Source organism: Octopus sinensis, linkage group LG8, assembly GCF_006345805.1.
Source record: "Octopus sinensis linkage group LG8, ASM634580v1, whole genome shotgun sequence".
Taxonomy (NCBI): domain Eukaryota; kingdom Metazoa; phylum Mollusca; class Cephalopoda; order Octopoda; family Octopodidae; genus Octopus; species Octopus sinensis.
In genome coordinates, this window is record NC_043004.1 from 19,449,390 (window position 1) to 19,561,889 (window position 112,500).

Genomic DNA, 112,500 nt, shown 5'->3' on the forward strand with positions numbered 1-112,500 from the left:
TGATTTGCTTTTAATTCCAAGTTATATCTAATTCGTTTTTACATGTGGAAACACATGATCCTTACAAGAGTCCATCCACTCTTTTCACCTTTGAATTATAATAGCTCTCTGCCTGCTCGTGGAAAATAAACCAGGCTACTTGTTTATTCTATTAGTCTCTTTTGCCGAAGCGCTAATTTACGAGGACGTAAACACACCAACATCGGTTGTCAAGCGATGATGGTGGTGGTGGGGGGGGGGTAAACACACAAATACGTGTGTGTATATATATATGTGTGTGTGGTGTGTGTATGTGTGTGTGTGTATGTGTGTGTGTATGTGTGTGTATGTGTGTGTGTATGTGTGTGTGTATGGTGTGTGTGTGTGTGTATGTGTGTGTGTGTGTGTGTGTGGTGTGTGTGTGTGTGTATGTGTGTTGGAAGGTTTGGAGATTATGTACAGGTATTATATATTAGAAGAAATGAGGTACTCAGAAATCCAGATGGTTTTATATTTACAGATATTTATTGGTATGTTACATGTTTTTATAAATCATATATCATATATAAGCGCTTTCGCCCACTCTAGTGGAGTTTTCAAATTGAACTTTTGCAGGAACTTTGTCTCTTTTTATAGTATTATTGAGTGTGTAGGGGTGGGGAGAGATATAAGATAGTACAAGAGGGTGGGGAATAGGGAGAAAGTGAGAGAGAGAGCGTGTGTGTGTGTGTGAATGTGTGTGTGTGTGTTTGTATCTGAAAGTAATGTTAAAGAAAAAGAGAAGGAAAGGAAGAAGAAGGAGAGAAAGAAGAAAAAATTTGTTGATATCTTTGTAGCTGGCCAGTCTTTCAATAGTAAATGATTCTTGGCTTTTAGAAATGGCAAACCCAGCTGGTCACTCCAAGGGGGGCAAAATGTCACTTTTCAAGAAATTGTCATAATTTCTTTTTGTCATTGTCTTGTGTGTGTGAGTGAGAGAGAGAGAGTGTGTGTATGTGCGCACTTGTGTGTGGGTGTCTGAAAGGAGTGTCAAATGGAAAAGGAAATAAAAGGAAGGAGGAGGAGAAAAAAGAAGAAAAATGTGTTTACATGTTTGCAACTGGTCAGTCTTTCAATAATAAATGATTTTTGGCTTTTAGAAATGGCAAACCCAACTGGCCACTTCAAGGGGGTGGGGGGCAAAATGTCACTTCTCAAAAAATTGTCTGGATTTCTTTTTATCATTGTTTTGTGAGTGTGTGTGTGCACGCGAGCACGTGTGTGTGTGTGGGTGCCTGTGTATCTGAAAAGGGTGTCGATGGAGAGGGGAAGAAAGAAGAAAGAGAGGATGAAGAAATAATTATATTGAGAAGTTATACCACAAACACACGCACAATTTATACCACACACACACACACTCTCTCTCTCTCACATTCTCCCCATTCCTCACCCTATTGTATTATCTTATATCTCTCCCCACCCCTACACACTCCATAATACTATAACTACTTTGACAATCCGTCGACAGCTAAAACTAGTCTTATCTTTAGTTCTTATCACAATCCTATCTAAGTAAAACTTGAGTTTTCCGTCGCCACTAATTCAGGTCCACTCTAGGACGTCCAGATAGTTAAGCTTGTGACGATCTGCCAGCTGAAAGCGCTTAAGCAGATCCGCGAGACATGAGTTCACTTTCCTTCCGGTCGAGCCAAAAATAGCGTTAAAGTCACCTAACAGTACTGATGTCTTCGACGTCGCGTAGACGTTCTCCAGGCGCTGATAAAAATCAGTTTGGAATCCTCTAGCACAAGGTGCATAGAGTTCGATCAACCTGAAGGCCTTACTGCTGTATGTCACATCAAGGACGACCAGCCCACCTTCTGGGTCCACATAGACTATGCTTGTCTGCAGAGCCGAGCCTTTACGGATCAGTACCACTACACCTCCTCGTCCTCCGATCCGCCAGGGGACATGATTTTCTCATAGTCATTCAGGAGGGGCGAGAAGGATGCAGACTGTTCAGCTTGGTCTCTGTAGCAATCATCACATGTATATCGTGTGATCTGACGTTGTCGAGGACACAAGTTTGCTTCCACTTCGAACTCAGACCACGCACATTCAGACAACCAAGTTTAAGTGCAGTCACAAATCAAAAAGTAGAGGTTCTACTTACCCTTCAGGGGCGACGTTGGGGTTGACCTCACCACACGTGAGGCTGCTCCTTCCTTCTCCTCTTTCTCCAAATACTTCAGAAGGTTCCCCATTCTAACGATGGCCTCGGGTGTCTTTCCTACAACTGCTTGTAGGTTTATTTAAAAGAATGAAAGAGGAGGGCAGTGACGTTAAAATATCACCCTCCTCCAGTGTGGTCGACACAGAAAAACAGACCATAGTGTTTAAATCCTTCTGTCCACAAAACAGAAGGTTAAAACACTTCGAGAACGAGAAAACTGAAAAATGCCTGTCCCTGATATGGAAAGACGTAGCCTATATTGCAAGGGGTGGGCATACGGTACAGTTGAGGTCCGTTTTTCTAGTGAAGAGGTGGCCCACGGGATTCCGCGTGTCCCTTGAAGACAAAGGAGGTGGTACTTTTCCTTTGGAAGTCTTTCTTCCAAGGCATGTGGGCAGAAGCATTACTACCTCTGTTTTCACTGCCACACTCGCCAACTTCCTCTACTGTCCTAAATTGGATGACCATTGTCCCATATTTTCTTCCTTCGGTTATGTACGTTATCTCCTTTGAACGTTCCCTCAGCGCCTTTTCCACTTCTGCCTCTACCTGCCCTGCTTTTTTTTTCTTTCAGTGAGTACACCTTATAGGTGATCGTTTCCTTCTCCATCCTTTCCATAATTCCTTTGGGGAGCGACAACTTCACATCGCCACCCACCTTCTGAGCCATCTTCTCGTATTCCTTCAGACCACCCAAGTCCAGCTCCCTTCGCTTCACCTCCGTGGCTTCAGCAAACTCCTTGTCTTCAACACTCCGTCCGTCTTTATAACCGCCCTTACCAGCTCCGACGACGACGATAACCCAGACCCGTTAAGGTGTGAGCACATCTTCCAAGCAACACAAAAAACTACGGCCGACTCTTACAAAATCCAGACAGCAAACAACTCGGTGCATGCGCGGAAACAAGCTTCTTACCACACAGCCGCTCCTGCGCCTATGTGTGTGTGTGTGTGTGTGTGTGTGTGTGTTGTGTGTGTGTGTGTGTGTGTGTGTGTGTGTGTGTGTGTGTGTTGTGTGTGTGTGTGTGTGTGTGTGTGTGTGTGTGTGTGTGTGTGTGCGTGTGTGTGTAAGCAGACATATAGCTATCGATGTGTTCGAATAAAAATACCGCGGAGTATTTATGCATTGAGTTATATCAAAGGTAGACTTAGCTTTCCAATAAACAGAAGTTGATAGTTTAGCACTCAACTATTCTGCATCGATATAATCAACTCAAACCCTTGGAGCGGTGTTACAGCGTAGTCACAGTGCAAAGACCGAAACCAGCCAAAGAATAGTAAAAGAATGATTGTGTACGTGGGCAGTTGACTACTTGCAATGATTTAGATGAAGTTCAGACTTTATGTTTTATAATACAATGTTCTCTTTGTTTCTGATTTCGAATGCTGCTTGTTTCAACTTCTCTTTTGCCTCATCCAGGTTTGATAAATAAGAACCAATACTGCAAGAGTTAATTTAATGAAGTTCGCATGTCATGTCCATTATAAAATATAGCTTTGTTGTTATTGGGATTTACGTTGAAAATCCTATCCATTCATTTATCATTCGAGTCATCGTAAACATCGAATGAAGATAAGGCACCAAATTATATATATTTCTTTACTACCCACAAGGGGCTAAACATAGAGGGGACAAACAAGGACAGACAAAGGGATTGAGTCGATTACATCGACCCAGTGCGTAACTGGTACTTTATTTATCGACCCCGAGAGGATGAAAGGCAAAGTCGACCTCGGCGGAATTTGAACTCAGAACGTAACGACAGACGAAATACGGCTACGCATTTCGCCCGGCGCGCTAACGTTTCTGCCAGCTCGCCGCCCTATTATATATATATATATATGCAGGGAGGTAAGAATGCCGGATAGAAAGCCTTGCTGTATTTGTTCCTAGTTTCTATGCACTGAGTTCAAACCAAACTGAGGTCAACTTTACTAATCGTTCTTTCAGAATGGAAAAATAAAATACCAATCCATGAAGGTAGGATGGAACGAGATGTCTTGAGTTATCTGTGCGTTTTGACACTAATGATCTAATGCCAACGATAGGAATGACACTTGTGCCAAGTTCTTTCGGCTTTTACCATCCCTGTGTATAACATCAATGACGTCGAGAGGAAAAACTTGTTGCCCAGGCAACCGTTGATCTAAAAAAAAAAGTATATAAATAAATAAACTGTTTACCTACGCAAAGTTACTGGCCGATTATCACACAGAGATAAAAATAGCGCAGAGAAATAAATGTTATTGTTAAAATCATCCAAACTATAAAATTGTGTGATGTAAAATTCTTCCTACCCAAATAAATCTGATCTACTTATAATGAGGTTCTTATGGAATTTTCTAGAAGCATAACATTACATCTGATAAATTATATGGTTATTCTAGTATTATCTGATCTGCTCTGAGTTAGTGCTATCAGCGTTGACAGTAATATCAGCGTTGAAATTATTTGTTTGGTCTGACACTCACTTTTTATAAACGTTTTAAATAACTCCAGCAATGTAATATGGAAATTAGAAAAGAAAAGCTAGTGCGTTAGTATATGCAATTGGAGAGATAAAAATAGTAGGAAACCTAAGAGGATTTTGCTTCAACCATCGATGTCTGACATTTAAGTGTGTGCCTGTGTGGGCATATGCAGGTGTGTGTGTGTATGCGCGCGTGTGTGTGTGTATGCGCGCGTGTGTGTGTGTATGCGCGCGTGTGTGTGTGTATGCGCGCGTGTGTGCGTGGGCGCGTGTTTCCATGCGTGAGTATGTTTGTGTATGGGGTGTCTGTATGATGTGGTCTATACCGGTACGCAGACACACGCATACTGCATACTCACACAGACGCAAACAAAAACACGCATACATACATTATATATATATGTGTGTGTGTGTGGTGTGTGTGTGCGTGTGTGTTGCTGTTTTTGTCCTGTTATTACTATTATTGTTTTTTGTTTTTATATTCGTGTAGCATCGTCCGTTTTTCTGTCCTTGTTTCGTATACATTCGATCCTTTTTCCAAGAAATCTAATGCTCGTAGCTTAGTTTTTCCTTGGGGCTGGCCGGATTGGAGCGATCTCAGGATTAATCAGCCGAAATTGCGAGGATGATCCGGTTCCTGACTGAAGATTAGAGGCTTCGAATGACCCGTCCGCTTTTTGTGTCGTCTCTTTGTGTGTTTTGCGTTCTTGTCCCATTTTGTATTTTTATATATAATTTTTATACATACATATATATATATATATATATATATATTATATATATATATATATATATATATATATTTATATTAATTACTGGTGAAGGCCGGTTTATAGTGTAGACGCAGTTATATCCTTTGATAGCGGGGTGTTTAAACAAGCTCGAGACACCAAGGTCCAGACACAAGGCCTTGCGACTTTCTCTTTTGCATCTGGACGCCAGAGAGCAAAGATATAACTTAAACACCTCACACAACAGGCACCAGCTAGAAGACATGAGGTAATAAACAGAATAAGAACATGGCTTCCACACATCAACTATTTCCATTGCCATTCAGCTTGTATATATATTTGGGGCCGACATTAAACGTATTTAAAGTTACAGCCTTGTTCCATGAATTATTTGTATCGTGTTCCTATCAAATGATATTATACCCTTCTGAACAGAGTCATCTTAAATGGCTCCACAACTTGATTTAACCACGATCTAAAATGCTGAGCCAACGTATAGCACACACCACAATTCCTTCGAAAATAGTGACGAATTTCTGACCAGTGGAAACGTATTCCTTTTTCTCCTTCACGACTTCGTCTACGCGACCAAACTGCCTTCCTTCGTATAGAAAGATACATCTATTGCCTCTCTCGTCACCATATTGTCTTCTTCACCAAAACCTTTTGGCGCCATTTACAAGCGGGAAACTGCACATCATTTTTTCCTTGTGTTCTAACTGAATTTACAACTTGGTCCTTCCCGAGAGAATTTTCTATTTGCATGTAAAAAAGAAGGAAATTTTATCCGGATTTTATCTGGAATTCACATGGATAACAACTTTTCCTATGTGCCAGGTATGAGTTTCTTTCTTCCAACCCTACCCGGATCATCCATGTGTTTGGCCATGTTTTGTTCTTCATCCGTTAGCAAGAACTTCTATTTCTAACGGCGTTTCTTTCAACCAGCACATCCTTCGTGGCGTTCCGTTCCTATTATCGTCTAAAGATGAGTCCTTTCCTTTGCCTCAATTCGCTTCGTCGTCTTCCTCGCGAGCTTGTACTTCTTTTGCTCCGGACTACACGCAATCCTCCGAAATCTTGCGGGCCATTGGTGAACTGATCCGTCAAGTCGCACGCTTGTGCACAGACCGTTCGTTTTCATGAAATCATTCTGCAGAGAGAACCGGACCTCGTTCTTTCTCGCGCGGACGCGCGGCTCTTGCATGAATTTGCTGGTACCATAGAAAATTAAAGGACCAGGCCGAAAAGTGTACACGGCCCTGCTCTTACTCTTGTCAAGGGAATTAGGCGGGGAGGCGCTGGGCACAACAGTCGTTTCCCCCATCTATTCACTATACCATACATTTTTTTTTAATCCGCGATAGAATTTCTTCAAAGTCCTTTATGGTAGGCTTAGGTATCAGCGTAAGCATTTGGCCCCGAAGGTTTACTTCCACAAATCCTGGTCTTTCCCACATCTCTCTCTACACGGTGAATCACTCCGCCATTAAAATCTACAGAAAAATCTCTCTTGCCCTGGATTTATCACTCCGTAGGGACTTCAAGTGGATCTTCGTATTGCGGACATGCCCTATCCAATTCTTAGTGCTGACGTCTTACATCACTATTCTCTCTTTGTGGACGTTAGAGGATGCCGACTCATTGATGACACTACCTCACGCGCCGTTTCCTGGAAAGGATTCTTCTGTTCATGTTGTGAGCCCTTCTTTCTTTGTGGCTGCTTCGGGTGACACTCACCACCAGTTACTCGCTTCATTTCCAGAGTTGACTGATTTGTCATTTCATCCGTCGTATCCAGCCCATTCTACGAGACATTTCATTACGACTAAGGGACCTCCAGTTTTTTTTCCCGACCGCGCCGTTTGTCTCCAGAGGAACTCCGGATCTCCCGGACTGAATTCGAGCACATGCTCCAGTTGGGACTTATTCGTCCCTCCACGATCACGTGGGCAGCATCTTTACACATGGCCAGGCAGAATGAAGCTGATTTCCGACCGGTTGGAGATTTTAGATGTCTTAACACTGTCACTATCGCAGATCGATATCCCCTACCAGTTGTGCAGGATTTTTCATCTGCTCTGTACGGCTGCAATGTTGTTTTTGCAAGATTCGACTTGGTACGCGCGTACCACCAAATCCCTGCCAACCCCGACGACATTCCAAAGACAGCTGTCACCAAGCCTTTTGGAGCGCTTGAATTTTTGTCTTATGCCGTTTGGACTTCGCAACGCGGCCAGTACGTTCCTAAGGTTCATTGATGTGGTCGTTCGTGGGTTAGATTTTGTCTTCGCATTCGTCGATGACCTTATCACCTGTGGTACTCCAGACCAGCACCTCCAACACTTAACCCAACTGTTCATGCGCCTACGTCCCTATGATGTGGAGAAATTAATCCAGCTAAGTGTGTATTCGGTTCTACCGGCTTGGAATTCTTGGGGCAGCTCATGACGTCGAAGGTATTCGTTCGCTTCCCTTTAAGGTGGAAGCCCTCAAACGCTTGTCTTCTGTTTCATTAAAATAGCTCAGCAATTTTATTGGTTTAATTAATTATTATCGTCGTTTCATTCCTAACTGTGCGGAGAAGTTGCTTCCTTTGATCCAGCTTTTGAAACATCAATGGAAAAAACACTCCCAGATAACGTTGTCTCCTACAGCCAACCAAGCTTTGAGTCTGTCAGAGCTGACCTTGTCCAAGCATCCTGTTGCGGATGCAAAATTATCACTCACTGTCGACGCGTTATCATCCGCCATTGCTGTCGTTTTAGAGCAATCTGTCAACAGCTGAAGCCAGCCATTGGCCTTCTTCTCACACCAGTTGAAAGATGCCGAAACGAGATATAGTGTGTTTTGTAAAGAACTCTTAGCAATTTATCTGGCGGTGAAGCATCTCTCTCATCTTCTCGAAGGTAGAGATTTCACGATTTTCACCAACCACAAACTGCTAACGTTCGCTTTTTGCCAAAACGGACCGATAGTTGCATAGAGAAACAAGGCATTTGGACTACATATCACAGTTCGCTAGTGACATTTTCCCCATCGCTAGTAGTGACAACATCCCCGCCGATACCTTATCTCGTTGCCCTTTGATTTATTGTTTTATTTGCGAGAGTGTATTGTGAACTCTCGTGATCTTTCGTGTTTTAATCCAAAACAGAGACGAACACTATTCCTCCGTGTGGTCGGCTTGAAAATTGTTAAGAAATTAAGATATTAAGGTATTTTCTTAACATGAAATCAATAGTAGCTTTAATACACAACTAGGTATTTTTTTCTTGGAGTATATTTGCCACCTAAATGTGGCTAACCCTTAAGGGTTGATGCTACTGTAGCTTGTAACCCCAGGAAGACATCTCCTCCAGCTGGCTATTGACACACTTTCTGTGCCCTATCATTATTTGCAAATGGAAGTCATCGTTCCCATCTCTAGCCTGATGTGATACACACGGACCCGAGTTTCTGAGTATTGACCCGTCATCAACATGTGACAACCACTGGTTGGCGATGGGAAGTGGTTCTCAATGCAAATACACACACACACACACACACGCACACACCACACACACACACACACACACACACGCACACACACACACACACATAAATATATATATATATATATATATATATATATATACTTTTTCCAGTGACGAAAAGTCACTGATCTCGAGAAAGTGGAAACACCACACTGAACTCTAAGACCAGTCAAAAAGACCCTGCCACGCATATACACACACACAGACACACACACACACATACACATATATATATATGCACACACACACTTACACCATCTTGAATTCTAAGACCAGTCCGAAAAACCACCGAGCCATGACAGACTAACCCAGCCCCCCCCCCAATCCTTTTGATTCCTATTCGAAACCAGATCATGGGAATGCTTACCCAACCAACCAACCAACCTCCCACACTATTTCTAAAAATAGCAGCCATCCTTGCCAAACACACATACAAGACTGGAGATGAAGAAAAAAGGTTGGTCATTCCCCTAAAATTCTGATTAAGCACTAAACGCTTTCTCCTATCAAATACTGTCTACAAATTCTTTCTGTATATATGCTTATATACATGATTTTTGATGGACTTAAAAATAATTATGAATTTATTTTACTACCTATTTTGAACACTTTTATGTAAACTGTTTAAACACAAAACCTCTTAAATGTTCTTATCGTTGTCAAAGACTCTATCACAGTATTTTAATACATCTATGTTAACCATTTTTTAACATCACAAAGGCTACACATAGCCTTGCATTTTACTTTTGAAAATCTTTCTTTAAAAAAGTGAAAACGGTCAAGTCAATAAACATCTTTAAAAGACCTCTGCATTTTCAAATCCTCTTCTCTATATGTTTTCACACGTGCGGTACCTTCCAATTTTACTTTGATATATATATATATATATATATATATATATGTATGTATGTATGTATATATGTATGTATGTATATATGTATGTATGTATATATATATATATATACATAGAACTATAGACCTATCTCTCTGACCTCACACATCAGCAAGGTCATGGAACGAATAGTCAGAAGGAAGCTGATCACCTTCCTTGAAGAGAATGACTTGCTGCCCGACACCCAACATGGTTTCCGACCAGGGAGAAGCTGTTTAACTCAGCTCCTACAACACTATGACTGGTGCTGAAAACGGCTGCTCAGCCACTCAAATGTGGAAGTGATATATCTCGACTTTGCAAAGGCCTTTGATAAGTCGATCATGGAATGATATGTCAAAAAACTGCGTGATCTCAACATAGTTGGAAAACTGGGAGAATGGCTTCATGACTTTTGAAGGATAGAAGTCAGGTGGTAGCAGCCAATGGGGCCACCTCCATTAACACACAAATAGTGAGCGGTGTTCCGCAGGGCACTGTTCTGGGACCACTACTGTTCATAATGGCCCTCTCAGACATGCCTCAGCCACGCAGAGAGCCACGATCACAAGTTATGCAGATGATACAAAAGTTTCACAGGCAATACAGAACCCTGAGGACACTAAACACCTGCAATGTGAGCTGGACGAAATATACAAGTGGGCTGAAAAAGAATAGCATGCAGTTCAATGCTGGAAAGTTTCAAGCTTTATACTATCAGCATGCAAAACTGAATGCAATACCCAATGAATACACTGGACCCGGAGGGATTGCAATCCCAGAGGCACAATCAGTGCGTGGACCTGGGTATTCACATGAGTGATGACGCGACTTTCATGTACATGTTGCTAAACTGACACTGAAATGTAGACGGCTGGCTGGATGGTCTTAGAACCTTTAGAACAAGGAGAACAAGAAACCATGATGGTCCTCTGGAAGACACTTGTCCTAAGCCACTTTGACTATTGCTCTCAGCTATGGTCACCATCCAGTGTCAAGTTGATCACAGAACTTGAGGGACCAACGAAGCTACACAAAGAAGATAGCCTCTATGCAGATGTAAGCTACTGGGAAAGACTCAAGAGATTAAAATTATATTCCCTGGAGCGTAGGCGGGAAAGATATGCCATAATATACATCTGGAAGATCCTGGAGGGAAGTGTCCTGAACTTTGGCATCGAGAGTTACGCAAATGCCAGACTGGGCGCCACTGCGTGGTGCCTAGGACTCCAAACCTGCCATCAAGATGTAGGACAAGATTCTGTGATAGCCTGGGCTTCCGAGGCCACAAGCTTCAATATCCTCCGAAGAACCTGAGAGACCTGCATGGGGTGGATACAGATGTCTTTTAAAATGAAGCTGGATCTCTTCCTGTCAGGTGTTCCAGATGAACCAACTTCACGGCAGGAGGGGCAGATGAGGGCAGCTGCATCGAACTCTATCAGCACCAAATAGCAGTTGCTAGAAAGCCTCCATGAAGTGAAACCAAGTAGCAACACCAAATGGCGGTGCCCCAGCATGGCCACAGCTCATAAGCTGAAACTAGAATCAATCAATCAATCAATCATATAATATTGTAGTGATGCTACTGTGTAAGGTTCAGTGCGCATGCGCAGAATGGGACTACTTCCGGGTGGCCACCGAAAGTCTTCCCCATGCGCATGTGCGGGAAACTGACCCCTAAGGCACAGACCACTCATTCACTCTCTCTGGCGCTTTCAGCCCTCGTGAACAGACGTGCATTTGGTAGTCTCTGAGAACTCTACACCGGCTTAACAACGGACGACATCGAATCACTTCAATCAACCAACAAGAAGCAGTACAAAGATTCGGCTGTCGTTTCCCCTCAGAAAATACGCATACCATCACGAGTAATAAACAACAGTTTCCTATCTTTCCCAGATAACCTGACTTCGTCTGTTATATCTAACTAGATTGAATGTGATGGGATCGGATCGGACACCCCTTCAGTGATACCGATTCCAGATCCTGTTACAATTGGTGACCCCAAGTAAAAAAAAACAAAGAACAGAAGACGCAGCGAACAGGTTTTGCCAGTTAGAGCACTGAACACTCAGTTTTCACTTTCATTTTTCTTTTTCTTTCAGGACGGCGAAGGTGCGTACAAACAAAAGTTTTATTCATCGCACTCAGTACACTGAAAAAAAAAGAGACACACACACATTATTTTTTTTTCTTTTCTGTACCTTTTGTTTTTCCTTTGTGCACACACACACTTATTCTTTACTACCCACGAGGTGCACACACACACACACACACACACACCAGTACACAAAACACGATTTTTGATTTGCTTTGTCGGTTCCACGTGTTCTCCACTTCTCGTTCTTCCTTCTGTCCCCTTTCTGACAGGCGATTCTTCGGACAAACATGGCTGCATCAGGTTTGCCTTTATTCACAGGGGATGTGGGTCTGTGGTTTGCCCAGGTGGAGTCGCATTTTGATGCACATGCCGTTCCTCCACAGCAGCAGTTGCATCTGCTATATTCAAGTTTACATCCCCGACTCGCCACATCGGTCAGGGATCTCATAATAAGTCCCCACCTGGACGCCACGTACGCGTCCGTAAAAGCCGAAATCCTCCGCCGCAACACGCGGTCGGAGGAGAGTAATTTTAAGGAGCTGATGGCCGAGGAACAGTTGGGATACAGGACTCCATCCCAGTTCCTGCGTCACCTACGGGAGCTGAGCGGGAACGCAGCGGACGCGCCGCTCTTACGGAGGATTTTCTTCTCCAGGTTGCCTGCCCACGTGCAGACAATGTTGGCCACGGTACTGGAGTCTGTGTCAGTAGACCAGATTGCCACGATGGCCGATAAAATATTGGAATTTCCGAAACCATCTCCATCACGAGGCCTGTGCGCATGTACAGAGCCCCCTCCGACAGTTTTTTCCGACGCAAAATTCACTAGCCGTGCGGATCGATGCGCTCACGCGGCGAATCGATGATCTGTGCCGTGCGATCGGGCGCCGACCACGCAGTCGTTGTCGCAGTGGCTCTGCTGAAAAGGCAGAACGGTGTACCCAGCCGTGCACTTTCCAGCCCTCGGGAAACTAAATCCGGAGGAGGTGAGCACGTCACCTTCTTCCTTCTCGTTTCCAAAAAATCGTGCGTTCTTTGTAAAAGATCTGGTGTCGAAGAAATTCTTTATGGTGGATACCGGCTCTTGTTGCAGCATCTGGCCCCTTCGTCTGACTGCAGACAAGCCCAAGCGCTCTTCAATTGTCTTGCATGCCATTGACTCATCTCCCATAACCACCTTCGGTCAGATTTCGCTGCGCCTCGACATCAACCTTCGTCGAGATTTTCAATGGGTTTTCGTCATCGCTGACATCCCGCATCCTATTCTCGGCGCTGATTTCTTGGATAGGTTTAATCTATTGGTGGATGTCAGGCGTCGGAGGCTTTTTGACAGCACGACGTTGCTCTCTACGCCGACTGGGAGTTCCACCAATGCGGTCCTTAGCCCGACATTCTTTGTTGCCACCTCTGGAGACGCTTTTCACTCTCTTTTGGCTTCATTTCCGAGGCTAGTGGACATTGCCTTTCAACCGGAAAAGCCTACCCACTCGACACTCCATTTTATCACCACCACTGGGCCGCCTGTATTTTCGCGCCCACGGCGCCTTGCGCCTGACCGACTAAAAACGGCTAGGGCCGAGTTTGAGCACATGCTTCAACTTGGCCTTATACGCCCCTCCACCAGCCCATGGGCGTCTCCCCTTCATTTGGCGCAAAAGGGCGAGTCTGATTTTCGCCCGGTAGGAGACTATCGACGCCTCAATGCCGTAACAATAGCCGACAGGTATCCAATCAGGAATCTACAGGACTTTACGGCAAATCTCCATGGTTGCACCATTTTTTCGAAGGTCGACCTTATACGCGCGTACCATCAAATACCGGTCAACCCAGCCGACGTTCCGAAATACCTTTGGGTGTTTTGAGTTTTTGTATATGAGTTTCGGTTTGCGGAATGCTACCAGCACTTTCCAGCGTTTCATTGATGAGGTTATCCGCGGTCTTGATTTTGTGTTTGCCTATGTCGATGATATACTCATTGCGAGCGACACACCTCAAAATCATCTCCAGCACCTTTCTCAGCTTTTTCAGCGTCTTCGCGCTTATAGTATACGCATAAATCCCGACAAGTGTGTTTTCGGACGCTCTTATCTAGATTTTCTAGGCCATCATATTGATTCGAGTGGAATCAGCCCTCTGTCGTCAAAGGTCAATGCCATTAGACGCATCGCACCTCCCACTTCCTTGCGCCAGCTCAGGCATTATCTAGGGATGATCAATTTCTCTAGACGTTTTATTCCCGGTTGTGCAGATAAGCTATTTCCTCTCACCAGGCTATTAAAGGACACTCCTAGAAAGGACGGTCAAGTGACCCTCTCTGTTGAGGCACTCACAGCCTTTGAGTCCATTAAGAAGGAGCTGGCTTCTGTTTCTTTGCTTGCACATCCGGTTCCTGGTGCTTCTCTCTCTTTGACTGTAGACGCATCGGACACTGCGATTGGCGCTGTGTTACAACACACAGTGGATGATCACACTCGACCTCTGGCTTTCTTTTCCCGCCAACTGCAACCAGCTGAACGACGATACAGCACCTTTGATCGTGAGCTCCTAGCGATCTATCTATCGGTTCGTCATTTCCAGCATCAACTTGAAGGGCGAGATTTTGTGATCTATACGGATCACAAGCCCCTTACGTTTGCCCTGTGTTAAAAAACGGACAAACTCTCGCCTCGTGCTTTCCGGCACCTCGATTTTATCTCTCAATTCACTAGTAACATTCGACACGTACCTGGAAAAGAGAACGTTCCTGCTGACGCTCTCTCTCGCCTTCCAGTCTGCGCCCTTTCGTCTCCTGCTGCTATCGACTTAACTGCCATCTCGCAGGAGCAGCCACCTTTGGCGTCGTCGTAGATAGACTTAACTTCTTCCAAGTTCTCCTGTTGCCAGTTTTCCTACCTTCCGCTTCCGTCAGCGACGGCACCATTCTCTGTGATACTTCCACTGGTTCTCCAGGCCACTCGTGCCTGAGAATCAAAACGCTCAGTGTTTGAAGCACTGCACTCCTTATCACATCCTGGCATCGCTGCCACCCTTAAGCTGATCACTTCTCGGTTTTTCTGGCCGAATATGCGTCGCACTATTACTTCTTGGACACGCACCTGCTCCAAGTGTCAACGGTCCAAGATTCAACGGCACGTTTGTGCCCCGCTTGGACATTTTCCCCCTACGGAGGCCCGTTTTCGCCATGTCCACATCGATCTGGTTGGACCATGGCCTGTGAGTCGCGGGTTTTCTTATCTGTTAACTTGTGTCGATCGTTTCTCCCGCTGGTCAGAAGCCATTCCGATAGCAGACATTTCTGCTGAGACTGTTGCGCGAGCCTTCGTTTCAAACTGGATTTCCCGATTCGGAGTCCCGTCCAGATTGACTACTGATCGTGGACGTCAGTTTGAAGCTTCGCTATTTCGCGAATTGTCGCGCATTTTAGGTGTGCATCATATCCACACTACCAGCTATCATCCAGCGTCCAATGGATTAGTTGAACGGTTCCATAGACAGCTCAAGGCCGCTCTTCGTGCCTCTTCAGATCCACAGTCCTGGACTGAATTTCTGCCAATTGTGCTTCTCGGTTGTCGCACTGCTGTCAAGGCAGACCTGGGGTTTTCTTCTGCAGAGCTACCGTATGGTACCACACTGGCATTGCCTGGTACGATGTTGGTGCCAGACACTTCCCAGCCCCATGATCCGGCGACCTATGTCGCCAGACTGCGTTCATATTTTTCGAATCTTCCACCCATGGATCCCAGGAAACAATCTCCACCATCCCATCTCCCACCGGATATGGATACTTGTTCGCATGTTTTTGTTCGGGACGACTCTGTCAAGGGACCACTTGTTTCTCCCTATAAAGGACCTTTCCGTGTGCTTTCTCGCACACCTAAGGTTTTCACCATTGAAATAAATGGTCATTCGGAGACCGTTTCCGTGGACCGACTAAGAAGAAGAAAGCATACTTTGAGACGTCATCATTTTGATGACAACCTTGCCACACCCACCTATGCACCTTTAACAACACCTTCACCTGCACAGACACCTTTGCCTTCACCGGCTCCCACAACACCACCTTCGCCGTCAACGGGTGCCCCGAGCACACCATATGTTACAAGATCGGGCAGAACAGTGCATTGGCCCAAGAAACTCTCAAAGACAATTTATATTTAACTTTCTTTCTTTCAAATTTCTTGTTTTTTGTATGACATTGTGCACCAAATCTTCTGTGGGGATCGGCAAGATATCTGTTTTTCTGCAGCACCACTACAAATTTTCTTGTTTTCGTACTTCCGCACTCGAGGGGGAGCCATGTAGTGATGCTACTGTGTAAGGTTCAGTGCGCATGCGCAGAATGGGACTACTTCCGGGTGGCCACCGGAAGTCTTCCCCATGCGCATGTGCGGGAAACTGACCCCTAAGGCACAGACCACTCATTCACTCTCTCTGGCGCTTTCAGCCCTCGTGAACAGACGTGCATTTGGTAGTCTCTGAGAACTCTACACCGGCTTAGCAACGGACGACATCGAATCACTTCAATCAACCAACAAGAAGCAGTACAAAGATTCGGCTGTCGTTTCCCCTCAGAAAATACGCACACCATCACGAGTAATAAATAACAATTTGCTTTCTTTCCCAGATAACCTGACTTCGTCTGTTATATCTAACTAAATTGAATGTGACGGGATCGGATCGGACACCCCTTCAGTGATACCGATTCCAGATCCTGTTACAATATATGTATATACACACACACACACACACATACATACATACTACATACATACATACATACATACATACATACATACATACATACATACATACATATAGAAAGATAGGTAGATGGGCAGCGACAAGGAGAGAGAGAGATAGTGAGAGAGAGAGAAAGTGAGAGAGAGAGAGAGAGAGAGGGAGAGAGAGGGAGAGGGAGAGAGAGAGAGAGATTAATAAGTGTTATATCGCAATACTACACACTGGCTGTGTGAGCTACGCAATCCTCGTCGCCGCTGTGTAGTATTGCGATATAACAACAAAAAACTTAGAAAACACCATTGCGAATGAGTGGCAAGTGTGGTATACAGGGAGGGAAAAGGAAAATGAATAAAGAAAACATACCTGTATACGTTTTTGGTCTTTCAGTTTATGATCTATGTTTACGGATTTGTTTTATCGAAGAGCGCTGTTAATATAAAAAACACGATTTCGGATCCACGTTTATTGATATGGTTTATAAAAAGCCAGTTTGTGTAAACAAAACGATTTAAGATCTACGTTACAGTTTGGTTTATCGAAAAATTCGCTGCTGTAAGTGTAAACAACAAACTTACCTGTGAATCTCTAGTAAGCAGGGAGAAATAAATATTTATCCTTTCTTTTATTTCCTTTCCTTAGACCTGCTTTGTTTAAAGAGAAGAAAACTGCACATTATCCTCACTGACCACGTGCAGTTGTTGATTAAAAAATTTACAATTTTCTTTCTGGCGCTAGTACTTCGGCAAACGAATGAAATTTTCGACCTGTAGGTTCAAGTGGTAATTTTAATTCGATATCCCGAACAGAAAATGCTTTAAATTTCGTCTTCAGTACTTTTGAGATGGTTTCTTGATTTCGTTCAACAAAGAAAAAATAAATAAATAAAATAAAACTGTAGCTTAAAAGACCATCATCTTCATACATGTATCTATATACTGGTTTCAGTCATTTGACTGCGGCCATGCTGGAGTACTGCAGCTTTGGAGATTTTTTTTGTAGTCGAACAAATCGAACCCAGGATTTATTTTTTCTTATAGCCTAGTACTATTCCTATCGGTCTGTTTTGATGAATCGCTAAGTTACGGGGACGTAAACACACCAACACCGATTGTCAAGCAGTGATGAAGAGACAAACACAGACACAAAGACACACACACATATATACATACATACGCACGGGCGCGCACACGCACACACACACATATATATATATGGATAAAGAAAGTTTCATTGAAATTCGTTGGTACTTTTGAGTTTCAAGAGTGATTCTTGTCGTAAGCCATTTTGAATTTGAATTCAAAATGACTGACGACTAGCATCACGCTTGAAACTCAAAAGTACCAACGAATTTCAATCAAGCTGTTTTCATCCTTACATGTAGCACCAAATAAATTTGTTGAGTACCCTTATTTTGTCTGTCCACTTACTATATATATATATTATATATATATATATATCCCCTCCTTGTTTTTTCTGTGTCCCTTTCTGTAGAAGAGCGTAGGCTCGAAACGTAAAAGACGCTTTCTATTCCTGAGCGTTATATTAATACATCTGTTTGTTTTGTGGTATTCATCAACTTTTAGACATTATATTATGTCTATTTATTTATTTAAACCATTATAACAAAATACATACTTGTATAACATTATGTTTTACATATATAAAAATATAAAAATACCAGTAATTATTAAAATATATAACGTAGAGCATAGGAAGTAGAATAGTATCTTACAGCTGTTTCAGCCAAGAGGTCACAGTACCCAACTTTACTTCCATCCCTTCAGTGAACTGAAGTATTTTGGTACTTGGGTGTGCCTCTGGGCTTCGTCAGAGAGTTTAGAACGTTCATAAGGTTAAGTTATAAATATAAATACATACATATATACAGACTTTTACATATACATACATACATATATATATATATATGAATTAGAGAAGAACCACCATGAAGCAATTCAACAGTGATATACTTAAATCATACCATATAGAAAAAAAATTTAAGGATATGATGGTGGTTCTTCTTTAATTAATATAAATGTATTATACATTGTGAAATTCGATTTAGCATTACTAAATTGAATTTTTCCCTGTAAGTTTGGAATCATATTCTCTAATATTATTATTATTATTATAATAATAATAATAATAATAATAATATTATTATTATTATTATTATATTATTATTATTATAATTATTATTATTATTATTATTATTATTATTATTATTATTATTACTATCATTATCATTATTATTATTATATATATATATATATGCATATACATACAGAGTGTGATGGGTATATTGTCGCCATTTTATATGTTTAATTTCGCGGATGCACATTGTTTGTTTTTGATGTTGTTGACTACACTGTATAGTAGGGTCAGCTGGGCACCGTCTGTGGGAAAAACAGCACCATGATGCAATTCACTCTGCCACAATTTTGGAAACAAGATGCTGTACTACTTGGCATTCACACCGGAAGCTCGAGTACAATGCTATAAATACCTGAATTATCATAGTGGCACTTGTCCATCTGAGTTCAAATTCCGCCGAGGTCGAATTTAGATGCTGCTAAAATAAGTATGAGTTGTGCACAAGGCTTGATGTAATCGACTAGCCCTGTCCCCAAAATTTTCAGGCCTTGTTCCTATAATGGTAAGACTGATCATTATTTCCTGTTTCTATGAAGCAAACCTTTTACAGTAGCTCTAAATGACATCTTATTCCAATCTCTATCCATTTGTCTATATCATCACTCACAGTTCCTTGTGCAATTATTATCTTAGGTACATTTACAGGTTTAATGTCCCAAATTCTTGCAATCTCAAATTTTAAGGGGCTGTATTGTTTCAACGTTTTTCCACCTTACTTCCCAATCCCGGAATCAAATGGACATGATGGATCAATCAATAAGCACATTCGATTTTCCTTATTGTAATGGTACGTAAAAAGCACCATCCATTCGTGGCTGTTGCCAGCGCCGCCCCGACTGGCCTCCGTGCCGGTGGCACGTAAAAGCACCATCCGTTCGTGGCCGTTTGCCAGCACCGTCTGGCACCTGTGCGGGTGGCATGTAAAAAGCAGCCAAAACACTCGCGGAGTGGTTGGCGTTAGGAAGGGCATCCAGCCGTAGAAACACTGCCAGATCAGACTGGGCCTGATGCAGCCTTCTGGCTTCACAGACCCCAGTTGAACCGTCCAACCCATGCTAGCATGGAAAACGGACGCTAAATGATGATGATGATTATTGTAATATCTGGTTTGTTATGTTCTGTTTTTTTAATGTTTCAGTTGGAAAGTCTCACAAATTCTTGCCTGTTTCTGACTCAAGCACTCTTTCTACTTGATGATCTTTATCATGTACTGCCTGCTTCAAACTCTTATTTCCGCCAAAGCTTCCAATGTAAAACTTCACAACTTGATCATGCCTCCATTTCTTATATTCTCACAGAGCCATCTTGGGAATTCTACGACAAAGTGTACCAATGTTTCATCCCAAACGTCACAACTGAGATGACACCAGCCCCACCAAGCAAGAACATAAAACAAGCAAGAAGCAGCAGCTTTATAGAGTTTCTGCCTTCCAAATTCACTCATAAGTCATTGTTTAGCTCAATGCAATAGCAGAAGACGGTTATCCAAGCAGCCACACTTTGGGACTAAACCCCAAATCCTGTGTTTGTAAAGTAACTTCTTAATCATGCAGCCATGATTATATGAATGTATGCACGTGTCATATATATCTTTTATTTTTCACTTGTTTCAACTATTCCACTGTGGTCATATAAGGGCCAGGCCTTTAAGAATTTTTAGTCAAATGAATTGATCTCAGTACTTATTCTATTGGTCTCATTTGCTGAACCACTAAGTTACTGCAACATAAATACACCAAAACCAGTTGTCAAGCAATGGTAGGAGATAAACACAGACAGACACACATATATAATTGTTTAAGCATTGAGTATGTACCTTGCAGTTAGCCAGTGAAGCATGTTCACTGCCTATTACTACCTGACATCATCCATGTTTTTTTTACAACTGTCATTGGATCTACCTCAGTTTTCATCAAGTATATAACAAATAATAGAGATGGAAAATGGAACATATGAGAAAATTCATTGCTCACAACAGTCATTTCAACCCATCTTGGCATTGATCCCTTGTGGGTGGGATACTGTACAACATCGGTGCAGAAGTGTCTCATCAGGTGACTTATCAAGGTGTATCATCTTAAACACCAGTCATATGCACGTTGCCATCAAAATATACTTCTCCTCAAGAAATGTCTGACCTTGTCTTGAATCAAGTTAGGGTCTTCAGAGCAAAGATTACAATCTTAGAAAATGAGAATCTGCTTCATTGGCATTTGACACTCCAGCATAAGATGTATGGGTATTTATTTCTTATGCTGCAAATCATGTGATAAACCCAGCACAACATCTCTTTCAACACCATCTCCTGGCCTTTGTGTACTTTTAATCAAGTTCACTCTGTTGTATCTGGATCAGTCCCATCCCAGCTCTAGTTCTTTCCTTGTGGGCTAGGTGGAACCTCTGCCCTTTTTTCTCTGACTAAAACATGTCTTGCAAGTTGGTACAAAATATCCTTAAGGTACACTACAAGTTATAGTTTTCTGTTAAGAATGAATTTGGACTGGAAATCCATTTCATCAAACACTTCTTTAAAAAAAACGTCTTCCTGTCACATCACTGAAGTTTCAACTATTTATTTTATTAATGAATAGTGACAAATTGGCTGGGTCATTACAGCATCAGGTGAGATGTCCCACTGTATTTCTTCCAGTTCTTGGAATCCCACCATGGGAAAATTTACCTTTCATCCTTCAATAAGGTACCAGTCTAAGGATAGTAGACAGCTGGAATTGTTAATGTTGGACAGGATGTCTTGAAGTAGTTATTTTAGTTCTTTATGTTCAGAGTCTAAATCCCAGAGTAGTCTACCATTTTTCTTACTTGCTTCAGTCATTTGAATATGGCCATGCTGGAGCACTGCCTTGAAGGATTTTAGTCAAATTGACCCCAGGACTTTTGCTGAACCTTTATGTTACAAGGACATAAACATCCCAACACCGGTTGGCAAGCAGTGGTGGAGGACAAACAAAATAACACACATACGTGTATGCAATGGGCTTCTTTCTTTTTCCATCTACCAAGTCCACTAAGGCTATAGTAGAAAACACTAGCCCGAGGTGCTATGCAGTGGGACTGAACCTGGAACCATTGTGGTTGGGAAGCAAGCTTCTTACCACATAGTCACGCCTGGGGTTTGTAGACTTAATTTGTTGCCCAGTTTAAACCCCCCATGTATAATTTTAGTTGGGGTTCACACTGTTGCAAGTATTCAAACTCCAGTTTGAGGATACCTTCTTCCTCTCTTTCAGAGGTCTAAATGAGTCTTAGGCACTCCATAGCACTTACTAGAAGCACACATGAAAAAAAAATTTAGATACTAAGATTTTTACTGTGAAGTGACATTTGGTATTATAAACACCAATTTGAAATTAAAAAAAAACCCCATTGACATAGCATGAAGCATGACCTCAACTTCTCTGAAATACTCTTTCTGATTTCCCTGCAAATTTGTCTCCAATGATTCTTAGTGTACTGCTCTTGACCAATAAACACTGAGTGTATAAAACAACTCAAAATTATGGCTTCTTACACACAAGATTGCGATGTTGACCTTGATGTTATTCAAACACAAAATGTAAAGTGTAGAAATACTTTATGTCCTTAATGTGCAGGCATGGCTGTGGTAAGAAGCTTGCATTCCAACCACATGGTTTCGGGTTCAGTCCCGCTGCATGGAACCTTGGGTTCCATGCTGGTATGTTTATGTCCCTGTAATTTAGTGGTTTGGCAAAAGATACCAATAGAATAAGTACTAGGTTTACAAAGAATAAGATCTGGGGTCAATTTCTTTGACTAAAACCCTTTAAGGCAGTGCTCCAGCATGGCCAAAATTCAAATGACTAAAACAAGTAAACGAATAAATTTATTCACTTCATCATCATCTGATGTCTGCATTCCATGCTGACTTGAGTTAGATGGTTTGACAGGAGCTGGCAGGCTGTAGAGCTGCACCAGGCTCCAATGGTCTGGTTTTTATTACTGGATGCTCTTCCTAATATCACCCACTTTTCAGAGTGTACTGGGTGTTTTTGAAGTGGTACCAGCACGGGTGTTTATGTGGCACCAGCATGACTCCTTTGTATGTGATACCAGCACAGGTGCTTCTTATGTGGCACCAGTATAGGTCCCTTTTACATGGCACCATCATGGAAGCTTCTTATATAGCCTCAGTACCTATAGGGTTGCCAAGTAGCTTGCAAGAACCTTTCAGTTGAGAGAAGTGAAACTGAGATGTCGCCATGTGCCAAGAGAGGTTGGAGTATGAAGATGGACAGGAATAGTTGCCTTACTAGAGAGGAGATCCACTTGTGTGAGGATAATTGGGCAAAAAACTATGCTCCTCTTCCAGGTCTAAAGTACCTCATTTTATGGATAAATGCCAAGTTATCTCAATGCTTTCAGCATAGATAATTAAGTTTTGCTACAAGATGAAATGGAATAGACAAAGACATGACTGTCATTTTAATATCAGGTTGCTGAACTCAGAGCATGTAGAATAGAGAAACCTGTGTAGCTATATCAATAAAAGTATTAGGTTGTCAATTCTTTGAGAATTTTTAATTTTGTTTTTAAATGATGTATTTTCAAATTAATTTTCGTTAAACCACTTTTGACTTTATATATCATTTTAAAGCTGGTTTTTTGCTCTATCTAATCATGTTACTCTTTTTGTTTTTGAATAATTAGGCCATTTTTTCCGGAACATTGAATACAACATGGAAAAAAGGCAAATTTGCACAATTTTCTTATTCCAGTTCAAGCTAGGCCGAAAAGCTGCTGAAACAGCTTGCGATATCAACAATGCGTTTGGCCCCAAACCACTAATGAACATACTGCACAATGGTGGTTCAAGAAATTTCGTAGCAGTGACGAGAGTCTTAAAGATGATAAGCATAGTGGTCGGCCATCAGATGTTGACAATGATCAACTAAGAACCTAAGTCAAAGCCAATCCATGCACAACTGTTCGAGAGCTTGCTTCTGAATTAGACGTAACGTATACAACAATTTCCAACCACTTGAAAGTGATTGGAAAAACAAAAATACTTGAGAAATGGGTGCCGCACGAATTGAACGACAATGAAAAAAAAATGCCGTCTTCCCTTCTTTTACGCAACAAGAACGACCTGTTTCTTGATTGGATTGTGACTTGTGATGAAAAGTGGATTCTTTAAGACAACCGGCGGTTGGCTGCTGACGAAGCTCCATGGCACTTCCCAAAGCCAAAGTTGCACCAAAAGAAGGTCATGGTGACTGTTTGGTGGTCTGCAGCCGGTCTCATCCATCACAGTTTTTTGGATCCAGACGAAATCATTACAGCGAAGTACTGTCAGCAAATGATGAAATGCATAAGAAACTCCAACAACAACAGCCAGCATTCTTCTCCATGACAACGCTCAGCCGCATGTCGCACAACTAACCCTGCAGAAGTTGAATAAATTGGTCTACGAAACTCTGCCTCATCCGCCATAATCCCCAGACCTTTCGTCTACCGACTACCACCTTTTCAAGCATCTCGATAACTTCCTGCATGAAAAATGCTTCAAAAACCAAGACGATGCCAAACACGCCTTCAACGACTTCATCACCACCAGAACGTAGGATTATGCTACTGGTATAAATAAACTTGTTTCACTTTGGCAAAAGTGTGTTGATCCTGATGATGTATATTTCAATTAATAAAGTTTTGTTTGAGCTGAGATATGTGCATCTGAATTTAAAGGTTAAAAGCAGCAAAAACTTTCTTGCCATCTTTATAATAGTGAAGGTGATTTTGTGGTGGTGGTAGTAGTAGCTTAATTTTATGAGGCATTATATCTGTGAAATTAAATCACTGGACAATTACACCCACATGTCAAAATATTTTATACCCACTGTTATTGTTAAGTCTTAGATCTGCTCAGATCAAACATGCTGATGACCAAAGATTACCATTTCATCTTTTTTTGCAAGTACAGAGTATTTAGGACTACGTTATCAAAATTAATCATCCCTTTTGCTTTTTCCAAATCGATGTTAGGGAATTTTAAAGCTATTTCTGCACACAGAGCAACCAAATATGGGATTTCGTGTTTATTGTAGTAACATAAAAACAAGGGAGATAACTCTCCCTAAGCAGTGACAGACAAACCAGCCTCTTCACATGGAAGTATCCAGCTTTAAAAATAATTCTGCAAAGCAAGATTTGGAAAGTGCCCAATCACATTAACAAAGATGAAATTAATTTTGAACAATAATGACAATGAACAATGTATGTGAATATAAATATTTACTCCATTAAAGCAAAATTCTATTACATTTAGTGAAGTATAACTAAGATTCTTCTGAAGTAGCATGACATTCTTCAATCTTGGGAATAGATTCCAGACCCTGAAAAAGGAAGAAAGAAAAGACGATTTTAAAACATAGTAAATTACAAAACAAAATAAAAGAATGGGGAAATTAAATCGTATATCTAGGTGGCGAGCTGGCAGAAACGTTAGCACACCGGGCAAAATGTGTAGCCGTATATTTCGTCTGCCGTTACGCTCTGAGTTCAAATTCCACCGAGGTCGACTTTGCTTTTCAACCTTTCGGGGTTGATAAATACAGTACCAGTTTCGCACTGGGGTCGATGTAAACGACTTAAACCTTTGGCGGTCCTCGTTTGTCCCCTCTATGTTTAGCCCCTTGTGGGCAGTAAAGAAATATATCTAATAATTTGCTTTTCTTGCTAAATATCTATTTCTAGTTAGTTTTTTAATAGTTCAAGTACTTAATCATTGGCACTCCATCAGTCACAACAAGTGTTCTAGTTGATTCGATCAACAGAACAACCAGCTCATGACACTGACATGCAAGTGGCTGAGCATTTCAGAGTCAGGTACCCTTAACATAGTTCTCAGAGAGATTCAGCATGACACAGTGTCTGAAAAGGCTGGCCCTTTCAATAATATGTACAACTCATTTTTGCCAGATGAGTGGACTGGAGCAACACGAAATAAAGTGTCTTGCTCAAGGACACAATGTGCTGCTGGGAATCAAACTCACAATATTATGATTGAGAGCCAAATACCCTAAGCACTAAGCCATGCACCTTCACTGTACCCTTAATATGTTGATGCTAAATATCTAGTAACTGTTTCATCTAGAAATTGTCACAAAGTACTATTAGAGAGGAATCTTTTACGAAATAGTTTTGGATGTGGTAAATCTTTATAATTTATTCATAAAATTTTAACATGTACATTTTCACTTCTCCCCTCGTTTTTATATAACCTTGTCATGTCCATTTTTTTTATCATCCAAGTTCCCTGTTTCAATATTTGTAAGTAGTTAATCAAGTATTAATATTTATTGTATTACCCTTTAGATAAAATATATGCTTTAGTATATACTAAGACAAACATTTGATTGAGGAAAGAATCAAACATAATTGCTTGGATTTATATACAGACTAGCTATTTTGACCCGTGCTTCACTTGGGTTTTGGTGGTGGTGTTGTTTTGTGCGTGTTGTCTCCTTTTCCCTTTCTTCTTTTGTTCGTCTCCTTTGCTTGATTCTTTTTATTGCCCTCTTCTTTACCCCGCTTTCCAAAATCCCCCAAATTTTTACACCTACAATTAAAGATAACCGCCTCTAGCCCCTGCAGCTACACGAAAAGCCACCATTATTCAAACAGTGCAACCTGTCTATTCCATAAAACTCAATTTTTTCCATATTCCTCACCATGGCAACCAGACAGTAATCCCGAGCGACTTGCAACCCTCCTCACACCAGTGCTCATCCCATTTATCCCCCCCAGTGTAAATTTTGGTGCCAATCCGACCCCATCTACCGCCCCTTAAACCGTTCCCATCCCAAAATGGGACAAATAACCAAGAAATCAAACAACTTTTTCGCATTTCAGCTTTATAGATATTGATGATGTAAGAACAAAACCTTTGTTCACAAATCACTGCATCTATTGACCATACCTGGACCTTGAGTGCCTTTAACAGCATCAAGTCTGTTACAAACATGCAAAACTAGTCTTTCTTCCTTTCTCACACTCGGCTTGGAAACTCTGCAATGGCCAAAGGTGCTGCCCTTCCACTTCTGACTGAGCTATAATTCGCTTTTATCTTGCTGGCTTTAATACCACACACCAAATTATCACTCACATCAATAGACACAGAATGAATTAGCTTGTATTTCAGTTATGCTGTGTGTGAGCATGTATAAATATGTTTACATGCATGTGCTCACATATATATATATATATATCATACATGTATTCAGATCTGATCCTTTATAAGCTATATATATTCCGAACATTCAAACATGTGTTCATATCCTATAATTTATGCGTCTCTTTAGAGGAACTACCAAAGACTGCTTTTTATACGATGTAAAGAAGCACATCCCAGTTATATCCATTTCAAGATCAACATTACAGTGACCCACAGCTTACAGTAGTGAACTACAATTACCTATGGTACTTATTTCTGATTCAGCAGAAGAAGCTATTTAAAAGATTAGTAGTCTGACAAATGCAGCACCAGTAGTAGGAAATCAACCACTAAATTTATTTATATTTACATAAATAATTTACATATTCATGCAGTTTGTGCATGTGTGTATTTTTGTGTATGTGTAAATTATATATATATTAATGGCAAAATGTGTGATACCTAACTCCAAGGCATATGATCTTGAAAGCAATCCATAAAGAAGATAAACCTACAGCCAAAAGTTCAACTTGTAGGATTTGAAAAGGTCATATATAGAGGAGATGTGGTTGAGTTCCTGGGAACCATAGAGAAGGTTTATCTTAAGAGGAATTGATGCAATTAGAACAAGAGAATGATGAGAATACAGAAAATCCACCAACTCCACTGAAATTGACTGCAAAGAATATAGAGGAAGTTCTGCAAGTTTTTGCTGATAACAACACTAAAGCACAAGTTTACGATGACCTTAGATCCTACACTGAGCTGTAGAAAGAGATGATGTACCATAAACATTAAACAATTTTGGATAAGTTCTTTGCCTCTGATGTAGATGAGTGATGACGATAAAGATAGAATCTTTCATTCTCCCGTTAGTCTTATTACACCACCACCACCACTACCATCCATCACACTATGGTTTTAACATCTTTTGCGGTAAGAACATAGCCTGTTATGATTCTTACTTATTCCCCAACAGATTTCTCTTCAAATGTTTTTGTGTATATTTAAAAATTATTATTTTCATGCATAAAAATGGTGTGTTGCTTGTTTATTCCTTTTTTTTTTTTGAAAATAAATCTGTAATACATTATCACTTTGCCACATGGAAATTAAGGGGAAATTTATTTTGTATTACAAAATTTTGCTTTATGGCAAGATTTAAAAAATACATCACTTCCATAAAGCAGGGAATTCCTGTACTTAAGTGTCAAATGATATATATGTGTGTATATAACTAGATTTCTCTGCTTTCATCAAGTTGAGTAAAAAGTAAGCAACGTTTTGGAGCATGAAGAATTTGTACTGGAATTTTGCAGGGTTTTGAAATGTTTTTAAACATATTTTTGCAATTGTCTGATAATACAGACATAGACTTGGCCAAATACATCAGTAAATTAACATTGATATTTTTTCACTGTTGCTACAATCATCTGAAATGGAACTGACAAAGCACAACATTTGAGCAAGTTTGCTATTTAACTTCAAAAAGGACGTAAAGCAGCTGAAATTGCTCACAATATCAATGCAATGTCCGGTGAGGAAATGACCAGTGAGTGATCAGCTTGAAAATGATTTAAATGATTTTGCAGTGGATACCTGAGCCTTGAAAATTGTGAGCATAGTAGACATCCATCTGTCATCGATGACAGTCAATTAAAGACTGTCATTAAGAAAGATCCACATAAAACCACTCGAGAACTGGCAAAAGAACTTCAAGTTAGCCAGTAAACTACCTGCAACCATTTGCATGTGATTGGAGAATCAAAAAAGCTCGACAAATGAGTATCACATGATTTGAATGGAAATCAGAAAATGTGCAGATATGAAATTTGCTCTTCGCTTCTTCTCCGTAACCAGACTGATCCAATTCTTGATCGTATTGTAACTTGCGATGAAAAGTGGATTCTGTACAATAATAAAAAATGTTCTTTTTACTAGTTGGACCAAAATGAAGCACCGAAAACCTTCCCTAAACATGAGCACTTCAAAAAGAAAGATATGGTGACTGTTTTGGTGTACTCATCCACTATAACTTCTTAAAAACCAGAAAAACCATTACTGAAGAAACATATTGCCAGGAAATTGCAAAAATGAATGAAAAACTGCTACTCCTCCATCTCAGACTGGTCAACAGAAGAGGGCCAATCATTTTTCATGACAATGCTTGACCACATGTTTCACTAATGATACACCAAAATTTGAGGGAACTTGGCTATGAAGTCCTTCCCCACCCAGCTTATTCCCCAGACCTTTCTCCGACCGACTACCACTTTTTCAAGCACCTTGATGGTTTCCTGCTAGAGAAGGAGTACAAAAATCAAATGCTGAAAGTGCATTGAAAGAGTTCATCAGCTCCAGAACTCCTGATTTTTAGGTTACCGGAATAAATAAACTTGTAACTGATGGCAAAAATGTGTTGATTGTAATGGTACTTACTTTGATGAATAAAATTTCTGCATTGTCGAAATATATAGTGATGAATTTCATGTTTCAAAACATTGCTTACTTTTTACTCAGCCTGATATTTATATCCTTAAAGCATCACATAATTACATTTATAACTTTATTGTTTCATTTCACAACACGTATCTGATAGGAGTTATAGAACACAAATTTCTTGAGGATCTTGTTAACTTTTAGCAAAACAGCTAAGAATATAAATAATATAATTTACCCTGGGTTTATATTCACTGCCAGTGATTGTTCTGTCCCTTAAGTAGAGCATATAGTCTAATTGTGATGCATCCCAGTCTCGACAATGAACCTGTAAATATATAAAATATGACAAGAATGAAATCATCAAAAGATGTAACTCACTTCAGTTACAAGCCAAACTAATATACTTTATCTTTGAAGTCACCTTCATAATTATATCTCCCCTTTGTATGCTGGTAAAGTTGAAAAACGTCATCACAGTGTAAATCAGTTCTTATTTGGAGTTACTACTCTTTTAGATAGGTCAGAGGACTACACCTCACTTATATGGTTCATTTCTGGCATGGTACCTATGGATGGATGTCTCTTCCCATCACAAACCACAATGAATTAAAAATCCTGAGCACATTACAAGACAGAAGTTACTGATCTCTCAGCTGGCTTCTGTGGTTTACTTCCCAAGTCAATACTAATCCAGATCTTTAATCAAGAAAGGAGATGGACTTGACGTTCTAACCAAGACCTTCTCATCTTTTCTCCATGCAAAATGTATCAGGGATTACATATTCAGTGACCTACTTTTAAGAATGGGAGTATGATCTGAAAGTGACTGGGGTGCTATTTTTAGAATATCAAGTAATCACATAAAAGCTCCCTCACTGGTTTGTCTCTCAGTTAGTAGTCCAAAAAATGTATCAAGCTGCGACAGTTATATTCATGTGTTATTTTTTTCTATTTTCCTTCTCCATTTTTTCTACGATGAATAAGAGGTATTTTTTTCCCTATTTCCTGAGTGTTAACCTAATACATTGTTTTTTTTCTCTACTGTGTTTCTATATCATATCTTTTTGCACCAATACTATACCAACTAGGACATGTAGTGCTCATGTATTTCTGGGCTATAACACTAAATGTATTCCAGTTCAACTTGACTGATGGAAATATGTAACTAATCTGGTAATGTTATACAATACAGATAGGTATCCTATTCAGGTCAAGGCTTATCTCTCTTCCACTAAACATCATGAAACCAAAGTTATGCACTCTTCTCAAGATATCTATGGGGCAGTTATAGTAATTCAAATTCACGTGTAAATTGCAGGGTTGTCTCAATGGAGACTGCAGTAGCAAGGGCTCACAACTAATGTTTATTTTCTAACAATGGCACCAGAACAGAAGGATATCTATCAGTTCAGTCATTTAAGACAATTAGCTACAAAGAAAAAAAAAGTTCATAACTTGTCAGTTTTCAAAAACAACATTATAACTTCCAAGAGATATTTAAACTAATGGAATGATATAGCCTTCTCTATATTTTATGGTAAAATGACTGACAGAAAAGTTGCTTAGTGCCAAGTCTACACTATCATGCACTCAAGTATTATGTATTTGAGTAAGATTTGGTAGCTTTCTGCTGAACAAGCAACCACAGAGAAGCTCCCACATAAATCTTACATTTAACTGTTAGCTAATATTCCGATGACCACCCCAGACTGTAATATGGTTTAAATATAATTAAATCTTTTAATGATTTAATATTTAAACTACTGGTGAAGAGTTGGTTTGTGTCCTATCATTAATAAGTACAACATCTATAATGAAGATACTTTACTTTTTCTAGAACAGTGCACAAGCATGAAGGAGATGGCGCTTAACATTGTAGAAGAATTTACAGAAAAACAAAAAACGAAGACAGGTGTTTAAACAACATGCAGGTGTATTAGTATGATAAGCATACTTCATTAGCTTGTTGTAAAAAGGTCAAGTTCATCTAGAGGCTTGGGAAAAGTAACAGGAACAAACACAAATATATTCTTGTCCCTAAATCCTGTAAATGATTCCTCTAGAACAATGGTTCTCAACAGGGAACCATATAAGATTTTTGGAGGTCTATGTAACAAAATAGTAAATTGGAGGTACGCAATAATATTCTAAGGGCCTCTGAAAAAATTTGCTTTCGATGTATGTACTGGTGTGTATTGCAATAAACAGGTTTCTTTCTACAACATTTTACATAATTGAACCTACACAAGTGAATGTGTGAAAAACAAACACAAATTTTGAAAGAAGCTTCTATAAGACTAATTTCTAAACATCGCATGGCTAGTGGGGTCCACACAGTAAATCAAAGGGGTTCACAGATAAAAAATGGGTGAATCCTTGCTCTAGAATATCACAGGAAATCATCTATAACTTGGTATCAGTCATGTTTCATTCATTTTCAAATTCATCTGAGAGCCCTCAACAAATTCTATGATGAATGAAACATAATTAGTTTAAATACTTATCTCCATTCTATGTTACTGAGTAATTTGCATAAGTTTCTCATTCTTCCAGTTTTTTAAACAGTGCCCATACTGGTGGCATGTAAAAAGTACCATTCAAGTATCGCTGATGCCAGTGTCGCCTGACTGGCACCTGTGCAGGTGGCATGTAAAAAGTTCTATTTGAGCATGACTGATACCAGTATCACCTGACTGGCACCCATGCTGGTGGCATGTAAAGAGCATCATTCGAGCGTGGTCAATGCCAGTGTCGCCTAACTGGTTTCCATGCAGGTGGTATGTAAAAAGCATTATTTGAGTGTGACCAATGCCAGTACTACCTGACTGGCCCGTGCTGGTGGCACACAAAAGCACCATTCAAGTGTGGTCAATGCCAGTGCCACCTGACTGGCTCCTATCCCAGTGATATGTAAAAACCACCCACTACACTCTTGGTTGGCATTAGGAAGGGCATTCAACTGTAAGAAACCTTGCCAGATCAGACTGGAACCTGGTGCAGCTGCCTGGCTTGCCAGTCCTCAGTCAAACCGTCCAACCCATGCCAGCATGGAAGGCGGACATTAATGGATGATGATAATGACGATAATGATATATATATATATATGGCCATAGCCAGTACCGTCTGACTGGCCCTCGTGCTGGTGGCACGTAAAAGCACCCACTACACTCTCAGAGTGGTTGGCATTAGGAAGGGAATCCAGCTGTAGAAACTCTGTCAGATCAGATTGGAGCCTGGTGCAAGCCATCTGGTTCGCCAGACCTCAGTCAAATCGTTCAACCCATGCTAGCATGGAAAGTGGACGTTAAACGATGATGATGATGATGATGATGATGATGATGATATATATATTTGCTTACTACGTCACTAATATTGTTTGAGACAGTTGAGGAAATAGTAATTATGTACTACATCCTCTATAGTTAAGATAATCTTTTAAGTTCTGGAAGTGATGGACCATGTGGTTTGAAAAAACATGCGCAGGAGTGGCTGTGTGGTAAGTAGCTTGCTAACCAACCACATGGTTCCGGGTTCAGTCCCACTGCGTGGCATCTTGGGCAAGTGTCTTCTGCTATAGCCCCGGGCCGACCAATGCCTTGTGAGTGGATTTGGTAGACGGAAACTGAAAGAAGCCTGTCGTATATATGTATATATATATATATATATATATGTATATGTGTGTGTGTGTGTTTGTGTGTCAGTGTTTGTCCCCCTAGCATTGCTTGACAACCGATGCGGGTGTGTTTACGTCCCCGTCACTTAGCGGTTCGGCAAAAGAGACCGATAGAATAAGCACTGGGCTTACAAAGAATAAGTCCCGGGGTCGATTTGCTGAACTAAAGGCGGTGCTCCAGTATGACCGCTGTCAAAATGACTGAAACAAGTAAAAGAGTATATGTTAATACTATGTAGTTTTATTATCTTTTAAAAAGTTTTAATTTAGCTTTAATCGTAGCAAAGTTTTATAATAATAGTTTTAATTACAAGTATACTTATACTAGTTTTTATTTATGAATTTATTGATTTTATAAGTTACTGGCAAGTTTACATTATAGCTTGTCAGGGTAATATATATTAAGAGTATGTAGTGTTTTTATTATTAACTTTTTGAATTATGAAATACTGTATTTCACTCATAATTATATTATTCATTAAATTCAATAGTGTTTTTGTTTTCGAGGGAATTGAAATAAAGCTTTCACTTTCTGTTATTATAGTAGTAACCATTCAAGCGTGGTCGATGCCAGTGCCACCTGACTGGCTCCGGTCCTGGTGACACATAAAAAGCACCCACTACACTCTCAGAGTGGTTGGTGTTAATATTTGTATGGACTTAAAGATTGGTTGGTATTTAGTATATAATTTAGTTATTGTAGATTTACTATTAATACTTGTGGAGGCGCAATGGCCCAGTGGTTAGGGCAGCGGACTCGCGGTCATAGGATCGCAGTTTCGATTCCCAGATCGGGCGTGGTGAGTGTTTATTGAGCGAAAACACCTAAGAGCTCCATGAGGCTCCGGCAGGGGATGGTGGTGATCCCTGCTGTACTCTTTCACCACAACTTTCTCTCACTCTTACTTCCTGTTTCTGTTGTACCTGTATTTCAAAGGGCTGGCCTTGTCACTCTCTGTGTCACGCTGAATATCCCCGAGAACTACGTTAAGGGTACACGTGTCTGTGGAGTGCTCAGCCACTTACACGTTAATTTCACGAGCAGGCTGTTCCGTTGATTCGGATCAACCGGAATTCTCGTCGTAGTAACCGACAGAGTGCTTCCATCCACTATTAATACTGATAGAGATGTACACAGATTTATGTCTTTCTTGTAGTTCAATTTTAAAGCTGGTGTTTAATCCTGTCTATATTTGATTGAATACTGTTGTATATAGGGTAAATGTGTTTGAAAGTTGTGTCTTTTGCTTTTTGGTATGCTTGTTCCCAAACTGCACTTCTTTTAGTGTTGTTGACGCTGCCGGATTGAATAGTACTGCCCAGGTGCTGGAACCATAAGGATATGCGTAGGGCAGCTGATGATGGAAGTATGTTGGATTGTTGGTATGGCTGTTTCTATATATGTGGAATAGTGTTATAACACACCCTTTTGATATATATGCGTAAAATTTAGCTTCTATTTGCAGATTGAGCAACCACAAAAAAGTTCTCAACTAAACCTTGCAGTTAACTGTGATCTAATATTCTAGTAACCATGCCAAACTGGAATATAGTTCAAACATAATTATATCTTTTCAAGATTTGATACATCATATAGCATTCATTCAATTTTAGGTACATGAAAGACAGGGCTTTCCAGGAAATTGCTGAGAATATAGAATTTTACAAAGGGTGATGCTTTGAATTATTGAATATATTCATACTGCCAAAAATGTCTATTTTTACCCAACTGTTGGCTTGTTATGGATGGACCAGCCTCATCACATGGTAATGTGTATTTGTTCAGCATTTATGCTGTGTCTCCTTCTATATGTGACAAAATATAAGTGGTAGCTGTGATGTGACACAAATTTAGTATAGAACTCAATAACTGCGGATGTTGAATACAACGTAATAAAGTGATAATGAAAAAACAAAAACAATGAAATTAATCTCTGTGCATTACCTTTCTGCTTCTGAATGTCCAGTTAAGAACACAATTTGCTAAATTGGGTATGGCCAGAAGACCAACAACAATTCCAAAACTAGGAATCACTTCGTACCACATATTGCTGTTTTTTTTGGTCTTTCAGTGATCTAAACAAACAAATAAAATTTTAATTTAGAGATGACAAAAATTCATATTTTTCTTCTTCAACCAGAACATATTTCTTATAAATTATCTGCATTAACCCCCTTGATAGTCACTTCTTGTTATTGTGGAGGGGTTTGCATGGACCAATGACTCTTGAGAGTGATGCTGTTGGGAGTTCTAAACTCCTGGTAGAGCTACCCTTGGGGGGGGGGGGCAAGGTCAAGTACGCAGACCCACACTAAGTGTGACCAACCACCAAAGAACCCAACAGTGAAACAAGTAGATGATGATTACAACAGATCTCAGCGCTTGAACCAGTGGATGAATAGGGCTACACATGATAGACATGCTAGAGAAGGCACCACTCAAAACTATAACCATGTCAGCAGCAGTCTGATGCAGTTTCATAACTGGATCCATATGTGTTGCAGAAGAAGGTCATGAAACCAAGTGTGTGGGTCACTTCCTGGCAAGACAGTAGACAGAAGAAGATAATAGAAATGGGAGTGGTTTGGGATGAGGGGAAGAAAGACAACTAAAGAAGCCAGGGAATGTAACATGTGCCTATTCAGCTCTCAGGTGGAAGAGAAGTGATGGGTGTTAGAAAAGGAAATGGTTGATGCAATAGAGCAGGTGGAAGTGGGGGTGGTGTGAGGCCTCCTCATAGACAAGCATTCCCAAAGTGGTTTTAAAATATCAGTTTTGCTGTGGTAAACATCTTTTTGAGTATAGCAAGGCATCAGATATTTTGGTCCTTTGTCAACTCCTTTACAAGGTCCAACACCCTGAAATCAGCCTTCAATACTTCTTCCCATGTCTTACTGAATCTCCCCTCTTTCACAAGTTCCATCCACTTTCAGTGATTGGTACTTCTTTATGCAACTGTCCTCTCCCATATACATCACATGACCAAACCAGTGCAGTTTTCTCTCATGCACACTACATCTATTTCCTCTTAGGCTTGACTTTTCTCTCAATACAACAGTGCTTTGTTGCGCAAATACACTGACATTACACATCCTCAGAGCATACTCACTTCATTTCTCTCTAGTCTTTGAATGTCTTCTGCATTCAGTGCCCACATCTCACTATCATGTAGCATTGCAGTTCATACACATGCATCATACAATCTTACTTTCATTCGGGGAGATAGACTTCTGGTTATCAACAGTGGTAAAAGCTCTCTAAACTTCCTCCAACCTATTCTTATTCTAGCAATTACATTTTTGATACATCCTCCTGTACAACTAATTTGGTTATCTAAGTAGCATAAATTATCCAATATCTCTAGAGAGCCTCCAGAGCATTTGAGAAAATCAATTTCTTGTGTATCTGTACTCTTCATGGCTCCTGTGCATCTTTCACAACAAACACTTTCTTTGTTAACCTCCCTACTATTCCACTGCACCTCTTGTGTGTCCATAGCTTGCACCGAGTACACTAAATGAAATTCTTGCCTATACCCTTCTTACATATTAAGCAGGATCCATTTTCTTGCTTACTAGGACCTAGGCCCTTCCTAGGTTAACTTTAAAATTCTAGGTTTTGCTTCCATACCTGGAATTTCTTTTCTAGTTCTATTACAAATTCAGCTATGAGAGCAAGATCATCAGCATATAGTAGTTCCCATGGAGAGCCAGACTTAAATTCCACTGCAATGCCAGGAGGAGGATGACGAATGGGAGGAGGCTGAGGGCTAAGCCTCGGTAATCACCTACTTGTATACTAAATTTATCACTGTGCTCATGGTTAACTTTTACCTTATTAACAGTACCCCTGTACATGGCCTGCACTGCTTTCACAAGCCCTTCAGCTACCCCTAGTTTCCTCAGAGACTACCATATCACTGAGTAAGGTAGTCTGTTAAAGGTTTTCTCCAGATCAATAGGCTAAGTATAATGGCTTATTCTTAGCTTAATACTACTCACGTAGTTAACTGACTAAGAAAATAGCAATAGTAGTGCTTCTTCCATGCACAAAGTCAAACTGCATTTCAAGTAGTCTAATTGTGTGCCTAATTAACCGGGCCCTAACTCTCTCCATAACTTTCATCACCAGGTTCAGCAATTTCATGCCCCTATAATTACCTCTAAAGCATCTCCTTTACCCTCGAAGCAGCTGACTATAATGTTGCTACACCAGTCACAGTGGGTGATGCCTTCCTGAATAACCCGATTAATTATATGGGTGACCAGACTATATCCTACTCTACCAGATAGTTCAAGCATCTCATCAGTGACTCCTGATAGATCAGGAACTTTCTCTGTTTACATATCTTTAATTGGCTTATCCATCATACTGCTGAGCAGTGGGATAGCTGCTCCCGTGTAGGGTTCACATGAGAGAGAGACTCCTTTTTTCTCATTCATTCATTCATAGTAGCTCTTCCATGCCTCCTTTTCAGAATCACTAAATGTAAGCATACCATTATTCAACCATACACACATCTCTATTCTCTGACACACAATAGGATGATTTATCAAAGGGTTTCCTCCTTCACTCCGTCGGTTATGATGACGAGGGTTCCGGTTGATCCGAATCAACGGAACAGCCTGCTCATGAAATTAACGTGTAAGTGGCTGAGCACTCCACAGACACGTGTACCCTTAACATAGTTCTCGTGATATTCAGCGTGACACAGAGAGTGACAAGGCCGGCCCTTTGAAATACAGGTACAAAGGGTAATGTAAATGCAACAGCATTCTTAATTTTTACCCTTTGCTCAAACAGTTTCATGAAGACACCAAATGTAAACATTCAGAAAGTGACATATACATATACCTTCATAAGTTTAAAGCCTGTTTTTTCACTCTAGCAGTGTTGGGTGGAGATGTATTTAGGGCAGGATTTTACAGCTGAATGCTCTACCTGTCACCAACCCTAAGCTGTTTTTTAGTAAAGGATGCTTTTTTTTATTCCACAGGTTTTTGAAAGCACAGCACAACCAGTTGAAATGTTAACAAGGAATATATTATCATTATTCACCGTTTTTGCTCAAGTCAAGTTGTGGGTTGTCAATATTCATACTCATTTAACATGCATATTTAATACATATATATTTGATATGTATGCATATATATGCTGCATTTGGATGATATGCTTTTTGTGCAGCAATTTTTTTTCTTTTTTCTATAACTCAGAGAGGAAAGGCAATACCCCATCATCATTATTTTGAATTAATCAACCATTATTTCATTGCTTTGAAATTTCAATGAAATGATTGTTTATTTTTTGAATGATTTTGTAGGGTTTGTGTGAGATGCTGGAACTGGCATAAAACAGGTAGAATATTTTGGCTGGATATGGCCGGTTTAAATGCTAAATGGTTAATCTTCATGTTTACATGCTCATCAGTCAGAAGGAATTTGTTGCAAAGCGGACTTCTTAACTATTGAGCTATACAGCTCCTAAGCTGCGATGTATCATTCACCTTCACTTTCTGACCTTTTCTAGTCTGTATATATCCTATCAAGAGTACATGTTTACATTAAATAAAATATTTGGTGGCGATTTCAAGTTAAAACGAAAGATCGCCAAATATTTATGTTGGTTGTTATTTCTACAAGTTAGCTTGTAACAAAATACGGAAATTAAAGAAATTATTTTTACCAGTAGAATTAGTGTCAAACAAAATGCTTTGCACTATTTATTTACACTTATTACGATCTAACTTAAAATCACAGCAAGATCATCTGAAATCCAGCTTCCTGGAGTCGACAAAGCAAAGTAATTGTCAAGTAGTAAGTTCTCATAAAATTCCTGGCCTTGCGCCTCTATTAGAAATTATATTATTATTAAAATCGAAGGTTAGTGGAGAGCACCACACTATACTTAGTATACCGACAACAATGTAGGTTATCTAATATTTAGTGACGTTAACAATGAAGTTAAAAATATATTACTAGCAAATAACATATAACACAATGAGATTTCACTGTCTCATTAAAAGAACACCTATTTAAGTTAAATATATTTCAAAATTTACAGAATAATTCAACGAAAGGAAAACAAAACGACTTACCTGCAGCGGTGACCTTAGCCAGACAAAACTTCCGGTCGTTCGGGTTGAAGTATATTTTAATTTCACAAACAAGTTTTAAAAATATTTCATATAGATATCATTGTTATATACAATATATATTCTAATGATTTTTAATCTAAAAATTTTTCTTTAATATTTCGCTTGTGTATTTTGAAATGAAAAATATTTGTGCTGCGAGTTTCTGCCCGTATCTCCTAGAGTATGATTTACAAATGACGGCCAGAATACGTAGATCGAGTCAGGACTCTAAGTGTGAACATAAACAATCGAAAATGGTGGAGAAGAAGTGTATAGACGAACGAAAAAAAGACAGAGATCAACCTCCCACCAAGGCAAGTTATTTATAGGTTTATAATTAATATTTACTAAGCAAATATCTCCCCTCAAACTATTGTCGTCACTTAAGACGCAGTCGATCAACAGATTTCATAGTTAAACAACCAGCGGAGGTTGTTGGCTTTCCACTAAGCAGTTATCTTTATATGGAAATGTTTGGGCAATTACACATATAACTTCTGTACAACTCATTGCTATTATGTAGTATTTTAATTACTAGTTTAAATTTATTGGCCAAATTAGTTGTTGTTTAACCATCAGTCAACCTTGATTGATTAAGATCTACAACCAAGATGCATTCCGACTAAGACAGTCACGTCTTTTTATCTTTAGTCTAGTTTATCTAATATATATATATATATATATATATATATATATATATATATATATAGTTCCTTAGTTATCTTTGAATTTAATTTTGGATCGCATCGAATACGTCGTAATTTCAGTGATATTTTCGATATCTAAATATGTTGACATAACAGAAAGAGGCATTTTACAACTAAAGATGTGATTTTCTCTTCCCTTATTTTTGTTGTCTAAAACTTTGAATGTTTCACAATTCTTCAAAATATCTGTGTCTACTTATAAACGAGGAATTACCTTGGATTCTACTTGCATTTATTGGAATCTGATTGTTTGATATAGTTGATTAAATTGTTTTAAAACTCAGTGCTTTATCGATGTCTTTTAAAATCCCCTTTTCTTCTTAACAAATACTATATACATATATAATTTAGGCTGAATGATATCTAAGGAATATTTGTTGACTATTTCTACGGATATGACGGTTATACAGTTGACCCCGTTTAGCTATTGCGATTAAAATACCTTTAGTTGCAAATGTTTTATCTCAAACGTTTTCATTTGACACACTTGTGTTGTGCATGTATATATCTATCGATCTAGATGTATGTATAGAGACAATGATGCGAATAAACAACTAAGGCTGCGTGGATCTGATATACAAAATATCTATTCAAGTAAATTGAAAGAAAGCAAAGACTGAAAATTTTCAGACGATGAATAGTCAGGCATAAATATATAGATATTTATATATTAACAGAGCAAACTTACACAGAGTACAAAAGACAGAAAAATAAAGGGGAGAAGGCATGGTGTTACCTACTGTCTTTGGTGAAGGTTTCGGGTGATATTTAAAATCATTTAAGCGCTAGTTTTCTAAATTTAGAATCTCTGGATCTCATCTTGAATTTCTCTCTGTTCGTATCTATCTATCTAGCTATGGTGTGTGTGTGTATATATATATATATATATATATACCTAGCTAAAACCAAAGTCTTAATAAGTAGGAAGGCAGGCAAACCACAAATCCCTTCAGGTAGATGGCCCTGCTCGATCTGTAGTAGAGGTGTAGGTAGATGTACCCAGTGTAAACTATGGACACATAAGAGATGCAGTAATGTCAAAGGAAGGCTAACTGGGAAAATAGTTTTTGTATGTGGCAGATGCTCGGGAGCAATAAACACTGAAAATGCGCAGAGAACAACTTCCGCCAAATTCCAGGGATGAAAACTAGAAGTAGTTGATAGCTTCTGTTACCTAGGTGACCATGTCAGTAGCGGGTGAGGGTGCGCTGAAAGTGTAGCTGCTAGAATAAGAATAGTCTGGGACAAAGTAATAGGTAGACTGTACAACGCATGTGTACGAACAGCCATGCTACATGGCAGTGAAACATAGTCTGTGACTGCTGAGGACATGCGTAAGCTCGCAACGAATGAAGCCAGTATGCTCCGATGGATGTGTAATGTCAGTGTGCATACTCGACAGAGTGTAAGTACCTTGAGAGAAATGTTGGACCTAAGAAGCATCAGATGTGTGCAAGAGAGACGACTGTGCTGGTATGGTCATGTAGCAAGAATTGATGAGGATAGCTGTGTGAAAAAGTGCCACACCCTAGCAGTTGAGGGAAGAGGTAGACCCAGGAAGACCTGGGATGAAGTGGTGAAGCACGACCTTCGAACTTTAGGCCTCACCAAGGAAATCACTAGTGACCGAGACTTTTGGAAATATGCTGTGCGTGAGAAGACCCAGCAAGCCAAATGAGACCATAATCTCGTGGCCTATGCTAGGGGCGTAACCAGCCCACTTATGCATACCTTTTCTTTCTTTGGACACTAAAACTCTGCTTGCGAAGACCTGTTGGGGCAAGTGTAATCAAAATCAAATTTGATGACTGGCGTCCGTGCTAGCGGGATGCAAAGAGCACCGTATGAGTGTGATCATTGATAAAGTGGCTAACTGGCTTCCGTGCCAGTGTCACTTAAAAGTCACCATTCAAGTGTGATCGTTACCAGTGTCGCCTTACTGGCACTCGAGCCCCATACTAGTAGGGTATTAAGAACACTATCTGAGGGTGATCGTTGCCAGAGCGGCTATGTGGCCTCCGTGCCGGTGGCACGTAAAAGACACCATTCGAGCGTGATCATTACCAGCATCGCCTTACTGGCACCTGTGCCGGTGGCATGTGTAAAAGATTTGAGCAAGGTCGTTGCCGGTACTGCCTGACTGGCCCCGTGCCGGTGTCACTTAAAAGCACCCACTACACTCTCAGAGTGGTTGGTGTTAGGAAGGGCATCCAGCTGTAGAAATTCTGCCAGATCAAGATTGAAGTCTAGTGCAGCCATATGGTTTGCCAGCCCTCAGTCAAATCGTCCGACCCATGCCAGCATGAAAAGCGGACATTAAACAATGATATATATATATATATATATATTGTCGGTAAAGCATAAATCTGAAAAAGAAGCACACTCTAAGTTAAAGAGCAGTATATAATATCAATAAAGTTAGATAAGGCCTTTGGGATCTGCGCCGTTAAGCTAAACGCTTTATGGACGTGAAACTCAGGGTAATCATAAACCGGCCTTATCTAACACTATCAACATCAATGGAATTTGTAGTTGTGGTACCAGTGCCGGTGGCACATAAGAGAACCATCCGAACATGGCTGTAGCCAGCACCGCATCGACTGGCCTCCGTGCTGGTGGCACGTAACAAATACCATCTGATTGTGGCCATTGCCAGCCGAGCGTGGCCGTTCGCCAGCCTCGTCTGGCACCTGTGTCGGTGGCACATAAAAAGCACCCACTACACTCACGGAGTGGTTGGCGTCAGGAAGGGCATCCAGCTGTAGAAACACTGCCAGATCTGACTGGCCTGGTGCAGCCTTCGGGCTTCCCAGACCCCAGTTGAACCGTCCAACCCATGCTAACATGGAAAGCGGACGTTAAACGATGATGATGATGATGATATTACATATATATATAATAATAATGAAAGTTTTAGGACTAGTCTTTATTCAGTACAGCTATCGTTTTGACTCGTCCTGTAACTGTCTGTTATGAGAAGAATTTTGTGCATCTAATTGTGTTGCACCAGTCAGTGCAGTTTGTATCATAACCTAGATGCAACAGGACATCTAAGTAAGCAGAACACCCACTTCTTTACGCATGCACCTGATGTGACACAAACTCCACTGATTGATGCAACACAGTTAGATGCACAAAATCCTACGCGTAATGAAGAGTCAAAACGATCGTCGTACTGAATACCAAATCTATCTTCTGTTCCCATATGACTCTCTCAGTTAACTTTTGCGGAATATCTGAAATAGATCCAGTGGAAATATACTCCAATCGTGGATGATACCAGGTAGCCAAACTGTGAATGTGCTTTATTCAACATACTAATTGACATAGATCCATTTGTCCAAAAAATTACACACATAAACACACGTACTTATGTGTATATACTGAAGTTGAGGAATAATTTATGAGCGGGTTTTTTTTTTTCAAATTTATTTTTAACAAAAAAAAAAGCTACAAATTAATCAATGATATACTCACCATTGTTGTTTATGACTTCTTCCTATTGTTCAATAAGTTTTTCGATGCTTTAGGGATAGAAATCTTCTGGTTTTGACTCAAAGAATTCGTCCCACCAAGCCTTCAATTCCATGTCATTATTGAATGATACACTGTGCAAAGCATTCAAAAGCGATTGAAAGAGATGAAAATCTGACACTGCCAAGTCTAGAGAGTATGGAGGATAAGGCAGCACTTCCCATTCAAGTTCTTGAATTGCGGCTTTGGTTATATTAATGATGTGAGGATGGGCAGTGTTGTGTTGCAGAAGAACGCCATTTTGCCTGTTCGGTCTTTTTTGGCTTGAGTTGCTTCATTGAGTTGGTGCATTTGTTGAATGTAGAGCTCTGCATTGAATGTTTGGTTGTGCTCAGGCAGTTTGTAATGAATTATGCTTTCCCAGCCCCAACTTACACACAACGTGGTCTATCAAGGATGAAGGACTTGTTTTTCTCGCGGAGTCATTTGTTTGTTGGGGTTGAGCCATTCTTTTCGCTTCTTCATATTGACATAAAGGCACCATTTTTCATCACCAGTGACAACGTGGTAAAGAATATACTGTTTGTGACCATGTGTTGAGCAATGTCGAGTGAGCAAACTGGCAGCGATTGTGTAGCATTGTTTTTTGTTGTTTTCCCTCAAATTGGTGGCACCCAAGTGCCTAGTTTCTGAATCTTGCCCATTGAGTGTAGGTGGTTTACCACAGTTTTTTTTTTATCACAATCCATCTGTTTCACCAATTCTCTGATCATTTGACGTGGATTTTTGTGAAAAAGTTGATTCGATTACTCTTCATTGAACTCAATTTTGTTGACCAGTGTGTGATCTGTCCTTGAGGTCAAAATTCCCATTTTTGAAGTGCGGAAACTAATGACGGGCAGTACTTTGAGACATTGCTCCTTCTCCATACACTGCACAAATCTCACAAGCGGCTTTGGCAGCTTCAGCACCTCGATTAAATGCTAAAACCAAATGGTGTCAAAAATGCTGTCCTCTTGATATTCTATTTTAATACTCTTTTACTCTTTTACTTGTTTCAGTCATTTGACTGCGGCCATGCTGGAGCACCGCCTTTAGTCGAGCAAATCGACCCCAGGACTTATTCTTTTTGTAAGCCCAGTACTTATTCTATCAGTCTCTTTTGCTGAACCGCTAAGTAACAGGGACATAAGCACACCAGCATCGGTTGTCAAGCAATGCTAGGGGGACAAACACAGACACACAAACATATACACACACACATACATATATATATATACATATATACGACAGGCTTCTTTCTTTTTTACCGTCTACCAAATCCACTCACAAGGCATTGGTCGGCCCGGGGCTATAGCAGAAGACACTTGCCCAAGATGCCACGCAGTGGGACTGAACCCGGAACCATGTGGTTGGTTAGCAAGCTACTTACCACACAGCCACTCCTGCGCCTAATGATCTGAAAATACACAAAAATCAATAAAATTAAAATAAAAAAAAAACATACTATCTTGTAGGGCAAAAATTCTCTTTAAGTAACATAAAACATTTTGCCAATGTGTTTTATTTCTTCGTGCATTTTTAGATTTGAAAGAAAAAAATGTCATGAATTATTCCTCAACCCAACATTTTATTGTTTTACTTGTTTAGTCATTTGACTGTGGCTATGCTGGAGCACCACCTTGAGTAGTTTTAGTTGAACAAATCAACCCCAGGACTATTTTATAAGCCTAGTATTTATTCTATCAGTGTCTTTTGCTGAATCACTAAGTTACGGGGACATAAACACACTAATACTGGTTGTCAACCAATGATGAGGGAACAAGCACAGAAAGTTACACACACATAGATATATACATATATATATATGACAGGCTTCTTTCAGTTTCTGCCTACCAAATCAACTCACAAGGCTTTGGTCAGCCCGAGGCTATAATAGAAGACACTTGCCAGAGGTGCCATGTAGTGGGACTGCGCCTGGAAATGTGATTGGGAAGCAATCTATCAGTGTGTTTTGCCAAATGGCTGAGTTATGGGGACTTAAACACAGCAACATCGGTTGTCAAGCAATGGTGTGGGTACAAACACAGACACACACTCACAAACACACATATATATACATACATACATACATGAGAGGAGACAGGTATAAGCACGTCTTGTCTTTAGGAAGGAAATGGACAGAAAGATAGATTCCCTTTCATCATGTGTCAGTGACGAGAGAGTCAAGGAGGAATGGTGAAAAGGAGAGGAGAAGAATAGGGAAGGGTGGGAGAGAAAACCAGAAAGGATGAGTTTCCCTCTACACCTCTGCACCTGCTCTCTCGGCTGTTGATATCCTCAGAGACAACATCATGTCCTTATCTCCCCCATATCTCCTTGTCCCTCCTCCAACTTCCTCCCCTGCAACCTCCTCCACCCATCTTACCCTTCATCTCCTCTCACCTCCCCATCCATCAACCTCCAGCTCTTCGGCCTCTCACCCTTGGACATACAAGAGTTACCATTGCATTTGGTAACACCTACTTCCAATATAATGGTGTGATTTACGAAGACTTCTGGCCTACCTATGGGATCTAGCCTTTCAGACCTGCTGGCCATCATGTACGTGGTTAAGCTAGAATGCACAGCACTCAACACCTACTGCTCATGCATCTTCTCCAGGTACGTTGATGATATTCTTATCATCACATCCTCCAGGGATGAGGCCATTAACATACACCAGACTTTCAATAACACTGACATGAACATCAAATTCAAGATTGAACATCCAGAAGAATCCAGAACCCTCTCTCTACTCAACTTTCAACTCAAGAACACAGAGGAAGGTTCCATATTTACCAAATTCTACAGAAAAGCTGCTAATAGAAAACTTTTCGTCCACCACCAATCAGCCTTACCCATCAGAGTTAAAGCTGCATACATGAGAAACAAGATTGCACGTATAGACAACAATTGCAGCAATGTGACGGACAAAACTGTCAACTCCAAACAGTTCCTCAGAGACCTGCTGCTGGATGGATACCCACCATTTTTAGCTAAACAATGGTGCCTAAAGAACATCAAGTTCAATAAACTCTGGAAGAACCATCATACTCCCAAGTCTGGCACTTGCTTCCTAAAGCTACCACACTTTGATGACAGAACTACTGCAGTGATACAACACACAGTCCGCAGGGAAGGACATACAGATAGTGCACACTGGCCCTTCCCTGAGAAAAGGTCTGTCCAAGAACAACATCTCTCACTACCCCGAGGAGTGCATATTATCGAACTGCCCCATCAATGACCCTGAATTGTGCCAGAGGACCTATGTTGTATATGAGATCATCTGTGGCAAATGTGCTGCATCCTACATGGGAAGCACGACAAGAAAACTGCATATACGCATTAAGGAACACATGCAGACAGACACTTCCATGAAGAAACATCTACGGGAATGCTAGATCCGGGAATTCACAGTGTACATCAAGGCAACACAGCAGAACAGGGTCAACCTTAGAATCTCTGAGGCCATCCTCATACACCAAAAGAAACCTAAGATCAACAATAGAAAAGAGTTATAGGAAGATAGCTGGTTGTTATAGCAACACCTTTCTGCACATGTCCACTCTACACATGCTCGCACACACGCACATTGACAACAATCATCAATTTCTTGAAAATGGGGTCATAATCCCAAAATATTGAATACAGGGTAACTCTACATTAATTCACATATTTGTTTTCTTGTGGTTTACCTTGCATTTACTTCACATTGTTTTGGCCCTACCCATGATCCTTTAAACAATATTTATATATATATATATACACATATATAGTGATGGCTTGTGGTCAATTTAATGTGGCAGTCCTAGGGAAGGGAAGAATGCTACTGCTATTTAGCCCCGGGAAACATTGTTTCTAACCACATGGCCTTGCATTCGTTCCCACTGTATGGTACCTTGGGCAAGTGTCTTCTGCTGCCAACATCATCTATCTAAGCCTATGAATGAAATGTCACTTATGTAACTTGGAATCCTGTTATATCACCTGATGAAGCATTTCTGCACTGTGGGGTGCATTGGAATTCATTATACTGTTCTCCACCCAATAAGGAGCAGTGCGGAATTACAATGAAATGATTGTTGTGATATATAAAGTTTCCAGCATACGTTGTCTTCTGTATAAATTATTTAGAATATACTCAACAAGCAGTGAAAGATTCCTAATGTAGAGCTAACGATGAATGTGCATTTACTGTGGATGACACCAGGTAACATAACAGGTGAATGTGCTCTGCTGGCACACTACTAGGGACATACTCAAAATACAGTTTGGATGCTAAATGTTAAATTTCAAATCTAAACTTTAATTGTAACACACACATACACACAAACAAACACATATACGTATGGCTGTATGGTAAGAAGCTTGTTTCCCAATCACATGGTTCTGGGTTCAGTCCCACTGTATGCCATCTTGTGCAAATGTCTTGTTCTATAACCTCAGGCTGAGCAAAGTCAGGTGAGAGGATTAGGTAGATGGAGACTGAAAGAAGCCCATTGTATATATATATATATATATATATATATATATATATATATATGTATATATATGTATATATATATATATATATATATATAATATATATATATGTATATATATTATATATATATATATATATATGTATATATATATGTATATATATATATATATATATATATATATATATATATCTATGTGTGTTTGTCTCCGCATCACCGCTTGTCAACCAGTGTTGTTGTGTTTGCGTCCCCGTAACTTAGTGGTTCGGACAAAGAGACTGATAGAATAAGTACCAGGCTTAAAGATAAAACAAGTTCTAGGGTCAATTCATTCTACTAAAAGAATTCAAGGCGGTGCATCCATCATAGCTGCAGTCTAATGACTGAAAGAAATAAAAGGTGAGATATAAATAGATGTGGCTGGGTGTTAAGAAGCTTACTTCCCAATCACATGGTTCCAAGTTCAGTCCCACCCTGTAGCACCTTGGGCAAATGTCTTCTACAGTAGTCTCGGACTGCTCAAAGCCTTGGGAGAGTATTTGGTACACGGAAACTGAAAGGTGTCTGTTGTATATATATTTATATATGTATGTATATATTTTATTCATGTCTGTGTGTGTTTATGTTTGTCCTGCCCCCTTCCCCCACTATCACTTGACAACCACCGTTCTGTACGGAACTATGTTTCTATCATTTTCTGTAACCTTAGGAGCCTCTTGGAAATACATTACTACCATTCTTCTTACCTCAGGAGCCTCCTGGGGTTAAAAAGTTGGTAGTAATGTAGTTCCGTATGGAACATACATGTAGAAGTGGCAACAAACATTACATATTTTATTTGTTTCAGTCATTTGACTGTGGCAATGCTGGAGCATTGCCTTTAGTCAAGCAAATCGACCCAGACTGTCAAGCAATGGTGGTTACAGGGGACAAACACAGACACACACACACACACACATATATATATACTCATATATATATACATATGGGCTTCTTTCAGTTTCTGTCTGTCAAATCCACTCACAAGGCTTTGCTTGGCCCAAGGATATTATTGAAAACACTTAACCCATGGTGCCCACAGTGGGACTGAACCTGGAACCATGTGGTCAGTAAGCAAGCTATTTACTACACAGCCACTCCTGTGCCTGTGAAAGTAAAGAACTGGAAGAAATATTGCAAGGCATATTTTTCCAATGCTTTGATGATTCTGCCAAAATATAAATACACACGCTCACACGTATACAATTTTTCTTGTCACATTTAAAGAACCTGAAAAAACTTCTTTGTTCACGATAGTTTCCATTATTATTTTTTGTGTCTCAGAGAAAATTTGAAATGAAACTCTCATCAAGCAAACTACATATATATATATGTATGTATATATATATATATATATATATATATATATAGATATAGATATACATACATACATACATATATATGTTTTTGTGTGTGTGTGAGTAGTCTATGCGTGTGTTAGAGGGGATCATTCTGCTAGTAATAGTTGCTTTGTCCCTTAAAACTCTCACCCCATTAGTTTTGCTTAAATACAAAAAAGTGGAACAGTAAAAGCTGGAATTCTTTTTGACATGGCTTTGTTGGGTAGGAACTAAATAACAACAAGGAAATATATTCTAATCTTCTGTTGACACCTTTTACTTAAACTGTTCTATTTTTAGCAATATCATTGTTGTTCAAATTCAGACCACTCCTAATTGAGTAGATCTTAAAATCAAAGGCACCTGACTGTCTGACAGAAGTATCTAAAATTATATTTCCTAAAGTATTCCATTTTAGATGGCAGTAAAATTTCAATGCTATTTCTTACAGTTCAAACATCTACCTAGAAAACTTTCCTGCTGGCTGTCATTAGTGGGGTTATAGGAAATTTATCTCTTGCTACAAAAGAGTGTTTTCATGGGAGAAAAGTGAATTTTTTCCTTTTTTTTTTTTTTTGACCATGTCCTTTGAAATGGTGGCCGGGACATTTCTTTTATGATAAAAAGCAGTTTTGAAAATTTGATTTTTTTTTACCCCCACCACCCTCTGGATCAATTTTGGCCAATGTTTTTTGTACTACACTCTTAAAAGACATGGGAGAAGCTGTTTTGGTAAAAAAAAAAAAAAGTAATTATTTTCAGACAAAAATGTGATTTAAGAGAGATTTGGTTGTTGTTTCTAGCTTCTCCCATAATCACCTTAATTGTTTCTTTCTCACTCTCACATGTATTGATGTTTTTCAATATTTCTGTCCCCATAAATAACGCATTTATGCTAGGAAAAGATTTGAAAATTTGTGATTTTTCGACTCCACTCCATTGTTCCTGTTTATAATTTTAAAGTGTTGGAGAGTCTGAAAAGGTCATTTTAAATTGATTTAAAAAAGAAGTATTTAAAAGATAATTTATTTTAATAATGTACTTTTCTGGTTCAGTGGTGGCAGGGTTAAAAATTTAAGTTATAAATTTTTTTTGTTTTGCTTATATCCCAGCAATGGGCCACACGTGTTACTTCTGGATCATCAAACCCTAAAATGTGTTTATGAGGAGAAAAATATTAAAGAACATCAATCATCATCATCATCATCATCGTTTAACGTCCGCTTTCCATGCTAGCATGGGTTGGACAGTTCAACTGGAGTCTGGCAAGCCCGAAGGCTGCACCAGGCCAGTCAGATCTGGCAGTGTTTCTACAGCTGGATGCCCTTCCTAACGCCAACCACTCCGAGAGTGTAGTGGGTGATTTTATGTGCCACCGACACAGGTGCCAGACGAGGCTGGCAGACGGCCACGCTCGGATGGTGTTTTTTTATGTGCCACCGACACAGGTGCCAGACGAGGCTGGCTGACGGCCACGCTCGGATGGTGTTTTCTTATGTGTCACCGACACAGGTGCCAGGCGAAGCTGGCGGACGGCCACGCTCGGATGGTGTTTGTTACGTGCCCTCAGCACGGAGGCCAGTCGTTGCGGTACTGGCTACGGTCACGTTCGGATGGTTTTCTTATGTATATATATATACATATCATCATCATCATCATCATTTAACGTCCGCTTTCCATGCTAGCATGGGTTGGACGGTTCAACTGGGGTCTGGGGAGCCCGAAAGCTGCACCAGTCCAGGCAGATCTGGCAGTGTTTCTACAGCTGGATGCCCTTCCTAACGCCAACCACTCCGAGAGTGTAGTGGGTGATTTTATGTGCCACCGACACAGGTGCCAGACGAGGCTGGCAAACGGCCACGCTCGGATGGTGTTTTTTATGTGCCACCGACACAGGTGCCAGACGAGGCTGGCAGACGGCCACGCTCGGATGGTGTTTTTATGTGCCACCGACACAGGTGCCAGACGAGGCTGGCAGACGGCCACGCTCGGATGGTGTTTTTATGTGCCACCGACACAGGTGCCAGACGAGGCTGGCAGACGGCCACGCTCGGATGGTGTTTTTATGTGCCACCGACACAGGTGCCAGATGAGGCTGGCAAACGGCCACGATCGGATGGTGCTTGTTACGTGCCCACAGCACGGAGGCCAGTCGATGCGGTACTGGCTACAGCCACGTTCGGATTGTTTTCTTATGTGCCACGTGCCACCGGCACTGGTACCACAAAGATACAAATTCCATTGATGTTCATCTATTTTGATTTGTTTTGATTTTCACTTGCCTCAACAGGTCTTCACAAGTGTCACAAGAAGGAAGGTATGCACAGGTGGACTGACTACGTCCCAGGTAGGGGCCATGGGTTATGGCCTGACTAGTCTTGCCGGGTCTTCGGATGGTGTTTTTATGTGCCACCGACACAGGTGCTAGATGAGGCTGGCGAACGGCCACGATCGGATGGTGTTTGTCATGTGCCCACAGCACGGAGGCCAGTCGATGCGGTACTGGCTACGGCCACTTTCGGATGGTTTTCTCTTGTGTGCCACCGGCACTGGTACCACAAAGATACAAATTCCATTGATGTTCATCTATTTTGATTTGTTTTGATTTTGATTTTGATTTTGATTTTCACTTGCCTCAACAGGCCTTCACAAGTATCACAAGGAGGAAGGTATGCACAGGTGGACTGACTACGTCCCAGGTAGGGGCCATGGTTCATGGCCTGACTAGTCTTGCCGGGTCTTCGGATGGTGTTTTTATGTGCCACCGACACAGGTGCTAGATGAGGCTGGCGAACGGCCACGACCGGATGGTGTTTGTTATGTACCCACAGCACGATGGCCAGTGATGCGGTACTGACTACGGCCATGTTCGGATGGATTCTTGTGTGCCACCGGCACTGGTACCCAAGCGGTACTGACTACTTTTTATGTGCCACCGACACAGGTGCTAAATGAGGCTGGCGAACGGCCACGACCGGATGGTGTTTGTTATGTGCCCACAGCACGATGGCCAGTGATGCGGTACTGACTACGGCCACGTTCGGATGGATTCTTGTGTGCCACCGGCACTGGTACCACAAAGATACAAATTCCATTGATGTTCATCTATTTTGATTTGTTTTGATTTTCACTTGCCTCAACAGGTCTTCACAAGTGTCACAAGAAGGAAGGTATGTACAGGTGGACTGACTACGTCCCAGGTAGGGCCCACGGGTTCCCATCAGGAATTACTGCAGAGATGCTCAAAATATCTGGTAGTGTCGGCTATAGCATAGTCACCCGTATAGTTAACCAGGTGATACACGAAGGAGTCATACCCAATGACTGGTGTAGCAGCATAATAGTCAACTGCTACAAAGGTAAAGGCGATGCCCTAGATACAAATAACTACAGGGGCATCAAGCTGTTGGATCAGGTAATGAAGGTTACGGAGAGGGTTATAGCCCAGTTAATTAGAGAGAGAGTTAGCTTAGATGATATGCAGTTTGGGTTCGTGCCAGGGAAAAGTACTACTGATGCTATATTCCTGGTAAGACAGCTGCAGGAGAAATACCTAGCCAAAGGTAAGCCCTTGTACCTGGCTTTTGTTGACTTAGAGAAAGCCTTTGACAGGGTCCCCCCGATCCCTTATCTGGTGGTCAACTAGGGATAGATGAATGGTTAGTGAGAGCTGTGCGAGCCATGTACAGAGACGCAGCTAGTAAGGTGAGGGTTGGCAACGAGTACAGTGAAGAATTCCGGGTAGAGGTTGGGGTCCACCAAGGTTCAGTCCTCAGCCCCCTCCTATTTATCATAGTCCTCCAGGCAATAACGGAAGAATTTAAGACAGGATGCCCCTGGGAGCTCCTATATGCTGATGACCTTGCTCTAATTGCTGAGTCACTATCAAAACTGGAGGAGAAGTTTCAGGTGTGGAAACAAGGATTAGAATCGAAGGGCCTTAGAATCAACCTAGCCAAAACCAAAGTCCTAATAAGTAGGAAGGTGGACCAACCACAAACGACTTCAGGTAGATGGCCCTGCTCGATCTGTAGAAAAGGTGTAGGTAGAAACTCTATAAGGTGCACCAAGTGTAAGCTATGGACACATAAGAGGTGCAGCAATGTCAAAGGAAGGCTAACTAAGAAAATAGTTTTTGTCTGTGGCAGATGCTCAGGAGAAATAAACACTGGAAATGTGCAGAGACCAACTTCTACCACGTTCCAGGGAGACAAACTAGAAGTAGTTGATAGCTTCCGCTACCTAGGAGACCAAGTCAGTTGTGGGGGTGGGTGTGCTAAAAGTGTAACTGCTAGAGTAAGAATAGCCTGGGCAAAGTTTAGAGAGCTCTTACCCCTGCTGGTGACAAAAGGCCTCTCGCTAAGAGTAAAAGGCAGACTATATGATGCGTGTGTACGTACAGCCATGCTACATGGTAGTGAAACATGGGCCGTGACAGCTGAGGATATGCGTAAGCTTGCAAGAAATGAAGCCAGTATGCTCCGATGGATGTGTAATGTCAGTGTTCATAATCGTCAGAGTGTAAGTACTTTGAGAGAAAAGTTGAACCTAAGAAGTGTCAGTTGTGGTGTGCAAGAGAGACGGCTGCGCTGGTATGGTCATGTGATGAGAATGGCTGAAGATAGTTGTGTGCAAAAGTGCTACACCCTAGCAGTTGAGGGAACCTGTGGAAGAGGTAGACCCAGGAAAACCTGGGACGAGGTGGTGAAGCACGACCTTCGAACTTTAGGTCTCACCAAGGAAATGACTGAAGACCGAGTCCTATGGAAGTGTGCTGTGCATGAGAGGACCCGGCAGGACTAGTCAGGCCATATCCCGTGGCCCCTACCTGGGACGTAGTCGATCCACCTGTGCATACCTTCCTTCTTGTGACACTTGTGAAGACCTGCTGAGGCAAGTGAAAATCAATCAAAATAGATGAACATCAATGGAATTTGTATCTTTGTGGTACCAGTGCCTGTGGAACACAAGAAAACCATCCGAACGTGGCCGTAGCCAGTACCGCATCGACTGGCCTCCGTGCTGTGGGAACATGGTGGCACATAAAAACACCATCCGAAGACCTGGCAAGACAATACATGTGAGAATGACAAAAGAATTGAAGGTGGTCATGGGATGTACTAGAAATAACAGCCAAATCTCCCTTAAATCACACATTTTTTCGTCTGAAAATATTTACAAAATTAAAAAAAAATTTTTTTTTTAACCTAAGTGGCTTCTCCCATGGTTTTTAAATGTGTACTACTAAAAAAATTGGCCAAAATCAGTCCAGAACGGTGAGGTGAAAAAGAAATTGTAAGTTTTCAAAACTTCTTTTCATAAAAAGATGCCACCATCATTTTGAAGGACATGGTGAACAAAAAAGAAAAAAACAATTTAAGTCTGCCCTTTAAATTTATTGTGATATAAAACATTCGTGATCTCTAATGGGCTAAACAAGGTTTGGGGAGGAAATAAATGCCAAATTACAAAATTACACTGTATCATGAAGATAAAGTAGTCCGGGATGCTCTATATCTTATTAACAGTTGAGACATCTTTGGTAACTAATTATTCTGAACATTGCTTCATATTATGGTTCTCTTAGTCTGATAATAATTTATGTCAGTCTGTCTGTGTTTGTCTATCTATCTTCCTTTATCTAAATTCAAAAAGATATTCCGACACTTCCGAATTATGTAGAGTTTGAAGAAGTCATAGATAACGGTGTGGTTGAATTACTTGTGTCCTATAGAGAAAGTTTATTGAATAAGAACAAGCAGAGAACACAGATGAAAATACTTAAATTTCAAAAAATGTACACGTGAGTTAACTGCAAAGACTTTCGCTAAAGGTTGGCATTTATAGGAGAAGATCTGCAAGTTTTTGCTAATAACAACCCTAATTTTGGACATAACATGAAAATTACAAGGAGCTTATAATGAGCTCATTTCCTACACTGAACTGTAGAAAGAGACGATGTACTGTAAACATTAAACAATTCTGGATAAGCTTTACATCCCTCAAGTAGATGTTGATGATGAACTTTAAAGTAGATGACAGTGTCCTTTATCCATCCTTCCAGTAATTCTCATTCCACCAATACCAATTCCATCAATAGTCAACATCTTTTGTTGTAAGAACATTGTCCTGTAAGGTATTGCACTGTATTTTTTCTCTAATGTATTTCTCTTCAAATGTGTTTATTTTGTATACATATTGTACTCTATAGCTTTAGAAACTATTACTTTTATACATAAAAACTTGTTTCTCTCTCTCTCTCACTATATACATATATAAATATATATATATATATAAAATTAGAAAAAAAACACCTTTTATCATTTCAAAATGAACAATTAAATTACACCATTTTTGTAATTTAATTGTTCATTTTGAATTGATGAAAGTGTTTTTTCCTAATTTTTTAATATATATATATATATTATATTGTGTGAAATTTGATTTAGTATTTCTAAATTGAATTTTTTCCTTCTATGTTTGGATTAATATTCCCTCAAGTAATTATTATATATATATATATATATATATATATATATATAAATCTAGCAGAATACATTATCATTTTATAACATGAAAGTCAATAGGAAAATTAATTTCACATTATGACAAGTTTTCAGGTACTTGTTATTACTGAAGTGTATTTTTGAAAAGAGATAAAAATGTGATCTAAATTGATCTAAATATTTTTTTCACTTGTTTTTTTTACCTCCATCTTTTACATTTCTTAACCATATAATGCAGATAGCTGAAATATATTTTCGTCATTATGTTCTTGTATTTTTTAGAATTTATTGACATCCTCTTTACATGTTAACCATGGATTTTGAAAAGTCCATTAAAATTGAGGAGATTTAGTTTTACTTCTGTATAAACTAGTGATTAACCTCACACTTTAATTTTTTCTAAGTATAATTTATGAAGCCTACCTTTTGCATCTTGTAGTACATCTAATTAGTGGTTCTCTAATACTCCACTGTAAAGGACTAATAAGGCTGAAACATGCCTAAGTGCTGTTACCTCTACTTGCTGAAATGATTAACCCTTTATCATCCAGATTACTTTGTCAAATGCAATTCTTATTTACTCACATTGGTTTGAATTAATCATGTGTTATTTCACAGCTTTGACATTTTGAGCATGTGACAGTTTATTTTTAGAATGACATTGTAAAGTTGATGTGAGAGACCAGACTGGGTCAGTTTGAACATAAAACAGGTAGAATGTTTGGGCCGGATATGGCTGATTTAAATGCTGAAGGGTTAAAATAATATTAATCATTGAATGAATATTCTCTGTGCAGATATTTCTGATAATATTTTTGATTTTAACTACATAAAATAAGTTAGCACTAGCTTATTGACTTCACTACAGTATATCAGCCATCATCTGCAACCCTTAATAAGATCCTAGATCAGAAAGACAACCTAAAGAAACTGAAGACTTGTAGTCTTTTTATTTCTCTTTAAGTCTATCTTTCTCTTCCTTCTCCAAATGGGTTATCCTTGTAGCTCTTCTATAGCAAGACACCTATTTCTATCTTTCTATTATTCTTTTACCTTCTCATCATCATCATCAACATCGTTTAATGTCTGCTTTCCATGCTAGCATGTGTTGGACGATTTTGACTGAGGGCTGGCGAACCAGATGGCTGCACCAGGCTCCAATCTTGATCTGGCAGAGTTTCTACAGCTGGATGCCCTTCCTAACGCCAACCACTCCGAGAGTGTAGTGGGTGCTTTTTACGTGCCACCAGCACAGGGGCCAGTCAGGCTGTACTGGCAATGACCTCGCTCGAATCTTTTTACACGTGCCACCGGCACAGGTGCCAGTGAAGCGACGTTGGTAATGATCACGCTCGAATAGTGCCCTTTTATGTGCCACTGGTACGGAAGCCAGTTGGCTGCTCTGGCAATGATCATGCTCAGATGGTGCTCTTGGCACTCTACTAGCACATGCACAAGTGCCAGTAAGGTGCAATTATCACAAAGCCACTTCCCTCAATATTGCTCTCTCTGGTTGAGGTTACTTTGTCTTGCAAGTTGCTTGGTGACTCTGATGGTACTGGTGCTACAAAAAATGCACCCAGTATACGATGTAAAGTAGCTGGTATTAGGAAGCGCTTCCATCTGTAGAAACCATGCTAATAATTGATGTCACCTGATGACGATGTGGCAGCAGTAAGCTGTACTTATATTAACTCATTCAACTGAGCTAGTGACACTGGTCAGCATCAATGGTAGGCAATAACCTGTTATTCCTTCATTCTGTTCCTCTAATTCAGTTGCCTTAGCTGTTCTCAGCTAATCATAGTTGTGAAATGAACCATCACATTCCTTTTAATTTATATTTTCAGGTTGTTATCCGACGCTTACCACCATCTCTTTCACCTGAGATATTCCTGGAACAAATTTTGCCACTCCCTGCTTATGATTATTTCTATTATGTGAAGGCAGATATGAGGTATAGTATGAATCAAGACCCCTTTTTTTAATGTTTTTCTCTGTTATACATCTCTTGGTTAAATAATAATTTTATTTCAAAGAACCTATAACAAACTAAAAACTTTTACTGTGATTAAGGTTTTAAACATAATAAAAGCATTAAAAGTACACAAGAATATTGAACTTAGATATATGTGATCTCTGAATTTTGATCCTCATTGAGGAGATGATAAAGGACTGGACATAATTGGTAATACATGGGTTCAAGATGACGTCACACCAAAACTATGGTCCTGGAACCATAATATGTTTTTCAGACAACTGAGCTCACCCAGTTTGTTCCTGTCAGGCCTTTTCCATCTGCTCATCTCCCCATAACTCATCCTTCCATCTCTGTCCTAACTACTACAGTAATTGAAATCATCTTTTCCTGCACTACTAGTTAGTTCTTCCACTCCCTGGAATCACTGTTTTGAAATGCATACTTAACATAGTCTCTTCCTACTCATGATTTTTGTCTATCACCCTTTCTCTGTACTGCTAATTATCGCTCCCTCTCCTTTGAATCACTTCTTGTTGATTCACTCCTATGTACCTCTCACCACCTCCAACTTTATCCCCACACACTCTTGCAATATTTATTCACCCACCTCACACCCATCAACTCCCTGTTTCGCATCCTTCCTCTATATCATCATCAACATCGTTCAAAGCACCCAGTGCACTCTCTAATTGGACTTAGGAAAGGCATCTAGCCATAGAAAGCATGCCAAAGTAAACATTGGAGTCATAATACAATCTTCCAGCTCATCATATCCTGTTCAACATTACAGGCCATGCCAATATAGAAGACAAATGTTAAATGGTGATGGTGATAAATGTATGTAATAAGTGTACATGTATATGATGTGTATGTGTATCCTCCTCCTCATCATTTAATGTCCATTGTCCATGTTGGTATGGATTGGCCCATTTGTTTTTCTTAGTCTTGGCATGAATGCTTTTACCCGAGCTTACATCAACTTTGTATATGTATATATATGTGTGTATGTGTTTCAGATCTGATTCACTGATTATTACCACTGAATAGCAGTCAAATTTCCATCAAATCACGACTTTAATAAAATGGATTTGTTATTTAATCTTGTGTTAGGTACGTTAAGACTGAAAAATAAGATGGGATGATAATGACTGAAATGTCATTGATGACCTGCTTCATCAGGGTCAACGGTAGCTCCTGTTTGAAGAATTAAAGGATTAATTGTTATCATGATATCATTCAACTCTTAAAGTAACCGTATCTTTGTGCTTAGAAGAGATATTTCATTGTTGACTGTATATCATCATTCAAGGTACATAAGCTGCAAATGAGAGTACTTAGAGAAAATTTGAGTGCTGTAGACTAAAAACTTAGCCAGTTAACATATTGTGATTGAAATCAACTTAATTACAGTGATGTTGTGTGTACATGGTGTAAGTGTATGGAAATAAATAGCTGGAAGATGGCTTTGGTTCAATCAAATTTTAAAATGAAAAAGAGAAAAGTTAAGTATGATAAAGAGAAAGTATGTGAAGTTGAAATTGATAGTTATCACATAAGGATAAACCTGGAATGTGATAATCCAGACAAAGCAAACTGTTGAGAGAAAAGTGGTTGTAATCAGTGAATCAGCTGGAGTTCATGAAATCATTTACTGACTTTTCTTAAAAATTTAAATGCAGAGAAATGAATTCACAAGTTCATAATTTTTGTTATCTCCTGACAACATTGTCCAATGTTTTCTTCATAAGACAATAGGATATGATTTAAGGGTAATTTACCCACTATTTTTGGTGGATTGAACAATCACACAGAGGTTCCTTTGTTAGCACAAGTGCATGAGTGTTCAAATAGGTTGGTGGTAATGGATGAAAAGGAAAATTCATGATAATTATGAATTAATGAATAACCTTAAAAGTTTATACTATAACTGAATAAAATAATTTCATCTATACTTAACAACTATTTTGTATCTTTATTTTCTCATCTCTTTTTGCTTTTGTTTTTCTTAGTCTTGGCGTGAATGCTTTTACTCGAGCTTACATCAATTTTCCTTGTGCAGAGGATATTTGCACATTTAAAGATAAATTTGATGGATATGTTTTTGTGGACAAAAAAGGTATGTTGATTATATAAATAATATTCTTCATTATTTTGTTTACTTCATAAGTCTAATAATATTAATGTCACTTATTGGGCTTTGAGTTAATTTCTTATTTCCTTCTCTTGGACCATCACCAGATTTCAGCTTATTGCAAACTAATGAAACGCCTACCAATTATGAGTTAGAAATAGTAGTGTGTGTTACAATGTCTAGTAACAATTGAAGTTGGTTTTGCCTTTTATCCTCTGTTTGATTACTGTTCACAAACAAAGTTTGATTTTCCTGCTCCTGAAATGAGATTTGTTTTAACACTTTCGTTACCAAGCCAGCTGTAATGAGCAACAACTACTAAAGACCCTTCCTCTTCCTGTCGGTTCCAAAACTTTTAGGCTGCAACCATAAATGTAGGCATGATGTAAAGTAGTTCAGGGGGGATTTTAGAAATACTGAAGCAGAGACAAGTAGATATGTGCTGTGTGCAAGAGATATAAAGGAGAAAGGATCCTCAACCAAACCTCTAACAGGCAAGAGACATCTGTACAAATTCTTCTGGGCTAGTAACAGTGACAGCAGGAATGAGGTAGGCATACTGTTAGCTGAGAAATGGGTGAAATAATTGAGGTAGAGCATGCAATAAGTTAATTAAGATGAGAGACTAGTTTTAATCAACTCAACAGTGACAATTATCGTGACATGCATTTGTTACATGCTGTAGAGTGCTTGTTGTTAGGAAAGGCATTCGACTGTAGAAAACATGCCAAAACAGACATTGGTGCTAGATGCAGTCTTCCAACCATTTGCTTCCTATCAAACCATCCAACTCATGCTAGCATGGAACATGAATATTAATTGACAGTTAAGACAACAAAGTAGTAATAAAGTAGTGTATATGCTGTTTATGTGGCTAATTTGATTCTACTGTAAAATAATTTTTGTTATTAATTTGTATCTTCTATGAAATAATCTATGGCCTTGAATTACAAGATAGTACTTCAGTTGTTTTCAAATCTAACAATGTTTATTTGTATAGTCCTATGTTTTTTATCAATTTGCAGGCAATGAATATCCAGCGGTGGTAGAATTTGCTCCATTCCAGAAAGTTCCCAAGAAAAAAATGAGGAAAGCAGATACCAAAAAAGGAACTATAGACCAAGGTATTTCTTCTTCATTTTTTTCTCTTAATCTAAAATGGATAAAGCAATGGAATTTTTACTCTGAGGCATTATGTTTTTGTGTGTAATTGCATGATGAATGTTGATTACTGTGCCAAAGTTTCAGTTGGATGTCGACTAAAATTCCATCTGAGGTTCTGTTATTTTTGTCATTTAACCTGAGACTCCACCAGATGTGGAAGCAAAATCTGGTATCAGAGCCAAGATTATGGTTTTAGTGAGCATGAAAAAAGACAGGATCCTAAGATCCTATTCCCTTCAGGTAAAAGGTTCTGCTTTATATGTAGGAAAAGTGTTGGTAGGAATTTCATATGATGTACCCAGTTCAAGTTATGGACACCTAAGAGGTGGAGTGAAAGAATAGGAAGTGGTGTTCATATATGGATTGTGCACAGGAGCCACAAAAACTACAGATACTCAGGAAATGGATAGTCTCAAATGCCCTGGAGGTTCTTTAGAGGAAGTGAATAATTTCTGCTACCAAGGGGATCTAATTAATAGTGGGGGAGCATGCACAGAAAGTGTAATCTCTAGAATAAAAATAGGATGGAGAAATTCAGAGAGCTTTTACTTCTCTTGGCAGTCAAAGGAAGATTGTATAATGCATGTGTACAAACAACAATACTTCATGGTAGTGAGACTTGAGTCCTGAATGTAGAAGGCTTGCAAAGGCTAGAGAGGAGTGAGGCTAGTATGCTCCACTGGATGTGCAATGTAAGTGTACATGTGTGACAGAGTGCTAGTGTATTAAGAGAAAAGTTAGGCATAAGAGGAATTGGTTGCTGTGTACAGGAGAGAAAACTGCACTGGTTTGGTGCTATGATGTGGATGGATGTAGATAGCTGCACAAAAAAGTGTCAGTCACTAAAAGTAGATGGAACTCGTGGAAGAGGGAAACCCAGGAAGACATGGAATGTCCTGAAGTCCTATCTCATCTGAGGACATTGAACTTTACAGAGGAGATGATAAAGGACTGAGATATCTGGCACCTTCCTGTACTCATGTAGACCTATCCACCACAGCAGACTTGTTAATACCTCCCTCCCAACTAAAAGGGTTTTGGTCTGCAAGAGCCTCATGCCAGTGTCACATAAAAAGCACCAGTGCTAGTGTCACATAAAGCTGTCTGGGTTGGTGTTGACTAAAAGGCACTTGTGCCAGTGCCATATAAAAAGCACCCATGTTGGTGCCATGTAAGAAGCATCCATGCTGGGTCATGGTAAAAGTACTTAGGCCAGTGTTACACGAAGAATACTCAGTAGACTCTGTAAAGTGGCTGGCACTAGAAAGGGCATCCAGCCATAGAAACCAAGCCAAATCAGACTGGAACCTGGTGCAGCTCTCTAGCTTGCCAACATGGAAAACAAATGTTAAATGATGATGTCGGCAATAATGACAACAATTTACTTTCAAAAATAAAGCCTGCTATCTCTTCAATTTTTTTTTATATCGTTATTTACATTATTTCTTTAAAGATTCTGAATTCCAAAAGTTTGTTGAAAATATAAAGAATCCTCATTCTGAACCAACTGTACCAATTGAATCTTATTTGGAAGAACTGGAAAATAAAAGAAAAGAGCTAAAAGGTAGGAGAATTGCCAGAAGTTATTACTCTAACACTGTAGCATTGATCTCAAATTAGTTGATAAATAGATTTTGTGGCTGCTAATCATTACACTATTGATTGTTAATATGTCATACAGGCAGTACAATAATGCAATGCAGGGTTAAAGTTGGTTGTCTATTCAATTTTAGTACCTGCAGACACCGAGCTAGCCACCTTTTATCCATGATAGCGTATTTAACAATGTGAAACTAAGTATATTCAGTTTCGTATCATTACAACAATTGTCATCACCATTATGATAGCTACCACAGATTTTGTTACCAAACCAAAAAGAGCACTTTGTTATTGATATACTTGTAATAATATAATGTTGATATTTTCAGCCAATCATGGTGTACCCAAGATGACAACTCCATTAATTGAATTCATTAAGCGTAAACGAGAAGAAAAGAAAGCCAGTTTACAAGTAAGAGACTTATTGTTATTTGTAATTCTTGATAAATTGATTTTTAATAATTTTAAAGTAATTTCATCAATTCCATGGCTCCCATTCACTATCTCATGAAAAGTTTTCCCCAAATTAACTGCAGTGTTCTGAATATATGAGGAAACTATGGACACACGTATTTCACAACATTATAGAAGGTAACACACAAAAAGCAGGATTCACTATAGACAGAAGAGGCTATCTTATGAAATTGGCAAGTGCTTCATTGGTTTACAATGTTAAAATCTTTATGTGGACTTGGCTCATGACAGAAACGTTCTTGATATGACTTGAAAATTGACTCATGATGATTTCTGGCCTTTGTAGAAATATCAAACGAGGCTCTCTCAATTATACTTCACCATCTTAAAAATCTTGAAGACTGCATTGGATAATAGTCCTAAACACATTGTTGGGAATAAGACTGAATGATTATTATTGGAATGTCATTGCTTACCCAATTAGAACAGATCTGAGACTAAACTATAAATGATACATTGCTATTGTTTGTTTTTAATAACAGAAATGGTGGTGCTACACTAAATGCCATGTAGTGTTTCTGTCCCAAGTTCTGAATTCAAATTTGTCTTTTATGCATTCAGGTTCATAGAATAACTGTCATCACTGGGCTCAATTTAGTATGGTATATTCCTCTTCTGCAAATTTGTGGCCTTGTAACAATCCAGATTTGTGGTAGATATTTTAAACTATACCACCCACCAAAATTTGAAGAATCATTTACGTAGACAACTTGATATGTTCTAATTTCGTTAATTCAGAGGCAGAGAGAAGACCGGAAGAAGCGAGAACAAGAACGAAGAAAGGCAAGAGATGAAGAGAAACGACGTCGGAAAGAGAAAGAGAAGAGAGATAAAGAAAAACTGAAAGAAAAAGAACTGAAGAAAGATGAGCAACCTATCAAGGTTTGTGTTGTAGGCTTAAAGTTATATGTATAGTTAATATAGCAACAATACTTACATGGATGTTGCTATCACTGTCATTGGCAATTTGTTTCACTTGTAGCAGAAAACAGGAAAAATATTTGTTGAGGTGATACAAAGTTAGGATGATGAGCACAGGAAAAGTAGATTTGTGCAGCTAACTAGGATGGAAGTGTTTATCTGGAGAAGTAATGTTCATTAATTTTATATGTTGTTTTACCAAAGTTGCATGAGCTCCATCATCATCTTTTAACATTCATATTCCATGCTGGCATGGGTTGAATGGTTTTGACAGTAGCTGGCAAACCGTAAGGCTACACCAAGCTCCAGTTGTTTGTTTTGGCATGATTTCTATGGCTGGATGTCCTTCCTAATGCCAGCTACATTACAGAGTGTACTGGGTGCTTTTTACATGGCACAAACAGGGTTGCCAAGTAGCTTGCAAAGCAAAGACCTCTTTGTTGAGAGAGGAGTGGAACCAAGGAAAGTGGCTGTGTGCCAAGTGAGGGGTTAGAGTATAATGAAGAGGACAGAGATAGTTGTTTTATTGTACTGGTGATACTTTGCTTCCTCTGTAGGACAAGAAAAGAGAAGGAAGGTAGGAGAGAGGGAAAGATTCAGGGACAGCCAGAGTGAGAAAGAAAGAAAATGTATTGGAGTCTTCCTACAGGGAACAGTGCAGGGGAGTATATAAAGGAGATAGAGGAGCATGAGAGAAATTGGAGTGGCTGGAAGGGGTAAGGTAAATGTGTGAGGGCAGAGAGGATGTGCAGATGGACACTTGAGAGAGAGTGGTGGGGGTCTGCAGTGGGTAGGGTGGTGCATAAGGGAGAATGAAGGGGTGGGGCCTGCAACGGGTGTTGGGAAGATGGGTGAGTTTTTACAAGACAAATATGTATGTGGGAGGGGAGCCCTGGTCATAAAGGACATGATTGTGTGTCTGGATGGCCACAATTTCACTTAGCTTGACATGTTTTCTCAAGCACAGCAAATTGCAAGAAGTTTCAGTCACTTGTCATCTTCTCTAAGGCTCAGCATCCAAAGATCATTTCTCACCACTTCATCTTCTTGGGTCTACTCCTTTCACAGTCTCCCTCCACAATTAGGGATCAGGACTTCTTTATGCAACTGTTCTCATCCTTAGGCATCACATGACCATACCAGCACAATGTTTTCTCTTGCACAATAGATCTAATGCCTCTTGCACCCAATTTTTCTCTCAACCCTTTAGCATTCAGATTACATTATCAAATGTAATTGCTTATTTGTCTGCATTATTTTGAATTCATCAGGTTCAAGGGGGGTATCTACAATATTTGTTTGTAACTTTGTTAATCTTTTTATATACAGACTTGAAAATTTGGTAGTAGGTGCTTGAATACCAATGCTTTTCAGTTAATTGTTTCTTGATCTTTTTGGTTAAATTTGACCTGTACAGGGAGGTAAAATTAATTACCAGGTGTAAAAGCAATAACTTTATGGATAAACACTGTGTATCATACCTGTTTTTTTTTTTTTTTGCTCCTAAATTATCCCAGATGTCAACTGCAAACAGTTTTGTCACTCTTTGAGATTAGGTATATTAATGTGGATTAATTAAAATACAGGTATAATCAGCACAAGACTTTATTCTTTCTCTATATTTCATTAAAATATTTTCATTGAAAATAACATATAAAAAGCCTCTTTTATTTGTCAGTATACGGTTAGCAATGTATTCTTATACAGTTTAATGCGTATGTTCACACAACAGAATGTCACATGACCAACCAGGTTATCAGATATTACATGTTGCTGGACACAATGCGCCTTTGCATTGTTTCAGCCTTCAAATGATGTCAATCCAATGGCTAGGCAAGCAGGCCAACAATCCACTTTGATCAAAGGGGGACTGGAACAATGTGAAATTAAATGTCTTGCTCAAGAACACAATTTATATGTATTTCTCAACTTCACATATTATTTGTAATAAAGTGAAAGGAATATATAATTGTATTTATTTCGATTCATGAACATCGAAATAAATATCAAATGGAAATAGTAGTTGTGATACCTGTGCCGGTGGCACGTAAAAAGCACCCACTACACTCATGGAGTGGTTGGCGTTAGGAAGGGCATCCAGCTGTAGAAACACTGCCAGATCACACTGGAGCCTGGTGCAGCTTCCTGGCTTCCCAGACCCTGGTCGAACCGTCCAACTTGTGCTAGCACGGAAAACGGACGTTAAACGATGATGATGATGATGACTTCTATCAAACCAGAAAATATGCCATATTTCTGTGATGGAATTGTCCAAAAACCCATTCATTATACAAGGGCACTTGACAACTTGACACCTTTTAGCTGTTTTTCTTTTTGGTAATTAACATTGTCTATAAACTTTCTTTCTTCCATTTATCTTTTCCATTTGTTAATTTGGCTTTTCTCCCTGTCTGTGCTTTGTGGAAGAAAATTCCCCCATGCAACTGAGATGCGATGCAACCTGAAATTTCGTATGGCAGTAGTCATTTAGTGGTGGAGATACTTTGTGGCTTTTTACATACACAATATATGTACTAACAAAAGTTGAACTAAATAAGAACCACAAAATGTACCTCCACCATTTTTTCCAGGTCATCCAACTGGGTAGTGTGCCCCATACTAATCAAATTTATCCACACTAACTATATGTTTATTATATGAATTATTTATGGTAGTTTTCTCCTCAGTGCTAACATCTGTTCATTGGTAGATAAAAGTAAAATTTGTCTTTTGTCCTTGTGTAAAATGATAGAAAATTTTCTTTTTGCATCTGGAGAATGTTCCCTTTGTGATTTGCTCATCACAGTACTACATATAGGTATTTACAAGGACATGATGTTCCACCACAGCCACTGAGAGTAAAAATACAGGTGTTGGTGTTGATCGTGAAATGGTTAAGTTAGAGACCATACATCATAACCCATTTGGTCTGTTTCCATTATATTTTTTTCCTAGTGTAAATATCAAAATTGTCACAATACCCTGTGTCTGATTCATATACCTCCCATACTTTGATGCCCCATTTAGTGGGTTTAGCAGGCATATATTGTTGAAAATGTACCTTACCCTTATTATATCCTATCATGGCTTCATCTACATGGGCATAATCCTACTGGGAGCATTAGCAGTGTCAGATAAATGTAAATACTGAGTTTGGACATGATGCTAGATATATATCAGTTGTAAAATTATATCTTTAGTGGTTGTTGTTGGTGATGTTGAGATTAAATTGGTTTTGCTCCATTGAAAGTTTGGTGTAAAGTATCTAGGTTACATGTGGACATTACGTCTAGGCAGAAGATTTATGAAGTGTGATGAATATTGTATCTGTAAATATGTGAATGTTGTTTTAAATGATAGCTTGGCTTTTGTTAGCTCCAGTCACTTCTAGCAACAACCTGGCTGCATTAGCTGTAGTTAGATACTGTAGGTCATTGCTTGATTGGAAACACTATAAAATATATGGGTGATACATTAATTTGCATTGAGTCCAAATTCCCTTGTGGCCTTGAAATAACAACAGGAAAATACTTCTGTATATCCACCTCTAAATGTCTTATGTCCTAAAATCAGCAGGACTAACAAGAATTCAAATCTCTATGCAAATGCCCTAAGTATATATTATTTAAGAGAAAGGTACTTGTGATAATGATGATGGTAACAGTTTTGTCTTTATTTTCTCAGCTTTTAAAGAACCCTGAACGAGAAATGGAGAAACAAAAGGATGAATGTGATTTAATACGGTGCAAAGATGAATTGGATAAACCCATAAAAGAGAGAGAAAAACTCCGCTTTTCAAAAGAAAACCGTGAGAAAATCAAAATAGATCGGCAAGGTCAAGATAGGCTTAAGACTGGAAGAGAGGGTCGTTTTGGTGAGCGTAACAAGTATTCCAAAGATGACCGAATAAACGATAAATCTGACAGTAAGTTTAAGACTATTAAAGATGACCGATGTATGGACAAAAGCAAGAACAGAGATGATAAAGCTGATCGGCCGAAGTCAAACAGGGACAAATATGGGTTGGTGTCCTTTTTCTTCGATTCTTTTATTTATCTTTATAATTTCCTTACAACTTTTACTGAAAGATATTGACCAAGGCTAATTGCTTAATGCAATGTATGTTTTAAACCAAGCCTGGATGGTTAAAAAGTAGTGATCTCTTATATTGTAGCTGTGTTGAATCTTATTGTGCATTGCTAGTATAGGTATTGATTGACCAGTGGTAATATTGAGTTCCTGTGTTTCACTACCATGCAATGTCACCTTTTATACACAAGCATCATACGATCTGTCCCACATTTCGAATGTCCTTTCTGGAAAGGGATAGAGATACTTTAATTAATTCAATCGTTTCTTTATCTTACTAATTAACTCTGTTCCTAGTCAAAACATCATCATCACAGCATTTAGTGTATAGCTATCACTATCACTATCCGTCCAACCCATGCTAGCATGGAAAACGGACGCTAAACGATGATGATGATGATGATGATCACACAATCTGTCACTAATTTCTGGAATGTTACTCTCCAAATGTATGGTTTTCAACTTTGTGCTTAATGGTTAATTATTTGTTTTCTTTTCCAGTCATGACCGCAACAAATGTTACCAAGCTAATGGCAACAACAACAACAGTAACAATTGTCGTGATGATAAGAAGTCAAGACATGACAAACAGTCCAAACATGAGAGACAGGACAAGTTTGATCGTATCGAAAGACAGGACAAGTTTGAGCGCCATGAGAAGGCGGACAAGTTTGAGCGTCACGAGAAGCCGGACAAGTTTGAGCGCCATGAGAAGCCGGACAAATTTGAGCGCTATGAGAAGCCAGACAAATTTGAGCGACATGAGAAAACAGAGAAATTTGAACGCCATGAGAAAGCTGACAAGTTTGAACGCCATGAGAAAGCTGACAAGTTTGAACGCCATGAGAAAGCTGACAAGTTTGAGCGCCATGAGAAAGCTGACAAGTTTGAGCGCCATGAGAAAGCAGACAAGTTTGAGCGCCATGAGAAGCCAGACCGTTCAGAGAAATTAGAGAAACCAGAACGTACTGAGAAACAAGAGACTGATGATTTTGATAAGTAATTAGACATTAATTATATTAACCGTGTTAATGTACAAGAATGGGCTGAAAAGTTCGTATCTGACTATGAAGGAGTAATGCTAAAGCTGTAGAATCTAGCATGCATTAATTAAAATTCTTATTAAAAACTGCATTGTTTCTTTGAAGATAAACTGACACCTAACTGTTCAAAGAAGACTCAAAAGTAACTAGTAGCAACTTCTCTCGAAAATGGGTAAAATTTGGCATCATGGTGTTATCAAGTATCTGCAGAAAAGGACATTCATGCTGCATTAGAGAATGATGATCCAACTTTATCAATAGTGCAAAAGTGGGCATCTGAATTTAGGAGAGGGGGAAGAGTTTTTAAGATGACCCAAGGTCTGGACATCCTGCAACTGCCACCACCAAGGAAAACATTGATTGTATTCACCACTTGGTGATTGACTATGAATCAAATAGCCATTCTATTAGCATGTCCCATGAGAGATTTGAGAATATTCTGCACAATGAACTTGGCATGATGAAGGTTTCTGCCTGGTGGGTGCTTTGTCTTCTGACACATGATTGAAGCTCACCAGGCTGGTCACATCACTGAAAAATCTGACATTGTTTGAGGTAGATCCAGTTGGTTTCCTTGAACATTTCCTACGCCAGAATGAGTGTTGACTTCGTCACTTTGAGCCAGAGACTAAGAGACAACCAATGCAGTAGGAACACCCTTTCTCACCTGCTCCATGGAAGAGCAAAGTTGTTTCGTCTGCAGGGAACGTGATGGCCTCAATGTGGTGGGATACAAAAGACATTGTGTTTATTGACTACCTTCAAAAGTGCCACACTATCAGTGGAGAGTGTTATGCCTATGTGCTGAGACAGTTACAAAAGGCTATCAAGACTAAACACCCAGAAAAACTGATGAAAGGGAGTCTTGTTTTATCAGGACAATACTCCAGCACACAAGTCCTATCATTTGTTTCCCAACATGAAAAAGCTCTTGGTTTGAAACTGAAGTGATGAGGGCAACATCTGCTGTTGATATTTTTTGACAAATTGGATGAAAGCTTCTTCATCAATTGGATCTAAGAACTGCAACCCCAATGGAATAACTGTAGGGACTGCAAGGGAGTTATATTGAAAAAATAAACATCATTTGGCCACATTCCATAAGAGTATTTTTGTTAGTCTATGAACTTTTCAGCCAATCCTCATATACAAATTGTTGCCATCCATTTAGTCATACTGGCAGGTCTACTGTATAATATGTTGCCAATTCTCTTGATCCTAAATCTTAGCTCTGAAGTGCAGTATTCTATGAATCACATCTCACCAATTGATTCTGTGTTATGTGGGCAGCTTTCACCATGGATACATTAGTCAACACTTTAGCATTGTTTATTAGCATCACACACCCCTACCTGTGCAGTTGTCTTTTCTTGATACCTTCATATTACAGCCCCTCTCTCCTAGCACTTAACATTTTATACATATTACTAACTCAAATGTATACAAAGAATGACCCGCTGTCTAGCTGCTTGACCTACTAGAAAAAGCTGTCAAATCTCTCTCAGATCGCACCCCACCATCTTCAAATAAAAGGTATTGCCTAAAAAAGACAGTACTCCTGGAATGCTGCTAATCATAGTTATACTGGATCTACACTAACTTGGAGGCTAAATAACTACAAAGACAAAATGATAACAGCAACTTATTATGCCTGAAATGATGTTTTCATTTGCATGAATAAGTTATTGTTATATATGACCTAAGTATTTTAATAAGTTATTTATCACAGTTATGACAAATTCTGTGATTTAGTTTTCTGAAAACTTTATTCATTTAATGCTTAACTAACTCTTAAGCTTTTGTCAGTGTAATATACATTATTATTTCTGTAGAACATGTATGTTACATTGATAAAACCAAAGCCATATTATATGCAGACATATGATCAAAGGTATTCCAGGGATGAACATCTTAATTTCTAGGATATCATTGTCAAACATGTCCTTCTCTTTATCAAGGCACTAAGTCCTTAGAAGTGAGATTTGGCTGCTATAAAAATAACAAGTTGAGTAACCACATAGAAGACTCTTTCATTGGCTGTGATATCTTGTGTAGGATGGTTAATGTAAACCTAGCATGAGCAGCCTTGTTTGAGAAGTGAGCTATATGAGACATGGCTCATCATCAGGTGGGCCCCACTACTAAAAAACATAAAGGTAATCAGGCGAGCTGGCAGAAACTTTAGCACGCCGGGCGAAATGCTTAGCGGTATTTCGTCTGCGTTATGTTGTGAGTTCAAATTCCGCTGAGGTCGACTTTGCCTTTCATCCTTTCGGGGTTGATAAATTAAGTACCAGTTACGCACTGGGGTCGATGTAATCGACTTAATACCTATGTCTGTCCTTGTTTGTCCTCTCTGTGTTTAGCCCCTTGTGGGTAGTAAAGAAATAGGTAATCAGGCAATCCATTCAGAAAGTCTCACAGACGGCACATGACAATATAAATCCGTATTCTTGTAAACTGTTGAAAGGTGTTTTTTTTTTCTTTTAAATGTTCATTCTACTTTTAACTTATTAAAAGTTACTTTGATCAAATGCTCATTCAGTTTAGTTAACTAAGGTACTAAACAATGTCAAAGTATCAGAGATATAAAAATCTGTAAGAAGAGTAAATGACTAATATTTACTCGGTTATTCCCAATTTTTTGGGGATAAATTGTCAGAAAAAAATTAAAACAAAAGATTTTGTAGATGTTTTCTTTACTGATAAATATATATATATATTCCTTTTCTTTTCAGATATCTTCATGATAAGAAAAACTTCAACAAGATTGATAAATCAGAAAAATCCAAAGTTAGTCCCGATATTTCTGAGTTTTCTGCTTTTAATGCATGTGTCTGTAAGTGTGTGGGTGTGTTCTCTGGTTGTGTGTATTTTTATGTTGTTATAGAGTTTGTTATATTTATTCCTTTTGTTTCTAACAAGATATTTAGTTGTTAGTGTAGTTCATTGAAGGAGCTTTCTGAAGAATAGAAGCTCTCTCTTGATGAGCCAAGACCATCTTGCAAATCCTGATTCCTGTATCTTGTAGTTGTTTTACTTTACTAAAAGCATTAAGAAAGATCACACAACCTCACTCTCATCTTTGTATAAATCAAATTAATGGAAAAGTTAAGGTGCTGGACTGCTCACCACATGGTTATGAACTTCAAATTCTGTTACAACAGCTATTGTGTCACTGAGTAGTAATATACATAACTGTTTTCTGCACTTTTCTTCTCTGGCTCAAAACAGGTTTCACTCTTTACTTCACTACTGAGCTGTAGTTAGAGTAAGGAAGACCTCTCCTACTAAAATGAGGTCACTTCAACAAAATGCATCATTGAATGTAAAATGGCTTACTTATACATAGGTTGTGCTGGTGCTGCATAAAAGCACCTAGTATATTCTGTAAAGTGGTTGGCATTAGGGAGGGCATCCAGTCATAGAAACCATGCCAAAATAGACATGGAACCTAGGCAGCTCTCTAGCTGGCCAGCTTTTGTCAATCCATCAACCGATACCAGCATGGAAAACAGATGTTAAATGATGATTATATATATATATTAATGTCTTCATGAGTTTCTATGGCTTGCAAGAACATTTGTCAAGCTGCCTGGTCACCCTATGTTCTAGTTTTGTTGTAATTGTAATGTACAGTTTCAACTGGAGTTATTATCTACTGTGTTAACTTTTTAAACCTAATTGTAGGTTTACAGTATGGTTACACATTTCTTAGAGGAATGCCTTTGAAAGCATTTTGCATTACATCCTCTATATTATAACTAATATAATTGTTAATAAGAAGAATTAGAGTTTTGGTACTGGCTCTGATGCTTGTATGTCAACTTCAGCATATTACAATATTTAGTTTTATTCTGAATTCTAATACGCACTGGGTTGACGCTACTTTTTATCCCTTTTGTCATCATCATCATCATCATCATCATTTAGCGTCCGCTTTCCATGCTAGCATGGGTTGGATGGTTCAACTGGGGTCTGTGAAGCTGGAAGGCTTCGTCAGGCCCAGTCAGATCTGGCAGTGTTTCTACGGCTGGATGCCCTTCCTAATGCCAACCACTCCGTGAGTGTAGTGGGTGCTTTTTACATGCCACCTGCACAGGTGCCAGACAGAGCTGGCAAACGGCCACGAACGGACGGTGCTTTTACGTGTCACCGGTACGGGGCCAGGCGATGCTGGCAACGGACACGAACGGATGGTGCTTTTACATGGCACCGACACGGTGCCAGACAGAGCTGGCAAACGGCCACGAATGGATGGTGCTTTTACGTGTCACCGGCACGGGGACCAGGCGAGACTGGCAGGTAATAAAATTGACATGTCATGTAGTAGAGTTTATTCTAGAGTTTATACAACTTCCCTCTGAAAACTGCTTCATGCAATGTAAGAAACCAATAGGAAGAAATATGATAACAGCTTTACAGCCTTATCAAATATTAATGATATATATCAAATATACTATTAATTACCTCAGTATACTTGCATATTTAACTTAAATGGGATTAGCCTCTCATAATATCAGCATGTGAATAAATATTCACTGTACAGTTATGTATTAATATTGTCTAACATTGAAACTGCATGTTGCTATTTTATTACAAATTTTTTTTTTTAATTGGCTTATGCAAAGCATTGTTTTGCTTAGTGTGTGTTAAATGTTTAATTGCTGGCTTTGAGGTTTACCAAAGATTGTCTTTTTTTTTTTTAAACAAAAATCTTTTGGAAATAATATACAAAATTATGTAACAGAATTATTTCTTCTAAAAATTACTTTTCAAGTTTAGTTCAGTATTGTTTCTTTCGACGTATTAAGGGAATTATTGAAGTATTTGTCAATGCAAACCATACTAATTAAAAAAATTAATTTTTAAAAATAAATTTAATCATAATTTCTAAATGAATAATTCCACTCAGTGTAGTACTTACAGTTTCTTAATTGTGAAATGAAAAGATTCTCAGTCACCTAACACTTAGAATTATTTGATTAGTATTTTCATGTTATATCTACTCAAGAGATATTGCCATGTTTTTTTTTTTTTTAATGTCAGGGTCATTGTCCTTCAGCTTTATGGCTTTCGTTTAAACAAGTTTTTAATTATTGCTGCTATGCTCAAGCTTGCCTACCTATGCTAGAATTTTGAAGCTTTAGTATTTAAGATAAAGAAAATTAGTTTGCTTCTGCCCAGGCCACACAGTAAGATTCAACTGTCAACAAATATTCAATCCTATGACAGAATAGAATAAATTTTCTTTCTCATTTTCATGATGGAAATGAATCCTTGTATTGTTATTTTCCTATTTAGTTTTTCAAGAACAAAATCTATGAGATTCTACAAATTTTACACTTGTACTTTTAGGTGTTCTAATCCCTACAAGATAAAAGGATAAATTTGTTGGAGCTATTCACGATAATGATTTTCTTTCCCATATTCACATAGGGCTAGATATTTCTGCTTTATAGCCTCAATTCTTGACTTTGATGTAGTTGGATTTATGTAGAATAAATTGGAGTAAGTTGCTCAAATGTCTTGAAATAGAATTCTTGCTTAGATTTTCTTATTTTTATTGTTCACTTCTTGTCTCGTATTAGTTATTTTCTTATTATTACTTAATACCCGTAACTATACTATCATTATCATGATACACTAAAAAATCTTTTATAACTAATTAACTATGTCTTTATTGTTATATATCTCCATTGTTGGTGGTTGAGATGAACAAGCTTGGCTTGAATACTTTACTCTGTACACTATGGAACCTCATTAGCCTGGGTTTAAATATTGCTGAAATTAACTTTACTTTTAACTATTTTAAGTTTCTAAGACAGGTACCAGTAATACACCTGGGTCAGTTCACTTAGATGTTAAAATTTTGCTCTGTTTTTGTAAATCCCAATTATTTTTCTGCTGTAGTACTGAGTATATAGAAAAACCAGTAGACTGGCAAAAATTGATTTTTCCAAGATTATTATAACAACATAGTCCACTAAAGCTGTTCATTACACATGTAGCACCAAATGCTGAATTCAAAACACTAAGTTTTATGTAAATGATCTTTACTAGATTTTTTCCTATCTTTGTTGGACCTCATTTCAGTAACTTCACTTTCATATTTCATTTCCATAAAGGCGTATATATATGCATCTGTATACACATTTCTGCATTTCTGCATACAGTTGTGCTATATATTCACATGTCTATATTATCTATAGTATATAATTTATATTACATATATATTATATATAAATATAAATATATAGTATGTATATATATATACATATAATATATATATATATATTACATATATATATATGTATGTGTGTGCGTACATAATGTATGCATGTGAGTATGATATACACATTCACATATTTCATACATGTATAAATGGTAAGTGGTGCTTCTTTAAAATATGTTATATTAAAAATATGACTAATGTCCTTTTAATAATTGTCTATGAAGCTGTACTGTAGGAAAATTGTCCAAAATATCCACATTTCAAGTTGTCCACCTTCATTAGCAAGTATTGTAATACTTGCTTAATCATTGTGCCATGTCTGCTTTGAAAAGATTACCAGCCATTAATTTTGAGTGGTGTAATTTAATGACACCTTACACCTAGCCATAGGATTTTCTAAGGTTATACGTAAAACTGTGCTGCTAATATAAACCCTCAGTTTTCACATTTTTCCAGTCTATGGGAAATTTGTGGTTTCAACCAAAACAGCCTTTACTTTGTTCTTTTCCATAGAATAAAGTAAAACATTAAACATGAACATTAACAAGTTTGTGATAATGAGGGAGAACTGGTTTTGTTTGAATTTAAATTAAAAGCACACAAAACTTGTGAAGCTACAGGAAATATTTTCAAAAATATCTTAGTCATATTTTTAACATAACTCCCCCTTCACACACATACACATTCACACTTACACAAATATACAGATATGTGAGCATGTTTTGGCCAGTTCTATTCATTTTCTTTTCCAATTTTCTCATGCCTGCTTTGTTTTTCCTGTTGTACTCCCAAACTGTGGTCATCGTCGTCCTCGTTGTGGTTGGTGATATCGTTGTGCTCCATAGGTGGAAAACGGCAGCTCGTTTCCTCCAGCATCAGAGAGTGGTGCCAAAGAGCTAAGTGTTAGCCCTTACAGTGCTGATGAATCAATGAAACCAGGTAAAATGAGTGAGGTCAATAAAAGTACTGGTGATTGTTGCAACTTCGAGCCAGTTAGAGGTGACAAACAGGAGCCACGCAAGAAGAAGAAGGTAATTTTCCCATATATCAACTGCTAAAGCATCTCTGCTAGACGGACTTTGGAAAAGGGTGGGTAGATAGGAATCTTGGTTGTTCGTCATCGCAGTCTTTGGTGATTGTATTTTGCATCTGAGATTTGTTGTACTAAATTACTTGTTCATTATGTCCCTCTTTCTCTCAAATTCTTCCAGACTCTTACATGAACATTCAAAACTTTCTCTCCACTGCTTGAATGTCAGTTCCCTGATGAGATCTGCTTGCTCAGAAACTCTTCTTCTTTACTCTCATAAATTTATGAATATACATATGCACATATATATATATATATGCATATGTATATTCATAAATTATATATATATATATATATATTAGAAGGTTTGGAGATGACGTACAGGTATTATATATTAGGAGAAATGAGGTACTCAGAAATCCAGATGGATTTATATTTACAGATATTTATTAGTATATTACATGTTTTTAAACATCATATATCATATATTAGCGCTTTCATCCATTGTAGTGGAGTCTTCAAATTGAACTATATATATATATATATATATACATATACATTACTGTGCAGGTGGCACGTAAAAAACACCCACTACACTCGCGGAGTGGTTGGCGTTAGGAAGGGCATCCAGCCGTAGAAACACTGCCAGATCTGACTGGGCCTGACGAAGCCTTCCAGCTTCACAGACCCCAGTTGACCCGTCCAACCCATGCTAGCATGGAAAACGGACGCTAAACGATGATGATGATGATGATGATGATACATACACACAAACGTATGCATATGTATTTATGTGTACATATGTATGCACATGTATTAATGTATGTATATACATATTTACATGTATGAATATATATACAAATGCATATGTATGTGTCTGTACATACACATACAAGAGTACATAGTGATATATTTATATACACACATGTTTATGTATATATATGAGTGTGTGTGTGTGTAAATATATATTTGTGTTTGTGAATGCATATATATATCTTAATGTGATGACTTGCCCTGTAATTATCACTCCTTGGAAAAGCTCTGACAAAACTGCAAAGGATTGATTAAGTACAAAACCAATAGTATTTTCTTTTTGAAATATGTAATAATCATAAGTTTTAACACCTCATATAGACAAAATTCTCTCTTAATCTACAAAACCTTTGCCTGTGTTAAAGACTTTTCATAGAAGCTGAACACTCATGGCCTGGAGAAACAAAGTTTAGGATAGCATAGTTCTCAGGAAAACTTAGTTACTTAATAATATAAAATGGATGTAAGGAGTGACTCACAGAAGCAATCATTTGTAACTAAAGGTAAAGTGTTTTAGTTTTACATACCACAACGTCGTAACTGAAGTACCTTTGTTTACATTTACATTTCACGACTTTGTTTGCCAATAGACACATGGATTTATGAAACTTGATAAAATCATAGGCGGACAGGTAACTTCTTTGTGTTCTATATCTTTTGGATGTACATCTGTGCTGCTGTCCATTTCAGTTCTCCTTCGATTTCTCTTCTCACTCACCCCTTACGGTATAAAATAATCATATCTAAAAAACATAAGGTTTCTCTTTCTCTCCCTGTCTCCCACACTTTATCTCTCTCTCTCCCCTCTCCCCCCTCTCTCTATCTGTTAATCTCTGCCTGTACACAGGAATATATCTATAGAAAAATTATAGCTATATACATATATAGATTATTCTCAATGTCTCATGTATAGATATATTCACTCCTAGATCTACACAATTTATGCAACCTTTCTTTATTTTCTCCTGCTTCTCTGTATATGCATAGGTATATCCACTAGTAGATCAGTACAATTTTTCACCTCTCTTTCTTTAGATCTCTTTATCTTTCTTTAATTATCTCTAAATATATACAGGAGGAAACAGCTGACAGTCACTCTAAAGTTCTCTTGAAACGAGCTAAGTGCAGGATTGAAACTGTTTTTGCAAAGCTGACAAATATTGGAGGGAGACAACCCAAATAGTATAATAATGGCAGCACTAAAGGGCAATGGTTATACAAGGACCACAGCTCTGATGAAGCAAAAGAAACAAGAGTCTAGCCACTCACATGTTCTCATCAGACCTCACATTAACATCTTTGACACTATCTTCTTTGATAGCAAACACAAAAAAGATAACATGGAGGCGACACTGATGTAAGGGAGAGATGTTTCTTTGGCTCGACTGACCCACAACGGAACAGAGATGAAACCATGAGTGAGAGACCTGCCAGGGAAGGAGACATCAGCTCTAATGGCCTTAGCACCACCAATGTAAGCAACCAATGGAAGGGCTAATAAAGGAAAGCAAAATCAAAAGCCTCTGAAAACAAACAGGAACAAAAAGATGATGATGACACGAAATAAAAAGAAGAAAAAGACAAAAATGCAATTCTCAAAGAACAACCAAGAGAAGAAATACGTTAGACTGTCTATACACGATGGTATGAATAATTAAAAAGGAGGCAAACACTGGGGACAGGAAAGGCTTCAGATAATAGAAATGGAAAGAAAAGAAGCCACACGTAAAAATTTAAATTCTGCCTGTATGGTGTCCGATGGCATGGAAATGATGGTGTAAACTGTTGTTTGCCATACCCAAAATTATTCCACTGTTGCATAAGGTGGACAAAAACTTTCCTCCAAAGGAACTAAAGACCCAAAATGGAAAAAGCTGTGCTGCAGCAAAATGAAAATATGCTAATGTAGTGCACACTGTTTCCAACAGCCAGCCCTATCCAGATACAGTCAGAAGGGCTGCAGCTGAGCAACAATTGTTTTTTATGCATGGCACAAAAGATTGTACAGCAATTGACCTGGATGCATCAATTTCAGTGTTGGAGCCATCCCCACCAACATACAAGACCGCTACAGCCAATGGATCCAGAGTAGCCATCACCAGCATCAACACAGATCATCATCATCATCGTTTAACGTCCGTTCTCCATGCTAGCATGGGTTGGACGGTTCGACCGGGGATCTGGGAAGCCAGAAGGCTGCACCAGGCTCCAGTCTTACCTGGCAGTGTTTCTACAGCTTGATGCCCTTCCTAACGCCAACCACTCCGTGAGTGTTGTGGGTGCTTTTTACGTGCCACCTGCACAGGTGCCAGGCGAGGCTGGCAACGGTCACGGTCGGATTGGTGCATTTTTTGTGCCACCGGCACGGAAGCCAGTCGAGGCGGCACTGGCATCGGCCACGATTCGGATGGTGCTTTTTACGTGCCACCGGCACAGAAGCCAGTCGAGGCGGCGCTGGCATCGGCCACGATTTGGATAGTGCTTTTTACGTACCACCAGTCCAGGGGTCCTGGCATCTGCCGGGTGCCAGTCATTGGATTGGTTCAATTTCGATTCCGATTTCGATTTCACTTGCCCCAACAGGTCTTCGCAAGCAAAGCAGGGTTGGCATGGGTGCCTGTCGTCGGATGAGGTTCGATATCGACTTCGCTGCCTCAACAGGTCTTTGTGTGTCCAAGGAAGGAAAGGCATGCATAAGTGGGCTGGACTCGTCCTGCCTGGTCTTCTCACGCACAGCATATTTCCAAAGGTCTCAGTCGCTGGTCATTTCCTCAGTGAGGCCTAAAGTTTGAAAGTCGTGCTTCACCACCTCGTCCCAGGTTTTCCTGGGTCTACCTCTTCCACAGGTTCCCTCAACTGCTAGGGATTGGCACTTTTTCACACACCTATCTTCATCCATTCTCGCCACATGACCATACCAGCGCAATCGTTTCTCTTGTACACCACAACTGATGCTTCTTAGGTCCAACATTTCTCTCAAGGTACTAACGCTCTGTTGAGTATGTACACTGACATTACACATCCATCGGAGCATACTGGCTTAATTCCTCACAAGCTTACGCATGTCCTCAGCAGTCACGGCCCATGTTTCACTGCCATGTAGCATGGCTGTTCGTACACATGCATCATAGTCTGCCTTTTACTCTGAGTGAGAGGCCTTTAGTCACCAGCAGAGGTAAGAGCTCCCTGAACTTTGCCCAGGCTATTCTTACTCTAGCAGTTACACTTTCAGCGCACCCACCCCCACTACTGACTTGGTCACCTAGATAACGGAAGCTATCAACTACTTCTAGTTTTTCCCCCTGGAAAGTGACGGAAGTTGTTTTCTGCAGATTTCCAGAGTTTATTGCTCCTGAGCATCTGCCACATACAAAAACTATCTTCCCAGTTTGCCTTCTTTTGACATTGCTGCACCTCTTATGTGTCCATAGCTTACACTGGGTACATCTTATAGAGTTTCTACCTACACCTTTTCTACAGATCGAGCAGGGCCATCTTCCTGAAGACATTTGTGGTATATCTACCTTCCTACTTATTAGTACTTTGGTTTTAGCTAGGTTGACTCTAAGGCCCCTTGATTCTAATCCCTCCTTCCACACCTGGAACTTCTCCTCTAGTTCTGATAGTAACTCAGCAATTAGAGCAAGGTCGTCAGCATAGAGGAGCTCCCAGGGGCAACCTGTCTTGAATTCCTCCGTAATTGCCTGGAGGACTATGATAAATAGGAGGGGGCTGAGGACTGAACCCTGGTGGACCCCAACCTCTACCTTGAATTCTTCTGTGTACATGTTGCCAACCCTAACCTTACTTACGGCATCCCTGTACATGGCTTGCACAGCTCTCACCAGCCATTCATCTATCCCTAGTTTCCTCATTGACCACCAGATAAGGGATCGGGGGACCCTGTCAAAGGCTTTCTCCATGTCAACGAAAGTCAGGTACAGAGTTTTATCTTTGGCTAGGTATTTCTCCTGCAGCTGTCTCATCAGAAATATGGCATCAGTGGTGCTTTTCCCTGGCATGAAACCAAACTGCATCTTGTCCAAGTTGACTTTCTCCCTAATGAGTTGGGCTATGACCCTCTCTGTAACCTTCATTACCTGATCCAACAGCTTGATACCTCTGTAATTATTTGTATCTAGGGCGCCTCCTTTACCTTTGTAGCTGTTGACTATTATGCTGCTACACCAGTCATTGGGTATGACTCCTTCGTGTATCACCTGGTTAACTATACGGGTGACTAGGTTATAGCCGACACTGCCAGATATTTTGAGCATCTCTGCAGCAATTCCTGATGGGCCTTGGGCTTTCCCTGTCTTCATGCTTCTAATTGCCTTAACTACCAACGAATTGTCAACTCGGATGGCTGGTCCCTCTGTTGGGTTGACATTCGGCAGACTCTCTTTATCCCATTCATTTTCTTTATTCAGCAACCTTTCATAGCGGCATCTCCAAACCTCTCTCTTTCCATCCTCATTTAGCGCAAGTGAACCATCATCCATGCGGACACATTTCTCTCCTACCACATCACGATTCTCTCTCACACACTGTCTTGCAACACGAAATACCCCAAGTCTTTCATCCTCACGGCGCAGAACATTGGCAAATTTTTTCTTATCTGCTTCCCCTCTAGCTAAATAAACCTGTCTCCTAGCTTCCCTTTTGGCTGTCTGATACAATTCCCTGCTACCACCGTTCTTCCAGTCCCTCCAAGCCTGTTTCTTTTGTCTAATAGCCCTGTCAACCACATTATTCCACCACCACGTTACTCTGGGTCGAGATGTGACTTTGCTCCATCCACAGATAAGATTGTCCCGTAGAAATTTCCAGTTGTCTTCCACATTAAGTGAAGCTATATCCCCTTCTATTTCGTCAAAGGCTTCGAGTAGTATGTCTCTAAATCTCTGTCCATTTGCAGGATCTTTAAGCTTCCAGACCCTTCTCCTCCAAGCTGGTCTTCTTCTGGGCAACCATTTAGCTCTGATCCTGAAGTTGCTAACTACTAATCTATGTTGAGGGGTACATTCTTCGCCTGGGAAGGTTTTGGCATTTATAAGCAGCCCTCTTTCCCTCTTTCTGGCGAGGATGTAGTCAATCTGGCTAGTGTGTCTGCCAGAACAGTAGGTGACTAGGTGAGAGGTGAGATATTATATTAATATTCTTTCTAAACATTAGAAGACTGTTACAACTCAGTAACCAAACCAAAATTCTCTCTCTGAGAGACCTTGTGGCATGCAATGAAGCCTTATGCATAGCACTCATTGAAACACCTAAAACCTGACATCACTGATGCAGAAATACATGTACCAAAGTATGTTATATTGTGAAACAACAGAAAAGACAGGAGTCATGGTGGAGTTGCAATGTACATCCATGAAGACCTCACACCACAGATCCTTTACTCATACTCAAACTCGGTGTGTGACACACTGATTGTTCATTTAAGACAATTTGATATAGTTATATGTATTACTTATGGCCCACCATATGCTCCAGATCAGACAGGCCTATTCAAAACCTTGCAAAATTAAAAAAAATGGTTCAAACCAAATTAGAACAGCACATCATTGTTCTTTTCATTGAAGAGTTCAACTTGCCCAGTGTAGGATGACCTGAAGGCCTTTTCCTCTCACGAATGATGTATGAACAAAGACAAGTAGAATCCCTGCTCAACCTTACCAACACATTATACATGGAGCAAGTAGTTCTAACCAGGGCAAACAATATCTCTGCTTGATCTGTTTCACAAACAGTATTGATCTCATTCATAATGTGAAAGTGGCATCAATCACAATTTAATAGAACGTGTACCAAGTGAACCCACAGACATGCAGTCTATGAAAAGCACCCAAAATGTATCCAATCTGAGCTTCAATAAAGCTGACTGGAAATCGATTGAAAAAGAGCTCATCCAATAGTATTGGCCTCAGTGTCTCTCTACATCTGACGTCGTCTTGAGACTCAACGAATTCATATCTGCAATTCAATCCATATGCTACAGGATTGTCCCAATGAGAAAGGCCACCACATATATGCACAAAATTCTCAGGGAGAGGGAAGTTCTTATGAGACAGCATACAAAGATTGCTGGGAATCCATCAGGGCCTGTGGCTCAGTTTGAGCTCATTTCATCAATGGCTGATATTACATCACTCTCCTCTAGATTGATATTACCAATAATTGTCATTTCTTTGTGTTGAACAGAAGAACTCATCAGGCATAGCTATTTGCAAGTGTCCAATTGGAGTTGTCCCAACATTCTTGTATTGCATGTACAGTATTTCACTTACCCTCTGGGGGTCTGCAGTCCTTGAGCAGTGGCCCTATCTTGTACTGTATTGAATTAGACTCTTTTAGAAATCTATAGAAGTCTTTAAGGTTTGTCTTTATATTTTTGTCTGCCCTCTCCTTTTCATGAGATTTTTTGAGTTCATTTTTGGTCTTGAGCAATGTTGGTTTAAGATAGGATCTTCTTCTTATCTTTTAGTGGCTCATTTAGACGCCTTGAGACTTTTGTTCATCAGTAGAATCCTCCTGTTCCTGAGAATTATTTTTCTGTTGGTTTGGCATTCTTTCTAAAGCAAACTTACTGCATATGTCATGCATGATTGCCATAAAGTGTTGTAGGTTTATGTTAATATCTTGCATTAAGAGGCTGTATGATCAGTTTTGTTTCCAATTAGTCTTATGAAATTTCAGGCTGGAGAGGAGTTGAATTGGGCATTCTTAGTAGCCTGCAGGCCTGCAGTTTTCTGCAAACCAGACATTGTCAGCTCTCTTAAGTTATGGTCCAAGTCAATCGTTGGTGTCTGCTTAAGATTATGGATGTCTACTGTGTTCTTTGTGAAGCAGAGGTCCAGGACATTTTTACCTCTTGTTGGGTGGTGCTCTGTTTGCTCCATAATTAGTATGTTGTGAAGGTTGTCATCAACATTGTTTAACACTTCCATCTTTTTGTGGATCTCTTCAAATGAGTCCCCATGATTTGAAGCATCTGGTGAGTGATATGTTGTACATATTACTATTTTCATCTGTTTAATGTATACCACCAGAATGTTACAGTTTGAGTGTGACAGCAGAGCTACAGGCTTGACATCTTCCCAGATCTACATTGCTACTCCACTGTGAGTCCTTTCTATCCTGTCAGTTTGAAATAAGACTTATTTTGGTATGTATATCTCGGCTTCTGATATGTCAGTGTTCAGATGTGTTTTTGTTAGTGCCATGCATATTGCTTGATTATACGTTACTAAGTTTGTCAGGTTTGCATTGGTGGGACATTATGAGGCACCTGATACTCAGCAGGAGTGGAGGCGCAATGGCCCTGTGGATAGGGCAGCGGACTCGCGGTCATAGGATCGCGGTTTCAATTCCCAGACCGGGCGTTGTGAGTGTTTATTGAGCGAAAACACCTAAAAGCTCCACGAGGCTCTGGCAGGGGATGGTGGTAATCCCTGCTGTACTCTTTCACCACAACTTTCTCTCACTCTTACTTCCTGTTTCTGTTGTACCCGTATTTCAAGGGGCCGGCCTTGTCACTCTCTGTGTCACGCTGAATATCCCCGAGAACTACGTTAAGGGTGCACGTGTCTGTGGAGTGCTCAGCCACTTACACGTTAATTTCACGAGCAGGCTGTTCCGTTGATTCGGATCAACCGGAACCCTCATCGTCGTAACCGACGGAGTGCTTCCATCCAACTCAGCAGGAATGCAGGTGTGACATATAAGATGTCAGTAGTGGCCTCTGGTTTGATATATGCAGTAGTGTCAGAGGTAGTTATGAGCAGTGCAAGCACCATCCACTTAGTTCCATGGCTGTGACATCATATCTTGTGACCTGACCCTATGTCTTTGGTGTCAATGAAATCAGTACCACTCACATGGGACTTGGGATGAGCAAATCTACAGCCTGTCTAAATGTCCCATGCCAGCAGGTACCTTTTGCATAGAACTTGCAGTCTGGTTTGGCTTTCTTGTTTCCAGAAACTCTGTCTTCACAAGTTCTATTTCTTCTTACCTTTTGTTTCTGCTCTCACACTGGGCTCACGTCCATTTTCTACTTGCCTGCTTGCTGTGTCTTCATTTTCATCTTTGGTTTCTTTTATTTCTCCTGGTGGATCTTTGCTTTGCTGCTGTTGTTCTCCTTCATCTCACATTTGTTCAGTGATGATATCTGTTTTGCTTTGTTCCTCCCTCACAGCATCACCCTAACCTGGATATGCAAAGAAAGAAAGAGAGAGAATATGAGGGTATGTATGTATAAATGAGTATATATAACAATGTATGTGTCTATATCATGTATGTCTCAATATGTGGTATTGAGTTTCAAAGTGTATATGTATCAATGTGCGTGTGTGTGTGTGTATATCAGTTTGTGTGGGTAGACGAATGTGTGTTTTGGTAATAATTAACTCCAAGTTCAAAAACCGAAGAATTCTTAGTGGACAGTCATAGAAGCGTGGGGAATCAAGAGGCTTGAAATATGTTTTTATGGTTTTATTGCTAACTATTCCATCATCAGAGAGAGAGAATTAAAGAATATTAAAAAGATAAGAGATAGGAAATGGAATTCACTACAATTCTTTTGATTCATCCGGCACCCATACCTCACAGGTGAGATGCTGTACAATTGTCATGCATTATAGGTGCAGATGTGTCTCCTCAGCTGATTTTTCAAATTTACACTGGTTTGGAAACTTTGTGGTTTATTCTATCATCTCTAAGTACTGCGGCTTCCCCTGTTCTCTATCTTGGTACATTTAATACTAAAAATGTTAGGATGCCAGATTTGTTTCATATTGTTTTGTTTTTCTTATGACTATATCTGTATTTACATAATTTGTGAAATCGCCAACATCATCTTTTGAATTTGATTCCTGTTTGTAAGGTTCATCATCATCATCATTTAACATCTGCTTTCCAGGGGTTGGATGGTTTGACACTAGCTGACCAGTCAGAGAGCTTCCCAGGCTCCATTTGTCCATTGTCCACTGTGTATTGAGTGCTTTTTATGTGGTACCAGCACTGGTGCTTTTATGTGGTGCCAGTATAAGTGACTTCGACATAGTACTGGCACGAGTGCTTCTTATGTGGCACCAGCATGAGTACTTCTTACATGGTCCAGCATTAGTGTGCTTTACATGGTGCTGTCACTAGTGCTTTTTATATTGCACCTGTGTGCAAGGACTTGCCTGTATCCATGGATGGCCAGAGTTTTACTTAGCTTGATGTTTCTTCTCAAGCACAGCAAATCACTGTATGTCTTGGTCCCTCATCATCTCAGGCTCAATGTTGGAGATCTTTTCTCACAACCTTGTCCCATGTATTTCCTCCACAATTAGAGATTGGCACTTCTTGATTACAGCATACACATCACATCACCATACCAATGAGCTCTTCTCTCTTGTATGCAACATCTGATGCCTCATATGCCCAATTTTTCTCTTAAATCATTTACATTCTGTCGTACATGCCTACAGTCATTACCCATTTAGCAGAGCATGCTGGCTTCATTTCTTTCGAGCCTTCTCAGGTCCTCTGTAGTCATAGCCTGTGTTTCACTGCCATGCAGCATAGCTGTACATACACAGGCATCATGCTGTCTGCCTTTTACTCTGAGTGAGATTCCCTTTGTTACCAACATAGATAGTAACTCTGAACTTTACCCAGTCCATTCTTATTCTAGCAGTTGTGCTTTCAAAACTTCCTCCTTCACTGCTTACTTGGTTGTCTAGTTAGCAAAAGATATCTACTACTTCTAAGGATCCCTCCCCCAGCCATTTGATGAAATCTATTTTCTTTTCATTCTTAGTATTTACAGTACTCACACATCTACCACACACTAAGACTACTCTCTCTGTTAACCTTCCTATGATACCACTCTCTTAAGTTTGTGTCTTATGTGTCCATAGCTTGCACTGGGTACACTGTATGGAGTTTCTATGTACACCTTTCTGATATATCAAGCAGGGCCATCTCTCTGAAGAGATTTGTGATGTTTTTCTCTTTATTAGGACTTTGGTCTTTGCTAAATTAACTTGAAGGCCCTTAGATTCCAGACCTTGCTTCCACACTTGAAATTTCCTCTCTAGTTTGAACAAGGTCATCAGTATAGAGGAGCTCCCAAGTGCAGCCAATCTTGAATTCCTCTTTTATGGCCTGGCGGACTATAATAAAAACAAGAAGGGTCTGAAAATCAATCCTTTGTGAACATCTATTAATACACTATATTCATGCTATACTCATTGCTGACCTTCACCTTACTAACATCATCTCTGTACATGGCTTGTGCAGCTCTCACCAACCACTCATAGATACAGAGCATCCGCATTAACCACCAGATGAGGGAGCAAGGGATCCCGTCAAAGGCTTTCTCCAAGTCTACAAAAGCCAAGTAAAGAGGTTTATTTTTGGTTAAATGCTTCTCCTGCAGTTGCTTTACCATCATAAATAGATATAGTGTATTTGCATTTAATGTCATTTAAGAGAAGTTTCAAGTTAAAACCTGGATAAAAAGTGAGTACTGAATCAGCAGTCAGGAATTACATTGACCTCAGTGACTCTGGGAATATGCATTCTGTGATCCTATTGTTAAAAACTTGTAAAATTCTCTGAGGAGTTTAATCTTAACAATAAATAAAGGCATTTCTGTCGCAACAAAGATATTTACAGCAACACAAGATATGCATCATATTAATACATTTGCTCTTCCTTAATGGTTCTCTTTGATTTTTATGGCTGAGGTATGGTGAAAGCTGTTTGTTATTATCACAGATCATGTTATCCAGTAGCTATTGTTATTTAATTTAATGTCTCAAATACAAGAGTTTGTTATGTCATATCTTAATACTATCAGCCAGTTATTCTTATTTAAGTGGAACTGTCCCAAAGTGACCACAGTAAGTGCTTCCATGATAACATTTGAGTTTTAGCATGGTTTTCCTCCCCCAAAATTATTAAGCTATTAATTATTCTTTTATCTTGTTCCCACCACCACCATTTTCCCTCAGTGTGTTATTAATAATATTATTTAGTAATTTTATTTATTTTGTGAAAAATTAACATAATACATGTAAGATTTTTGTTTTAAACATAGATTCTTTTTTATTGTTTTTTCTACACAGAAAATCAACCGATTTTCAAAATGCTAACTCCTACTTCCTCTCAATATCATCAATCAGTAATTCATCTTGCAGATAGTTACTGAGGGTAATTTATTCTCTACTATCATAACTTGTGTTGTCAAGAATGTTGACAGTTTTATTTAATAAAAGAAATTAGTGCATGAAAACAATGGGCGAAGCCGTTGATAAAATCAGCAATTGAGTAAATATATGTACATACACAGAATTGTATCACTTTAACAATCAGATACAGTTGTAACATCTCGGTTGAAAATGTAATCATCCATATAATATATATATATATATATATATATATATATATATATATATATATGAAATATTTTACATTTCCATACATGGATCAGACAGATTTTGTATAACCAGATACCATTCCCATTGCTTATCTTCACCTGCTTCCAATTAAGATAAATTTTCATTATGCTCAGAGTTGATTAATTGGAAGACTAGAAACAAAGAATACCTCTTGCACGGTACTGACATTACCCTTGCCATACTTATCATATGTATGATCTCCTTAAGCACTTGATTGTGTCTTCAAATGTATATTCCTTGGGCTAGTGCTACTCTGTAAGAGCTCAGAACATGTTCCATTGTCAGTCTACCTTGGCAGAGTAAGCACTTAGGATTATATGATTTGCCTACTTCACTAGGTTTGCATTTGAAAGCAGGAGATCATAGATATGAGAATAAAATTTATTCTAAGAGGTGTTATGTACCACAAGTTGTTCCAGCTGAGACACTTCTGGAGTGCAGCTTGCCATGTTGTCTACTGGCACTCTTGGCTCTGCTGTACTGCCTTCCGTATTTTTGTGGCATCCACTTCCTTTTCACCTCCAAAAGAATAAGATCTCTCTTCTGGCCTCTAACCAACATTCCAGTTTTGTTATGCCTAGTCTCTGTTGATTTGCCTGAGTGTGTCCCACTAGTTCTCTGATTGTAAAGCTTTCCTTTCCTACATCCACCACCTTCTGGACTTCTCATTTCCTGTCTTCAGTTTGGGGTTGATCGATCTCACAACCTTGTCTTTCGAGTTTTCAAGCATGGTTAAGAGTCTTACTTTTCCGACTTTCTATTCCTCTTACGATGAACATGAGAAGCTTAGCTTGGCAATAGTAGAGTGCGACATTAGTAAGAACTGGTAGGATAGCAAACCACTTCTTTGTGTACTTGTTGATTTTGGCCTCCATGTCTTCCACTGTGCTAGTGCTGATATCATAAATCAACAGAGATCAGAGAATCTTTGGGATTGACCTGAGCTGCAAACACTAAACATTGTTTTTGCCAGAAAAGCCACACTAGTCTATGAGCTGCAGATCTTTTACCACCATTAGGTTGGTTTCAGTTGCTCTTTCCATATCTTTCAAAGTTTTGTCATACCACCTTGTGAAGCTTTTGACTGGCTCTTCTCCCAATGTGAACATGGCTATTTATGCTAATTTACCTTACCATAGAGTGAGGCTCTGGAATCTCCTTGGTTTGAACCTCGTTCTAGAAGACGCAACAACTTTGTTCAACTGTTTCAGCATCTTGCATGTTTCATCCTCCTTTCTGGAAAGGACTGTAGTGTTGCTCATAAAGGCTTTTAGAAGTGGCATCTGAAATCCTCTCCAAGTTTTGCTGAAACTGACCATCCCGTTGCTGCTTTCAGGACGACCTCCATTGCCAACACAAACAATACAGGGGAGATTGTACATTCCGTTGTTATGCCAACTTCCGAATTGATCCAGGTGGTATGTACTCTTTGGTGGAGAATTGCAAGAGAAACCATGAAATACTTCACTTCTTGGATATTTTTTGAAAGATGATAGATCACAAGAGCTAGTTGAATCATTTTGTGTGCGACTGAACCCTAAGTATTCACCAGATTGAGATGTATCACCTCAAGATCTCTCCTCTCTGCCCTAGCTCTTTGGATCATCTCCCAAGTCATTGAGGCATGTTCTACACAACCCAACACTCTAGGGATGCTTCCCTTCTGAACTGACATATCCAAGTACTAATTCTTTGTAAGATATTTATTTACTCTTGCTGCCTGTTAGATTCTTCCCTCAACATACAGAAGTGATGTTGGTTTTAATTCGCTGATGTCACTTGAATTCTGCTCTTTCGGAAAGTATATTCTTTTGGCTTTCATCCATTGGTCGCTGATCTTCAAGTTCTTCCATGCTGACCATATTAATTTTTGAACAACAGGTAGGGTATTCTGTTTGGTCCCTGGATCCTTTGACCACTTTCCTTACTGTAGCCATGTAATACAGAGTTTTTTGTTGAATGAATTGACCCCAATACTTATTTTTTTAGCCTATTAGCGAGGGCAGACACTGGCACAAAGCCACACACACTCAGGTATATACATGACGGGCTCCTTTCTGTTTTTCTGTACCAAATCCTCTCATGAGGATTTGGCTGGTTCAGGGTTGCATTGTGTGGTTGAGTAACAAACTTCTAACCACAACCATACACAGATACAAGTGCCTACATGAACACATACACACACACACTCTCTCATGCATATACACTCTTGTATATATATACATCAGTACATGTGCATAAGCACCATCCGATCGTGGCCGTTGCCAGCCTCGCCTGGCCCCTGTGTCAGTGACATGTAAAAAGCACCATCCGACCGTGGCCGTTTGCCAGCCCCGGCTGGCACCTGTGCCGGTGGCACATAAAAACCACCCACTACACTCACGGAGTGGTTGGCGTTAGGAAGGGCATCCAGCTGTAGATACATTGCCAGATCAGACTGGGCCTGGTGCAACCTTCTGGCTTCCCAGACCCCAGTTGAACCGTCCAACCCATGCTAGCATGGAAAGCGGACGCTAAATGAAATGATGATGATGAATGATATATATATAGGCATGTGTATGTATGCATGCGTGTGTAAATGTGTTTGCTTTTAATTTGTAAGATATACAAGAGTTAGTTCAGGAAAAGCAAAACTGGGAAATTGGAGTAAAATAAAAAATTCACATGTAACATGAATAATATTTTGAAAACAAAAAAAGTGTTATATGGAATTTCATATATATATGTGTGTGTGCGTGCATGTGTGAAACTATTGAAGTAAATATTATTTATGATAAAAATGTGCGCAACAACTTGTGAGTAAAGCCTCTCATTATAGTTTGCCTGCATTTAGCATTTCTGACAGTCACTCACTCTCACTCTTTTATTTTAGTTTTCTTCTGCCAGCATGATCAGTGTGAAATACACTGCATTTTATCATGTAAGATAAGATTAAATGAAGCATTTAGAAAACAGAAAGAACTTTCAGTTACAAAAGACAAACTGAACAACTGAGGTGCTGTTACAGCAGACAATAGAAACACTGCTGGATAATTTAGAAAACTTCAAACTGTTTCATTGAGCATTATGAAACAAATGCAGAAAATAAAACAGAATGACTTCAGCTCATCAATTTATGAATTGATACAAATTCAATAGCTTCAAACGTTGGTGTTACTTGCTCAAAAAACAAAAACAAAAGAAGTATACAATAAATACATAGACACATAGCATACTATATATATATATATATATATATATATATATATATACATTAATATTGATACATTGCTGAGAGATAAACAGAAACAAATTACAGTTTGGGTTTAAAATACTATGAGATGGTGATAGTGTAGGGAAACTAGATCGATCAGTTAGTTGTGATACTGAAGATTTGATTTATATTTTTGGTAGTTTTAATTATTATTGTAATTACTAAGTGTAAAGCCAGTTGACTGGCAGAATTGGTTGAGCAGCGAATGCCTTTTCTTTTTTTTTTTTTTGTATTTAGTTGTCTCCCTTATGGTCAGAGTTTGAGTCTTGCTTGGTCAATTTTGCCTTTCATTTCTCCTCCAGTGTTTAATAAATAGCAGTCAAATTCTGAAGTTGTTATGATCAACTATACCTACCTAAAATAGCCTTCAATCTGTTACATATCAATATTTATAAAATGTAAATATCAAATGTTATACAGTATTTTACTAAATAAGGCAACAATATAATTTTATCTTCAGTTGAACCCAATTTAGTTCATGCCTATGAGAAAAACGTAAGCTTCTCAACATCCTTTTACTCTTTGAACATGGCAGATCTTGTTTATAATAGGACAAAGTTCAAGGAGTGACAGAAATACTGGCTGTCATGCTGGAATAAATACCCTACTATATTAAGTTTCATCCTTTTCATTCCGACTATATTCCCTATTGGAGTTGATTTTAGTCTTTCATCCCCTCCAGGGTCAACAACCTGAGTATTATTTACTTGCTTTAATTTGAATCACAACTGTTTCAAATTATTGACTGTGTCAACGTGAGGTATCAGTATTTAAAACTTCAGTTATGAGTTGCATAGAAGATACAACATTTTTGTTATCCATGTCTTGTAGGATGCCCTGATTCACCACATATGCTGTTAATGGTGTTGGGAAAGGTTTGAGCATCACGATATTTCCTTTCCTCAGTCCCTGAATATCTACCATCTTATATCTATCCAAAACAAGCTATATACAATTTTAAAACTCATCTTTATAATTCATTTTGATTATTGAGCTCAGTATCAGTGTTCAGTTGTTGCCATTTCATTTTTAATATTTTCAAGGAAATTACATTTTACTATCTTATTTTTGTCTTCTCCTTTGGAAACTTAAAGCTTTTGTACCCGTGTAAAAAAAATAAAAATAAAAAAAAAAGAGAGAGAGAAAAAGAAAAAAATTTCAAAATATCATTTGGTAACTTTTATAAGCAATACTTTTCTTCTGTTGTTTTTACCAATTAGGCAGCTAGTTTACTCAGGATGCCTCTATACTGCTAACTCTGCCTGATATATTCTGCTTGCAAGGAAAATCTGTAATTGACATGTGAATGTTATTTATCAAAAGCTTGCAATGTGTGCTTAGTACTATATCAATTTCTGATTAATTGTAATCAAATTATATACGATATTAACTCTTTTTTATTGTATTTTCTTTTATTAAGGAGCGGCCTGAAAGAGCCTTGTACGACCCACGCAAAGCCTTGGAAAGACGCCAGCAGTCAGAAACGGCTCGAATGCAGTATCATGAGAAAGGAAATAATAACACAGATAAAGGAGGAAACATTTCTGAAACTAAGGCAGGAAGCCAAGAAAAAGTTTTACCTGAACGTCGTGAGAGAAATTCTTCTCATGACAAGAATAAGGGTAACTTAGATAAGAACCGGGTAGATAACAATAAGACTAACTCTGAAAAAGTCTCATACTCTAAAGGTGGTTACAACATAGATAAAGCGGCTGCAAACAAAGGCAGTGCAGAAGTGGCTTCTCTGTCCAGCATTGCTGCTAGTATGGAAGGTGGAGTTTCTGCTGAAAACTCCATTCCTACAGAGGTTAGCAGTCACATCATTGAGGAGAGCAGGTGCCATGTTGAGGAGTGAAAGTTCAATGAATGGTTAATTCCAACCATGATAAATAAAGTACATGAATTGTTCACTGCCATTTACAGCTACTGAACATCTGTTGCATCCTGCTGCACAATAGCAGGTTACAGTGAAGTGTTGTTCATGGCCCAATATATGGTGAGAGAGTGTCAAGTTGCACATTGACCATACAGACAGACCTGAGTGGATGATACTGAATTCTTGGGTTTAACTATTCTGATAAAGGAATTTTGCTGGGGAATGTCAAATACTTCTGTCCTCCCATCTTCAGACACACTAAGTATTTTTGTTCTCCCTTTTCATTTGAAGGAATATTTAATAAATTCTTAAACAAACTCTGTGGATTTTGTTCTTGTCTTCATTTCTTGTTTATTTTTGATTATTTAGAAATACATGAAATGTTAGAAATGAGATATATATCATCGTTATAATCAATATCACTTTACTTCCCACTTTTCCATGCTTGCATAGTTAAGACAGATTTTCCAAGACCAGATACTCTTCCTATTACCACAACTATCAGGTCATTAAGAATGGAATGTCTGATTTTGAACTGAAAGTAATGCAGTAGATTAAAGCAGGCATCTAAATCTCTCTCTATATAAACGGCAGTTTGTCTGTGCGTGTTTCTGTGTGTCTGTTTGCTTGTACCCTCACCCTGACCACGGCTTTCAACCGATTCTGATGAAACTTGACACACACATAGCCCAATGTCATAATTCAAAACTAACGCAGCGAAAATTTTGAAAAGTTCCCCCAGTTCTGAAAAAAATCGATAAATTCGACATGGGGTCGAGAATCAGAAACACAAACCGCAAACTGTCATGGGGACGCAACTCCACCTTTTTTAACTAAAAAAAAAATTACCATCATTTTTTTCCATTTTTTGTTATTTTTTGGCTATAACTCTCTAAAAATGCTTTATAGTTATTTCCCTTACAAACCTGAGCAACACCGGGCGATACTGCTAGTTTATATATAAAAGTGAAGTTGTGTGTCTTTCTCCTACGATTTAGATTCCTAACTACTCCCACATTTTGCGGTGCAGTGTAACCAAAAGCGGGTATCTTATAGTCGTGATTCATATCGAGCCCTTCCGGGTATTAGCGCGTGTCTACGATGAGTCTACGATTTAAAAAAAAAATTACCATGTTTTTCCATTTTAATTTTTTTCGCTATTATATAAGGGAAGTAACTCTCTAAAAATGTCTACGATGAGTCAACGATTTAAAAAAAATTTACGATAATTTTTTTTCCAATTTTAATGCATTTTTTTGCTAATTTTTGGCTATAACTCTCTGAAAATGCTTACATTCTTCTTCTTGTTTCAGTCATTTGACTGCGGCCATGCTGGAGCACCGCCTTTAGTCGAGCAAATCGACCCCAGGACTTATTCTTTGTAAGCCCAGTACTTATTCTATCGGTCTCTTTTGCCGAACCGCTAAGTAACGGGGACGTAACCACACCAGCATCGGTTGTCAAGCAATGCTAGGGGGACAAACACAGACACACAAACACACACATATACATATATACATATATACGACAGGCTTCTTTCAATTTCCGTCTACCAAATCCACTCACAAGTCATTGGTCGGCCGGGGCTATATAGAAGACACTTGCCCAAGATTCACGCAGTGGGACAACCTGGAACCATGTGGTTGGTTAGCAAGCTACTTACCACACAGCCACTCCTGCGCCATTATATATATATATTCTCTCCCAATTTCGCAGTGTGTGTATGTGCATAAATAAATGTATTTACGGTAATGTATCCCATTGCTTAGGTTATAATATTTCATTAATATATGTTTTGATGAACGTCAGATCTGATAACAAGATTGCTTTACACCATTCAAGGCCTCAGAGATCAAAGAGGGGTGCCGACAGAGATCAAAGAAGGTGTCGACAGAGATCAAGGGGGTACCGACAGAGATCAAAGAGGGTGCCGACAGAGATCAAAGAGGGGTGCCGACAGAGATCAAAGAGGGGTGCCGACAGAGATCAAAGAAGGTGTCGACAGAGATCAAGGGGGTACCGACAGAGATCAAAGAGGGTGCCGACAGAGATCAAAGAGGGGTGCCGACAGAGATCAAAGAGGGGTGCCGACAGAGATCAAAGAGGGGGACCGACAGAGATCAAAGAGGGTGCCGACAGAGATCAAAGAGGGGTGTCGACAGAGATCAAAGGGGGTGCCGACAGAGATCAAAGAGGGTGTCGACAGAGATCAAAGGGGGTGCCGACAGAGATCAAAGGAGGTGCCGACAGAGATCAAAGAAAGGTGCCGACAGAGATCAAAGAGGGGTGCCGAGAGAGGTTAAAAAGGGTGCCGACAGAGATCAAAGAGGGGTGCTGACAAAGATCAAAGGGGGTGCCGACAAAGATCAAAGGGGGTGCCGACAGAGATCAAAGGGGGTGCCGACATAGATCAAAGAGGGGTGCCGACAGAGATCAAAGAGGGGTACCGACAGAGATCAAAGAGGGTGCCGACAGAGATCAAAGAGGGGTGCCGACAGAGATCAAAGAAAGGTGCCGACAGAGATCAAAGAGGGGTGCCGAGAGAGGTTAAAAAGGGTGCCGACAGAGATCAAAGAGGGGTGCTGACAAAGATCAAAGGGGGTGCCGACAAAGATCAAAGGGGGTGCCGACAGATATCAAAGAGGGGTGCCGACAGAGATCAAAGGGGGTGCCGACAGAGATCAAAGGGGGTGCCGACATAGATCAAAGAGGGGTGCCGACAGAGATCAAAGAGGGGTACCGACAGAGATCAAAGAGGGTGCCGACAGAGATCAAAGAGGGGTGCCGACAGAGATCAAAGGGGGTGCCGACAGAGATCAAAGAGGGTGCCGACAGAGATCAAAGGGGGTGCCGACAGAGATCAAAGAGGGGGGGGGGGTACCGACAGAGATCAAAGAGGAGTGCCGACAGAGATCAAAGAGGGATGCCGACAGAGATCAAGATTAAAAGAAGGGGTGCCGACAGCATCAAAGAGGGTGCCGACAGAGATCAAAGAGGGGTGCCGACAGAGATCAAAGAAAGGGGGTCCGACAGGAATCAAAGAGGGTGCCGACAGAGATCAAAGATGGGTGCCGACAGAGATCAAAGAGGGGTGCCGACATAGATCAAAGAGGGTGCCGACAGAGATCAAAGAGAGTGCCGACAGATCAAGGGGATGCACAGAGATCAAAGGGGTGCTGACAGAGATCAAAGGGGTTGCCGACAGAGATCAAAGAGGGTGCCGACAGAGATCAAAGAGGGTGCCGACAGAGATCAAGGACGGGTGCCGACAGATATCAAAGGGGGTGTACAGAGATCAAAGGGGTGCCGACAGAGATCAAAGAAAGGTGCCGACAGAGATCAAAGAGGGGTGCCGAGAGAGGTTAAAAAGGGTGCCGACAGAGATCAAAGTGGGTGCCGACAGAGATGAAAGAGGGGTGCTGACAAAGATCAAAGGGGGTGCCGACAGATATCAAAGAGGGGTGCCGACAGAGATAAAAGGGGGTGCCGACAGAGATCAAAGAGGGGTGCCGACAGCAATCAAAGAGGGTGCCGACAAGGATCAAAGAGGGTGCCGACAGAGATGAAATGGGGTGCCAACAGAGATCAAAGAGGGGTACCGACAGAGATCAAAGGGGGTGCCGACAGAGATCAAAGAGGGTGCCGACAGAGATCAAAGGGGGTGCCGACAGAGATCAAAGAGGGGTGCCGAAAGAGATCAAAGAGGGGTGCCGATAGAGATCAAAGAAGGGTGCCGACAAGGATCAAAGAGGGTGCCGACAGAGATCAATGGGGTGCCGACAGAGATCAAAGGGGGGTGCCGACAGAGATCAAAGAGGGGTGCCGACAGAGATCAAAGGGGGTTCCGACAGAGATCAAAGAGGGGTGCCGACAGAGATCAAAGAGGTGTGCCGAGAGAGACCAAAGGGTTGCCGAAAGAGATCAAAGAGGGGTGCCGACAGAGATCAAAGGAGGTACCGACAGAGATCAAAGGGGATGCCGACATAGATCAAAGAGGGGTGCCGACAGAGATCAAAGAGGGGTGCCGACAGAGATCAAAGGGGGTGCCGACAGAGATCAAAGAGGGGTGTCGACAGATATCAAAGAGGGTGTCGACAGAGATCAAAGAGTGTGCCGAAAAAGATCAAAGAGGGTGCCAAAAGAGATCTTCCCTTACAAACCCGAGCAACGCCGGGCGATACTGCTAGTTATGAATACAATTTTGCCATTTTATCAGTAGTTTATTTATGCCAGCAGCAAAGAACTTCCAAGTTCAGTTCTTTGTGCAACATGTGGTCAAGCATTGTCTTCCAAGAGAATCAGTCTTTCTCTATTGACCAATTTCAGTTGTTTAATTGCAAGTTCACTCATCATTTCATCCAATTGGTTGATGTATACATCCACTGTAATTGATTTACCAGGTCTCATGAAGCTGTAGTGGATGACACCAGTACTGGATCACCAAACAGACACCTTTACCTTTTTTTCGGTGAATATTCTTTTTTGGATTATATTTTGGCACTTCATCTCTATCGAACCACTGTGCAGAATGCTTGCTATTGTTGAAAAGAATCTTGCAAAAATGGTTTATTTTTATGCCATGACAGCAAAGAACAGCAAGTTTCAAGATGTCATTTGATGCTTGTTCAGCTTCTTTACTTTGCCCTATTTGTATCAGAGGTCCTATACAGTTGAAATTGAAGCATCAAACCTTGCTGCTAACTTATGCATAGTTTGAGATGTATCCACTTCCACTACAGTTTCCAGCTCAGCATTATCCACCTTGGTCTCAGGTCTACCATGGGGCTGATTTTCAAGAGTAAAGTCACCAGACTGGAACTTCTCTAGTAAATAATCGCAAAGTAAAATATTGTCTGTTTAGATTATTAATAAATTTCAAGTTTGCAATCTTTGAATGTAATTCAAATAAAATATATTCAGAAAAAAAGAAATTAAGTCAGCAATCATTAAAAAGAATTCTATTAAAAAAAAAAAAATTAGAGGAAGAGTAGACTGCTCTACTTTAGCTGTGGAAATTATAGACCTCGACTGGAAATTGGGATGAAATTCAAAATTGGAAAAGAATGCTTAAAAGTTAATTCGGGGGAAACCAAAAATGAAGATTTGTGACATTAAAATATGATCAGGTCAGCTGAGAAGATTTCCTATATTACTATGAGTTGATTCATTGGAACAAGTATAATCAATGGTTACATAACTAAGATCTATTATGGTAACATAACTTATCTATTTGTACCAAGGCAAGCTAATCATTTAATATCTTGTTTGGAAATGCTAAGAATGTTTTACTGTGTAAATGTGAACAGTGAATTGGAAGTTCCTTATGCTTATTTATTAAGATGGAGTTACATTTGAGAAGCTCTGGTATTTCCTCAAAGTACAGATTACTTCCAGAATTCCCTCCATGATACAAAGAAGCAATACCATGTAATAGAATATTTAAAATTATTCTCCTTGAGTCTCCAAATAAATTTGCTTGATGACAAGGTTGTTAGTCATTTTAATGATTAAATATGGTAGATAGAAAAATGATAAACATGGATATATTCTAGATAGAAATTTATCAGATACAAATTATACACATTACATATTTTTTTAATGAGTAACAGAGGTGTTAATTAGCTCTGATTTTGAGGAGCCAAGTGCAGGTTCCCTTGTTGGTTATACAATGTGTTGAAGACATCACTTGGAGTTAGATTGTCTTTTGCCATTGAGGTTGCATGAGTTATAGGTAGCCAACAGAAACGTCAAATAGTAATTAGCTTAAGTGATTTCTTGTTTAAAAATATGCAAATTTTTCTCAGTCACTTACGTACAGTATTCTACATCTATTTGGAATTCTTTTATCACAAATTTAGCAAGCATGATAAAGTGTATGCCTTGCTGAGGAGGTCTTATAAAACTGTAACATGTCCAGTGTTGTTGAAATGATTGAAGTATTAGCCATTAATGTAACAGGATATATTAGGTGATGATACTAACTCTTCCAGAAAGTTCAGAATTGCGAAGCAGAAGGCACCTCTATAGTGCACAGACTGCAAGCACCATCATTCCCTTAACTGCAGCCAATTCCTTAGGTCCTCTGACCAGAGAATTTGAACAAATTCATGAGAGTGATATCAAATATGCATTTGACCACATCAGACATGAGAAAATCCTAATTAAATTACCTACCTATGGGTTCCAGATGTAGGGAAGAAAAAAAAAATTTAGAAGCTAGAGATTTTAGAATTTTAGTGAGTCTTTAGCAATCACTTGAATGGTCAGCCTTCTTTTGGATGTGGTCTAGAATTTTAGTTTGTGTAACAGTAACAGCACTGACCTTAAATGCAAACTGAACTTCAGTTTAGTCTAAAATGTCAGTTTTTATAACAATAGCAGCCATGTCCAAAATATGTAAGCTGTAATTCAATGTGGTTTAAAATTTTATCAGTGAATCAGCAACAGCTCTGATCCAAGAATGTGAATTGTACTCCAATATGGTTTTCACATTAGCTTTGTTAGAAGGTTATTCTATTAATTAAATTTGAAACATTTTCTGTTCAGTTTTCATAATGTTATTTATATGAAATCTCCATGAGAAATTATAATCACCATCATTTTATGTCTGCTTTCCATCCAAGCATGATTTGTCACAAATAAAGTCAGCACTTAAGTTGATTGGCAAACCGCGTCTGAATAATTTTAAAGTTTTGGCTTAGTTTCTACAGCTGTGTTTTTCATAACACCAGTCATTTTACTGGGTGCTTTTTTTTAAAATCATACCAGCTCTAGTAGCTATGTATACTTGACATAAAAAAGGAACCTCACTACCTATGTCTCTATTTACTTGCCACTCTCTATACAGTGAGATGCATGATTGATAGAGGCATGAATAATGATGGCAAGAAAAATGTGTAATGAGAATGGATGAGTGATAACTATACTTAACATTCCGAATTAGGTAGAAGACTGTGTGTAAAGAGGCAATATTGTAGAAATGAGCTGTAAGCATAGACTTTGTAGAATGTTAACCAGGGGAAAGAACTCATACATTCTTGCTCATTGTAGCCAAGGGACATAACACATTTTTTTTAAAATAAAGAAATCGTTTTGAGTTATTTCCCATAAAACTTTGTCTTCCCCCACTCTGTCTGTCTCTCTGCATTTCTCTCTCTCTCTCTCTCTCTTTCCCTCTCACACTCCGTTTATGCTTTCATTCATAAAATGATGTTGAAGTCAGTCATGTCGGTATGAGGGGATTATTCATCTTCCTGTAATGAATGCACTCTTCTCGAAATTTTGCCACTGATACAGGCTTGACGGTAAAAAAAACAAAAAAGACAAGAAAACCTCAAAGCAATGAGTGATTCTCTTTGGATTAGCGCGAAGAAGTAGCTGCAATCAAACGGGGACCAAAAAAAAAAAAAAAAATAAAGCAACCCCCCCCCTTCCAAAAAAACAACTCAACATGGCGGATCACTACTTGTATACCCCATAGTTAGACAGGAGACTGGGTTCAGCTATTGCAGATCGCAGCATTGTTGAGAGAAATTTCAATGGATCTGTGAATTGTACCAAAGCCTGCATAATTCTACAGAGAGGTTAAGCAAAAGACCTTTGATCGGTTACATGAAAAGGATAAAAAGTGATTGGGATCTAAAACATCTGAATTACTCGAACTTCAGAGCCAAACAATTATGACAACAATCAACCTTCGTTGAGAAAAAAAATTGCTGTTATTTCCACAGATTATCAGAATCACACAATAAATGGAAGACGAACAAGAGAAGAACGCAAACAACACGGACTATGAGGGGTGTTGAAAAGTTCCGGCTTTGGGTAGAAGAAAATACAGGAGGATCAATTAATTATGATTTTATTCAACATATTCCAGATTCACACACTTATTGCAGAAGTTCCTCAGTTTTTCTAAGCTCTGTAAAAGAACTCAGAAATTAGGGCCTCCAACCAGATCTTTCGCGATAGCCTGGAGCTTTTCAGCACCCATCTTGTACAGCCTATGCGATGACAATGAAACTTAGACAAACGTGCTGTCAACGCATTAGAGAGCAGTAACTGATTAAGAACAAACGGAAATAATGAGTGGAAAATATAAACAACTGAAACAACACAACTTAACACCAAAATTCAATGAAAACTGTATCATCTACTTTGAGGAACAATTAGATAGAGAACAATTACCATATGAATCATTAGAAAAACTAACCAGCCTTATCTAATTGCCTTTTGGATAAACCCTTTTTTTATATACGTCAGCAATGACTTTCTCACTGGTAATGCCTTCTCTGTGTATTGCACAAATATAATTGTTTTTTCATAAATAAAGTGCACTTGATATTCAAGGCTCCGATGAAGCTATAGAATGTTATTCAGGCAGTCGACTAAGAGTCCGCTGCATCTTATAGCAAAAAACGGCTGTAAGCTAATGAAGTTCATAATATAACCATTGTTTTTCTTGTATCAGATATATCTTCTATATATATATACATATAAAATATACATATACTCCCGGGTATATAAAGGTTGTTTTAAACACATGCAACTTTTGATAATGATTTTATGAGAATATATAACTATTGAAAGGAAATATCAAAAGCATTTTCAGTTGCGATTCTCTTCCCAAACGCAACAAAAACGAACAATTTTTAAAAGAACGATGATCGTTTACAAAAATGTAGATCGACTGGAGAAAACGAAATGAAACACCATTAATCCTTTCAAAAATTGGCCAGTATCAGAAGAAGGTGAGACTCTGTATCTTGTGAGATTTGAAGGGCATTATGTTTTACGAACGAATCAAACTAAATCAAACGTTGATTGAATTCAGACAATTGTTTCTACTTAAACCAACTAAAGTTTCTCTCAATATCAAATATATACGTATATTTGATTAATGAGAGAGACGGAAGATGGAAGATACGAGAATCTGTCTCGTTCACTACGACTGTTTCGACCCATGTAGCATCCATCCTTCGCCAAACTACCAGGTGTATACCATACGATTTTTAAAACTATATGTATATATATATATATATATATATATATATATATATATATATATATATATATATATATACATATATATATGTATGTATGTATGTATGTATATCTATCTATATTTGTGCGTGTGCATGAACATATATATATATTCAATTCAAATTAACGAATAAGGGACGAAAAGAAGGAAAGCAACGAACGTGAGTAAGGACATGCACAAGAAGTGCATTAACTTGACGCTTGGTGAAAGGATAGAGTTTAACGTTTCGAGCGAAGCTTTTCGTCGGAAAGGAGAGAGAGAAATTACCAACGGCTCACGTGTAGTTACATTGCTGAAGAGAATATATATATATATATATATATATATATATATATATATATATATTCAACTTACGTTTAAAGTCAACAAATAAAGTTTACTTTAGAAGCGTTGATACGTATTGAAAGGTACAGATAAAGAAATAATTTTATTCTCAAATGCAGTATAAATATAATAATATAGCATGATTAGGATAAACTTTCTATATTGCAGAAAAATCTGTCGGCGGCTAGCCATGAAACTCGAATTCACATCCCTGTTATTACGCGTCAAGTGCTTTACCATTAAGCTAAACTGCCCAGCACCAAGTCCTGCATTTTCAGGATATATCAATCTAGCTATATAAGACGGTGTCGTACGTTAAGTTCAACTTACGTTGAAAGTCAGCAAAAATAATTTCCTTACCTGTATCTTTCAATACATCTCAATGCTTTTAAAGCAAACGTTGTTGACTTTCAACGTAAGTTGGATATGTATATATATTCTCTTATTAATTATTATTGGTTGATTAACAAGGCCGCTAATAGTTTTATGTCAAGAGATCTTCACAAGTGTTCAAGTGCACTATATGGAAGAATTATGCTTTCATGTTTTCCTTAATATGTATAATAGAATCCTGTATTTAAAAATCAATGCAAATAAAGAAAGCTAACTCAACAGATCACCAGACCCTCAAAGTTACACAAACGGCCCAACTCTAAGTATACATACAAAATTTTCTCGTTATACATACACAATGTATGGAAGCTTGGTTTGGTAAATATAAAATTTGCTTGATATAGATATTTTGTTTCATATAAGGTGCTAGATAGAAATTTATAGACTTGACCATTCTTAACGTTTACTAAAACAAGAAGTCATAAAAAGTAAAGTGAAATAATTGTAACCTGCTTTAAAAAGTATATAAAATTTTAGGTAAAGAAAACGTAAATACATTCACTAACTCACACACATGCACACACACACACGCACACACACACACACACACACACACACACACACACACACACTCACACACACACACACGCTCTCTCACACACACATGCGCACAAATAGAATCTCATGGGAATACAATGTATAAGTGTTCAAATTTTACTCTTCGACCTGCACGAATAATTTGACTTGGTTCAATGCAATTGTTTTATTCTCAAATCTATGCTTAAGTATAGTTTGGCATCACCTTTGTAATAGATATTGTATTAGACCATATTCAGATATTCCGCTCTTTCTAAAAATAGATATTACCTGTCGATTTATAACATTCCAGTCTATTGTACCCTTATTTTATGCCTCAACAATCTTTTATGTATTGAAGCTGTTACCATATCAAGACCGCCTTGAAACTATAAATATACATGTTGAAACTTTGCCTTGTTGATTGTCTCTATCTTAGATTTATCATCATCATCATCATCATCATTATCATCATCAAGTAGGTGAGCTGGCTGAATCGTTTTGAAATGCTTAGAGGTATTTCGCCCGTCGCTACGTTCTGAGTTCAAATTCCGCTGAAGTAGATTTTGCCTTTCATCTTTCGGGGTCGATAAATCAAGTACCAGTGAAACACTGGAGTCGATATGACTGACTCACCTCATCCCCTAAAATGGCTGCCCTTGTGGCAAAAATTGAAACCATTATCATTATTATTATTATTATTATTATTATTATTATTATTATTATCATGTTTTTTCCTTCTTTCTTCAAATTTTCATCCATTTCTCGCCGAGTGTTTTCCATACACCTAGGGCAGAGAAGCTCATTGTATGCATTCCCAGATTACACGCGCAAATTCACAGATAAAATATGTATTAAAAATTAGTAATTAGGCGCAGGAGTGGCTGTGTGGTAAGTAGCTTGCTAACCAACCACATGGTTCTGGGTTCAGTCCCACTGCGTGGCATCTTGGGCAAGTGTCTTCTGCTATAGCCCCAGGCCGACCAATACCTTGTGAGTGGATTTGGTAGACGGAAACTGAAAGAAGCCCGTCGTATATATGTATATATATATAAGTGTGTATGTATATGTTTGTGTGTCTGTGTATGTCCCCCTAGCATTGCTTGACAACCGATGCTGGTGTGTTTACGTCCCCGTCACTTAGCGGTTCGGCAAAAGAGACCGATAGAATAAGTACTGGGCTTACAAAGAATAAGTCCCGGGGTCGATTTGCTCGACTAAAGGCGGTGCTCCAGCATGGCCGCAGTCAAATAACGGAAACAAGTAAAAGAGTAAATAAATTCATGGATGGATGTTGTTTTCACAGCGTTAATGCTCTTCTCAGTACATGAGCCGTTCCAGTTAATACGATTTTTTGAACTTCCTGTAGGGATGGTAAACCTGGAATCATTTTCAAATAGGTTTCAGTACCTTTTTTAATCATTCCTAGAGATCCTACAATCACTGGTACTGCAGTCGCCTTGAGAAGCCACATTTTTTCAATTTCTATTAGCAAGTCTTTATATTTACTCATCTTGTCAAATTCTTTCGCCGCTATATTGTGATCGCAAGGAATAATGTCAATTAATAAACATTATTATTATTATTATTATTATTATTATTATTATTATTATTATTATTATTATTATTATTATTATTATTATCATCATCATCGTCATCGTCATCGTCATCGTCGTCGTCGTTGTTGTTGTTGTTGTTATTATTATTATTATTATTAAGAAATAAAACAGAAGAGTGCCATAGTTATCATGTGAAATTGGTTGAACGATATCTCGGCATCTAGCGTGCATTCGACAGGTTCAAAAATTACATGTGAGTCTATTTCGTGTTTTGTTAAGATTATATAGGACTTTATTATTATTATTATTATTATTATCATTATTATTATTATTATATTATTATTATTATTATTATTGAGTGAGAGAGCAGTGCATTCCATCAAAGTGACACTGGGGTAAAATATACGAAGCCCAGTAAACCCATCATGACTACCTGTCTGATAAAGGTACACCAGGCACATGCATTACAACCATGTGTGCGCGACATGGTGATCTCATATCAAGATAAACAGCGCATGACCTTGCAAGTGGGGCCCAGTTAGAATTTTTTTCTGGTCGAGTAGCCCATCCCACTCAAAAGGTTCTTGAATAAGGATTGTTTAGGGATGTTGAACGAACCACCCATGTTTCCAAAGGTGAATTATCCAAACCTCTAAGAATTCCTTTCAACATACGGCTATGCTCATGATCAGAGATGTACATATCGTCAGCCACCAAGGGACATTGTGCGCGCGCATGTCTGTACAATCACATAAGTATATATATATATATATACTAGCAGCATAGCCCGGCGTTGCCCGGGTATGTAAGAGCCCCTAGTAGGCAACGACTAATCCCAATCTAGTCCTTTCCCTCTAGGGAACGAAGGCGCATGTGTAGGTTGCAATTTCTTCTCTTCACTCCCAAATAACTATCAAACAGCTATCGATAATTCAACCCAACCAATTACTAACAGGAAGAAATTACATTCGAGACTTTACTCCCAACACCGCCACTTCTGCTAATAGCTGCTGCAGCCTCAAGTTATTCGAATACTTTTTTTGTTTACACTTTCTTTATAACTACCATCCCAAACGTTTTACCTTAAATTTTTGACGTACCCTAAGGGTCCTCGGACGCTACTTGCAAACTCTTGGTTTATTATAAACCGCTTTTGTCGTGTGCACCAAAAACCCTTTTTCATTCGTTTGTTCAGTTTGGTCACTTTTGACTTTTTCGTTGTTGTCACTCACATTGCTGCCCGCTTTTTTGCCGTATTTGTACATTTTATACATTTTGGGATACTTACCCCACGTGTTCCGAGAGTTAAAAAGGTCGAGTTGCGTCCCCTAGACGGTCTGTAGAAAATGTGTTGCATATAAAAAGCTTAGATTCTCGACCCATGTCGAATTTATCGATTTTTTTCAGAACTGGGGGAACTTTTCAAAATTTTCTCTGCGTTAGTTTTGAATTATGACATTGGGCTATGTGTGTGTCAAGTTTCATCAGAATCGGTTGAAAGCCGTGGTCAGGGTGAGGGTACAACCTGACAGACACACAGACACACAGACAGACAAACTACCGTTTATATATATAGAGATAATATTTCCAAGATGGTTAGTGGTTGTGAATCCAACCCACTAAGGGATAATATCCATCCAATATACTGCTGGTAGAATACCCAATTATTAATACACAAGTGTTTTTCATTGCATGGCAATTACATTACCGAGTGTAATAAATGGGTGCGGATAAAAAGTTATTTTACCCTTAATTTATACAGCAATAAGAAACTGGAGGGGGATCAAGAGGTGGTATTTATCAACTTTTAGACATTATATTAAGTCTATTTATTATTTTTTAAAATGAAGTAGAGAAGTAGATACATAAGTAGATACTCATGCAAACACATATTTTGATTGACTTGATTCCGATACCTTTGTGTTTCGTTCTTTCTAATTACTTTGTCATGCATTTAGATGTTAAGTGTGTCGGTAAATATATGATACATTGGAATAGAAATATTCTGTGGTATTTATGGCGAAGAAAATTACCTCTCTTTACATGGATAGTTACTTTTGTCTTTGCATTTTGCAAGAACTAGTTATCAACATTCTGGTTATAATCAACGTTTCCCCTTTGGCGTCCAATGATTGAAACCAGCAAAAGGAACACACACACACACACACACACACCACACACGCACGCACACACACAAGTATCAATGCTAATAATATTTCTTCTCATATTGGTTTTAGGCATTGAAAGAGACAATGTTGTCAGATCGTGAGAGAGTATATTATATAGTCGTCACGAAAAAAAATTTTGTTTTCACTGACGATTGTGTAATGCTAGACGAAATGAGCGTCTGATGTAAAAAATTATATCTGTTTTTCTACAAGTATTTTGCATGTTAATTTTTACATATATATTCGATTACATAATATACTTTAACCACGTTTTGAACTCTGTTTTTCTATAACAAAATTTTTCAATCATCTGCAGTATGCGTATTTAGGGAAGACTCTACAGATATGAGTTTCCATGTGTAAGTTTCGTGCCCCTAAGCTGATTACCCTTACAGCATATGTACATTTATAAATATAATATTCTTTCTTTGTTTTTGAGGGATATAAGACATATTTATGTGAGTGTAAATAGATACACGGACAAACATACATTTAGTGTATGTTATGTTAAGCATAAAGATGTTTTTAAAGAAGAAACTTGGATAATGTAAACACGGATTAAGACGTTAATCATATCCATTAAGGAAAACTCTTAAATTACGCTAAAAGATCAAAGCCAACAGTATGCTAAGATTGAAACAACGAAAAGAGAAATATCAAAGTAATCAGATGCAATATATTATATTATATTATATTATATTGTATTATGAAGTTACTCCTATGTATATTTGCTTAACAAATTGTAGAGCATAGTTCAACATACGTATTTACTAAATGGTTGTGTAGTGACGTTTAAATGTTCGCAGATAATTTCTTCGCATAAAACAATGAAGTTCTGAAAATGTAAACACGAGAGAAAGAGAAAGGGGTGGGGGGAGAGAGAGAGAGAGAGCAAGAAAGAAAGAAAGCGAAAGAGAAAGGTATTTATAAAAACGCATATTTTGTAAAAGTAATAGGCATAAGGTCACTGAAGTCTATATATGCAAAAGCACACAAACATATTGGCAAAGACGGAAAAAAATAATTTTGCGACGTTCTGAATACATATTCTTAACAGATCACTCCATCTGTGCGTAACGTAACATTTCTTAAGTAACACAACAACACAAAATGGAAAAAATAATCCTCTTGCCTTCTATTTCGTTTGTAGATATTTGCATAAGATATATTCGTTGAGGTGTTGTTTAGGGCTCAAGCACTCACTGCTCACTTACATAAACCAGTCTCTTGTTAGGAAGAAAACTAAAGAAGCTGTTAAACGAGTGAATCATAAGAATACAAGAAAAGATTTATCTTCAGTAATCTCGCTATAGAATTTATCTTCAAGCTGGAAGTTGCATGCTGTGTTAAGATTAGCCAGTCGGCTATTAGATTACGCATGTAATCAGTGTGCTTGTAGTTTAGTTGATAAATATCTCGAACTTGCATTGACTCTTAACTCATAACAGATGTCATAGAGATCACATGATCTCACTGTCTGCCAAACTGAAAATTTCTTGCTTTTTCTCTTTTTTTTTTTCACAAACTCTACCAATTCTTGTTGCTGGAGGTTGAAAGAGTTAATTTTGCTTGCTACTGTCCTATCTAGTTTGAGATTTTGTAAAATGTTGCTTCACATTTAGAATGACATCACTACAAATCGACAAATTAGCTTCACTAACACCATCTACTAACTTAGTATTTAATATCTCTATCGATTTTCCATTCAAATGTGTTCTCTCTCTGAAACGTCAATTACTCAATTAATTACATTATATTAATTACACATCAGGTGCACATATCATGCACTTTTATTTACATTTATTACACGATTAATTACATGCCTATTACACATATTACTCATTAATTAGATGTTTTATAGAGATTTGTTGCATACATTAATAAATTGGTAGTCTCACGGTTCCAGAAAAGGAGGTTCAGCAATTTTTTTTCTTTTATTCTTTTATTCTTTTACTTGTTCTAATCATTTGACTGCGGTCATGCTGGAGCACCGCATTGAAGGGTTTTAGTCAAACAAATCGAACCCAGGACTTATTTCTTAAGTCTATAATTATTCTATCAGTCTCTTTTGCTGAACTACTGAGTTATGAGGGCATAAACACACCGTCACTGTTCGTCAAGCGGTGATGGGGAGGGGACAACCACAGACACAGACACAGACACACACACACACACAGATATAAACATACATACACTCACATACACATATATATATACGATGGGCTTCTTTCAGTTTCTGTCTACCAAATCCACTTACAAGTCGATGATCGGTCCGAGGCTATAGTAGAATACACTTGCCCAATGTGCCACGCAGTGGGACTGAACCCGGAACCATGTGGTTGGGAAGCAAGCTTCTTACTACACAGCCACTGCACATATTATCTGTTTATAGTGATCAAATGTTTGTGCTGCGCATATTGTAACCCCCTCCATAAAATCGACATTGCCTGTACCAGTGCATGGTGCACCACTCGTCAGATGTCGGAGTGAACACAATGCACCAACGGTCAGGAAATCGAACCTGCGCTCTCGCAATCGTGGGTGCAGTACCCTAACCACTTGGATACTCGTCCTCACGTTCCCGTAATTCAATAATACTCGTCCTCACGTTCCCGTAATTCAATAATTCTTAAAACGTCTCATCCTTGCTGGAGAGCGAATTTTGGAGGTTTGCTTTAGTCCAAGGATAGAACGCCTGTTATATTTACAGGAGATATGGGTTCGAGCATCACTAGCGGTCTTTGACTTCATTTTTTAAAACTCAAAATTGACATTCTATCAGGCGGCGAGTTGTACCTGTGCGTGCACGAATGAATATGTACATGTGTCGTGATGTTTTGTGTGTGTGTGTGTGTGTGTGTGCGTGCGCCCATGCTTTTTGTGTATTTATCACGTCTATAATATTAAATTCTAAGCACCAACAAACCTTGGTGTATGTGTGTGTATACATACATGTATGTATATGTTATATTGTTTTCTGACTGCATGTGTGTGTGCGTGTGTGTGTGTGTGGTGTGTGTGTATGTGTGTGTGTGTGTGTGTGTGTGCGTGTGTGTTTATATGTGTTCATGCATATGACATAGAGTGTTATTTGAATATGATTGTGTATGTGACCATATGCGTATCGGTTACAATGTGATATGCTGTGAGAGTGTGTATAAGGAATAAGTTAGCGTGTACGTGTTTGTGTAATACGTATGTGTATTTTTTCGTTGTGCGTGTACGTGAGTGCGGTGTGAGGCGAGGGTGGTGGTGTCAGAGGAGGTGTTATATAAAGGGGAAATTGAGACCAAAAGGTGTTTAGTTTTGAAGGGAGAAATTAAAGCACCGCTTTCGGTGAAGTTTGGATTTCTCGAATACAGTGTCTGAAGAGAAGCTTAAGACGGAATCACTCAGTTATCCCAAAAGCTGCAAGGGGGGAATTTGAGGCAATAGATGATGTTGGTGGCGGTACAACAGAAAACATTAGAAATATTGGCAAGCGAGCTAGTATTGGAAAGGAAAAGTATTGTAAAGAAGCCGGGAACAAAGATGGATCCGAGGAGAGAAGAAGAAAAAAGAGTTAGGTCCCATTAAATCGTACAAGTTTCGGCACGCTTGAATGAGGGATGGTATGGGTTAAGGAAGAGTGGAAGTGTGACAGGATCATGGTGGAGGCGGCGGAAATTATGAAGGGTGGTGAGTGAAGGGAAAGAGAGGAGTTTGGTGTGAGATGGTTGCGGAGGAGAGGGAAGAAGTATAGCCGACTTGGTGGGCGCTGGTAATGGTGTCTCAGAGTAAGTAGGGATATCCACGTGGAATCAATAGAAAGCGTCTCAGATCGTAGCTACATAGAGGAGGTGGAGACGAAGAAATTCTAGTAAGGAATCGCACGGTTAGTGCGAGTGGGGTGAAAGAAGAAAAAAGTTAAGATAAGAATGAGAATTGATGAGGAAGTGTGGTCGGGTTGAGCGATTGAACAGAAATGGCCAGAAAGTTAATGGCGGCTTCGGAAATGACAAGCAAATTCAAGGGAAGGGTGAAAGGATTTGATAAACGAGATGACGGTTGTGAGCTATTCGTGTGAAAGAGAGATGGCTTCGATATACTGTCACCTATACTGTGACCGTTAAAATTCTGGGTTAGGGTCGGTGAAATATGAGAAGATTTGAGCTTCGCCCTCGTTCTTTCAGTGAGGCAGTTACAGGTAGGTATTCTGAGGTGGCTGGCGCTATCAGGTGGTTTTGAAAATGTTCCTGTTTACAAAATAACTTTATGAACAAAGTGAAAGGAAACTCTTTTTTGGCAGAATAAATTCAGTGTGTTCATTGCGTATAACGTGTCTCGATATCATTTTATTTTCACCTCGCAGTAGCAGTGATATTATACTCTGAAAGTTGATTATATACGAATAAAACAGAATCAAGATTTCGTAAAAGAGAGAAAAACAAACAAAACAAAATATTACATTTTTGTTTCTTTCAAAGCAGTTTCAATGAGGGAAACCCTGTTCTATCGCAGCTTTTGTTCACTGAAATGCACGTACACTCACATAAACGCGGAAATAAATAGAGAAAATTAATTGTGGAAAATGACAGGAAAAATAATTTCTATTGATAGCAGAATGTA

The 112,500-nt window shown here is 39.0% G+C and overlaps 1 protein-coding gene across 3 annotated transcripts; it reads left to right on the top strand.

Moving 5' to 3' along the window:
- The first annotated feature begins 39,396 nt into the window (after positions 1 to 39,396).
- On the top strand, positions 39,397 to 94,214 carry LOC115214749 (regulator of nonsense transcripts 3A). Of its 3 annotated transcripts, XM_036505274.1 has the most exons (13): positions 39,397 to 39,549; positions 57,678 to 57,784; positions 59,818 to 59,924; positions 60,965 to 61,063; positions 62,557 to 62,667; positions 63,032 to 63,114; positions 63,915 to 64,058; positions 67,782 to 68,119; positions 68,688 to 68,991; positions 69,073 to 69,185; positions 71,968 to 72,022; positions 76,310 to 76,495; positions 93,437 to 94,214. In XM_036505274.1, the coding sequence occupies exons 1-13, from the start codon at positions 39,430 to 39,432 to the stop codon at positions 93,869 to 93,871; spliced, it is 2,202 nt and encodes a 733-aa protein (XP_036361167.1). In that variant the 5' UTR covers positions 39,397 to 39,429; the 3' UTR covers positions 93,872 to 94,214. The 3 variants fall into 3 exon arrangements, with proteins under 3 accessions (XP_036361167.1, XP_029639626.1, XP_029639628.1); XM_029783766.2 differs by having other exon boundaries at positions 68,688 to 69,185; XM_029783768.2 differs by lacking the exon at positions 76,310 to 76,495 and having other exon boundaries at positions 68,688 to 69,185.
- The last annotated feature ends 18,286 nt before the right edge of the window (positions 94,215 to 112,500 follow it).

What these genes read in the sequence shown, in the direction of transcription:
- LOC115214749 (XM_029783766.2), top strand. Translation starts at nt 39,430, where the DNA reads ATGACGGCCAGAATACGTAGATCGAGTCAGGACTCTAAGTGTGAACAT. An exon ending in AAAAGGAACTATAGACCAAG is followed by an intron (nt 61,064 to 62,556) that starts GTATTTCTTCTT and finishes ATTTCTTTAAAG; the next exon opens with ATTCTGAATTCCAAAAGTTT. An exon ending in GAGACTGATGATTTTGATAA is followed by an intron (nt 69,186 to 71,967) that starts GTAATTAGACAT and finishes TTTTCTTTTCAG; the next exon opens with ATATCTTCATGATAAGAAAA.